Below are 116,041 nucleotides of genomic sequence, written 5' to 3' on the forward strand. Positions count from 1 at the left end.
GAACCTTCCAGAAGGACAACCATCTCTGCAGCACTCCACCAAACAGGCCTTTATGGTATAGTGGCCTGACGGAAGCAACTCCTCAGTAAAAGGCAAATGACAGCCCGCTTAGAGTTTGCCAAAAGGCAAAGGACTCTCCAGTCTGATGAAACCAAGTTCAACTCTTTGGCCTGAATGCCAAGCGTCACGTCTTGAGGAAACCTGGCACCATCCCTACGGTGAAGCATGGCGGTGGTAGCATCATGCTGTGTGTTTTTTTTCAGGGGCAAGGACTGGGAGAAAAGTCAGGACCGATGGCAAAGATGAACGGAGCAAAGTACAGAGAGATCCTTGATGAAAACCTGCTCCAGAGCGCTCAGGACCTCAGACAGGGGTGAAGGTTCACCTTTCAACAGGACAATGACCCTAAGCACACAGCCAAGACAATGCACGATAGGCTTGGCACATTTTAAAGAGGCCTTTTATTGTCACAAGCACAAGGTGCATCTGTGTATTGATCATGCTGTTTAATCAGCTTTTTGATAAGCCACACCTGTCAGGTGGATGGATTATCTTGGCAAAGGAGGAAAGCTCACTAACAAGGATGTAAACAAATTTGTGCACAGAACTTGAGAGAAATACGCTGATTGGGTATATGGTACATTTCACGTTGCGTTTATATTTTTGTTCAATTTACATCTGTGCATATAAATCATACTCAGATGACTTTGGGTTTAAATTAAAACAAACCCAGTGAGATGGACATCAAAGCTTGGAAGGAGATGAGATAGTCTTCCTCCTCCATTTCATTGTCAACATCTCACAACATTCGACTGCTTCACTTGACCTCTAACCTCCCCTTGGCCACCCTTAAAACCTCTGACTCAGACTGCTGGAATGCATCAACACTGACCATATGCTGGACACTGATGCTCTCGCTACACAATACACAGACTACACACACTTTGCAAGGCTTGTTCTGAACATACACTGTATACACTCCAGACTGCAGTAGAGGGATCAACATTGACTGTACACTAAACATACCTCTCCGATCAAGAGCCTAGAACACACGCTTCAGGTCTTTGTCAACTGCCTCAGACAAATCTTGCGCATATGGTGGCCTGAGTGGCTCTCTAATATAGACCTGTGGAAGAAGCCTGCCTCGAGCACCATTAAGGAGCGGAAGTGGAGATGGGTTGGTCACATGGAATCCACAAGGAAAGCGAAGAAGAGGACGTCCAACAATGACCTGGCGCAGGTGTAGACTCAGAACTGAAGAAGATCCGCTTGTCATGGCCTGAGGCAAAGAAAGCATCCCAAGACAGGCAACATCAGAAAACTTTAGTACAGGCCTTATGTCCCTCCAGGAATGAGATGGATTAAGTAAGTAAACACCGCTAGTCTGAACACAAACTCCACACACAATACACACACCAGCTATGACCACACTCCACACACTACACAGGGATGTCATAGAAATGTACACTGTAATGCCTCACTCCTAGTCCTAGGTCTATGGTGTGAGTTGTATTTCTTATCATAGGCCACAGAGAGTAATGCTGCTCAGTCTGACTTTATTATGACCAGTTTCCCAAAACTTATTTTTGTTTACTCACTAAATGCAATGAGTTTCTGTATACACGGTCAACACAGTGCTGATGCTTCTGGCTAAACCTTTTCAAACACTATGTTGCCTTTTCAGTCCTGCACAGATGGTAGGCATTTCTATTGTATCAGCTTTCATACACAACGCTCGCTCCAGGCAAAGCTAAACATTTAAAAGCTTGTCCTTGGTGTAGAAAGATGTTGCACACACACACACACACACACACACACACACACACACACACACACACACACACACACACACACACACACACACACACACACACACACACACTCTCTCTCTCTCCTCACTACCTCAGAGCCACTGGTGGAAAACTAACATTTTTTGTTTGCCATGGGGCTTACGTGGGCAAGCGTGGAGCATGACATACAAGGGTGCCTCAATGAGAGTTGGAAATATTTAATTGACACAAATTAGTGCCACTTACGTCATGAGACTGAGCTGCCCTCGGTCTCAAAGAGCATGCCATCGTTAGAAAAACAATTGCCCAGTCAAACGGTCAGCCAAGCCAAATGACCTCCGCTGACAGTGTTTTTGAGTCCCCCTAGCAACCATTCATTAGCCCCGTCAGCCGGCATCACAGGACGACACACAAACGGACTATAGCTCAAGAAAGGAAGAACAGTGGTGGAAAAAGTACCCGATTGTCATAGTGGCAAGAAAAAGCATGTGAACACTGGAAATACCTGGATTTCTGCATAAATATGTCAAAAAATGTGATCTGATCTTCATCTAGGTCACAACAATAGACAAACACAGACTGCTTAAACTCACAAACAAATATACGTTTTCATGTATTTATTGAACACACCGTGTAAACATTCACAATGCAGGGGGGGGGAAAGTTTGTGAACCCTTGGATTTAATAACTGGTTGACCCTCCTTTGGCAGCAATAACCTCAACCAAATGTTTTCTGTAGTTGCGGATCAGACCTGCACAATGGTTAGGAGGAATTTTGGATCATTCCTCTTTACAAAACAGTTTCCGTTCAGCAATCGTCTTGGAATGTCTTGTGTGAACTGCTCTCTTGAGGTCATGCCACAGCATCTCAATCGGGTTGAGTTCAGGACTCTGACTGGCCTATACCAGAAGGCGCATTTTCTTCTGTTGAAGCCATTCTGTTGTTGATTTACTTCTGTGTTTTGGGTCGTTGTCCTGTTGCATCACCCAACTTATGTTGTGCATCAATTGGCAGACAGATAGCTTTACATTCTCCTGCAAAATGTATTGAAAAACTTGGGAATTCATTTTTCGGTTGATGATAGCAAGCTGTCCAGGCCCTGAGGCAGCAAAGCAGCCCCAAACCATGGTGCTCCCTCCACCATACTTTACAGTTGGGATGAGGTTTTGATGTTGATGTGCTGTGCCTTTTTTTCTCCACACATAGTGTTGTGTGTTCCTTCCAAACAACTCAACTGTAGTTTCATCTGTCCATAGAATATTTTGCCAGTAGCGCTGGGGAATATCCAGGTGCAATTTTGCAAACTTCAGACATGCAGCAATGTTTTTTTTGGACAGCAGTGGCTTCTTCTGTGGTGTCCTCCCATGAACACCATTCTTGTTTAGTGCTTTACGTATTGTAGACTTGTCCACAGATGTTAACATGTTCCAGAGATTTCTGTAAGTCTTTAGCGGACACTCTAGGATTCTTCTTAACCTCATTGAGCATTCTGCGCTGTGCTCTTGCAGTTATCTTTGCAGGATGGCTACTCCTAGTGAGAGAAGCAACAGTGCTGAACTTTTTGTCTTACCGTGGACTGATGAACATCAAGGCTTTTAGAGATACTTTTGTAAACCTTTCCAGCTTCATGCAAGTCAACAATTATTCATCTTAGGTCTTCTGAGATCTCTTTTGTTCGAGGCATGGTTCACATCAGGCAATGCTCTTGTGAATAGCAAACTCACATTTTGTGAGTGTTTTTTATAGGGCAAGGCAGCTCTAACCAGCATCTCCAATCTCGTCTCATTGATTGGACTCAAGGTTAGCGGACTCCTGACTCAAATTAGCTTTTGGAGGAGTCATTAGCCTAGGGGTTCACATACTTTTTCCAACCTAGACTGTGAATGTTTAAATAATGTATTCAATTTAGACAAGAAAAATACAATAATTTATGTGTTATTAGTTTAAGCACACTTTGTTTGTCTATTGTTGTAACTTAGATGATGATCAGATCAAAATTGATGACCAATTTATACATTTATCCAGGTAATTCCAAAGGGTTCACATACTTTTCCTTGCCACTGTACTTGAGTAAAAGTAAAGATACCTTACTAGAAAATAAATCAAGTAAAAGTGAAAGTCACTGAGTAAACTACTGCTTGAGTAAAAGTCTAAAGTATTTGGTTTTAAATATACTTAAGTATTACAAGTGAATGTAATTGCTAAAATATACTTAAGTATCAAAAGTAAAAGTATCAATTATTTCAAATTCCTTACATGAAGCAATTAACTGATAGTCCGGATCACACTCCAATACTCAATCATTTATAAACAAAGCAAGTGTGTTAATTGAGTCCACTAGATCAAAGGCAGTAGGGATGACCAGGGATGTTCACTTGATAAATGCATGAATTGGATACTTTTCCTGTCCTGCTAAGCATTTAAAATGTAACGAGTACTTTTGTGTCAAGGAAAACGTATGGAGTAAAAAGTACATAATTTTCTTTAGGAATGTAGCGAAGTAAAAGTAAAAGTTGTCAAAAATATAATTAGTAAAGTAAAGTACAGATACCCCCCAAAAACTACTTAAGTATTACACTGCATGCACAACTATTAGGCAAATTGTATTCCTCGGGATTAATTTTATTGTTGAACGAACACAATGCTCTCAGTCAATCCAAACTGTTATTGAACCTCAAACCTGAATGTTTAACAAAGGAAAAGTGAGTTTTGTCTTTCTCAGGGAAATATATAAGTGTGCACAATTATTAGGCAACTATTAGTGTGCAGAATTATTAGGCAACTAAATTACAAAAATAATTTATCTCAACTCACTTGTTGATTCTCAATTTTTAGAGTAAGTGTAACAGATAAGTAACACAAAATGACAATTATATAACATTTTTGGCCTTTCAAAAATATTCAGTGACCAATATAGCCACCCTTATTTTCAATAACTGCCATGAGCCTTCCATCCATGGAGTCTGTCAGTTTCTTGATCTGTTCATGATCAATTTTCGCTGAAGCAGCAACCACAGCCTCCCAAATGCTGTTCAAAAAGATGTATTGTCTTCCATCACTGTAAATCTCACGTTTGAGAAGGGCCCACAAGTTCTCAATAAGATTTAAGTCAGGTGAGGAAGGGGGCCAGGTCATTATTCAGGCATCTTTGAGGCCTTTGCTGGCTAGCCAAGCAGTGGAGTACTTGGATGCATGTGATGGATCATTGTCCAAGATCATGGCCTTCTAGAATGCTGAGGACTTCTTCCTGTACCACTGTTTGACGAAAGAATCTTCCAGAAACTGGCAGTAGGTTTGGGAGTTGAGTTTCAGTTCATCTTCAACCCGAAAAGGTCCAACTACCTCATCCTCAATGATAGCAGCCCATACCAGTACCCCTCCTTCACCTTGCTGGCACATGACTCAAAGTGGTGCCCTGTGTCCATTACTGATCCAACCACGAGCCCATCCATTTGCTCCATCAAGAGTCACATCATTTCATCTGTCCATAAAACCTTTGAAAAATCTTCAGGTATTTCTTCAGTCTTCAGTCTTCAGGTATTTCTTTGCCCAATCTTGACGCTTCAACTTGTGAATCTTATTCAGTGGTTGTCTTGTTTCAGTCTTCTTGAACTTGGCCATGTCTCTGAGCACTTGACACCTTGTACTTCTGAACACTCCAGGTCGGTTGCAGTTCTGGAATACGGTGGCACTGGAGGATAATGGGTTCCTGGTGGTTTGACGTTTAATTCTTCTCAAGTCTTTTGCAGTTAATGTGCGCCTTTTCTTCCCCATGCGTTTTTTGCGCCCCAGTTGACTATTCGCAACAAAACATTTGAATGTCCGGTGGTCACACCTCAATAGTTGAGCTATTTAAAGAGTGTCACATCCGTCTGAAAGGCATTTTAGGCATCTTTTTTGGCCCATTTTACCTGAGGTAATGAGGCTGCCTAATAATTATGCACACCTTGATATAAGGTGTTATTCACTTTCGCCACACCCTCCCTCATTACACAAATACATATCACCTGAAAATGATTAAATCCAATAAGCATTCAAGTTTATATGGTTTGGAGTTCGAAAATGTGAATAGTAACAATGATAAGATCAGAATAGTCACTTGCCTAATAATTGTGCACGCAGTGTACTTTAAAGTATTTTTACTCAAGCACTTTACACCACTGGAACACGGTAAAGAGAGAAAGACCGAGACAGAAAGACAGAGACAGACCATTACATGTGTAATGTATGTATTATAAGAGTGTGTGTATTCAGTAGGGGTTTGATGCTGCTAGGAGACCTGTGTGCCCACTGAACCTCTTCTGTTGCTCTGCTCTGCCATCAGTGCCTCAATGGGGTGAGAGCACAAAATGTAGGTGTGTGTGTGTGTCCGATTTCAGGTAAATGTTTGATGAAGTAATGGAAGTTTAAATAATCAGGATAAAGACACAGTCCCCTGTGACTCCAGTCAACAAACGCAGAATGAGTGTGTGTGTGTGTGTGTCTATGTCTGTGTCTGGAGGGGAACAGATGAACAGCTGGTTAGTGGGTTTTCTCCTGTCAATGCTCATTTCACTGAGTTGAAATGGATTTGCAATACCTTCAACCCCAATAGGTTTCAGTCTTGGATCAACATCATAAGCCTATTTGTATCTCCTTAGGGGATGTAATGCCTCCATGTACATTGGAGACTGGCATGTGGATTTAACGCTGGAGTTTAAATGGTTGACCTCAAGAAAATATCTTAGCGTTCCAATTCTTTACTATTATATATTACTAATTGAATAGGATATCGATGTCCATTCTTTGCTAGATCCCAAGGAAACAATAAAACACTTAAAAAAAAAAAACTTTTCTGTTATTCTTCCCGCATCACAATGTTCCCTGAAGCACTGCAACATCATCTGCAACAGCATTGGGAAGATTGAACGAATCATGGGATGGATGGGAATGAGGAAGCTGAAGAAAACAGCAAAATGTCTTGCGGTGTTGAACGTCTGAGAGCTTTGAACAATCAGAACAGGAAATGACTGGAGTCTGAGTTTCCTTAAAGTTCAGCTATAGTCTGTCTGAATGCACCAACAGGGACGGGGAAAGGGAAAAGGGATATCTAGTCACTATTGAATGCATTCAAATGAAATGTGTCTTCCACATTTAACCAAACCCCTCTGATTCAGAGAGGTTCGGGGGTTGCCTTAATAGAAATCATCGGTGGCCGGTGAGCAATTGTTGTTGGGGGTTAAGTGCCTTGCTCAACGGCAGGACGGCAGATTTTTCCACCTCGCTGGCTCAGGGATTCAAACCATTGACCTTTCGATTACTGGCCCAACGCTCTTAACGCTAGGCTACCTGCCCCGAGTCACAGAGGCATCTTACTAAGGCCCAGAAATGGGGAATTAATCAACATCACAAAGATGCCAATAGTACATGACATGTGATCATCACATCGTATCTTGAGAACACTTTCAATATTGGAAAAGAGTATCAAGCTCTGCAACATTTATTTTTAACCAGTCACAATTGTGACAAATTGGCTTCTAGTTAATTATAAATAATACACAGGAGGGACTACAATGCCATTTTGTTATATCAAGTGCAAAGATTTGAACATGTTTCTTGAGGATGAGTTCACCAAATTCAATTAAAGTTGTAACGCAAGACTGACCTCACGACTCACGAGCCCACTGATAGCATGTCTTCAGTGCTTTTTCATTAGAATCTGTTGCATCATGTAAATAAATGCACTATTTTATTGACTTAGTCAATTCAACATTTCTACTGTATGCATTTGAAACACTCAGCATATTCTAAAATATTACAGTGGTCCTTTGACTTTGAATAGGGGTGGTGAAGGCAGAGAGGAAATATGTGACAGTAAACATTTTGCAGAATTTTGTTATAAGCAATATTTTTATTTTCAATGACACAGCAGTCATATAACACTGTACATGAAAAGCTTGATGTTTTCCCCCACAGTAAACACAAGTTAGAGTTGAAAAGGGACCACAGTGGATCCTTTCCCACTTGCAGAGGAGGGATACACTGAACGGTGACCAGCCCGCCCACCGTGTGGTTTCGTGTTTCATGTAAATATAGTGCCTAATGACAGTGTCAGAGCACAGATGCTATTATACCCTTCAAACCAGAGGTCATCTCTGCTGCCTGCCACACCCTAGGGTGGGGCCACCTCAACACCGCGGTTATAGGCCCAGCTTTTGCCCTAACCAAAATGACAGACATTTTATCTTTACATTTTCTCTGGGGTTTCGTAGTCGGGGAGTGCTGAGAATCTTCGGCGAAGCGAACATGAGGTTGGCAGAGACTGGGTGATTAGTGGCATTGTCTTTTTCTTTTTTTGACCTTTAACTAATAAAGGTTAAACTTAATAGTTCAACCTTTGTTACTTTCTCAGTTTATTTGGTCACCTTTGAAGACCAAAACCGCAGCTTCCTGTTGATGTGAACCGCAAGAACTTTATGATAGTTGGTGTTGAACGATTGCGGAAGAGGTCAAGGCATCCATCTTACTTTGTAGTAATGTGAGCGACACCGTCATTAGAGAATAAATATATTTATCTCGGCAAAGCCCTGCTCAGAATCAGTCCACGCCACTACAATACATCAACTAATGTCCTTCAGAGTTTAGAGTTCAACCTGCTTTTGTTTGACGTCTTCTAGAATTCTTCACAAAAGATATTGAGGAACAGCAGGCAAAGAAACAATTGCTCTCAACAACACGTCACTCCAATGTGTGGCCTACATCGCTGCAGTCAAAAGGACATCCAAAGAACACAGAAAAAGCCAAAAGTGCACATTGACTAGCAGTCACAGTCCTCTCAGAACAAAGTCCAACACGTTGTGTTCCTGATTAGGCCCACAAGACATTTCCCAGGTGTCCAGATCTCAGCCCAGCTGTCCTGGGCATCATCTGGACAAGGCAGGCCAGCTCTGTCCGCTTTATTTGATCACATATAGCGCTGGCCATGAGGAAAGAATTACTGTACGCTCAGTGCTTGTTAGTGCTGCTTTGATGTACGATCCACCTTTCTCCTCCAAAGCGTGCCGATGGTTTGAGTTTTACACTTGGAGAGCAAATTAATCCTCTGGGATGAGGCCTCGTACTGTATATTTGGCCGCGGCCACAACAGGCCACTCCTTTCATGCACTTAGTCACTGTGTGTAGAGGTTCCATCATTGAAAAGTGTTTGAGATGATTAATCCTAACACACATACATACATACTTTTCCACCCCGAAAATGTCAATCTTACATCATCTCAGGATGTTTCACGCATTCTATCCATTAATCTTTCCAAAGGCTCATACTTTACCTTTAGGGGGAAGCTGGCCCTGTTATTGGGGCCATATGTTTCATACTGTACATTATAGGGATAGTTTGGGATTTTGTCAATCTACTTCCCATAGTCTTGGATACCATTTTTACGTATCGGTGTCCAGTATGAAGGAAGTTAGAGGTAGTTTTGCAAGCCAATACTAACTGGTGTTAGCGCAATGACTGGAAGTCTACTATTCCCATAGAATTCCAGTCATTGCACTATCACTAGTTAGCAATTGCACAATCACTAGAAAGCAAGTTCCTTCAAACTACACGCAGAGACAAAAAAATGGTATCCACTAGTTCATTGGACTCTGGGGAAGTAGATAGAGGGCCTCATTGCCAAAATCCCAAACTATCCCTTTAAACCTATCCAGGGCCGGCCAGAACAAATCAGTTGGACGGGCATTTGATTTCCATCGAAGGGCACGTTTTTTTCACAGGCTCCTACATTTAAATGGGTTTGATAGTAAAGATATGTAATTTAACTGTAAAAATGTTTTACCTTTTAAAAAATGGCATGATGTTTTCACCTCACTGTCAAACAAATCACTTCAAATAGTAGGTTACCTTTGCACGTTCGTCCAAAATAATTCTAGAATCCGAACAGTGCACTGTGCACCCGCCAACTTTCCTTCAATTCACAAGTGGCTGAAACGAATCTCACTGGAGAAACCATCCGAGAGAGCGAAACAGCACCTCTCTGCCTTACTATATGTAGCACATGTAATCTGATGATGTTTGGCCAATAAAGTATGACGTGCCATACACTTTTTTTGTCCAGACAGCATCAGCTAAATGGAGTACACATACTGAGCCAGAAGGGCGCTGTTTTGCTCACTCTAATACTTTATCTAAGATTGATGAGTCTTTCTGTCGTCGCGCATCTTGGTCAAATCAATATTAAAATATTTTATTTGGATTGGCAAGGAGGTACGGTAGGTTGGGCCAGGCCTCCTAAGGCCCACCCATAACTCTGGCTCTGAGCCTAGCGAACATCTAATAGACAGAGTGACATGTTTAAGAACCGTGATCACTGACCGATAGAACACTTTTACTGCTCTCAACTAAACATATACAGTGCCTCCGGAAAGTATTCAGACCCCTTGACCTTTTCCACATTTTCTTACGTTACAGCGTTATTCTAAATTGTACTACATAGTTTTTTCCCCCTAATCAATTTACACATAATACCACCAAAATGACAAAGAAAAAACACGTTTTTAGAAATTGGCTAATTTATAAAAAAAGATGAACTGAAATATCACAATTACCTACAGTTGAAGTTGGAAGTTTACATACACCTTAGCCAAATATATTTAAACTCAGTTTTTCACAATTCCTGACATTTAATCCAAGTAAAAATTGCCTGTCCTAGGTCAGTTAGGATCAACACTTTATTTTAAGAATGTGAAATGTCAGAATAATAGTAGAGAGAACGATTTATTTCAGATTTTATTTCTTTCATCACATTCCCAGCGGGTCAGAAGTTTACATACACTCAATTAGTATTTGATAGCATTGCCTTTAAATTGTTTAACTTGGGTCAAACGTTTCAGGTAGCCTTCCACAAGCTTCCCACAATAAGTTGGGTGAATTTTGGCCCAGTCCTCCTGACAGAGCTGATGTACCTGAGTCAGGTTTGTAGGCCTCCTTGCTCGCACATGCCTTTTCAGTTCTGCCCACAAATTTTCTTTGGGATTGAGGCCAATACCTTGACTTTGTTGTCCTTAAGCCATTTTGCCACAACTTTGGAAGTATGCTTGGGTCCATTTGGAAGACCCATTTGCAACCAAGCTTTAACTTCCTGACTGATGTCTTGAGATGTTGCTTCAATGTATCCACATAATTGTCCTTCTCATGATGCTATCTATTTTAAAGGCACAGTCAACTTAGTATATGTAAACATCTGACCCACTGGAATTGTGATACAATGAATTATAAGTGAAATAATCTGTCCGTAAACATTTGTTGGAAAAATTACATGTGTCATGCACCAAGTAGATGTCCTAACTGATTTGCCAAAACTATAGTTTGTTAACAATACATTTGTGAAGTGGTTGAAAAACGAGTTTTAATGAGTCCAACCTAAGTGTATGTAATCTTCCGACTTCAACTGTAAGTATTCAGACTGTTAAGTACTTTGTTGAAGCACCTTTGGCAGCGATTACAGCATCGAGTCTTCTTGGGTATGACGCTACAAGCTTGGCACACCTGTATTTGGGGAGTTTCTCCCATTCTTCTCTGCAGATCCCCTCAAGCGTTGTCACGTTGGATGGGGAGCGTTGCTGCACAGCTATTTGCAGGTCTCTCCAGAGACATTCGATCGGGTTCAAGTACGGGCTCTGGCTGGGCCACTCAAGAACATTCAGAGACTAGTCCCGAAGCCACTCCTGTGTTGTCTTGGCTGTGTGCTAGGGTCATTGTCCTGTTGGAAGGTGAACCTTCACCCCAGTCTGAGGTCCTGTGCTCTCTGGAGCAGGTTTTCATCAAAGATCTCTCTGTACTTTGCTCCATTCATCTTATCCTCGATCCTGACTAGTCTCCCAGTCCCTGCCGCTGAAAAACATCCCCACTGCATGATACTGCCACCACGTTTCACCGTAAGGATGATGCCAAGTTTCCTCCAGATGTGATGCTTGGCATTCAGGCCAAATAGTTAAATCTTGGTTTCATCAGACCAGAGAATCTTGTTTCACATGGTCAGAGTCTTTAGGTGCCTTTTGGCGAACTCCAAGCGGGCTGCCGTGTGTCTTTTACTCCAGAGTGGCTTCCGTCTGGCCAATCCACCATAATTGATTGGTGGAGTGCTGCATAGATGGTTGTCCTTCTGGAATGTTCTCCCATGTCCACAGAGGAACTCTGGAGCTCTGTCAGAGTGACCATCGGGTTCTTTGTCCCCTCCTTGACCAAGACCCTTCTCCCCTAATTGCTCAGTTTGGCCGGGTGACCAGATCTCGGAAGAGTCTTGGTGGTTCCAAACTTCGTCCATTTAAGAATGATGGAGGCCAATGTGTTCTTGAGAACCACGTTTTGGTAACCTTCCCCAGATCTGTGCCTCGACACAATCCTGTCTCTTGATTTTTGCTCTGACATGCAATGTCAACTGTGGGCCTTATATAGACAGGTGCGTGCCTTTCCAAATCATGTCCAATCAATTTAATTTTCCACAGGTGGACTCCAATCAAGTTGTAGAAACATCTCAAGGATGATCAATAGAAACAGGATGCACCTGAGCTCAATTTTGAGTCTCATAGCAAAGGGTCTGAATACTTATGTAAATAAGGTATCTGTTTTAAATTTTTATAAATGTGCAACAATTTCAAAAAACCTGTTTTCGGTTTGTAATGATGGGTTATTGTGTGTAGATTGCTGAGGATTTTTTTTATTTAATCCATTTTAGAATAAGGCTGGAACATAAAATGTGGAAAAGTCAAGGGGTCTGAATACTTCCCGAAGGCACTGTACAACCATTGCTATGCTATTTGTAAACATAGTATCTACTGCACTCTGAATTGCTATTTTCTACTGAATATTTTGAACAATATAAACCTAGGAGTAAAAATCATAGTAGAAATACAAATTATCTTGTGTATGTACAGATTATAAATCAAGTATTTTCATGTCAAATTCAAGATTTATGAATCAGTTTTGGCATGGACTTTATTGTATGCATAATTTAAAATACAATCTGTGCATATTACTGCATTGAACAAATATATAAACGCAATAAGCAACAATTTCAAAGATTTTACTGAGTAACAGTTCATATAAGGAAATCAGTCAATTGAAATAAATGAATGAATGTTGTGACCACCATTTGCCTCATGCAGCGCGACATCTCCTTCGCATAGAGTTGTTCAGGTTGTTGATTGTGTCCTGTGGAATGTTGTCCCACTCCTCTTCAATGGCTGGAACACGCTTTTATACACATCGTTCGAGAGCATCTCAAACGTGCTCAATGGGTGACATGTCTGGTGAGCATGCAGGCCATGGTAGAACTGGGACATTTTCAGCTTCCAGAAATTGTGTAGATCCTTACGACATGGGGCCGTGCGTGATCATGCCCGAAACCGGAGGTGATAGCGTCGGATGAATAGCACGACAATGGGCCTCAGGATCTCGTCATGGTATCTCTGTGCATTCAAATTGCCATTGATAAAATGCAAATGTGATCGTTATCGGCAGCTTATGCCTGCCCATCATAGGGTCTCTGTTCACAACGTTGATATCAGCAAACCGCTCGCCCACACGACACCATACACGTGGTCTGCAGTTGTGAGGCCGGTTGGACGTACTGCCAAATTCTCTAAAACAGAGTTTAGAGAGAAATGAACATTAAATTATCTGGCAACAGTTCTGGTGGACATTCCTGCAGTCAGCATGCCAATTGCATGCTCCCTCAAAACTTGAGACATCTGTGGCATTTTAGAGTGGCCTTTTATTGTCCCCAGCACCTTTGTAATGATCATGCTGTTTAATCAGCTTCTTGGACAGGTGGATGGATTATCTTGGCAAAGGAGAAATGCACACGAACAGGGATGTAAACACATGTCTGCACGTACGGAACATTTCTGGGATATTTTATTTCAGCTCATGATACATGCCGTCATTAACACTTTACATGTTGCGTTTATATTTTTGTTCAGTGTAGTTTCATGAACGAGGCCTCTCAAATATTTCCGATCGTATTTCTCTGTGGGTGAGACAGAGGAGCACAGGAGGCCCAAAGTGAAATATCCTGCAAGGTGAGGCGCTGTTGCAACATGCACCCTGACAAGGGAAGAGAGATAGAAAGGCTGCATACTCGGACTGTATGGGAGTTACCTGTGCACTAGTCTCTCTCTCTCTGTGTGTGTGTTGAAGTGTCTGACTCTGAACACCCATGTGTGCAGTTACAGATTCCCTGGGTACATAGCAGGAACATGTACAAGTCCTGGGATTCTGTAGTGTTTAATCTAGATACCCTAATAACGATGCCTAGCTCCATCAGTGAGACTGTTCCACCTTCAAAAATCCCATACGCCTCCTTGAAGCCCCTTTAATGCTTATCTCTAGTCTCAGGGTCATTCCAATTTGAGCAGCAGCAGCTGAAAAATGAGCTCCTACAAATATTGAAATTTACATGGTTTTTAGAGTGAAGTACATCGGAAAAAATCAAAAGAAAACTGCAAGACTGAATAGGAGAAAAAACAAGCAACAAACAAAGAAGATAGTAACTTTTTCAAAAGCCTATTTTTCATAAAATTGTAGTTATCTTAGCTAGCTGAATTGTTTACCAGTTGCTAAGCAGTTGCTAGGGACTCTTTTGGAAGAAGCTAGCTAGCTAACGAAGAATAACAAAGAATATCTAGTTAACAGAAGAAAAGAAAGAGAAAATCAGGACAGAAGAAAAAGGATATCAAAGTGAAACAGTTCTCTAAAGACACAAGAGACAATAATACAAGAAACAACACTTCTGTAGCTTGTCAACTATGTGTCTGTCTATCCCTGTTCTCTCTCCTCTGCACAGGCCATACAAACGCTTCACACCGCGTGGCCGCTGCCACTCTAACCTGGTGGTTCCAGCGCGCACGACCCACGTGGAGTTCCAGGTCTCCGGCAGCCTCTGGAACTGCCGGTCTGCGGCCAACAAGGCTGAGTTCATCTCAGCCTATGCTACCCTCCAGTCCCTAGACTTCCTGCCGCTGACGGAAACATGGATTACCACAGATAACACTGCTACTCCTACTGCTCTCTCCTCGTCTGCCCACGTATTCTCGCATACCCCTAGAGCATCGAGCCAGCGGGGTGGTGGCACTGGAATCCTCATCTCTCCCAAGTGGACATTCTCTCTTTCTCCCCTGACCCATCTGTCTATCTCCTCATTTGAATTCCATGCTGTCACAGTTACCAGCCCTTTCAAGCTTAACATCCTTATCATTTATCGCCCTCCAGGTTCCCTTGGAGAGTTCATCAATGAGCTTGACGCCTTGATAAGTTCCTTTCCTGAGGATGGCTCACCTCTCACAGTTCTGGGTGACTTTAACCTCCCCACGTCTACCTTTGACTCATTCCTCTCTGCCTCCTTCTTTCCACTCCTCTCCTCTTTTGACCTCACCCTCTCACCTTCCCCCCCTACTCACAAGGCAGGCAATACGCTTGACCTCATCTTTACTAGATGCTGTTCTTCCACTAATCTCATTGCAACTCCCCTCCAAATCTCCGACCACTACCTTGTATCCTTTTCCCTCTCGCTCTCATCCAACACTTCTCACTCTGCCCCTACTCGGATGGTATTGCGCCGTGCCAACCTTCGCTCTCTCTCTCCCGCTACTCTCTCCTCTTCCATCCTATCATCTCTTCCCTCTGCTCAAACCTTCTCCAACCTATCTCCTGATTCTGCCTCCTCAACCCTCCTCTCCTCCCTTTCTGTATCCTTTGATTTTCTCTGTCCCCTATCCTCCAGGCCGGCTCGGTCCTCCCCTCCTGCTCCGTGGCTCGACGACTCACTGCGAGCTCACAGAACAGGGCTCCGGGCAGCCGAGCGGAAATGGAGGAAAACTCGCCTCCCTGCGGACCTGGCATCCTTTCACTCCCTCCTCTCTACATTCTCCTCTTCTGTCTCTGCTGCTAAAGCCACTTTCTACCACTCTAAATTCCAAGCATCTGCCTCTAACCCTAGGAAGCTCTTTGCTACCTTCTCCTCCCTCCTGAATCCTCCTCCCCCTCCCCCCCCTCCTCCCTCTCTGCGGATGACTTCGTCAACCATTTTGAAAAGAAGGTTGACGATATCCGATCCTCGTTTGCTAAGTCAAACGACACCGCTGGTCCTGCTCACACTGCCCTACCCTGTGCTTTGACCTCTTTCTCCCCTCTCTCTCCAGATGAAATCTTGCGTCTTGTGTCGGCCGGCCGCCCAACAACCTGCCCACTTGACCCTATCCCCTCCTCTCTTCTCCAGACCATTTCCGGAGACCTTCTCCCCTACCTCACCTCGCTCATCAACTCATCCTTGACCGCTGGCTACGTCCCTTCCGTCTTCAAGAGAGCGAGAGTTGCACCCCTTCTGAAAAAACCTACACTCGATCCCTCCCATGTCAACAACTACAGACCAGTATCCCTTCTTTCTTTTCTCTCCAAAACTCTTGAACGTGCCGTCCTTGGCCAGCTCTCCTGCTATCTCTCTCAGAATGACCTTCTTGATCCTAATCAGTCAGGTTTCAAGACTGGGCATTCAACTGAGACTGCTCTTCTCTGTGTCACGGAGGTTCTCCGCACTGCTAAAGCTAACTCTCTCTCCTCCGCTCTCATCCTTCTAGACCTATCTGCTGCCTTTGATACTGTGAACCATCAGATCCTCCTCTCCACCCTCTCCGAGTTGGGCATCTCCGGCACGGCCCACGCTTGGATTGCGTCCTACCTGACAGGTCGCTCCTACCAGGTGGCGTGGCGAGAATCTGTCTCCGCACCACGCGCTCTCACCACTGGTGTCCCCCAGGGCTCTGTTCTAGGCCCTCTCCTATTCTCGCTATACACCAAGTCACTTGGCTCTGTCATATCCTCACATGGTCTCTCCTATCATTGCTATGCAGACGACACACAATTAATCTTCTCCTTTCCCCCTTCTGATAACCAGGCGGTGAATCGCATCTCTGCATGTCTGGCAGACATATCAGTGTGGATGACGGATCACCACCTCAAGCTGAACCTCGGCAAGACGGAGCTGCTCTTCCTCCCGGGGAAGGACTGCCCGTTCCATGATCTCGCCATCACGGTTGACAACTCCCTTGTGTCCTCCTCCCAGAGTGCTAAGAACCTTGGCGTGATCCTGGACAACACCCTGTCGTTCTCCACTAACATCAAGGCGGTGACCCGATCCTGTAGGTTCATGCTCTACAACATTCGCAGAGTACGACCCTGCCTCACACAGGAAGCGACGCAGGTCCTAATCCAAGCACTTGTCATCTCCCGTCTGGATTACTGCAACTCGCTGTTGGCTGGGCTCCCTGCCTGTGCCATTAAACCCCTACAACTCATCCAGAACGCCGCAGCCCGTCTGGTGTTCAACCTTCCCAAGTTCTCTCACGTCACCCCGCTCCTCCGCTCTCTCCACTGGCTTCCAGTTGAAGCTCGCATCCGCTACAAGACCATGGTGCTTGCCTACGGAGCTGTGAGGGGAACGGCACCTCCATACCTTCAGGCTCTGATCAGGCCCTACACCCAAACAAGGGCACTGCGTTCATCCACCTCTGGCCTGCTGGCCCCCCTACCTCTGAGGAAGCACGGTTCCCGCTCAGCCCAGTCCAAACTGTTCGCTGCTCTGGCACCCCAATGGTGGAACAAGCTCCCTCACGACGCCAGGACAGCGGAGTCAATCACCACCTTCCGGAGACACCTGAAACCCCACCTCTTTAAGGAATACCTGGGATAGGATAAAGTAATCCTTCTACCCCCCCCCTAAAAGATTTAGATGCACTATTGTAAAGTGGTTGTTCCACTGGATATCATAAGGTGAATGCACCAATTTGTAAGTCGCTCTGGATAAGAGCGTCTGCTAAATGACTTAAATGTAATGTAAATGTAAAGAGCTGTGGTTAGGTATGTTGATTAAAGTGGGTCAGGCTGTCTACGCACCCAGGGAGTCTTAAGGTATTTTTTCATGTGTGCATCTGGCTGAGGGTTGGGACATCAGAGAGGATGATTGATAGGGTACTTGAAGGCATTGGAGAGCTGATTCAGTCAGCCTTTTCTGTGTTCAATCCGCCACACTCATGTTTACTATCATTTATCAGGGTTGTGTTCATTAGGCACCAAGTGTAAGAAAGTGAATTGAAACAGGGAGGGACTATTTGGACTTGTCCTATAAGAAACTCATTTGGGTTTTAAAGCATTTTCCTTTTAGTGCCCTAATGAGCACAAACCAGATTTATTTAGTCAGTTAAGAACAAATTCTTATTTACAATGATGGCCTACCCCGGCCAAACCCTGACCCGGACGACGCTGGGACAATTTTGCGCCACTCTATGGGACTCCCAATCACGGCCGGTTGTGATACAGCCTGGAATCGAACCAGAGTCTGCAGTGACACCTCTAGTACAGATGCAGTGCCTTAGGCCTCTGCGCTACTCGAGAGCCCATGGAGGTATTCCACAACAGATTCAGTAGATCTTACTCAAATATTCTCAAAAGGTCACCTCCATAGCTTCATCATAAAAGTGAATGACCAGTATAAAAACTCTACTATCTCAGCTATGAAAACCATCAAGACATTAAAGTGGCAATCAGCAGTTGAAACAATAAAGTGTACTCCCCGCCACTGTTTCACCAAAAAGCTGAGGGATGGGGCTTGAGAAATGTAACCACTCAATTTCATAGATAGAGCTATGGATGCAAGGACTGACCATCCATGATATAAAAATTATAGTAATCATATTTTGAGGCTATACAGTGTTTGTATACATTGACTGCCTTTACAAACATTGGAGTAAAACAAGCTTATATTGTGGGTTTTGATGGGTTACGACAGTTGAACTCATGAGACATTTCTAAGTTATATTCTTCAAGAGTCAATGGGTACATATTATTAATTTATAAGTTAAAAAAATGTATGTAGTTACTTCAGATTGTCCCTTTAAAGAACTGTCAAACATAATGAGGCTGATGTACCACCGCAAGGTCAATTACTTTATTTTCATTAAAAAAAACAAAAAAAACAGGTCCATTATTTTTAGTACAGTCAACTTGATGTGAAACAAAACTAAGATTAGAAAGGCAAAGAGTCACTCAAAGAGTAAAATTAAACAGGGAAGACTGAGGCAGAGACACATTCAACAATCCTAACAGTCAGAGTTCCTATAGAATAACACTTACTGGTAATCACATTAGTGTTTGTGAAACTGTCTGTGTGGATCTGATTTACCATGGAAGCTAGAAAGCGTACAGTAGTAAGAGAGACGACCAAGAGGACACCTATTCCCCATTTACAGAAAAGGTTCACTAAACCAGAAGTAACAGTCTGTGCTTGCACACGGAGGGCCAAAAGAACCGTCTGGATTATGCTTCCTGATTGGATGGCCGACAAAGTGTATTTTTCTGGATAATGTCCATTGGTGAGAACAATGGCGAGAGAGAGCTCTGAGTCCAGGTCCTCCGAGAGGTGGCTCTGGGAAGAATAAGGAGAAGAGAAAGGTTCAGTACGTCAGTCCAGATATCTTACTTGACATTGCAGAGGGAGCGAGAGAGCGAGAGAAAGGCGGGGGTTGACTCATGTGGAACTCAATTTACCATCCCTTTGGTGACTTCTTCCCAGGCTTGTTTTTACAACATGGTGCTCAAAACGACACAGGCAATTAAAAAAGGGATTAAAAACACAGCTGATCGAGGCGAATGACGACAGCGCTCTCCATTTCACAGTGAATTACTCATCAACGCTGCCACAAATAAAAGATAATCATTTGCACAAACTATAAAAAAACAGCATGGAGCTACACAAGTTCAATTGGAGACATGAAGCATAATCATTAAATCTAGACATCTTGTCAGTCAGAGTTTTCAGATAGAAATATATCATGCAGAACTAGTCCTCAGTCATGTCAAACAGGGAATCACGTCAACTCTACAAAATACAGTGGGAAGAAAATGTATGTGAGAACCCTTTGGAATTACCTGGACTTCTGCATAAATTGGTAATACAATTTTATCTGATCTTCATCTAGGTCACAACAAATAGACAAACACAGTCTGCTTAAACTAATAACAAACAATTATACGTTTTCATGTCTTTCTTGAACACACTGTGTAAACAGTGCAAGGTGGAAAAAGTATGTGAACCCTTGGATTTAATAACTGGTTGACCCTTCTTTGGCAGCAATAACCTCAACCAAATGTTTTCAGTAGGTGCGGACCATTCCTCTTAACAAAACTGTTTCAGTTTAGCAATATTCTTGGGGTGTCTTGTGTGAACTGCTCGAGGTCATGCCACAGCATCTCAATCAGGTTGAGGTCAGGACTCTGACTGGGCCACTCCAGAAGGCGCATTTCTTCTGTTGAAGCCATTCTGTTGTTGATTTACTTCTGTGTTTTGGGTCATTGTCCTGTTGCATCACCCAACTTCTGTTGAGCTTCAATTGGCAGACAGATAGCCTAACATTCTCCTGCAAAATGTATTGATAAACTTGGGAATTCATTTTTCGGTTGATGATAGCAAGCTATCCAGGCCCTGAGTCAGCAAGGCAGCCCCAAACCATGATGATCCCTCCACCATACTTTACAGTTGGGATGAGGTTTTGATGTTGATGTGCTGTGCCTTTTTTTCCCCCCAAACATAGTGTTGTGTGTTCCTTCCAAACAACTCAACTGTAGTTTGATCTGTCCACAGAATATTTTTCCAGTAGCGCTGGGGAACATCCAGGTGAACTTTTGCAAACTTCAGACGTGCAGCAATGGTTTTTTTTTGGACAGCAATGGCTTTTTCTGTGGTATCCTTCCATGAACACCATTCTTGTTTAGTGTTTTACGTATTGTAGACTTGTCAACAGATGTTAACATGTTCCAGAGATTTCTGTAAGTCTTTAGCGGACACTCTAGGATTCTTCTTAATCTCATTGAGGATTCTGCACAGTGCTCTTGCAGTCATCTTTGGAGGACAACCACTCCTAGGGAGAGTAGCAACAGTGCTGAACTTTCTCCATTTATAGACAATTTGTCTTACCGTGGACTGATGAACATCAAGGCTTTTAGAGATACTTTTGTAAACCTTTCCAGCTTCATGCAAGTCAACAATTATTCATCTTAGGTCTTCTGAGATCTCTTTTGTTCGAGGCATGGTTCACATCAGGCAATGCTCTTGTGAATAGCAAACTCACATTTTGTGAGTGTTTTTTATAGGGCAAGGCAGCTCTAACCAACATCTCCAATCTCGTCTCATTGATTGGACTCAAGGTTAGCGGACTCCTGACTCCAATTAGCTTTTGGAGGAGTCATTAGCCTAGGGGTTCACATACTTTTTCCAACCTAGACTGTGAATGTTTAAATAATGTATTCAATATAGACAAGAAAAATACAATAATTTATGTGTTATTAGTTTAAGCACACTTTGTTTGTCTATTGTTGTGACTTAGATGAAGATCAGATCAAAATTGATGACCAATTTATACATTTATCCAGGTAATTCCAAAGGGTTCATATACTTTTTCTTGCCACTGTACATTTCTATTGGCAACGTTCCAGAACATTGCGACTCCTGAACGCATACCTGATATAAGGCTTCTGATATAATCTACATTGTTTCTTTATGAATCCATGTTAAAAAGTGGTTGGAGGTGATTTCTGATTGGATTTTTTTTTGGGGGGGGGGGGGGGGGGGGGTTCAAAAAGTTGTACAGTTAAAAACTATAAACCCCCAGAGGACAGACACATCCATTTCCAACGTGGTACTCACCTGGGGATCAGTAGTTGGAGATCAGTAGCTGATCAACTTCTTGACGGCATCAAAGCACTTCCACTTGTCTGGGATGTAGAAGGGTTCGAAGATGTGGGGGAAGGGAGTGTCGTAGCCGCAGACTCTAGCGATGGGCGCCTCTAGGTTGAGGAAGCATTCCTCCTGTGGACACACAACAGGTACGTGGTCAGTCTCACTCTCTCAGCAGTCACATCACATCCCTCTGGACATGGATGACAGGCTCTGCTGGTGTTTGGGTATTCGCAACAATTCGTGTTCAGTAGGGCATGCGTTGGAAAGATTTTACAAGAGGAAATCCGAAAGTACTTGTAGTCAGACATTTTCAAATAGTACCTCCCCGTACCGCCATCCTTCTTGTGCCTAAACATGACCAAGTTAATGTCTATCGGACTTTGCATTACACACATAGGGTCAGCATTTTTCTTGACCACATTCCCTAAATTCTAGACCTCAGCTGAATCTGGTAATGAATGGTGTGGCTGTTGAACAAGTTGAGAAGACCAAATTACTTGGCGTTACCTTAGATTGTAAACCGTCATGGTCAAAACATATAGATTCAATGGTTGTAAAGACGGGGAGAGGTCTGTCCGTAATAAAGAGATGCTCTGCTTTTTGACATCACACAATGCAATTTCTGCAGGCTCTAGTTTTGTCTAATCTTGATTATTGTCCAGTCATGTGGTCCAGTGCTGCAAGGAAATACCTAGTTAAGCTGCAGCTGGCTCAGAACAGAGCAGCACATCTTGCTCTTCATTGTAATCAGAGGGCTGATATAAATACTATGCATGCCCGTCTCTCTTGGCTAAGAGTTGAGAAGAGACTAACTGCATCACTTATTTTTATAAGAAACATTGTGCTGAAAATCCCAAAGTGTTTGCATAGTCAACTTACACACAGCTCTGACACACACACACTTACCCCACCAGACATGCCACCAGGGATCTTTTCACAGTCCCCAAATCCAGAACAAATTCAAGAAAGTGTACAGTATTATATAGAGCCATTATTGCATGGAACTCCGTTTCATCTCACATTGTTCAAATGAACAGTAAACCTGGTTTCTAAAAACAGATGAAGCTACACCTCACGGCACAACGCCTCTCCCCTATTTGACCTAGAGAGTTTGTGTGCATGTATTGATATGTAGGCTAGGTGTGCCTTTAAAAACGTTTTATGTAGTTCTGTCCATGAGCTGTTCTTGTCTACTCATGTTCTGTATTATGTCACGTTTCATGTTTTGTGTGGTCCCCAGGAAGAGTAGCTGCTGCTTTTGCAACAGCTAATGGGGATCCTAATACAATATCAAATACCAGAATAAACTCCAGGCCCCTGTTCTGTGCTTGACAACGAGACAGTGGAATCAGTTTCACTGTCATGGCTGTAGACACAGTAATACTAGAAGTGCTTCACTGAAACATTTCCAACAGGTTCAGTGAATTTACTACCACTACCCTTAAAAGTTGGAGACAAATGGCTTATTTAAAATCACAACTCAGAGCTGGCCAACGCACAGCTTGTGTTTTGGCAGTGCTGGTAAACAAGCCATCACTCATGTCTCTATTGGCTTTTGACCTCCTCCCACAGCATTTGAATGCGATGAAGGGGCCAATAGCTTCCACAGGAGAGAAAAGCCATCGCTGAGCCAAATTAGCCATAAGGTCTTAGTAACTAGCATTCCCACACACACACAGACAGTCAGGCTAGCCCTACTCTGTAGACATTGTGTTGTATTTACATGTTTCTGCAGCAATATGTTTTTCATCTCCTCAAAAACATCTGGCAGGGTTCAGAAGAACGTCAGGCTCCATGAGAAAGCCTTTGTGCGTCTCCTTATTTCACGGACTGTAAAAACACAAGAGAGAGCCTGCAGATGCGCGTCGGCTCCACGTCCCCAGTACCATGCCAGGTCCGCGGAGTCTAATTCACAGCTATAGCTTTAGCATTGCCAGCAGCGGCATGTCTCAGGATGCTTTGATATATTAAAAGGGGAATTAGCAGACATACAAAATGGTCCTCTGGGTCATAAAGGCTTACTGTACCACAAGACGGGAATACATATGTAGTATACACTATTACCACTGTGGTACAACAGAGGTCATAAATCAGTGTTAAAAGCAATTCATTTTTTTTCCCTCCAGGTGTTAGGTTCTAAATGAACCTATTAACTCACGGACGATTAGTAAAGCTTAAACCAAGTTAATTCACCCATTGGGTCAATAGAGCTGCACAAAGACATGTTTCCACCAGTGGTAGTATATATACACACCCCGATTTGGGTGGAGTATCCTCCGCCTCTTTAAATATTACATCTTTATTGCTAGGCAAGAAGTTAAGTGATACGGGCCACAAACTGTTCCTTCTCCCTTAGGGTGACCTGACCTCGACCCGCTTCCTCACTAATCCACAGCTCTCTGCCCTTATCAGTGCCTGCCAACATCTGAACGTCTTCCCTGCACTCAGTACATTCCAAGTTTAATTGCCTCCACCATATACATTCCTCCTACAGATAACCATTAACTTCTGGTGTACACCCTCTAGACCATAGCACTCAATATTTCAATAGAATACCTGATAATTAACACTATTCCAAGTTTAAGAGTCAGAACCCAGAATCCATCACAAGTTTACAGTGTGCTCATGTGTATGGCTCATGGCCCACTGTAGTGTATCAAAGGGGGGGGTGGGGGTGCCATTACTCAGCCCACAACAGGCATCCCCACTCTGCCTTGCTAATTAGTGGTGATTAGCTTTAATGGATGCCTGCAGTTAGTGCCAGCCAGCATCCCCTCCCCATCCAACACTACCCCTCCTTGGCCAAGTGGGCCAAACGGTTTCCGTGGATAAGTCCTTCTGTCGCCTCCAACAGTCTTGGGCAGAGCTGGGAGACTGGGCATGATGCATTGTATGTATAAGACCATAAGTTCACATATTCTATAGTTAAATATATCTATCCACCTATTGCACCTAGTTGAGGCAAGAACATGAATCAATTTAGCCTCTGTAAGGTTAAACTCGAATAAGCCCCAAATTAGTTTTCACAGTCTTAAAGAACTTTAATAGCTCTTCAACACTTGGAAGGTGGAAGATTTTCTTGATGCAGAACTCTCAGAAAGGACGCTCACAATGTCTGGCGGTGGCATGTATGCCACTAAAGAAAATAAAAACATTTGAGCTGCGATGACTAATTATATTCTTTGACCAGTTGTCCTTGCCATGTTGCTCAGTGGAAAGCTATTCCTGGTCATGGGGGCTAGGAGTGTAACAGTGTAAAAGGCAGACACGTGTGTGGCAGCTGGAGAGGGCCTGCAGTGGACTTCAGAGACAGATTGACAGCACACTTAAATCATGAAGACGAAGATTAAAACTTAAGATGAGTCTGGTCAGGCCTGCATTTTTGTAGAGTTACATCAGAGGTGTGATAAATCCTGTCAGACTTTTTGAAAGAATGGCAACATGTAGCGTAGTCCATGTAGCCTAGTCCATCTCCCCTAATTTACTGTCTTGATAGAGGACCATCCGTGTCTCTAGAGTGCAGAGCATTAACCTCTCTAGTACATGTGGGACGAACTCGTCCCACCTACGTAACAGCCACTGAAATCCAGTGGCGCGATTTTTGAATCGTTAGAAATGCTATAACTTCAATTTCTCAAACATATGACTATTTCACAGCTATTTAAAGACAAGAATCTCGTTAATCTAACCCCACTGTCCGATTTCAAAAAGGCTTTACAACAAAAGCAAAACATTAGATTATGTTAGCAGAGTACCCAGCCAGAAATAATCACACAGCCATTTTTCAAGCTAGCATATCATGTCACATAAACCCAAACCACAGCTAAATGCAGCACTAACCTTTTATAATCTTCATCAGATGACACACCTAGGACATTGTGTTATACAATACATGCATGTCTGTTCAATCAAGTTCATATTTATATCAAAAACCAGCTTTTTACATTAGCATGTGACGTTCAGAAAAAGCATAACCACCGCAAACTTCCGGTGAATTTACTAACAGTTTGCTAAATTACTCACGATAAACGTTCACAAAAAGCATAACAATTATTTTAAGAATTATAGATACATTACCCCTCTATGCACTCGATATGTCCGATTTTAAAATAGCTTTTCGGATGAAGCACATTTTGCAATAATCTAAGTACATAGCCCGGCATTACAGGGCTAGCTATTTAGATACCCACCCAGGTCAGCATCCACCAAAATCACATTTCCTATAAGAAAGATGTTCTTACCTTGCTTGTTCTTCATCAGAATACACTGCCAGGACTTCTACTTCAATAACAAATGTTGGTTTGGTCCCAAATAATCCATCGTTATGTTCCAACAGCGACGTTTTGTTCGTGAGTTCTAGAATGCCTTTTCGCGGTGTCGCGCATGGCGCATTGGCGTGTCAAAAATGTCTAAATATTCCATTACCGTACTTCGAAGCATGTCAACCGCTGTTTAAAACCAATTTTTATGCCATTTATGTCATAGAGAAGTGTTAATATTCCGACCGGGAGTATGCATTGAGCCTAAACAGCCGAATAAAATTTCTCCTCAGAAGCGACTCATGCACGCGCATCATTGAAAGGTCCTCCGAGCATCCACTTACAAAAGGCGATAATATATTTCAACCTGAGGTTCCCTCGTAAACCTTCAGTTATTTCGCGGGCTCTGAGAGCCTATTGGAGCCCTGGGAATTGTCACGTTACAGCTAAGATCCTTACTTTTCAATAAAAAGAGGTAAGACGCACGACTCCTTGTCAGACAGGGTACTTCCTGCTTGAAGCCTTGTCAGGTTTTTGCCTGCCATAGGAGTTCTGTTATACTCACAGACACCATTCAAACAGTTTTAGAAAATTCAGAGTGTTTTCTATCCAAACCTGAACAATAATATGCATATTCTAGCTTCTGAGTTGGTGTAGGAGGCCGTTAAAAATGGGAACATATTTTTTCCAAAATTCTCAATACTGCCCCCTATACCAAACAGGTTAAGGGAGAACGTCTCATGAGACAGTCTATGATCCACAGGCAGACAAAGACAGTACTAAAGGCTTTTTCCTGTCAGATTCCAAACTGTAATCTCCTCTAAATACACTTACTTACTGGAAGCAGGAGAAAAGAACAGTCTGGTTGCTTGTCACCACAGCTAAATGGTGATGTGCCACAGAACTCCGATTTCCCTCAAATCGCTGTTTATCTTTGGAGAAAACACATCATTATATGCAATCTGACTTAAATGTCTGCATATAAATGACAAAATGGCGGACTGCATCTCTCGAGGAGGCAATATTGAAAAATGTAAAAATACCAACTGGCGGGGGTTTAGATTTGCAGTTGGGCTTTTTGCCTCCTGTCACACGGAAAAAGTGTGTCAGCGACAGCCACAGATCGGGGAATTCAGTCACTCCCGGGTTATACCAATATTACTAAATGGGACTGCCAACAACAACAAATCACACACTGCCCTCTGGGCACACACTAGCTGAATCCGTATGTGACTAGGAATCACCGTGGAAAATACATTGGATTTGAAATAAGTAATCAACCAGTTATATGTTTTGATCTAATTTGAACCAGCGTTGTAAACATTGAAATTAGGGTAAAATGTTCACTTAAATACATTGACTTAACCTGACTAACAGGTTGTTACATGAATCTAATTTCAACATAATTATCAGAACTATGTAATGTTGAAATTGCATTGAAAATCATCCTACAGTCAATTGGGTAGTTGAAATTTTGTTGAATTTCATGTCATTTGGACATTTTTAGGACTGACCCCATTTAGTCGACTGGTCGATTGTTTGGTTGATATTTGTTGACCAACAGCCTACTTTTTTATATTTAGTCCCAAATATAGTGCCTTCGGAAAGTACACAGACCCCTTGATTTTTCCCACATTTTGTTAAGCCTTATTCTAAAATGGATTAAATAAATACAAATTAATCAGCAATCTAAACACAGGTTTTTAGAAATGTTTGCATATTTATTAAAAATAAAACAGAAATACCTTATTTACATAAGCATTCAGACCCTTTGCTATGAGACTCGACATTGAGCTCAAGCGCATCCTGTTTCCATTGATCATCCTTGATGTTTCTACAACTTCATTGGAGTTCACCTGTGGTAAAATCAATTGATTGGACATGATTTGGAAAGGCACACACCTGTCTATATAATGGTCCCACAGTTGACAGCGCATATCTAGGCAAAAACCAAGCCAGGATGTCGAAGGAATTGTCCGTAGAGCTCAGAGACAGGATTGTGTCGGGGCACAAATCTGGGGAAGGGTACAAAAACATTTCTGCAGCATTGAAGGTCCACAAGAACAGAGTGGCCTCCATCGTCAAGAAGTTTGGAACCACCAAGACTCTTCCTAGAGCCGCCCGGCCAAACAATTGGGGGAGAAGGGGCTTGGTCAGGGAGGTGACCAAGAACCTGACGGTCACTCTGACAGAGCTCTACAGTTCCTCTGTGGAGATGGGAGAACCTTCCAGAAAGACAACCATCTCTGCTGCACTCCACAAATCAGGCCTTTACGGTAGACTGTCCAGACTGAAGCAACTCCTCAGTAAAAGGCACATGACAGCCCACTTGTAGTTCGCCAAAGGGCACCTAAAGACTCTGACCATGAGAAACAAGATTCTCTGGTATGATGAAACCGAGATTGAACTCTTTGGCCTGAATGCCAAGCATCACGCCTGGAGGAAACTTGGCACCATCCTTACGGTGAAGCATGGTGGTGGCAGCATCATGCTGTGGGGATGTTTTTCAGTGGCAGGGCTGGGAGACTAGTCAGGATCCAGGCAAAGATGAACGGAGCAAAGGACAGAAAGATCCTTGACGAAAACCTGCTCCAGAGTGCTCAGGACCTCAGACTAGGGTGAAGGTTCACCTTCCAACAGGACAACGACCCTATGTATACAGCCAAGACAATGCAGGAGTGGCTTCTGGACAAGTCTCTGAATGTCCTTGAGTGGCCCAGCCAGAGCCCGGACTTGAAGCCGATCAAACATTTCTGGACAGACCTGAAAATAGCTCTGCAGCAACGCTTCCCATCCAATGTGACAGAGCTTGAGAGGATCTGCAGAGAGGAATGGGAGAAACTCCAAATACAGGTGTGCCAAGCTTGTAGCGTTATACTGGCTGTAATTGCTGCCAAAGGTGCTTCAACAAAGTACTGAGTGAAGGGTCTGAATACTTATGTAAACGTGACATTTCAGTTTACACTTTTTATACATTTGCAAAAATAAACCGTTTTTGATTGTCATTATGGGATATTGTGTGTAGATTGATGGGAAAAAAAGATTTAATCCATTTTTGAATACGGCTGTTACGTAACAAAATGTGGAAAAAGTCAAGGGGTTTGAATACTTTCCGAATGCACTGTATATATTATATATTTTTTTAAATGGCACACAAGACATCTATCATTCACACCTGTCTCAGTGGACTAATCCATTGCAGAGGCTGTGGCAATGGCACACCGGTAGTAAGTCTACATTTAGAGTAAATTCCCATAATTTTTAATCTACAATGTTTGTTAGGTTACGGTCATTTCTGTTAATATATTCAATATATTATGAGTCTTACCTTCCTCATTGTAGGAGTGGACACCGTTTGCAGAACGCACAACCTAGGCTACACTTTCATTCCATTTACAAGTTGTCAATTTACAAATTGTCTTTTGTTTGGAGCGCTCCTATCAATCTTGAGAAAGGAAACACACCTGATTACGTATAGAAGTAGGCCTAGGCTACCTGGCCTGCAAGGAAATGTAGGCCAATAAATTTGCCCAGATCTGGGGATCTGATACTATTTCTGACTGTCTTAACTCACCACCACTGTGGAGCTTCTCAAAGTAATTTTTTCTTCGCCTCTAGCAGCAAGTAAACAAAGTATGTTTTTACATCCATTGAGAATGACAATAGTTCCTCAACGTAGCCTATTTGAAAAATCTTTCCAGCTCTCTCCCTTTCGATAACCACAGCATGAAAGGGGAAGAAAATGTCATGCTCCGATCCAGTGGAAACTCCATAAAATAGGCCTACCTGATTACTTCTTATCCCTTGCGCAAATAGCCTACAGCTGTGTGTCAGGAGCTTACTGGTGTGGGAAACTGAGGGCCCAAAATATTGTATTTAATGTTGTAAGTTTGCTAGCACTAGCTTTGGGCTGGACCAAGTTGATAGTTGACAAGTTCCTTGCAGACAGGCCATGTGTAGCCAATATGACTTATGGGATATTTATTTTTATCAGGATATTGGCTACCTGCAGGCTGCTATTTTTACATATTGGCAATGGCAATAAAAAGTTACCAATCTAAAAGTATCTTTTTCATTTATAATTTTGATTAACGACATGACGTTGCTTGAGATATGAAAACTATTATAAATTGAAACTGTTCCACGAAAATGTACATATAAAAATCATAACTGGCACGCAGATCTGTAGAAATGGTACGATAAATTGGCACTCCAAATTGAAAAGCTTGCAGACCGCTGGTGTAGCCCTTTACCAGCAACTTCAGGAGCTTAACAGAAGGCCAGCAGCAGCGGGAGGAGGTGGTTAGGAACAGGTTATTTTCTTCTAGTTAGGATATATTGATCTCTGGCTCCCTTTTTAGTAATTTGTGCGTCTTTATTTTTAATTACAATGCTTAAAGCATCAGACCAGCTCAGTAGCCTACATAGTTAATTTTATTAAAACATATGGAAAAATTCACGTTAAAATGTTTTGACTGATCGATTGGCTGAAAGAACAGACGACTCTCGGTCTACTAAGATTCTTTTTTTTGTCGGGGACAGCCCTAGACATTTTATTTGAACTTGTTTCAATGTTGATAGTAAAATGGTATCAACATCGTTTCAGTGTCATGCCTCATGAACCTAAATACAGAGGTATATTGAAATAAAATGTGAAGCCAAAATCCAACAATTCCTGCCTGAACATTGACTCCTACTAGTATACGAGGGGCAATGCACTTCAGAGAGAACAAGTCTACCGTCCAGATGATTACCTCTATGTATCCTGCTTAGATTTGGAAACAAGAGGTGTTCAATTCAGCGGAGCTCCCGTCAACACATTTAGACATTAATAAGCTTCCATACTAATTTGAGTAGACTACCAAAATAACACTGAATAGTTGAAAGTAACTAACTTTTATTACATAAGTTGTATGTGAAAGTCAATTCGGAGTGAGGTTGAGTTTATGTAGGCTACATTGACATCTGATTTGCCCAATAAAGGCCACCATAATTTCAACATTTAGCTAGGTATACTCTCATTCATCTATCTTTGGAAGTTTAGAAATAGCTACCATTAGCCCTATAAATAGGATGCCAAATTCATGATACAAATAATAACATTACACTTTTACCTTTGGATATAGTCTTATATACTGCACGTTATTAATAATATTTATTAAAACGCCACCCCGTTCACGATAATGGTTTGCTCCTACACACAGTGAGTCATGTGGCCGTGGCTTGCTATACAAAGCAGGCAGACTGGCATAGAGGCATTCAGTTACTGTTGCATTCAGATTGAACATTAGAATGGGCCAAACGAGTGACCTAAGCGCCTTTGAGCGTGGTATGATCGTCGGTGCCAGGAATGCCGGTTCCAGTATCTCAGAAATGGCCGGCGTCCTGGGCTTTTCACGTTGATGAGAGGTCGAAGGAGAATGGCAAGAATTGTGCAAGCTAAGGCATACCACAAAAAGGAAAATAACGGTAAAGTACAACAGAAGTGTGCAGGAAGGCATCTCGGCACGCACTTGTCGGTCGTTACCACAGATGATGACCACACCTTTTCCACTCCTATTAGATAAAAACATGGAGAAGTGGCTCCAGTGGGCACACAATCACCAACACTGGACAATTGAGGAGTGGAAAAAAATAACCTGGTCCAACGAATCCCAGTTCCTGTTGTGTCATGCTGATGGCAAAGTCGGGATTTGGCATAAGCACCATGAGTCCATAGCCCCGTCCTGCCTGGTGTCAATCGTACAGGCTAGTGGCGGTGGTCTAATGATGTGTGGAACATTTTTCTGGCACACGTGAGGTCCCTTGATACCAAATGAACGACGTTTTCATGCCCCAAAGAATTCAGACTGTTATGGAGGCAAAGGGGTGTCCGACCGGTACTAGATGGGTATATCTAATAAGCTGGCCAATGTGTGTGTACTATCCAAGCAGAAGATACTCCTTCAAATTTGATATTTGATTGTGTTCACAATTCAATATAAAGTTTGTCCACAATTGAATAATTGATATGTTCGATTCATGTCTCAATCTCTACCAAAAATCTAAGTTAAAGAATTGCACTAAATCAAATCAAACTTTAATTGCACTTCAAATAAAGTTTGATTTGATTTAGTCCTATTCGCCAACTTAGATTTTTGGATGAGATGGAGGCATGAATCCAACATAACATAACTTGTAGACTACATTTGAAAATCAACCAACCATCCTTCAAATACAAGACAATATACAAACATAAAAGTGTATTATTAAAATCATGAATTTTGCATCCTATTTATAGGGCTAACGGTGCATTACCAAAAGTATGTGGACACCTGCTCGTCGAACATCTCATTCCAAAATCATGGGCATTAATATGGAGTTGGTCCCTCATTTGGGGCTATAACAGCCTTCACTCTTCTGAGAAGGTTTTCCACTAGATGTAGGAACATTGCTGCGGGGACTTGCTTCCATTCAGCCACAAGAGCATGAGTGAGGTGGGCACTGATGTTGGGCGATTAGGCCTGGCTCGCACTCTGCGTTCCAATTCATCCCAAAGGTGTTTGATGGGGTTGAGGTCAGGGCTCTGTGCAGGCCAGTCAAATTCTTCCACACCGATCGACTAACCGTTTCTGTATGGACTTCTCTCTGTGCACTGGGATATTGACATGCTGAAACAGGAAAGGGCCTTCACCAAACTGTTGCCACATAGTTGGAACCACAAAATCGTCTAGAATGTCATTGAATGATGTAGCGTTAAGATTTCGCTTCACTGAAACTACCGAACCATGAAAAACAGCCCCAGACCATTATTCCACCTCCACTAAACTTTACAGTTGGCCCTATGCATTGGGGCAGGTAGCATTCGCCTGGCATCCGCCAAACCCAGATTTGTCCGTTGGACTGCCAGATGGTAAAGAGTGATCCATTGCTCCAGAAAACACATTTCCAGTGCTCCAGAGTCCAATGGCCACGAGCTTGACGCCACTCCAGCCAAAGCTTGCCATTGTGCATGACCTTAAGCTTGTGTGTGGCTGCTGGGCCACGGAAACCCATTTCATGAAGCTCCCAACTGAGTTATTGTGCTGACGTTGCTTCCAGAGGCAGTTTGGAACTCGGTAGTGAGTGTTGCAACCGAGGATAAGGGTCTGAATACTTATGTAAATAAGATATTTCAGTTTAGTATTTTTTTTATACATTTGCAAACATTTCTAAAAACCTGTTTTTGCTTTGTCATTATGGGGTATTGTGTGTAGATTGATGTGGGGGGAAACAAACAATTTAAATCAATTTTACAATAAGGCTGTAACAAAATGTGGAAAAAGTCAAGGGGTCTGAATACTTTCCGAATATACTGTGTGGCGCAGCACATAAGAAAGCATCAGTGAGATCTGGGGTGTACTTTCCTCTGCCTAGTCTCTCAGCACCGTTTAATCTGTACCTTTATCAGACTTACATAGGCTCTCCAATGACTGATTATCAACAAACATAGGCCATTTCAACACCGCTCTGAGGTTGACAGCAGTCCATTGATTTTTTTTTCATTTTTTATCAGAGTTCTTATTTTACTGGGTTTACAAATAATACATGGTGTGGTCATTTTTTTTTAAAGACATCTTGGAAAATCCATTTTGATCTTAAAAAGTATTTGTTTACTTCCATGGTTCCCATATGAACAATGGTTTCAGAGGGTTCAAAGACAGCAGCAGTTAGTGGGTTCATAAAGACTGGAAGCTTTTAGAGACTGATTAGAGGAGTTAATTAAGACTTCCTGTGTACTAGTACTTACATGTATTACTTACTAAGCAACTTCCTGGAAGGAAAAATGAGTCACACATTCTGTGATCAATGAGTCACACATTCTCTGGTCAAATTTAGGGAAATTCCTTGCAATTTAGATGAAAATCTACTTCTACAGGTAAAGGATGGACCAGTATGGATGAATTAACACCCAAACTGGCCAAAGAGGGGTTCATGCTAGGCTGTGGCCATTCAACCCATCAATTGTCAAAAAAGAAAACAAGGAGCTTGGAGCGATACCTCATGTCCATACTCTACCACAGCCTGCAGGCTATCCAATTTCACTTTCCTCAGTGTGTGAGTAGCCTAACAGGCCTCTTCCATAAACACATCCCTTTGAATGAGATTGATGTATCCTGTGAGGGAGAGAGATGGGGCATCCAGCCATGGTTTTACAGTGGAAGGCGCAGGAAAACAGCGCCTGAGGAAACAAACCAGCTTTCTTTAAAACGGCCTGACAGGCAAACAAGGGCTCTGCTTCTGATTCGGAAGGCATTTATGGCAGAAAAACGGCAGGCCTTCATCTTTGACCAACCCCAACTGGGCCGGAATGGAAGACAGCCATCTTTGATGTGAGGCCCAGACCAGTAGTACCACAGCTCAGCGATAAGCGAATACGGTCTGATATACCACAGCTGTCAGCCAATCAGCATTCAGGGCTCAAACCACCCAGTTTATAATCTGGGATTGGTGTTTGCAGTGACTGGGGAGATGCAGCATGAACTGTTCCTCAATAAATAAATAAATAAAGAAAGAAAATCACATGGACGCTCTAGTTTTGCTTGTGTATCTCAAGTAATGCTTCATCCCTAAGTGTACTTCCACGTATAGCGTGAAACAGACTTAAAGCCACAGTGTTGCTTGTAAAAACAGCCTCTACTGTACAATCCAATCCCAGGGGTCTAGCCTATAAATACTATACAGTACCAGTCTTTTACACATCTACTCATTCAGGGATTTTGTCTATTTTTACTACATTGTAGAATAATAGTGAAGACATCAAAACTATGAAATAACACATATCGAATCATGTAGTAACCAAAAAAAAAGTGTTAAATCAAAATATTTTTGATATTCTTCAAAGTAGCCACTCTTTGCCTTGACAGCTTTCCACACTCTTGGCATTCTCTCAACCAGCTTCATGAGGTAGTCACCTGTAATGCATTTTTCCTTCTTAACGTGTTTGAGCCAAATCAGTTGTGTTGTGACAAGGTAGGGGTGGTATACAGAAGATAGCCCTATTTGGTAAAAAAAAAAAAAAGACCAAATCCATATTAATGCAAGAATAGCTCAAATCAGAAAAGAGAAACGACAGTCCATCATTACTTTAAACATGAAGGTCAGTCAATGCAGAGCATTCAAGAACTTTGAAAGTTTCTTTAATTGCAGTCGAAAAACCATCAAGCGCTATGATGAAACTGGCTCTCATGAGGACAGCCACAGGAAAGGAAGACCCAGAGTTAACTCTAATGAACGCATCCTCTGCAGCAGAGGTAAATGCTTTACAGAGTTCAAGTAACAGACACATCAACATCAACTGCTCAGAGGCGACTACGTGAATCAGGTCTTCATGGTAGAATTGCTGGAAATCTGTCCGTTGGTCTGATGAGTCCAAATTTGAGATTTTTGGTTCCAACCGCCGTGTCTTTGTGAGACGCAGAGTAGGTGAATGGATGAGCTCCGCATGTGTGGTTCCCACCGTGATGCATGGTGGAAGAGGTGTGATGGTGTGGGGGTGGGGGGGCTTTACTTGTGACACTGTCGGTGATTTCTTTAGAATTCAAGGCACACAACCAGCATCCTGCAGTGTTACGCCATCCCATCTGGTTTGCGCTATCATTTGTTTTTCAACAGGACAATGACCCAACACACCGCCAGGCTGTGTAAGGGCTATTTAACCAAGAAAGAGAGTGATGGAGTGCTGCATCAGATGACCTGGCCGCCACAATCATACAACCTCAACCCAATTGAGATGGTTTGGGAGGAGTTGGACCACAGAGTGAAGGAAAAGCAGCCAACAAGTGCTCAGCATATGTGGGAACTTCAAGACTTTTGTAAAAAACATTCCAGGTGAAGGTGGTTGAGAGAATCTCAAATATATTTTGTTTTTTTGGCTACTACATGATTCCATATGTGTTATCATAGTTTTGATGTTTTCAGTATTATTTTCCAATGAAGAAAATAGTAAAAATAAAGAAAAACCCTGGAATGAGTAGATGTGTCCAAACTTTTGACTGGTACCGTATGTATGTAGCACAGCAAGGTCCATGTGTTAATTGTCACAAAGCTGTACGCACAGTAGTATGGGAGAGGCTGCTCAACTTTACCATGGCACTCTTTGTATCCCTGAGGTCCATTGTAAGTCAGCAGAGAAGCTCTGATATGAGTAGTCTGCCAATGACAACACCTTTTGTGAGGTGCAGCTAATCCACCATCCCTCAACTCTGCTGTTCCAAATTTTAAAGAAAGTAAAACTAATCCATAATTGGACCGTGCTTACACTGCCCTGAGGCAGTTGACTTTGACCCGCTTATTCTTTAGTTTCACCCTCCTGTCCAGACATAATACATTGACAAAAGCATTATATATATATATATATATATATATAGCCACTCCTGAAGTCACTTTAAAACATGGACAGGGGTGGAAAGAGTTTTGCACATGCCTCAAAGCCAGATAACAAAACAGCTGAACATTGGGATAAGCCTACTGACGGCCTGATTTAAATTATTTATTCTTCAACAATCCAAATTAAACAACAAGCTCCAGGGTGGGTAAATCAAGGCATACTCTCAGTCCTGTCACTTCTAAGAAAATCTATTTTCACAGAGTTCAAAGTATATTTCACATAAAGAATAGAATAAAAGTTGAGTCCTGGACTCCGACAGCTGAGCATGCACTTTGTCAATTGTAACAGTAACCCATACAAGACTATAAGCCATTTGTATCACAGGCCTTCATTCCCACCATGTGCCCCTGAATGGGATATTCCAGGCCGAGTCTTGCTTTTGACTGGTGGTGAGGTGTGGTGCAGGGTCTCCCTCTCTGCTTTTGACTGGTGGTGAGGTGTGGTGCAGGGTCTCCCTCTCTGCTTTTGACTGGTGGTGAGGTGTGGTGCAGGGTCTCCCTCTCTGCATTTGACTGGTGGTGAGGTGTGGTGCAGGGTCTCCCTCTCTGCTTTTGACTGGTGGTGAGGTGTGGTGCAGATCTCCCTCTCTGCTCTTGACTCTTGTTAAGTAGTGGTTTAAGTTTCCCTTTCTGGTCGTTCCCTTGAGAGCACTGGATGTTGTTGTTGTTATGGTAGTTCCCAAAGGCTTGACCCAGGTCCGATAGCTCAGCACCTTTCTACTAAAAGCCCTATTTTTAGCGCCTTTTCCGTTTCATTGCGTTATCAGCGCAGAACCCACGCCACATTCCCGTTATTAGCGGGTGAGTCACCACAGTCCGGCGAGTTGCAGTACTGACCATCACCCCTGGGCCATCTGGACAGGGTGCAAGTGGGCCATCCAGAGCCAGCGCTGTCACGTTGCCAAGGGAAGTTGGCCATGAGAGTCTGTGTGTGCCCTGCTCTTGAGGGGAAACAACGTGGCACGTGGCCGCAACACCTGGATGCACTTAGACATGAGGCGCAAGTGCGTGTGATCATTTATTCTGTCAGTAGTGGTTGAGGATTCATTTGGCGCGAGATGAAAGCAGTCTCAACAATACCTCATCATACACAAAGCTCATAAATCTAATGGCTATACACAATAAAAACAAGGTATTAAAACGCTATAAACAGTTATATTACCATATGCCATCTCACATTCAACAATGGTTACCTCGGGACACAAAACATGTGAAAACATGGGTATTACTCAGACCATTAATCCTACCAATAAGCAGGTCTGGGGATAACAACATGAGTGACAGCCAGGGAGAAGAGAAGGACCAATTCCAGGGCCCTCATCTCAGCGCTAGACCAGTGCTGATGCAGACACACAGGGTATCATCCACTTGAGGTAATGCCTACACTGAATAGCATGCCATTATCCGGATACCTTTGAGTGTGGTCTAGGTAGAAGAAGAAAAAAACGATTGGCGGCCCTGCCGACAAGGGTCATAATCATAACTCAGGAATAGCTCATGGAGGTGAAACTGTGGCTTATGCCCTCTCACATTCTCCCTGAAGGGAACACAGCACATACTTTGATCATGCCCTAACCAGGCCAGAGCAGTCTTCACCAGACAGAGGGAGGGAGGGAGGTATGGAGGGAAAAATAGAGTGAGGCAGAGGGGATACACCTCCAGTACAGTCAGTACAGTCCATGAGCAAAAATGTGAGTATTAGTTTTAACTGGCTTAATCTAATATATATATATATATTACTCATTTCAACTGACAAAGTCTACCAAGTTTCAGTATGACATATCTGACACACAGTTGAAGTCGGAAGTTTACATACACCTTAGCCAAATGCATTTAAACTCCATTTTTCACAATTCCTGACATTTAATCCTAGTAAATATTCCCTGTCTTAGGTCAGTTAGGATCAACACTTCATTTTAAGAATGCGAAATGTCAGAATAATAGTAGAGAGAATGATTTATTTCAGCTTTTATTTCTTTCATCACATTCCCAGTGGGTCAGAAGTTTACATGCACTCAATTAGTATTTGGTAGCATTGCCTTTAAATTGTTTAACTTGGGTCAAACGTTTCAGGTAGCCTTCCACAAGCTTCCCACAATAAGTTGGGTGAATTTTGGCCCATCCCTCCTGACAGAGCTGGTGTAACTGAGTCAGGTTTGTAGGCCTCCTTGCTCGCACACACTTTTTCAGTTCTGCCAACACATTTTCTATAGGACTGAAGTCAGGGCTTTGTGATGGCAACTCCAATACCTTGCCTTTGTTGTCCTTAAGCAATTTTGCCACAACTTTGGAAGTATGCTTGGGGTCATTGTCCATTTGGAAGACCCATTTGCGACCAAGCTTTAACTTCCTGACTGATGTCTTGAGATGTTGCTTCAATATATCCACATAATTTCCCCCCCCCCCCCCTCCTCATGATGCCATCTATTTTGTGAAGTGCACCAGTCCCTCCTGCAGCAAAGCACCCCCACAACATTATGCTGCCACCCCCGTGCTTCACGGCTGGGATAGTGTTCTTCAGCTTGCAAGCCTCCCCCTTTTTTCTCCAACCATAACAACAGTCATTACGGACAAACAGTTTTATTTTTGTTTCATCAGACCAGAGGACATTTCTCCAAAAAGTACGATCTTTGTCCCCATGTGCAGTTGCAAACCGTAGTCTGGCTTTTTTATGGCGGTTTAGGAGCAGTGGCTTCTTCCTTGCTGAGCGGCCTTTCAGGTTATGTCGATATATAGGACTTGTTTTACTGTGGCTATAGATACTTTTGTAACTGTTTCCTCCAGCATCTTCACAAGGTCCTTTGCTGTAGTTCTGGGATTGATTTGTACTTTTCGCACCAAAGTACGTTGATCTCTAGGAGACAGAACTCGTCTCCTTCCTAAGCGGTATGACAGCTGCGTTGTCCCATGGTGTTTATACTTGCGTACTATTGTTTGTACATTTTGAACGTGGTACCTTCAGGTGTTTTGAAATTTCTCCCAAGGATGAACCAGACTTGTGGAGGTCTACAATTGTTTTTCAGAGGTCTTAGCTGATTTCTTTTGATTTTCCCATGATGTCAAGCAAAGAGGCACTGAGTTTGAAGGTAGGCCTTGAAATACATCCACAGGTACACCTCCAATTGACTCAAATGATGTCAATTAGCCTATCAGAAGCTTCTAAAGCCATGACATTATTTTCCAAGCTGTTTAAAAGGCACAGTCAACTTACTGCATGTAAACTTCTGACCGACTGGAATTGTGATACAGTGAATTATAAGTGAAATAATCTGTCTGTAAACAATTGTTGGAAAAATTACTTGTGTCATGCACAAAGTAGATGTCCTAACCGACTTGCCAAAACTATAGTTTGTTAACAAGAAATTTGTGGAGTGGTTGAAAAATGAGTTTTAGGTAAACTTCCGACTTCGACTGTATCTGTCAGTGCCTCTTAAACTCAGATTTATTGCCTGACCGAGGACACCCACTGACAGATATTTGAATTTCTTTTCAAACGGCGAAAGTCCAACCCAAACCACACAGATATAAATACCCTACTGTCTATCTGCAATCCATCCCACATCTCACCTCTGAAGGCCCCCTGGAATTCCAATAGAACCCTCTGCATGCATGACCACACACACACACACACTTACTTGCACTGTTGAGCTGATCTCGGCAGCAAAGCCTCCGGTGATTGGAGCCTCGTGACTGATAAGCAACCGTCCGGTCTTGGCCACCGACTGAAAAACACAACACACGCAGTCTGATCAATACAGTGTTGCATTACCCATAGACAAAATCTATGGTTACCTTACACATAATGTCTCTCCCCAGCCTGCCTGTGGTGTCTAAGGCAAGCATGTGGCAGACAACGAGACAAGCATTGTATTATGGTACCATGACAAATGTACAATGAGTTAGAGGGTGAACATGATTTGAGTACGCAAATACAGTTTGTAGCATGTTCTAACACTGGAGTTCACATCCTTTTACCCGGAGGGACCCCTATTTCACATTTGATACATTTTACTACAGTTAGTGCAGTCAGCCCATGAGTAACAATTCTTAACACAATGAATAGCTCCCCGGAGATAATACTCAAACACACACACACACACACCCCATTCTAACAGAATTTGTGTAGCATATGTGTGTGTGCACAAACGAGTGCAGTATTTTCCATAAGCGCTGGACTTTGCTTAAAATAGCCTCAGACTCATAGTTAGCCGGATACCTTTTCCACTTAATTTATTAACTAGGCTTCTTTTCATTTAAAAGTTTCAATTCGATAGCCAGAAAAGTCTGTATAGCCTTCTCCCAATAGAATGAACGACATGCATCTTCTAGTGATAGGACAGGCGCCTGTCAGTCATGACAGGGACACTGCTGGTTTGTCAGTGTGCTGTCTGTCCCCCTCTTGGTATCCGTGTTATTTTTGTGTGCGTTCTGGTTGGCTGCAGTTGAATTTCTTTTCACGGAGGAGGGAGATCCCATGGGACGTCCCATGTAACGTAAGTGGTAATGATGAGTTGAAATCCACGTAATTATTGTTCTGTGGCCCATTCATTTATTTTCTTTCGGCCTGTTTCAAAGGCTTACTATAGCCAGCCACAGAGTCGGGAACAGAGGCCATTTACTGTGGTTTGATTGACGACCGAACTGCAAGTGTTGACTAGTTTATAAAAGGTGTCGCAAATGACTGAATAAAGTCAATCTCCTATTTCCCTATGTTACTCATAAAATATACAATGTAGTTATACTGTATGTCCATGGTATCACATCCGGAGAAGCAAACCAAAGATAGTGTTTGTATTTTCCTAGGAAAGCCCATGTCGAGACGTGCCAGTGCCAGTGACCCGTCAGTGTAGCCTCCTGATGGGTTATTTGCGAACGAACGGCTCTTTTTGACCGGATCTTTCAGGTGAACGGAACCGAAACGGTGAGAGAGCCGCTCATTGGGCTCCCTCATTTGCATTTTGGTAGTCTACTACTGCTTTTTGGTAATTATCTGCAGATAAATTAGAAAACATTTGATGAAGATGTTGAATCCTCACGGCATGAACAATAGGTAGTGGAGAGAGAGCCTGATTCTGTTCCCAAAACATGATAAAAAGGAAAGATTGACCGTTATAAAAGCTAATGTTATGATATTTACAGTGCCTTCAGAAAGTATTCATACCCCTTGACTTATTCCATATTTTGCTGTGTTACAACCTGAATTAAAAATGGATTAAAGGGATTTTTTCTGGGTAAGTCTCTATAGTACAATATTTACCCATTATTCTTTGCAAAATTCATCAAGCGCTGTCAAATTGATTGTTGAACATTGCTAGACAACCACTTTCAAGTCTTGCCATAGATTTTCAAGAAGATTTAGGTCAAAACTTTAACTTGGCCACTCAGGAACATTCACTGTCTTCTTGGTAAGCAATTCTAATATAGATTTGACTTCGTGTTTTAGGTTATTGTCCTGCTAAAAGCTGAATTCATCCCCCAGTGTCTGGTGGAAAGCAGACTGAACCAGGTTTTCCTCTAGGATTTCCCCTGTGCTTAGCACCATTCCATTTCTTTTTTATCCTGAAACTCCCCCAGTCGTTAAAAAAATTACAAGCATACCCATAACATCACGCAGCCTGCACTATGCTTGAAAATATGGAGAAAGGTACTAAGTAATGTGTTGTATTGGATTTGCCCCAAACATAGCACTTTGCATTCAGGCTAGAAAGGGATTTGCTTTGCATCTTCTTTTCACTCTGTCAATTAGGTTAGTATTGTGGAGTAACTACAATGTTGTTGATCCATCCTCAGTTTAATGGGTGTGAGAGGGGAAAACTATGTAACCGTTTTAAAGTTACCATTGGCCTCATGGTGAAATCCCTGAGCGGTTTCCTTCCTCTCCGGCAACTGAGTTAGGAAGGATGACTGTATCTTTGTTGTGACTGAATGTATTGATATACCATCCAAATTGTAATTAATAACTTCACCATGCACAAAGGGATATTCAATGTCTGCTTTTATTATTCTTACCCATCTACCAATAGGTGCCTTTCTTTGCAAGGCATTGGAAAACCTCCCTGGTATTTGTGGTTGAATCTGTGTTTGAAATTCACTGCTCAACTGAAGGACCTTACTGGTGTGTGGGGTACAGAGATGAGATAGTCATTCAAAAATCATGTTAAACACTATTATTGCACACAGAGTCAATTTATTATGTGACTTTTGAAGCACATTTTTACTACTGAACGTATTTAGCCTTGCCATAGCTGACATTTCAGCTTTCACTTTTTATTAATTTGTAAACATTTCAAAAAGCATAATTCCACTTTGACACAGTGACACAAAACCTCAATTTAACCAATTTTAAATTCAGGCTGTAACACAACAAAATGTGAAAAAAGTCAAGGGGTGTGAATACTTTCTGAAGGCACTGTATATGGTATTATTAAATATATTGATGTAGGCCTAAAGATTTGATTAAAAAGTGTAGAAACTGGAGTAGTCAACTGTTGCATTCGGTCTAGCAAAGCCCATTTTTAGCACCCGTTTCATTCATACCTGTAGGTCTATTCCAGTGGAGGCTGATGTGAGGAGCTATAAAAGGATGGGCTCATTGTAATGGCTGGAATGGAATTAATGGAACTGAGTCAAACGTGATTTCCAAATGTTTGATGTGTTGGATAGCGTTCCATTGATTCCATTCCAGCCATTACAATGAGTCCGTCCTCCTATAGCTCCTCCCACCAGGCTCTGGTCTATTCATGGTTGCCTGACTTTGTATAAAACTGGGAGTGCAACAACCTGGCAGAGAGTTTGGTGGTCCTTCCCCTGACTTTTTTTTTATAGCATTTTCTTGCAATTGTATATTGTTTCTCAACAGGTAATCCATATTTACTAGACAGAAAGCAAACCTTTATTCTCAGTTTTTTTGCCACAATAAAGTAAATTGAAAGAGTAGACTAGATTTAGTATTTGCCACAGTAAATTACATTTGTACGACTAGTTTTTCTGACTAGATCACTAATCTACGCCTTTCCTCAAAGTCCCACCCACAGTGAGTGATTGACAGGTCTGGAACCCTACCAACTGACTCACAAACATCTTGCCCTGACAATCCCACCCACAGTGATCGATTGACAGGCCAAACTACTAAAGGGATAGTTCACCCAAATTACAAAAAGACATTGGTTTCCTTACCCTGAGTGTCCACAGCAGTAGAGCCAATACTATACATATTTGAAGAACAAACATCATTGTGACAATTAATATATTGCAGGACAACTGTAAATATGACTAATCTTAAGAGAAGACAGGATTAATGTTAAAAAAAGGTTATCTTATTTAGAAAATAGCCATGATCATATAAGCCTAGGCGATATCCAAAACTACTAACACATTGCATTCATACAGTTTCAGTAATTTTAAAGTCACGTCTTTCTTCTCAATACCATAACTAATTTTACAAATCTGGGAGGTTAAGTTGTTAAAGTATTCAATAATGTACCTGTTTATTTCGGACGGAATCAAGGCATTATAATGTACCAGAGGCCACCAAAATAGAACTCGTACTGCAAAAGAAATTCACTGGGGGCATACCCCCCCAGCCCAGAACTCCCTTGCTACGACATAATACACTGACACTGACAGTGTGTGTGTGGGATTAGTGGTGAAGTGCTGAAGGTGCTCTGTAAGGGGAGTGGGCGTATCACATACCACTGCTCTGCCATATCACTGTTCACAAGGGGGAATGAGACGGGGGTCTTAAACAGGGGGCTACTTATGTTATTGTGGGGTGACATCACTGTGTAGGGTAGTGTGAAACTCTATGCTATGGAAACATACAGGCTAGCTAAGCGGCCCTTTCATACTCCTAATTTTAAGACTCTTGTGCTTTCTTTCAGGGACTCTTGTCAATTGTTTCCATAAATTCATCAACCGAATAATTGCTTCTCATCAGAAACTGGGTCAGATCATATTTGGATTACAATTTCATTATCTAATTGACTAGATAAGATACAACCTTTCAAAAACACAAGGTTCAAAGTATTGTGCAAATCTCACAAAGCTCAACAAAGGACTATATCAGGGGTTGGAACATTTTCAGGGAGCAGAACCAAAAAACTGTAAATATATATATTTTTTTCAAGGAACAGAATCAGAACTTGGAACAAAGGTGATCCATACTGTTCCGGAACAGAACCGTTACTTTAAAAGCTTGGGAAACAAAAAAAAAAACGCAACAAAGCGCCTATGCAAAGCTCTGTCATTTAGAACATCATTCAAATGTCTGCCTACAAGCTGAACATCTTTGCCAGTGTGTGTGCGCGTGCGTTTAGGCTACCTGACCCTCCGAAGCATAGGCTACTGTACTGTTGTACATGCATGATTCAGAAGATAGGAAGAGAGATTTGAAATTAGTTAGAGAAGGATGAACATTTGTCAATGCTAGTTAGGGATACTATAGACCTAGTTATCACGTTTCACATTGGATTTATTAACTACAAAAAGGTAAGACGTGTTTTTAATTCTGGTGCCGCTCTGCACACACAAGCTTCTTAGCTAGCTAGCTAGGTAGCTAGCTCGCTTAAGCTTGTTAGCCAGTTAGCTCAAACGGACATTCAAAGTTCCTCCATAGAAGACACTCCTCCTAGATAGAATTATGTGAGCCTAATTCAAATAATGCAGGTCATAACAAGATGCCCAGTGCTTCAAGCCTCTTTTCAACACTCTCCCCCTTTCACCACCCGCAAAATTGCTGTCGCATCTTGCACCATAGGATAAACTTGTCTGTCCATCATGCATGTAAACAACTAGCTTGCCTGCTCTATCCGCACTGACTGGTAAAGTAATTTAATTAGTTAAATGTAAAAAAAAAAAAAAAAATGTAAATCCACAAGTTAAAAAAGGAATGATATAAACCGTTACTTCTTGTGGCTCGAACCAGTTCAGAATTTTATTTTGCTGGTTGAAACAGTGGAATGGAATGACCAGTATGTGTGCATGACCAGGCTTTGTTTGCATGGCCAGGCTTTGTGTGGTATGGATGTTGGAGAGCAGTAGGATGTGTTCTTTTGAAATGCTATTGGGGTTTGATTTAGGCTGGTAGGCAACGAGCTGGATGACATGCTGAGAGGCTGTTCATCTGGCTTTACTGTAAACCCTACTTTACAGCAGCAGCAGCAGGACGAAGAATAGGTTGCGGTGGAGGAGGAAGATGCAACAGACCACAGCGTATAACTAACACTATCGTATAGTCTGATCTCATCCAAACCTCGTCTGTCTCTCCTTAACTCCATCGTCTCCAAATCACATCGCTCCATCCTCAATAGATTATATCCCTACTCTTGATTAGGAGACAAATACCGGTATAGCAATTATAATTGACGGAAGTACAGTTAGCTACTCCATCAATCCAGGCTGTAAAAATCTGCTAGTGTTGTGTGGTAGTAATGCACTGGTTCAGTGTTTCTATTGGATTGTGCAGCCCTGAGTTACAGCTATGAGTGGAGAGAAATTCCTTCTTCGGTTTGGAATGAGAATATTGTTTCCACAGAAATAATGAACTACACAGACAAAGCTGTGATTCTCTCATTCCCCTATACAAGAGGGTCTACTGCAGGCATGTGACACTGCAACTAGAACAGACATGAGGCAAATTATCATCTGGCTCCTCCACCTTCTAAATCCTTTGGCAAGTTAACTCCCAATGTATCACAACATGCCCTATCTGCAATACCTTTGAGTAAGCACCGCAGCTTATATACAGCGTCATTTTTCATTTGGTGTGGAGACTCCTGACCTCACTCAAAACCTACTCTAGACATACGCAACACATGGATATAGAAAGATACAAAAATATAGCTTCATTTGCTACTACACCAAAGGACCACAGATACAGTATCAGAACCAAAAGCGTTGCTGATGTTAAAGAGGCTGGTTGAGTGTTTGTTTACGTCGCTGGGGTCCCTGGTTTGGTTGCGACACACTGACTCGGTCAGAGACCACATACTAATATACGGATCTCACCATGACAGTCTCCAGAGTCAACCTATTGGAAGAATGCCTGCTTTGCCAGCCATGGCATTTCTAGGTATGGCACTACGGTTGAGAGTAGGACTGTCCAATCACTTATATTGTGTGATCAGGAAGAAAAAAAATTGGACCATCCCTTTAAAATAATAATTTCCATTATATTTGTATCCTCGTCTACTGAGCTTGAGTAACTGACTACCAGGTGAAATACCTTAAAAATACATTTTCACATAAAAAAAACCCACAGCACCGCAGGCTATATCATTTTGCTATAAAGGGTTAGAAATTGGGAGAACCAGAGGGTAACGGTGCCTTGCTAAAATGTAACGCAGATAGCAAATCAGGCAAGGGGTGAGAGAGGGCACCAATATCATGGTGTGACACGTTACGGAATATGACTCACAGGTAGATGAATAAGTGAGGCTACCCCCCAATTCCCTGCAGCTAAATTGACACCAGTCCCCCTGCTTGTTGTCACACACGCAGACAGAGAGAGAGAGATTGTGTTTAAATAAGCGTTTCACTTCACCCCTAAACACTAGGGGCTGCCTCTACCTCAGTGCCAGGAGTAGAGCTGCATACCATACTCCAACACAAGCACATTCTTCAGATGCTTCTGACAAAGGCAGCAGCGCTGTTATTTCAATATCGTGAGATAGAATTTCACCCCTCGGGGGCCAGGGAATCGAATGACCCATTTAGTAATCACACTCCAAATGCCTTCTGCACTAATAGGTGGGACGGTGGTTTGGGAAAGCCTGTCCCTTGCCGACGGGTATTCTGATGTGTGATTGTGACTGATTCCAGTGCATGCTGTGACAATAATGGACAAGACAAAATGTAGCTATTCACGTCTGGCCCACACTGCAGGGGTATTGCTGAATGTAAAGCAGGGGTGCCCAAAATGTTGGACTATGTGGGCTAAATAGGAATATGAGAACCAGGTGAGGCTTGGGCCAAGATTATGTGAGATCACACTCTTAATAATAGTCACAAATGTAATAAAATAAACACTATCAGATTCAAACTGAGGAGTATTCCAGTTCCCAGATCTCTTGCCTCAAATGCTAGATCATACCCAGCAATCTTTTGTTATGAAGAAACTGACATTTTATTGTGAGCTCGACCGTTTAAAGCTATAATCACTGCTTATGTGTTTGGATAAAGACTTTGTGGGACAGATAAAAAACTATGGAGAAGAAACAGCTTCTCTACTTTTCCCTCAACCTCTCAAATACGTCCGACTGTCTTCTTTCAGTCTGTCCATTTTCCTTCTACCTGGTCTCTGTCTTGTGTCTTCTACTTGCTCGCCCGCCCGCAGCTTCCATCCGCCCGCGGCTTCCGTCCGTCCGCCCGCCAGCCCCCCGTCGGTCCCCCGCCTGCGTCTTCCGTCTGTCTGCGCCTGCCTGCGTCTACTGTCTGTCCCGTGCCTTCCGCCCCGCCGGTCCCCCGCCGATACCCCGCCTGTCGGTTGGTCCCCCCGCCGGTCGGTCGGTCTTCCGCCTGCCCGCGTCTTCCGCCGGCCCACCCGGTCGGTCCCCCGCCTGTCTGCCTGCGTCTTCCGTCTGTCTGCCCTGCCTGCGTCTTCCGTCTGCCTGCGCCCGCCTGCCCGCATCCTCCGCCGGCCCGCCGGGCTGCCCGCCAGCCAGCCCGCGTCTTCCGTCTGCCTGCGCCCGCCAGCCCGCGCCCGCGTCTTCCGTCTGCCTGCGCCCGCCAGCCCGCGCCCGCGTCTTCCGTCTGCCTGTGCCAGCCAGCCCGCGTCTTCCGTCTGCGGCGCCAGCCAGCCCGCGTCTTCCGTCTGCGGCGCCAGCCAGCCCGCGTCTTCCGTCTGCGGCGCCAGCCAGCCCGCGTCTTCCGTCTGCGGCGCCAGCCAGCCCGCGTCTTCCGTCTGCGGCGCCAGCCAGCCCGCGTCTTCCGTCTGCGGCGCCAGCCAGCCCGCGTCTTCCGTCTGCTGCGCCAGCCAGCCCGCGTCTTCCGTCTGCTGCGCCAGCCAGCCCGCGTCTTCCGTCTGCTGCGCCAGCCAGCCCGCGTCTTCCGTCTGCTGCGCCAGCCAGCCCGCGTCTTCCGTCTGCTGCGCCAGCCAGCCCGCGTCTTCCGTCTGCTGCGCCAGCCAGCCCGCGTCTTCCATCTGCCTGCGCCCGCCAGCCCGCGCCCGCGTCTTCCGTCTGTCTGTGCCAGCCAGCCCGCGTCTTCCGTCTGCTGCGTCAGCCAGCCCGCGTCTTCCGTCTGCCTGCGCCTACAGCCCCGCCTGCACGCGCCATCCGCCCTGCCGGTCGCCCCCCCCCCCCCGCCCCGCCCCGCCTGTTGGTCCGCCCCCCACCTGTCGGTCGGTCTTCCGCCTGCCCGCGCCTGCCCGCGTCTTCCGCCGGCCCACCCGGTCGGTCCCCCGCCTGTCTGCCTGCGTCTTCCGTCTGTCTGCACCTGTCTGCGCCTGTGTCTTCTGTCTGTCCCGCGCCTTCCGCCCTGCCGATACCCCGCCTGTTGGTCAGTCCCCCCGCCGGTCGGTCTTCCGCCTGCCCGCATCCTCCGCCGGCCCTTCCGTCTGCCAGCCCGCGTCTTCCGTCTGCCTGCGCCCGCCAGCCCACGTCTTCCGTCTGCCTGCGCCATCCGCCCTACCGGTCGACCCCCCCCCCCCCCACCCCCACCTGTCGGTCCGCCCCCCCGTCGGTCGGTCCGCCCCCCGCCGGTCGGTCGGTCGGTCGGTCGGTCCGCCCCCCCCCTCCCCGCCGGTTGGTCCGCCCGCCCGCCCCCCGCCGGTCGGTCCGCCCGCCTTCCTGCGCCAACCCGCGTCTTCCGTCTGCCTGCGCCAGCCCGCGTCTTCCGTCTGCCTGCGCGCGCCTTCCGCCCTGCCGGTCCGTCGTTCTGCCCCTGAACAAGGCAGTTAAGCCACTGTTCCTAGACTGTCATTGGAAATAAGAATTTGTTCTTAACTGACTTGCCTAGTTAAATAAAATAAAAATAAGCTGAGGTCTGACAGCAGCCGCCATGGTATTTGCCCTTTTTTAAAAGCGTTGTGTGCCAGACAATGAGAGAGCGAGACAGACGGGACACTGATAAATGGAATACGAAGAAAAGGCAGGGACGGGCCGGCCGGCGGGGTACAGACCCACCGGCCGGCCTAGCAACCTTTCGGTTACTAGTCCAATGCTCTAACCACTAGGCTACCTGCCGCCCCAAATACTGCTGACCGCAACACTGGCACTGTCCAACTCACTCATCTCAAATCACTGCCTCACCCAGGGGACAGGGATGGGCCAGACACTTTTCTTGGACACACAATGGCAGTAGTGTACTAATTTACTCAAACATAGTAATTGTGGCCGGACCTTTAACCCTGACTCTTCCTCTTCAGAGGAGCCAGTGACCCTTTCTCAGTAGCACACTACCTATTTATTTCACTCATCAAAACCAGTCTTTCATGTTGGTGAACATGGACCCAATGTCGTAATGTCAAGTTGCCTTATATAGGACAGTGGTGGAGCCACAGCAGAGGGCCCAAATATGAGCAGTAGGTTTTTTCCACATGAGAATTATACGCTTGGAGCAATGAGAGCACACAAACATGCCATGAATCTCACTGTACACTCCAGCCTGACAAAAACAGGCATGCATACTGACAGGAGGCTTTTATTGCTACGATTTAACGTGTGTGTGTGTGTGTGTGTGTGTGTGTGTGTGTGTGTGTGTGTGTGAGAGAAGACAGAGAAGGAGAGGGCGATGAGGAGGAGAGGAAGAGTGGATTAGAGTGGGTGTGATGCGTGTAATCGAGACTCAAGTAGAGCTTTCAAAAACCTCGGAGACGATGAGTACGGAGCTAGGAGGCTGCACGATAAATCTCTCCTCCGCCTCCTATATGAAAGAGTAACGCGTGAGAAGAGGAAGACCAGAAGGTAAATGGGGGAAATATGGAGAAATCTAAATAAGAGGAAAAAAAGCGTGAGAGAGGAGAGGGAAAGGAAGGGAAATCTGAGAAAAGCGATGAAAGGCAGAAATGGATGGAGGAGTGTAGAAGGTAGGCAGAGTTGGGTGGATGGTGAGAACCCAGAGTCAGTCGGGTGGATGGGGGGGTGAGCAGAAAAGAGGAGAGCATGGAGAGAGTCAGAGTGGTGTATGGTGGGAAAGAGGTTAATGTCCTCTCGGGAAAATATGGAAGACTTAAAAGAAAGGGATGAAAGGGGAGAGAGGAGGGGGAAGGAAGGGAAGGCAGAAAGAAGAGATGACCGAAAGAGGGTGGCAAGAGAGCGTGAGAAAATAGAAATGGAATTGAATGGATGTCCATTGTAGTCATTCTATTTCAATAGGTGGGACAGAGGGGTTAATGTCCACTCTGGGTCTGTCGCGTCGCAGTCCCGGCCTGGGAGTAGGAAGGTCCTGGCCATCGTGTGGCGACAGTGGTGGCTGCACTTTACTGCTCATTGTGCTGCAGGGCTGTCATTAACCCGGGCCCGCTCGCTGGAGAGGGAATGTCATGTTTACAGGCGTTCCCATACACACCCAACATAATGAGCAGCGCTCAGCTTCACTCTACTCTGCCTTGGAGTCCCAGGCCATGCAGCCTACGCTCGTCCCAACCACACTACCACCAACCAACATGCAGCCAGCCCAGCCAGTTAACCCAGTAGCACAGCCTTCAGGCCTGTGCCCACTCAGTCCAACTCTGCCTCAGGGTCACTGGGTCCACTCATATAGAAACGGTTGTAGGCTAAAATTCCTCTTTTGAATAGAAACTTGCCAGGAAATCAATTGTTGCAGTTGAACCTCGACTGACTGACAGTTCTATTATTGCCCAAGACCTGCCAATATTGCAACTCCACACGCTACACCTTTTCTGATTTCAGTTCAATCGATTTCCTGGCTGCTTTGAAAATCTTCAGAAGCCGATATTGACGTCTGCAGAAAAGCAAAATGAAAGAGACACAAAGTACAACCTCAAACTGATCATGGACTCTCACTCTGTAGGACTATATGCAGTCAGAAAAGCAAACAAACAGAAGAAATCAATGTCTTTCATATTGGCAAAAGTCCAACACAATAAGTTCTATATATTAGGAGAAACATTTTATAAAATGTACAAGTGAGATCTAGCCTATACTTCACATGGCTAAGAAAGTACAGAAATAATCAGGGTTGACAACAAAATCCAGCACACACGCTACAGAGCACCTGCAAGAAGCTCCCAGCGTTTTCCCCAACCCTTCTCTTCCACAGGGCACTCCGTCAAAACCCCGGGACAAGAAGTGAAGATGGTGAACCCTGCAACCAGCGAGGAGTTGTGACCCCTTTGGGCTTTGAGTTGCCCTGCCCACCCTGTAATCGCCGCCGCCGGGTCCTAACTCACACCGCCGCCTTGAGATCGCAATGACAAATGGTAGTCGCGGCGCAGTTTCACTTGTTATTCAGTCCTTTTAAGTGGCGCTGCACAATTAGCGAGAGGGGTGAGTGGGAGGCCAGTTAAAGCACAGAGAGTGGGAGGAAAATGTCTCAGGCACTGGGCCCTTGTACAAGCCTGCCTACAGAGAGAGGAGTCAAGACACCAGGGGAGACCTCAGACAGAAATAACTCCCGACATCCCATAAAGGCCCATTAAACCCAATTACACTACCTTTCTGCCCTTAAACCATAACACCATCAACAACTCGGAGCACAGACCATAGGACTTGACGAACAGCTCTGATAGGGCATGAGCAGTGGTCTGTAAACGTTGGGAAATGTAACAAAAGGGGGAGTTTAACTTGTGCCATATGATCACATTCTCTGTAGCCGATGTGAGTAAGACCATTAAACAGGTTAACATTCTCAAGGCAGCAGGGCCAGACGGATTACCAGGACGCGTGCTTAGAGCATGCGCAGACCAGCTGGCAAGTGTCTTCACTGACATTTTCAACATCTCTCGGACCCAGTCTAATACCTACGTATTTCAAGCAAACCACCATAGTTCCTATGCCTAAGAATGCCAAGGTAACCTGTCAGAATGACTACCGCCTCATAGCACGAAATGCTTTGAAAGGCTGGTCATAGCTCACAGTTCCCTCAAAGCTCATTACTAAGCTAAGGACCCGGGGACTAAACACCTCCCGTTGCATCTGGATCCTGGACTTCCTGAGGGGCTGCCCCCAGGTGGTAAGGGTAGGTAACAACACATCTGCCACACTGATCCTCAACACGGGGGCCCCTCAGGGGTGCATGCCCAATCCTATCCAGTACTCCCTGTTCACCCATGACTGCATGGCCCAGCACGACTCCAACACCATCATTAAGTTTGCCAACGACAAAAGTGGTAGGGCTGATCACTGACAACGATGAGACAGCCTATAGGGAGGAGTTCAGAGACCTGGCAGTGTGGTGATCAAGACAAAGGATAAGATTGTGGACTACAGGAAAGGGCGGACCGAGCATGCCCCCATTCTCATCTACAGGGCTATAGTGGAGCAGGTTGAGAGATTTAAGTTCCTAGGGTGTCCACATCACCAACAAAGTATCATGGTCCAAACACACCAAGACAGTCGTGAAGAGGGCACGACAATGCCTATTCCCCCTCAGGAGACTGAAAAGATTGGGCATGGGTCCTCAGATCCTCAAAAAGTCCTACAGCTGCACCATCGAGAGCATCCTGACCAGTTACAACACCGCCTGGTATGGCAACTGCTCGGCCTCTGACCGTAAGGCACTACAGAGCATAGTGCGTACGGCCCAGTACATCACTAGGGTCAAGCTTCCTGCCATCAGGACCTCTATGCCAGGCAGTGTCAGAGAAAGGACCTAAAAATTGCCAGACTCCAGCCACCCTAGTCATAGACTGTTCTCTCTGCTACCGCACAGCAAGTGGTACCGGAGCACCAAGTCTAGGTCTAAAAGGCTTCTTAACAGCTTCTACCCCCAAGCTATGAGACTCCTTAACAGCTAATCAAATGGCTACCTGGACTATTTGCATTGTTCCCCACCCCCATTTTTACGCTGCTGCTACTCTGTTTATTATCTATGCATAATCACTTTACCTCTACCTACATGTACATACTACCTCGACTAACCTGTGCCCCCTGCACCGGTACCCCCTGTATATAGCCTTGCTACTGCTAATTTTATTGTTGCTCTTTAATTATTTGCTATTTTTCGATTTTCTTATTTATTTATTTTAGTAAATAGTTGAACAATTAAGGGCTTGCAAGTAAGCATTTCACTGTAAGGTCTATCTATACCTGTTGTATTCGGCGCATGTGACAATTTTATTTGAAGGTCCCATTGAAGGTCCCATGTTAAGCAACAGAGCATTCCCTCCCTGTCTCGCTCCCTCTCTCTGAGGCCGTGCTGGACCCTGGATCCCAGTACCATCCTCATGACTAACAGCCCTGTCTCTCTCACTATTCTCACTCTTTCCACTCAGGCCTGCTGCTACCAGTCCATACTCCAAGCTGACCTTAATGATCTTAATCTGTCCAGACCCTTATCCAATAGTTTCCTATCGCCGAGTGGAAAACTGACGACCCAGCAGCCCATCAAATGTTAAGTGGCTTAAGCTTTCACAGGTCCAATCTCAAGAGAACACCATCAGCCCCTGCTGTAAGTGCTGGTTGTGCCAACAAAAACAGGGAAAACACAGCAGTGGAATTGGTGGCTCATTATTGACCAGGCCTATTCTCCATCACTGTGTGTGTGTGTGTGTGTGTGTGTATATGTGTGCATCTTTCCCAATGTGTGCATCTGTAAGGTGCCAATGGCTGTGCATCACTCACTTCTATACAGTAGGGTTGTCTCACAGCACCCACACTGACTGTACGTCATGTCAACCCTGACCGTAAGCTTCCTCAGTGGCCAGTTAGACCACTTTAGATTCAAATCTGAATTCCTCCGGGAAAAAGCGCCTCCAAAGAAAGGATAAAGAGCCCCCTTGTTCCTCTCACCCTTTTTTTAATGCCTCTGTGTGGATTTAGAAAATGTGAGCCTGGCCTCCGCTAGAAGGTGACACAGGGAGGAATTCTAGAAATCTCCAGTGCCGAGGAGAGGAATGTAGAACGCTGGCTGCAGCCTGGAAAGTCAATGGGAAAGCAGTGCGAATGAGTGACAGAGAGAGGAGGAAAAGGTGATGAGAGAGAGCCTGAATGAAGAGAAGCAGATCAAGAGACACCATATTAATCTCACAAACAGTGTTGAAACAAAGGCAGTAAAAATATAAAATCAACAAATGGGCTTAATATAACATTATGGATACAACTTTATTTCACCTGAATAAGTCCCTGTAGTGTGAAAAACTCCTCACCAGTCCACCACAGGCCTATGCCTCTGGCAGTGTCGGGTTACACCATAATTTCACCGGGCAGCAAGCGATAGAGCCACCACCGAAAAACAACCATGAGTCATTTTCCACTGATATAACCCGAAACATCACCACAGTAAGGACACATGACTGGCCAATAAACACGCAATCCCACTAGGCCAGACCAGAGCACTGTGTTAATATTGTAATTACAGACATTGGCTTCAACAATAAATATGTATCAGCCAGCCCCAAAACTACTGGGCTCTTTCTTCGTGTGACATTTTCTCTAGTGATTGTTTCCAGGGCCTTTCGGCCTATGACGGACCAAAGATATAAGTGCGAACCAGTAAGCAGATACAGGCTCTAACCTTGGGCCTGCCAGGGGAGAGCGTCTGCTAATCATTAGCTGCCAGCTGGATTAGCAAAACAAACTAAAAGCTGGTCACATAACCGGATATCCCAGATCCACTCAATGTACGTGAATAATGCTCATACTGGACACAGGGCATTTAAACTCAGCTGCTCTTCAGAAGCAAAAAAGGACACAAAATGGGAAATAACTCAGAAGCTAAAAGACCTGTAGGACATAGCCATGACTTTCGAGTTGAAGACTCCATCAGATTGGCCCTCTCAGGGGCCGGACCCATAGGAACCAAATATCCGGCTTTGCATGCCAATTCTGACCGTGCGCCTGGGACCACAGGTCTCTGAACAACAGGAGTTGTCACAGGTCCCCACCTAAAAAACGAATGAGCTCTGTGAACCAAGGTTGCTTGGGCGAACGAGGAGCCACAAGAAATCAAAAACAAGCTCTCCAGGCACAACCAGCTCCACGGGGGGAAATGCGTAAAGGAGGGGCCGAGGATACTGGTGCACCAGTGCATCCGTTTCCAACGAAGCGCTCAGGTCTTTGAGAGAAACAGACACAAAGCTAAAAGACCTGTAGGACATAGCCATGACTTTCGAGTTGAAGACTCCATCAGATTGGCCCTCTTCGTGATGTGTAAAGATCTACGTTGGCCCTGCCGAATATTCCACATATCTGGGAGACCACCCAGGGAGAGAGAAGGCCCCCCCGGTTAGAAGATCTGTACAAGAGTTGAGGCAACTGGGGAAGCGAGAGCATGTGCGCACTGCTCCACAGCAATGGGAAGACCGAGTCCCTCACAGTCTGTTGATGTATGCCACTACCGCCATGAACATTGCCGGTTCTGACCAGCACAAGCCGGCCCGACAAAGGTGGGAGGAAGTGCCTGAGCGCCATTTATGATAGGAGCTTTAGGTAATTCATATGCAGTGTACTCCGTGCCACTGTCCATAACCCCCGAATTGAGTTGCCATCGTACAGTGCAACCCACCCTCGGCGTGGGAGGGGGTTGACGTGATCACCCTGCGGTGTACAACTGAACCCATGGGAGCCCACTGACAATAAATTAGCCTGTAGGCCCGACGTGGTCACCCAAAGAGATTGGTTTAAGCTGTGAGATGGGACTAGGTGAGCAACTAGCACTCAGCACAGGAAAGGCTACAACAATAGCTCTTGGGGAAGCCATCATCCCCAGTAGGCGTAGGCACTGGCAAAAAAGCACTGCGTGATGCAGCTGAAATTAGGCTAATCAGAGCCAGAATCTGGACACACCCAATGGATCGAAAAGAGTGATTCGTGTGCGAGTCTCATTGGAGAATGGAATGCGGTGAGATTAAGTCTGACAGCTTTTTTCTGGTTTCCTATCAAGCCTAGAGACTGAGTAAGGGACACCAGCTTGTACAGTACCAGTCAAAAGTTTAGACACACCTACTCATTCCAGGGTTTTTCTATATTTTTACTATTTTCTATATTTTAGACATCAAAACTATGAAATAACATATGGAATTATGTAGTACCCCAAAAAAGTGTTAAACAAATCAAAATATATGTTATATTTGAGATTCTTCAAAGTAGCCACCCTTGATGACCGCTTTGCACACTCTTGGCATTCTCTCAACCAGCTTCATGAGGTAGTCACCTGGAATGCATTTCAATTAACAGGTGTGTCTTAATTTGTGGAATATCTTTCCTTCTTAATGCGTTTGAGCCAAATCAGTTGTGTTGTGACAAGGTAGGGGTGGTCTTCCGGTCCGGAGCGAGCAGTCGCACTTCGCTTCGCTCCACAGGTAATATTACACTTCATTACATTACAACGGTTTGGTTTGTTTGATCTGAGCAATTTTTCTTAGCTATCAAAGATAATTGTGTAGTTTAGAGTAATTAGAGTAATTATCGAGGCTAGCTATTTTTCGTCCTCCTAACGTAGTCAACACTGCTAGCTGCTAGCTAGTCAACACTGCTAGCTAGCCAACTTCTACCGACTAGCAGCACTGAACGACTTGATTAGTGTAGTGTTAGTTAGCTAGCTACATAGTTGTCTTTGCATCTAAGATAATTGTGTAGTTTAGAGTAATTATCGAGGTTAGCTATCCAGCCGCGACGCGACGCCTTGTCCAGACTCCAGACTTAGTCAACACAACTAGTCATCAAACCCACTGCTAGCTAGTAGGTTTGCTAGCTAGCCAACCGTTACCGACTAGCAGCACTGTAGATACTAATACATTACAACGGAACGATTTGACTAGTGCAGTGTTAGCTAGCTAGCTACATAGTTGTCTTTGTCATAGGTTGATAATTGTGTAGTTTAGTAATTATCGAGGTTAGCTAGCCAGCTATTTCCGTCCCCCGCGACGCCATTGTTCCATACCTAGCCAACTATTACCGACGAGCAGCATTGTAGAAACTAAATACATTACAAAGGAACGTCTTGATTAGTGTTATGTTAGCTAGCTACAAAGTTGCTTTTGTATCATGACAAGGTGTAGTACTGAAACTAATCAAGGTTACCTAGCCAGCTACACGTTCAAACAAAGTCAACAACGCAGCCACTGCTAGCTAGCCTACTCCACCAGCCAGCAGTACTGTATCATTTTCGTCATTTTAGTCAATAAGATTTTCGCAACGTAAGCTTAACTTTCTGAACATTCGAGACGTGTAGTCCACTTGTCATTCCAATCTCCTTTGCATTAGCGTAGCCTCTTCTGTAGCTTGTCAACTATGTGTCTGTCTATCCCTGTTCTCTCCCCTCTGCACAGGCCATACAAACGCTTCACACCGCGTGGCCGCTGCAACTCTAACCTGGTGGTCCCAGCGCGCACGACCCACGTGGAGTTCCAGGTCTCCGGCAGCCTCTGGAACTGCCGGTCTGCGGCCAACAAGGCTGAGTTCATCTCAGCCTATGCTACCCTCCAGTCCCTAGACTTCCTGGCGCTGACGGAAACATGGATTACCACAGATAACACTGCTACTCCTACTGCTCTCTCCTCGTCTGCCCACGTGTTCTCGCATACCCCTAGAGCATCGAGCCAGCGGGGTGGTGGCACTGGAATCCTCATCTCTCCCAAGTGGACATTCTCTCTTTCTCCCCTGACCCATCTGTCTATCTCCTCATTTGAATTCCATGCTGTCACAGTTACCAGCCCTTTCAAGCTTAACAACCTTATCATTTATCGCCCTCCAGGTTCCCTTGGAGAGTTCATCAATGAGCTTGACGCCTTGATAAGTTCCTTTCCTGAGGATGGCTCACCTCTCACAGTTCTGGGTGACTTTAATCTCCCCACGTCTACCTTTGACTCATTCCTCTCTGCCTCCTTCTTTCCACTCCTCTCCTCTTTTGACCTCACCCTCTCACCTTCCCCCCCTACTCACAAGGCAGGCAATACGCTTGACCTCATCTTTACTAGATGCTGTTCTTCCACTAATCTCATTGCAACTCCCCTCCAAGTCTCCGACCACTACCTTGTGTCCTTTTCCCTCTCGCTCTCATCCAACACTTCTCACTCTGCCCCTACTCGGATGGTATTGCGCCGTGCCAACCTTCGCTCTCTCTCTCCCGCTACTCTCTCCTCTTCCATCCTATCATCTCTTCCCTCTGCTCAAACCTTCTCCAACCTATCTCCTGATTCTGCCTCCTCAACCCTCCTCTCCTCCCTTTCTGCATCCTTTGATTTTCTCTGTCCCCTATCCTCCAGGCCGGCTCGGTCCTCCCCTCCTGCTCCGTGGCTCGACGACTCACTGCGAGCTCACAGAACAGGGCTCCGGGCAGCCGAGCGGAAATGGAGGAAAACTCGCCTCCCTGCGGACCTGGCATCCTTTCACTCCCTCCTCTCTACATTTTCCTCTTCTGTCTCTGCTGCTAAAGCCACTTTCTACCACTCTAAATTCCAAGCATCTGCCTCTAACCCTAGGAAGCTCTTTGCTACCTTCTCCTCCCTCCTGAATCCTCCTCCCCCTCCCCCCCCTCCTCCCTCTCTGCGGATGACTTCGTCAACCATTTTGAAAAGAAGGTTGATGACATCCGATCCTCGTTTGCTAAGTCAAACGACACCGCTGGTCCTGCTCACACTGCCCTACCCTGTGCTTTGACCTCTTTCTCCCCTCTCTCTCCAGATGAAATCTTGCGTCTTGTGACGGCCGGCCGCCCAACAACCTGCCCACTTGACCCTATCCCCTCCTCTCTTCTCCAGACCATTTCCGGAGACCTTCTCCCCTACCTCACCTCGCTCATCAACTCATCCTTGACCGCTGGCTACGTCCCTTCCGTCTTCAAGAGAGCAAGAGTTGCACCCCTTCTGAAAAAACCTACACTCCATTCGTCCGATGTCAACAACTACAGACCAGTATCCCTTCTTTCTTTTCTCTCCAAAACTCTTGAACGTGCCGTCCTTGGCCAGCTCTCCTGCTATCTCTCTCAGAATTACCTTCTTGATCCTAATCAGTCAGGTTTCAAGACTGGGCATTCAACTGAGACTGCTCTTCTCTGTGTCACGGAGGCTCTCCGCACTGCTAAAGCTAATTTTCTCTCCTCTGCTTTCATCCTTCTAGACCTATCTGCTGCCTTTGATACTGTGAACCATCAGATCCTCCTCTCCACCCTCTCCGAGCTGGGCATCTCCGGCGCGGCCCACGCTTGGATTGCGTCCTACCTGACAGGTCGCTCCTACCAGGTGGCGTGGCGAGAATTTGTCTCCGCACCACGTGCTCTCACCACTGGTGTCCCCCAGGGCTCTGTTCTAGGCCCTCTCCTATTCTCACTATACACCAAGTCACTTGGCTCTGTCATATCCTCACATGGTCTCTCCTATCATTGCTATGCAGACGACACACAATTCATCTTCTCCTTTCCCCCTTCTGATAACCAGGTGGCGAATCGCATCTCTGCATGTCTGGCAGACATATCAGTGTGGATGACGGATCACCACCTCAAGCTGAACCTCGGCAAGACGGAGCTGCTCTTCCTCCCGGGGAAGGACTGCCCGTTCCATGATCTCGCCATCACGGTTGACAACTCCCTTGTGTCCTCCTCCCAGAGTGCTAAGAACCTTGGCGTGACCCTGGACAACACCCTGTCGTTCTCCACTAACATCAAGGCGGTGACCCGATTCTGTAGGTTCATGCTCTACAACATTCGCAGAGTACGACCCTGCCTCACACAGGAAGCGGCGCAGGTCCTAGTCCAGGCACTTGTCATCTCCCGTCTGGATTACTGCAACTCGCTGTTGGCTGGGCTCCCTGCCTGTGCCATTAAACCCCTACAACTCATCCAGAACGCCGCAGCCCGTCTGGTGTTCAACCTTCCCAAGTTCTCTCACGTCACCCCGCTCCTCCGCTCTCTCCACTGGCTTCCAGTTGAAGCTCGCATCCGCTACAAGTCCATGGTGCTTGCCTACGGAGCTGTGAGGGGAACGGCACCTCCGTACCTTCAGGCTCTGATCAGGCCCTACACCCAAACAAGGGCACTGCGTTCATCCACCTCTGGCCTGCTCGCCTCCCTACCTCTGAGGAAGCACAGTTCCCGCTCAGCCCAGTCAAAACTGTTCGCTGCTCTGGCACCCCAATGGTGGAACAAGCTCCCTCACGATGCCAGGACAGCGGAGTCAATCACCACCTTCCGGAGACACCTGAAACCCCACCTCTTTAAGGAATACCTGGGATAGGATAAAGTAATCCTTCTAACCCCCCCCTAAAAGATTTATATGCACTATTGTAAAGTGGTTGTTCCACTGGATATCATAAGGTGAATGCACCAATTTGTAAGTCGCTCTGGATAAGAGCGTCTGCTAAATGACTTAAATGTAATGTAATGTAATGTATACAGAACGTAGTCCTATATTATGGCAACAAGTTTTGATGTCTTCACTATTATTCTACAGTGTAGAAAATAGTACAAATAAAGAAAAACCCTTGAATGAGTAGCTGTTCTAAAACTTTTGACCGGTAGTGTACCTCTGCTGCAGAGGATAAGTTCTTTAGAGTCAACTGCACCTCCCATTGCAGCCCAAATAAATGCTTCAGAGAGTTCAAGTAACAGAACTCTCAACATCAACTGTTCAGAGGAGACTACGTGAATCAGGCCTTCATGGTCGAATTGCTGCCAAGAAACCACTTTGTTTAACACTTTTTTGGTTACTACATGATTCCATGTGTTATTTCATAGTGTTGATGTCGTCACTATTATTCTACAATGTAAATAATTGTGCAAATTAAGAAAAACCCTTGAATAAGTAGATGTGTCCAAACTTTTGCCTGGTACTGTATGTGTGTGTGTGTGTGTAACACCGCTTGCCCCCAGCCAGTCAACTGTAATAACCGGCAGCTTGTGAGTATTCTGAATTCATAGACTGAGTACTTTCTGAAGACACCTACAGTGCCTTCAGAAAGTATTCATACCCCTTAACTTATTCCACTTTGTTGTGTTACAGCCTGAATTTAAAATATATTAAATATTTGTTTCTCTCATCTATCTACACACACACCCCCATAATGACAAAGTGAAAACATGTTTTTAGAAATGCTACAAATACAGAAATATATAATTTACATAAGTATTCACACCCGAGTCAGCGATTATAGTTGAGTCTTTATGAGCTTTCAATACCTGGATTAGAGGTCGACCGATTGTGATTTTTCAACACTGATACCGATCGGACCATTTCTCTCTCTGTGTGTGTGTGTGTGTGTGTGTGTGTGTGTGTGTGTGTGTGTGTGTGTGTGTGTGTGTGTGATATATATATATATCACACACACACACACACACACACACACACATAATAATGCCAATTAAAAATTATGACAATTTTAACTTAATATAATACATCAATAAAATCAATTTAGCCTCAAATAAATAATTAAACATGTTCAATTTGTTTAAATAACGCAAAAACACAGTGTTGAAGAAGTAAAAGTGCAATATGTGCCATGTAAAAAAGCTAACGTTTAAGTTCCTTGCTCAGAACATGAGAACATATTAAAGCCGGTGGTTCCCTTTAACATGAGTCTTCAATACTCCCAGTTAAGAAGTTTTAAGTTGTAGTTATTCTAGGAATTATGACGTGTCGACTATTTATCTCTATACCATTTGTATTTCATATACCTTTGACTATTGGATGTTGTTATAGGCACGTTATTATTGCCAGCCTAATCTCTGGAGTTGATAGGCTTGAAGGCATAAACAGTGCTGTGCATCAAGCATTGCTAAGAGCTCCTGGCAAATGCTGTAAAGTGCTGTTTGAATGGAATGCTTACGAGCCTGCTGCTGCCTACCACCGCTCAGTCAGACTGCTCTATCAAATATCAAATCAGACTTAATTATAATATAATAAACACACAGAAATACGAGCCTTGGTCATTAATACTGTATAGTACGGATACTATCATTTCGAAAAAAAAAAGTTTATTCTTTCAGTGAAATACGGAACTGTTCTGTATTTTATAGAACGGTTGGCAACCTTAAGTCTAAATGTTGCTGTTACAGTGCACAACCTTCAATGTTATGTCATAATTATGGAAAATGTTGGCAAGTTAATTATGGTCTTTGTTAGGAAGAAATGGTCTTCACACAGTTCACAATGAGTAAAGCGGCCCATAATGCTGCATATACCCTGACTCTGCTTGCACTGAACGCAAAAGAAGTGCCACAATTTCCCTAGCTTATATGGCCTGCTAAAATTAATTGATTTTAACTAAATATGCAGGTTTAAAAAAATAAACTTCTGTGTATTGATTTTAAGAAAGGCATTGATGTTTATGGTTAGGTACATTTGTGCAACAATTGTGCTTTTTTCGCAAATGCGCTTTTGTTAAATCACCACCAGTTTGGTGAAGTAGGCTGTAATTCGATGAGAAATGAACAGGCACCGCATTGATTATATGCAACGTAGGACAAGCTAGTTAACCTAGTAATATCATCAACCATGTGTAGTTAACTAGTGATTATGTGAAGATTGATTGTTATTTATAAGATAAGTTTAATGCTAGCTAGCAACTTATCTTGGCTCTTTGCAGCCACAAGATCCTTTTGACGCTGCACTCGCGTAACAGGTGGTCAAGCCTGCCACACAGTCTCCTCGTGGATTGCAATGTAAATCGGCATCCAAAAAGGCCGATTACCGATTGTCATGAAAACTTGAACTCGGCCATGCCGATTAATCGGTTGACCTCTAACCTGGATTGTGCAAAATGTGCCCATTATTCTTTTCAAAATTCTTCAAGATCTGTCAAATTGGTTGTAGATCATTGCGAGACAACTATTTTCAGGTCTTGCCATAGATTTTCAAGTAGATTTAAGATAAAACTGTAACTCGGCCACTCAGGAACATTCAGTGTCTTTCTGGTAAGCATCTATGGTGTAGATTTGGCCTTGTGTTTTAGCTTATTGTCCTGCTGAAAGGGGAGTTTCCTCTAGGATTTTGCCTGTGTTTAGCTCCATTCGGTTAATTTTTTCTCCTGAAAAACTCCCCAGTCCTTAACGATCACAAGCATACCGATAACATGATCCAGCCACCACTATGCTTAAAACAGATGGAGAGTGGTATTCAGTAATGTGCTGTATTGGATTTTCCCCAAACATAGCACTTTGTATTCAGGACAAAAAGTGAATTGCATTGCCACATTTTTTGCAGTATTACTTTAGTGCCTTGTTGCAAACAGGATGCATGTTTTGGAATATTTATTTCTGTACACACTTCTTTTCACTCTGTCAATTAGGTTTGTATCGTGGAGTAACTACAATGTTGTTGATCCATCCTCAGTTTTCCCCTCTCACTACCATTAACTATGTAATTAAAATCTCTGAGCAGTTTCATTCCTCTCCGGCAACTGAGTTAGGAAGGACGTCTATCTTTGAAGTGACTAGATGTATTAATACACCATCCAAAGTGCAATTAATAACTTCCCCATGCTCAAAGGGATATACAATGTCTACTCTTAAAAACAATTAAAAAAATATAAAATAAAAATACATCTACCAAAAGGTGCCCTTCTATGCAAGGCATTGGAAAACCTCCCTGGTATTTGTGGTTGAATCCGTGTCTGAAATTCACTGCTCAACTGAGGGACCTTACAAATAATTGTATGTCTGGGGTACAGAGATGAGGTAGTCATTAAATAAAATCATGTTAAACACTATTATTGCACACAGAGTCCATGCAACTTTTGACTTACGCCTATTTTTACTACTGAACTTATTTAGGCTTGCCATAACAAAGGGGTTGAATAATTGACAAGACATTTTAGCTTTTCATACTTAATTAACTTGTAAAAAAACGTAATTCCACTTTTACATTATGTGGTATTGTGTGTAGACCAGTGACACAACATATCAATTTAACCCATTTTAAATTCAGGCTGTAATGTGGAAAAGTCAAGGGGTGTGAATACATTCTGAAGGCACTGTATATGGTATTATTAAATATATTGATATTAGGCCTACTGATTTGATTAAAGTGTTGAAATTGAAGTAGTCAACTGTTGCGTTCGGAGTAACAAAGCCCATCGCAATTTAATCAATTTTAAATTCTAGCTGTAACACAACAAAATGTGGAAAAAGTCAACGGGTATGAATACTTTCTGAACGCACTGTAAGTATAGAATGGGGGTAAAGTCTCGACTGCCTTTCGGAACCAGGAAATACCGGCTGCACCAGCCGTCCTGGATCCGACGTAAAAATTTTAAAAAACTCTGATTGCCCACGCCTGGAGACGGGAGGATATTACCTCCCTCAAAACGGGCACTGAATTCACGGGAACAGTTAAGGTGATGACCCTGCAGAAGCACGGGGGACGCGCAACAAATCGTTGCCTGTACCCCAAATCAAAGAGTAGTCATGTACAAAGATTTGCAGATGTTATCATAAGGGCAGCGAAATGCTTGTGTTTCTAGCTCCAAAAGTTCAATAATACAATGCACACATAATCCAAAAAGTTAAAAGAAAGAAATTAAGAAATATCAGAATGAGCAATGTCCGGAATATAAATATATTCTACCCAGGCTGCCACCCCAAACCTTGTCATTGTAGTATTGTTGTTTTGTTTATATTGCATATTTTAACATTGTATTATATTAACTGTTTTGCTAGTTTAGGATTTGTACTATAAGATAATTATATGATGTTATGTTTGTAAATTGGTTTACAATTCAGTCTGACTGAGAAACCAATAAAAACTCCTCCTCCAGAACATTCCCTATTGATCCCCCACCCTTCCCAATGCCTCCCACTCACATCACTTTGAGGAAGAGTTTAACTCAAAAAGTTTTCATCATTGTAAAGCCCTAGTTATATAGTTGCTTTGACAACATTATTATATATTTTGTGTGATTAGTGAGATACATTTACATGTGTCCCTCATTTTAGGTTAAACCCTGTCAACTGAACATTTGTTTTAATATGGTGAAACTATTCCTTGTTAAAAGATTTTTTCAAAAGAAACATTGAACATTAATAGTCAAATCATAGCGTAAAAGCAGGTGAGCTGGTTCTACTCTTTTTCGACATTTTCTGGTGTTTTGTGGTATAGAGCATAACACATCCACCCTGTAACCCATATAGATAGATAAGTGGGCTAGACATGTTTTAACAAGTCACTTTTTTGTTAAGCTTGCATTCAATTGCCCCTTCCTGTTGCACACGTTTTCATTCCCTGTCACTAGGGGAGTTATGGCTGATTTAAGATACAAATCGTCAACCCTTTTTTGGCACTTTTCTTAAATTTGAGCTCTTGAGATGGGAAAACATGACTTATGAAGTGGATCGTGCTCTTTACAACAGCATATTCAAATTAGGTGAAATACAAAACACACACACACACACACACACACATCAGACCATCACCCCTGGTGAGACAAAACCGTGACGTGTCAGTGAAGAGCACTTTTTGCCAGTCCTGTCTGGTCCAGCGGCGGTAGGTTTGTGCCCATAGTCAACGTTGTTGCCAGTGATGTCTGGTGAGAACCTGCCTTACAACACGCCAACAAGCCCTCAGTCCAGCCTCTCTCAGCATTTTGCGGACAGTCTAATTACTGATGGAGTGATTGTGCGTTACTGGTGTAACTCGGGCAGTTGTTGTTGCCATCCTGTACCAGTCCCGCGCAGGTGTTGTTACACATGGTCTGCCACTGCGAGAATGATCAGCTGTCCATCCTGTCTCCATGTAGCGCCGTCTTAGGCGTCTCACAGTACGGACAATGCAATTTATTGCCCTGGCCACATCTGCAGTTCTCGTGCCTCCTTGCAGCATGCCTAAGGCACATTTACGCAGATGAGCAGGGACCCTGGGCATCTTAATTTGTTTGTTTTTTCCAGAGTCAGTAGAAAGGCCTCTTTAGTGTCCTAAGTTTTCATAACTGTGACCTTAATTGCCTACCGCCTGTAAGCTGTTAGTGTTTTAACGACTGTTCCACAGGAGCATGTTCATTAATTGTTTATGGTTCATTGAATAAGCATGGGAACAGTGTTTTAACCCTTTACAATGAAGATCTGAAGTTATTTGGATTTTTAGGAATTACCTTTGAATGACAGGGTCCTGAAAAAGTGACGTTTATTTTTTTGCTGAGTATATATAGAGATAGATAGATAGATAGATAGATAGATAGATAGATAGATAGATAGATAGATAGATAGATAGATAGATCTATCTATCTATCTCACACACACAGTTGAAGTCGGAAGTTTACATACACCTTAACCAAATACATTTAAACTCAGATTTTCACAATTCCTGACATTTAATCAGAGTAAAAATGTCCTGTCTTAGGTCAGTTAGGATCACCACTTTATTTTAAGAATGTGGAATGTCAGAATAATAGTAGAGAGAATTATTTCTTTCTTTCATCACATTCCCAGTGGGTCAGAAGTTTACATGCACTCAATGAGTATTTGGTAGCATTGCCTTTAAATTGTTTAACTTGGGTCAAACATTTCAGGTAGCCTTCTACAAGCTTCACACAATAAGTAGGGTGAATTTTGGCCCATTCCTCCTGACAAAGCTGGTGTAACCAAGTCAGGTTTGTAGGCCTCCTTGCTTGCACACGCTTTTTCAGTTCTGCCCACACATTTTCTATAAGACTGAGGTCAGGGCTTTGTGATGGCAACTCCAATACCTTGACCTTGTTGTCCTTAAGCCATTTTGCCACAACTTTGGAAGTATGCTTGGGGTCATTGTCCATTTGGAAGACCCACTTGCGACCAAGCTTTAACTTCTTGACTGATAGCTTGAGATGTTGCTTCCTGAGCGGTATGTCGGCTGCGTGGTCCCATGGTGTTTATACTTGGGTACTATTGTTTGTACAGATGAACGTGGTACCTTCAGGCATTTGGAAATTGCTCCCAAGGATGAACCAGACTGGTGGAGGTCTACAATTTTTTTTCCAAAGGTCTTGGCTGATTTCTTTTGATTTTCCCATGATGTCAAGCAACGAGGAACTGAGTTTGAAGGTAGGACTTGAAATACATCCACAGGTACAACTCCAATTTATTCAAATGATGTCAATTAGCCTATCAGAAGCTTCTAAATCCGTCACATTTTCTGGAATTTTCCAAGCTGTTTAAAGGCACAGTCAACTTAGTGTATGTAAACTTCTGACCCACTGGAATTGTGATACAGTGAATTATAAGTGAAATAATCTGTCTGTAAACAATTGTTGGAAAAATGACTTGTGTCATGCACAAAGTAGATGTCCTAACCGACTTATAGTTTCTTAACAACAAATTTGTGGAGTTTTTGAAAAACGAGGTTTAATGACACCAACCTATGCGTATGTAAACTTCCGACTTCAACTGTATACACATATATACACACACACACAACCGTTAAAAAATTAGGGGTCACTTAGAAATGTTCTCGTTTTTGAAAGAAAAGCTATTTTTTTCCCCCATTATAATAACATCAAATTGATCAGAAATACAGTGTAGACATTGTTAATGTTGTAAATGACTTTTGTAGCTGGAAACAGCAGATTTTTTAATGGAATATCTACATAGGCGTAGAGAGGCCCATTATACGCAAACCATCACTCCTCTGTTCCAATGGCACATTGTGTTAGTTAATCCAAGTTTATAATTTTAAAAGGATAATCATTAGAAAACCCTTTTGCAATTATGTTAGCACAGCTGAAAACTTGGGCTGATTAAAGAAGCAATTAAACTGGCCTTCTTTAGACTAGTTGATCCAAGTAAAAATGTATTCAAAAGTTTTAAAAAATGTACTACCAAACAACTATAGTACCACTACACCCACAGCCATAGACTGAGGAAAAGCCCGTTACTTGTGACATTGTATCCAAAAAACAACACCAGTCCTAAAAAGTGTTTGCATTTCGCATTGCTTCCATCCCAGTTCATGACAAACAAACTAAGTCTGAACACTCTGTTCCACTGCCGGTACAGTACATTTGCTAGCTTTCTTTGAGTAAGACAGCACTTAGCATGTGAGGCACTTAGCGGGAGAGGTGGGCCAGGTTGGTAAGTGGTAAGTCTTATCTAAAGCAAGTGAACAGGCTCCAGATCTCCCTATGCAGTCAGCAGCACCACTTCCCAGAAACACAGTTTTCGAGAACAGGCCACGCTGCCGAGATTGCATCTGTGCCCCCCCATTCTCATACCATCATCTATTTCTCTCTCACAACAGACACATCTTCATTTATTAGAGAGATTGGCGTGTGCAAACACACAAATCTAGTCCTTAGATGACTCTCGCCTCTTATGGGTTAACCAAATGGGTTGCGTCACCTCGAGGGCAGAGGCCCAACACTTTGAGTCAGTCTAACTGATGGGAACACAATTATATTAAGTGGAAACATTTTCTAGGAAGTATACACATTAAATCAAAACAGGAGCATTATGACCTTTTCACACTATCGCACCAAAAAGGGTAGGCCCCTACCCGTGTCACCAGCGGGCCTGTAGGCAGACAGACCTCTCCACTGTGCATTAAGGATAATTTATATGCTTCATTAAATAGTACCCACAAAACACCAGTCTCAACGTCAACAGTGAAGAGGTGACTCCTGGATGCTGGCCTTCTAGGCAGAGTTCATCTGTCCAGTGTGTGTTCTTTTGACCATCTTTTCTTTTTATTGGCCAGTCTGAGATATGGCTTTTTTCTTTGCCTAGAAGACCAGCATCCTGGAGTCGCCTCTTCATTGTTGATGTTAAGACTGGTGTTTTGCGGGTACTATTTAATGAAGCTGCCAGTTGAGGACTTGTGAGGCGTCTGTTTCTCAAACTAGACACTAATGTACTTGTCCTCTTGCTCAGTTGTGCACCGGGGTCTCCCACTCTTTCTATTCTGGTTAGAGCCAGTTTGCATGGTTCTGTGAAGGTAGTACACAGCGTTGTACGAGATCTTGAGTTTCTTGGCAACTTCTCGCATGGAATAGCCTTCATTTCTCAAAACAAGAATAGACTGATGAGTTTCAGAATAAAGTTCTTTGTTTCGAGCCATTTTGAGCCTGTAATCCAACTCACAAATGCTGATGCTCCAGATACTCAACTAGCCTAAAGAAGGCCAGTTTTATTGCTTTTTTAAATCTGCACAACCGTTTTCAGCTGTGCTAACATAATTGCAAAAGGGTTTTCTAATGATCAATTGGCCTTTTAAAATTATAAAACTTGGATTAGCCAACAGAACGTGCCATTGGAACACAGGAGTGATGGTTGCTGATAATGGGCCTCTGTACGCCTATGTAGATATTCCATTATAAATCAGCCATTTCCAGCTACAAAAGTCATTTATAACATTAACAATGTCTACACTGCATTTCTGATCAATTTCATGTTATTTTAATGGACAAGAAATGTGCTTTTCTTTCAAAAACAAGGACATTTCTAAGTGACCCCTAACTTTTGAACAGTAGTGTAAGTTCTAGGCCGATACGGATTTAAGTGATATTTTCTTGGTCAAGATATGGCCAAAAACTGTACACACAGTCTAACGTCTTCCATTCACTGCTACAAATAAATCAATTGACAAATGGAGTGACTGATGGTAATCCACTATGGATAATATACAGCTTCTGTAGTGACAACCACACCTTTTATATCCACGCCTTTAAGTACCCATGCAACCCTGGGGCTTTTAAAATGTAATGTTCCACTTCCGGTGAACTTTGAACAAACTAATGAAACAGGGCACGGCCAGCCAGCACCTGCCACACTATACCACCTGCCAACACATCTCTGTTACCATGGCAGGTGTTAGCCTTCAGTGTGAAGTGCTGACTGCCGGGAACACCAGCCCCTCGGGTAACCAAGTTCAGCAAACACGCTATGCCCACAGCACTCAGAGCAGACAGGGAGAACATATCACTGGCTGTTTCATGTTTACACATCCCTTTCTACTTGACAAATAGGACACACCAGCAGCAATCTCCATCTGTGGCAGCAGTGCTCTGATGTAGCAGAAGGGTGAAGTAGAGGAGTTTCCTCCGTGCTGCGGATAGTCAGAGTGGTCTTGGTTAAGTCTTCGCTCTCCTTTACTTTTTGCTCTGTTACAGTGGGTGTTCTGGCTTTTCTTTGGCAAAGTCGTACATATTTCTGGAGAGGAGGAGGGAGAAGTGAGCACACACACACACACACACACACACACACACACATTTCCAGGGGTCATTAAGGGACACCATATGATGTGGAATGTGTGCCGAGGTTGGGGCTGGGGAAATGGTGTGTTTTATGGGAGCAGATAGGACTTGCAGATTCCCAAACCAGCATGGACTTGCTGGCTGCGAGGAGGACAAATGCCAAAGCGAAGAAATATTGTGTGCGATAACAATAGCGATGTTGAGAGAGGGGAGAGTAAGCAAGTGAGGCCAAGAGAGGTAAAAGAAGTCAAGTAAAAGGGAATATTGATGACCAAGAGAGAGTTAACAGACACCAAGTGTGAGGAGAGATGGGAGACAGGGAGATTTCTAAAATAGTATTTCCCAGCCGTGACCGAAGGGATATGCTATCTTATTATAACGTCAGCTCCATGGCCCTCTGCTGTGAGATCAATCCCAGGTGAAATAAGCTAATCTTGACAGTTCATAGTGGAACAACTTATTTCATCAGCGCTTTAGTGACCTTAAAATGAGCCTGAGAAGAAGTCTTTAAAAAAATGATTTGAACCCACTGACTTAAGGCAATGAGGACACAACGAAATTAAACAGTACATGAACTCTGCCGTACAGGTACTAAAGAATAGTGCATGAACCCTCCAGATGCCTAGCGCACGGACTATGGCCGGGGTACAAAACGCCTTTCCAAGTCTCACTGTAAAATCAAACAAATGCATACGTTGCCGTGAATTTCCTCAAATGCATTTAATAGTGGACATGCCCACATGGAGCTCGGAACCTCAAAGCATGAGCCCGAGCCACATCTTGATCACGTTAGCTGGTTTCTTTGCTTTGGAAAGACCCAGTCTGGAAGGGTATTGTGTGTCATGAGGACGAAGCAGTCAAAATAGCTTTTTTTTTTTCAATGGAGAGAGCTGAAGCTATGGGTGGAAAGTAATAAGAGGTTCATTGTAGGGAGAGGACCTGAGCTCCAAGGTCTTCCAGGACCCAGGCCTTTTGGCTGACGGGTCTGGTTTGTGCGGCATGGGAAGAGCCATCTCCAATCACTGCTAACTGAGCCACCGCTCTATTACTGACTGCACACCCTCAAAAAGGGCGGTTTCACACTGCCCAGGTCGGAGTCTGACCAGGACTGGAAAATGGCTCTGAATCACTGGCTAGGCACTAATACGAATCTGGACTAGTATTGAATATGGACAAGGAGCTGTACAATGTGGTAGAAATGTCTGATCAAAATTAGATTGTACAAGAGCCAGCTCAAGAGCACTTAAGATATAGGCCACTCAAAACAACAAGAGACTGAAGGTCTGTCAAAGAGGATGATATGGGTTTTTAAATAAATTACCACACTGGCTTTTGACCCAGGAACAAGAGAGAGGGAGACTTTCCACATTATATCATTTGAGCCTGTGGGTCTGGCAGGGCCAAACCAGTCATTTTGTTTATCCCTTAAATGAACGACTATTACATTTACTGGACTGCCGCAGACAGCGGGACAAAATACAGTTTCTCTCCATTTCTACAGTAATTTCTGTCTATTCCCTTTGTCAACAAGAGACTTGACTGTATATTTAGATCCCTGTGTCGCCTCCGGTTACCACCGGGGTGGATGGCTCCGGATGGAGGGAACAGGAAACCCAGAGCTATCGTGTTAATGATCACATGTACTAAGGAGACACACACAGACACTCATCTATAAAAGACCCACCAGGCTCAAAGAGATAAGAACTGATTGAACTGACTCATATGGACATCGTGCTCAATCTGGGCATGGATGTCCGCTGTTGAAAGACGCTGAGGAGAGATGCAGGAGCCGACTGTGACTCATAGATTTACATGAAGTCCTAATTGAATGTGCGTCCGTGTTTGGATGTGCGTCCATGGACCAACAAGCTGAGCGTGTGTGTACACACACACACTCCGTCTGCTCATGAGCCTATCAACCCATTTAATGCAAGACGATGTGAGAGCACGTAGGTATTACTGGAAACGCTGAAGATCAAGCAAACAACCACTGAATTAAAAAGCAGACTGAATTCTTTCTGACATGTACTTGAGACAAAGAACAGCACTGACAATCAATTGTGCCCCCCCCCCCCTTACCTCAGCCTATAGACTGGCACATAATGAATCCTAGGAATTCACAACGGAGACAGAGAAAGCCAACTCAGATGGAACAGGATAAAGATTGAGGTCACAATGCTCTGTGAGTTATTCCTCTGAGCAATCCTTTGATGAAATGTCACATCGCCCCTTTAGAAGCAAAAGATCTAAGGCGAGAGAAGGCTGTGTGACTTGCGTAATTCTGGCCACAGTCGTCCTCTGTAAATCTAAAATAGCTGGTCTGTCAGAGGGCTCAGCGGGAGGGTGAGCCAAGAGAAGGAGAGAAGAGGTTTGTGACAATTGTGCCCCAACAAACACATGTAGGGCCGGCTGACCCTGAAACAAAATACAAAAAATAAAAAAATATGAACTTGTTTCAATAAAATGCAAAATGTAAATGCATGTGGAAATTCCTGTCATAGCTGCCTTGCGTGAATGCCCCAGTGTCTGAAATGTTCAGCATCAGCAGTAGTTCTAGCCACAGAGCCAGGGCAGGCAGGCAGGGGTCACTCAGGGCTAGCCCTCAGTCAGTCCGTAGTCAGTCAGTCAGGGTGACCAGGGGCACCGAGGTTTGACCTCACTCTCCACCTAACCTTTGAATATAGGGCCTACTTTAGGATTGGAAGTGGAGGATTCTGGGTAGTCAGAGGGGTGACAGAAAGAGTAGCATAAAGGGGTCTGTTTCACATTAGAGATTAAGCAGGGACCTGGACTAGATTGCATTTTTAGGTAGGATGAATGATAATTTAGTTTCATAGACATATTCCTGGACAGCAGTTCATACGATTTAAAAAAGGTTCCACTCAGACTCAATAGTCCTGGCCTGATGTCTGAAATCCCAGTTACGTCAATGCTAATGAAATAAAAATTTTAGTTCTCTGTTACTCTTGGATTTATTCAATATGGGTTAGTGAAACCAACCATTAAAGTGAAATATTTTCCCTATCGTCAAGCAGCTATGACCCCCTAAATTGCTGTGCAATGCGAGTACAAATCAGCTTGCTCTTCAAATGCAGATATGGAAAGGTAGACTAGTTTCAAAGGTGACCTTCATGTGCTATACATTGTAGCGCCTAAGGGGACCTACACTGGTCAAAACCTGTAATTCAACCGCTCAGCAGCCAGCACTTCCCAACTAAGACAACAGAGGTAGATCACAAAAGGAATCCATTACGGCACTCAGTGGATGAATACTTGTGTCTAGTCTTCACACCAAGACACACACAATCATTGCAGAGGCAGATCATTGACCACAGGTGGGAAATTAGGTATACACTCAGTCAGGGCTGACCATTTGCAATGATGATACTGAACTATTGGGCATTTGTTTTATTGTGCGTTGTGACCAAAACAGGCACTGCTAAGACAGACAAATATATATTTTATAGCATAGCCATTTCTGGGTAACGGAACCCCATTTCCCTGTCCACTAACCCACCTTTCGTGCATAAAAGGAGACCATAGTCTTTCATGTCAGGGTTGTCTTCATTAGTTGGCCCCACTGTCTGAAAACATCATTTTGAGAGGAATGAGTAGTCTTACGTAAGCTTTATTTCTTTCTTTTTTAAAACAGAGAACCGCATTTGTTCCTAATTTGACATCTGGACCACGAAGTTCTTTATGCTTCAGATTTATTAAAAGATAAAACAAAATATTTTAACGTTGCATTCATGGCAAATCGGGTACAAAGAACATGGGGATTATTTCGCCTGTGGTTAATTCATCCTCTCCAGTTAATTGCACGATTAAAAGGTTCTCTACTCATCCACAACCATCAAATAATGCCACATGGGTCAAATAGGGCAACACACTGAAGCTGAGAGACAACAACACATTCCCAGGCAGTGTTGTTAGCATTTGAATTTTATGGCTATAGGACTGAGTGAGGACATAATGCCTTATCAAGAGAAAACAGAATAATACGTAATAAGAGAATGAGAAGATAGGAGGATATAAACTGACAAGGAAAAGGGAAATTAAAAAGGTGTGAGGATGGATAATCCACAACACGTTTAGCTGAAGGAGAGGAGGACAAGTGTTGTTGGCAAGGTGGAGACGGCGGCCTTGCCCCCGAGAACCATAAGCAGTATATAAAACACACTATTCAATTTCATAGAGCCGGTTTAATGGAGCGGCCACTGCTGAAAATCACCCCGTTCATTTGAGAAAATTGTCTCTGAACAAACGGCCCATAGCAGACTGTTGCTCACTTCATTTGAAGCGCCCCGGTGCCAAAACAATAATAATATATACCATCGATTCCAATTGGGCTCCATATTAAATTACCGGCCTGTGACCACAATTTTCATCTTGTGCCTTAACTGTCAGTTATAAGATTTACTTGGCAGCGCCAGGCCTCGCAGAGCTTACCAACTGTGTCATGTGCTGCACCAGAGGGACTTTAAAAATGCATGATAAAACAGGCAATATAAAAATCCATCCGGCATCGGGTCCCCAGCGGCTTGCCACGTTCACAACAAAACAGTATGTGGCACGTTTGAAGTGGGCCATTTAAAATGCATGGCATTGGCACATCTCGGGAGGTGACAAAATACAGTGCCTTCAGAAAGTATTCATACTTTTGACTTATTCCACATTTTGTTGCGTTAGAGAGATCTATCTATAGGTATTATTATTATTTATTCCCCCCCCCCCACCCACCACCCATCTGCACACAATACCCCATAACGACAGTGAAAACATGTTTTCAGACATTTTTGCAAAGGTATTAAAGATTAAATACAGAAATCTAATTTACATAAGGATTCACACCCCTGAGTCAATACTTTGTCTAAGCACCTTTGGCAGTGATTACAACTGTAAGTCTTTCTCGGTAAGTCTCTAAGAGCTTTTCACACCTGGATTGTGCAACATTTGCCCATTATTGGTTGTTGATGATTGCTAGAGAGCCATTTTCAGGTCTTGCCATAGATGCGTTTTTCCCGCCAGGATTTTGCCAGTGCTCAGCTCTATTCCGAGCTGAGCTATTCAAACTCCCCAGTCCTTAACGATTACAAGCATACCCATAACATGATGCAGCCACCACTATTCTTGAAAATATGGAGAGTGGTACTCAGTAATTTGTTATATTGGCTTTGCCCCAAACAAAACACTTTGTATTCAGGACAAACAGTGAATTGCATTGCCAAACTTTTTGCAGTATTACTTAAGTGCCTTGTTGCAAACAGGATGCATGTTCTGGAATATTTTTATATACACTGCTCAAAAAAATAAAGGGAACACTTTAACACAATGTAACTCCAAGTCAATCACACTTCTGTGAAATCAAACTGTCCACTGATTGACAATACATTTCACATGCTGTTGTGCAAATAGAATAGACAACAGGTGGAAATTATAGGCAATTAGCAAGACACCCCCAATAAAGGAGTGGTTCTGCAGGTGGTGACCACAGACCACTTCTCAGTTCCTATGCTTCCTGGCTGATGTTTTGGTCACTTTGAATGCTGCCGGTGCTTTCACTCTAGTGGTAGCATGAGACGGAGTCTACAACCCACACAAGTGGCTCAGGTAGTGCAGCTCATCCAGGATGGCACATCAATGCGAGCTGTGGCAAGAAGGTTTGCTGTGTCTGTCAGTGTAGTGTCCAGAGCATGGAGGCGCTACCAGGAGACAGGCCAGTACATCAGGAGATGTGGAGGAGGCCGTAGGAGGGCAACAACCCAGCAGCAGGACCGCTACCTCCGCCTTTGTGCGAGGAGGAGCAGGAGGAACACTGCCAGAGCCCTGCAAAATGACCTCCAGCAGGCCACAAATGTGCATGTGTCTGCTCAAACGGTCAGAAACAGACTCCATGAGGGTGGTATGAGGGCCCGACGTCCACAGGTGGGGGTTGTGCTTACAGCCCAACACCGTGCAGGACGTTTGGCATTTGCCAGAGAACACCAAGATTGGCAAATTCGCCACTGGCGCCCTGTGCTCTTCACAGATGAAAGCAGGTTCACACTGAGCACATGTGACAGACGTGACAGTCTGGAGACGCCGTGGAGAACGTTCTGCTGCCTGCAACATCCGCCAGCATGACCGGTTTGGCGATTGGTCAGTCATGGTGTGGGGTGGCATTTCTTTGGGGGGGCCGCACAGCCCTCCATGTGCTCGCCAGAGGTAGCCTGACTGCCATTAGGTACCGAGATGAGATCCTCAGACCCCTTGTGAGACCATATGCTGGTGCGGTTGGCCCTGGGTTCCTCCTAATGCAAGACAATGCTAGACCTCATGTGGCATTGTTGCTATGGACTGGCCCGCCCGTTCCCCAGACCTGAATCCAATTGAGCACATCTGGGACATCATGTCTCGCTCCATCCACCAACGCCACGTTGCACCACAGACTGTCCAGGAGTTGGCGGATGCTTTAGTCCAGGTCTGGGAGGAGATTCCTCAGGAGACCATCCGCCACCTCATCAGGAGCATGCCCAGGCGTTGTAGGGAGGTCATACAGACACGTGGAGGCCACACACACTACTGAGCCTCATTTTGACTTGTTTTAAGGACATTACATCAAAGTTGGATCAGCCTGTAGTGTGGTTTTCCACTTTAATTTTGAGTGTGACTCCAAATCCAGGCCTCCATGGGTTGATAAATTGGATTTCCATTGATTATTTTTGTGCGATTTTGTTGTCAGCACATTCAACTATGTAAAGAAAAAAGTATTTAATAAGATTATTTCATTCATTCAGATCTAGGATGTGTTATTTTAGTGTTCCCTTTATTTTTTTAAGCAGTGTATATTCTGTAGAGGCATTCTTTTCCCTCTGTCAATTAGGTTAGAATTGTGGAGTAACTACAATGTTGTTGAGTCATCTTCATTTTTCTCCTATCACAGCCATTAAACTCCATAACTGTTTTAAAGTCATAATTGGCCTCATAGTGAAATCCCTGAATGGTTTCCTTCCTCTCAGGCAACTGAGTTAGGAAGGATGCCGGTACATTTGTAGTGACTGGGTGTATTGATATGCCATCCAAAGTGTGATTAATAACTTCACCCTGCTGAAAGGGATAATCAATGTCTGATTCTTCTTTTTTTACCCATCTACCAACAGGTGCCCTTCTTTGCAAGGCATTGGAAAACCTCCCTGATCTGTGGTTGAATCTGTGTTTGAAATTCACTGCTCGACTGAGGGACCTTACAGATAATTGTATGTGGGGTACAGAGATGAGGTAGTTATTAAAAAAATATTTAATGTCCATGCAACTTATCAAGGGACTTGTTAGCAAATCTTTACTCCTGAAGTCATTTAGGCTTGCCATAACAAATTATTGACTGAAGACATTTCAGCTTTTCATTGTTTTATTAATTTGTTCAATTTTTTTTTAAATAACTTAATTCTACTTTAACATTATGGGCTATTGTGTGTAGGCCAGTGACGAAAAAAAATTAAATTAAAAAGTTAAATTCAGGCTGTAACAACAACAAAATGTGGAAAAAATCAAGGGGTGTAAATACTTTCTGAAGGCACTGTATGTGGACAAAATATACAGGCCTCGCTTACCTCCTTTCCTCCCATTCCTCTGGGCTTGAATGGACCATAACTTTAAACTCAAGACATCATTAGAATACTTTGAAAGGCTAACAAAACAGTTTCTCTCTTACATTACATAATAACACGAGTGAGTGCTACAGTTACTTTAATCGTGCGGCAAAGTAGAAATACAGCCCTAATGAAATCATACCAGCTGTGGGAGAGTGAAGTTGGAATTCAATCAATCACGAACGGCAGAAACTGCACTGCAGAGAAAAATAACATGGTTTCTGTGCCAAATTGAAGGGAAATGTAAGTGCTAAATTACACAGTCTACTGCAGGGATCATCACCTATACTGAACAAAAATATAAAACGCAACATGCAACAATTTCAAAGATTTTACTGAGTTACAGTTCAAATATGGAAATCAGTCAATTGAAATAAATAAATCAGACCCTAATTATGGCTTTCACATGACTGGGTAGGGGTGCAGCCATCGGTGTGCCTGGGGGGGGATAGGCCCACCTACTGGGGAGCCAGGCCCAGCCAATCAACAAGAGTTTTATTAGACAGAAATAATCCTCAGCCATGTTTTTTGTTCCGCCTGAGGAAGTCTGAAATCAGAGACCACTATGATGACACACCAAATGTGTTTGAGGGATCGCGGGAAAAGAGCAGGAATATGATTTTGTAGCCAACTGTCCAAGCCATGTCTTCCAATAGTGCAACCGCTGTCGGCATCCAAAGATTATCCAATCTAAATAAAATGCAAAGGGTAAGGACGACAGCAGTGATGTAGCCTACGGGCTACATATTATTGATATCTACATAGCGCATTGATGTAAATCACACTGCTGCCCTCTCATTTAGCCATTTGCGCCTTACTTATTGTGGCAATTGTGGATGGCTGTTCACAATTGGACATGTATAACTCAATGGTTAAATTGAAGAAGTTTAAGCTGCATATCAATCATTTTTGAGGTCAGTGGACAGCCTGTGAAAAATGCGCTCTTGCCTCAGTTGCATAAAGCGGATCCCAGCCTACGGAATCAAAATGTAATCTCAGATCCGCAAAACCTTGTACAGCTGCACCACTGAGAGCATCTTGACTGGCTTCATTACCGCTTGGTATGGCAACTGCTTGGCATCCGACCGCAAGGCGCTACAGAGGGTAGTGCGTATGACCCAGTACATCACTGGGGCCAAGCTCCCTGCCATCCAGGACCTCTATACCAGGCTGTGTGAGAAGAAGGCGCTAAACATTTTCAAAGACTCCAGCCACTCAAGACACAGACTTTTCTCTCTGCTACCACATAGCAAGTGGCACCGATGCACCAAGTCTGGAACCAACAGGACCCTAAACAACTTCTACCCCAAGCCATAATACTTATCAATAGTTAACCAAATAGCTGCACGGACTCTCATTGACCCTCTTTTGCACTAACTCTTTTGACTCGTCACATATGCTGCTGCTACCAGTGTTTATTAATTATCCTGCTGCCTAGACAATTTACCCCTACCTATATGTACATATTTACCTCAGAACCTCTGCACATCTACTCGGTACTGTTACCCTGTTTATATAGCCAAGTTATTGTTACTCATTGTGCATTTATTCCTTGTGTTATAATTGTTTCTATATTTTTCTCTGCATTGTTGGGCTGGGCCTGTAAATAAGCATTTCACAGTTAGTCTACAAAGGTTGTTTACAAAGCATGTGACAAATACAATTTTATTTTGATTTGACGTTTGAGGGAGTCTTTTTGTCTTCTAATGTCTTAAGGGGAAAGCAATCTAAAAGTAACTGAAAGTAATCAGATTACGTTACTGAGTTTTAGTAATCCAAAAGTGAAGTTACTGCTAATCATTTTGGACAAGTAACTAGTAACTTACGTATTACATTTAGAAAGTAACCTAGCCAACCCTGAGTGTGTGTGTGTGTGTGTGTGTGTGTGTGTATACGCAAATTATATAGCCTAGCATGCGTCTTACCTTGCAAACAGTCTCAGTGTCCCAAGGCAAGATGGTCTGTAGATCTATGAGTTCGCAGGACACACCCAGCTTCTCCTGAGCCATGTTGGCCACTTCCCTCAGCACATGGATCTGCAAGGCAGGAGTCAGAGATCAAGACCATGTATTCCATTCTAATCCACAATGGATTTTTTTTCAAGTCAGTTTGGACTAATGGAGAAAGTTGCTTGGATAGACTCCATGTTTACTGGCTGTGAATCACCGGCAATCTAACAGCAGGACATACTGGCTCCATCGTTATCCCTAAGCTGTGCATCAGGGCTTTGAGTTCGTCTATGAATGTGTGTGAGGGTTAATGAATAAAATCTATTAATGTGTGGGTCTTGAGTGATAGTCATGAGTCAGACAGCCAATTGATAAAAAAGGAACACAGCAATCTATAGGCTTCCAGCCCATATAGACACGGGTCTACAACAGGCATATTAAAAAGATAAATATTCTATTCTGGTGTTAGTCAACCTTGCTAGAGATGACTCCTAATATACTGAATATTGCTGAAGCAATGATATAGCCTAGTACTTCTGTCAAGATATGAACAGGTTTAAAGTGCGCAATAAAATGCGCACAAATGTAGGGATTTTCAGGACTGGCAAAATGAACCCCTCTGTTACACTCATTAGCAGGCCTTCACGGCAGGTTCCAGGCGCGGTTCCGACCACTCCACTTGCTGGGAGTTGTTTTCTTTTCACTCGTCCACGGAGGGCTGATGGATTACCAGAGTAATGGGGTGGCATTTTAAAAAGCCCCGATTTCGACTACTTGGGTGGATTTTTCATCTTTGCAAAATGGCGTCTTTGAAGGAGTTGATTTCCCAGTCATTCCCGGCCCTCAGGCTTAGACCCCCTCTGCTCTTCAGCTGTACCTACATTAGTCTCCTTCTCTGGGTGGGTTAAGCCCGGTAAGTGGGCTAGCATAATCTTTGTAAGGGACAACGACACCAAGAGTGCTATAGAGACCATAATCCTCTCCTGAGGAAAAGAAAATCAGGGTGACAGGAGTTGAGGATAATGGAAGGCCTTGTGTAGACGTGGACCGTTAACACTGTGGAGCAGCATCGGTCTAACGGAGACGTCAGTGTAGACACGATAAACCAACCCCTGGTGAGAAAGCCCCTGTTGAGAGGCGTGGGCTTGTGATGGAGCTAAGAGGTAATCCACGGCTCGTCCCTGTCGGCTTAAAAATGTCAAAGACCCAAGATGTAATGCGGATGTCCCTACTCTGCCCGCCTCCACACCATAAACAATGACTTCTGGCTAAGGTCGTGACTCACGCACGGCCATAGATATATAGCTCCATCTCCTCTATGGCTCGAGTATGTAGACTCAACCCACGGCTCCTTCTTCCACGTCTCACCTGTGTTCCCCACGCGACCAGAGTGACGTCACTTCCTTCCTGTATAACCTCGGCCTGCGAAAGTGGGATGGTGTAGGCCTCTGTAGGGACCTGCTCCACTGCAAAGCAAACAAAGAAAAAAAACAAAACACGACCTCCATGTCAATTGTTTCAAAACCTGTACTCTCATCTCCTCCCCTTCATCCGCACTGATTGTAAATTAGTTGACAGGTGAAACCCTATGGTGGAAGCTAAATCATGCAGATCAGTGCAGCGAAGGAGAACATATATATTTTTTAGAAAGAGCCCAAGTATCCTATCAGTATAGCCAACATGACCTGGTGCACATATGCAACTACAGTACTACACACGCTAGGAATATAATTGGGGGTCAATTCCGAACACACATTAATCACTCTGTTATGGCCAACTGTGGTTTCTCTGTCAAACGATGGTCCATAACAACCCGTAGAGCTCAATGATGGAGTGGATGACAAGAAGGGAAATAACCGGCACACTCACAAATGAAAGCCTACAATCTGTGCTTCCAGTTAGGAACAAAGTCTCTGGCCCATTTGAGATGCGTTTTCCAGACCTCATCAATCACAAGGAGCCTTGTGTGCGCGCCTCTCTATGGTCCTCTGTTGCTATGTTTCTAGAGCATGACACTTGCAACACCAGGGTAGTGGGTTCAATTCCCGGGACCAAGAATACCTAACATTTATGCACGCATGACTAAATCGCTTTGGATAAGTGTCTGCTGAATGGCATATTATTATTATTATTATTATTATTATTATTATTATTATTATTATTATTATTATTAATAAGAAAATAAATCTATGCGCTAACAATATCTAGTGAACAACTATAGGCCAGTCACCCTGATCAATGTGGACAACAAAACATTTGCGGGACAGGATATAGTTCAAAATGTGTTCAACACACAAGGGACATTATATTCATGCATCCGACCCTTCGGCACCCTATTTGTAGTAATCTTGGAGTTCATAAACACTTGATGGGAAAAAAAACCTGAGGCACCAACATAGCCTATTATGTAGTTATTTGGTAACACCATTACACAGGTCTTTGGTGCTCATCATACACAGCTTTGACCCTGACAAGCAAGATAAGACCTTCAGAAGGTGTGTGTGGGTGTTCAGTGGGGAGACTGGTGCTCTTTAAAAGTCTCTTGCAAGGTAACACATGAACTGCAACAGTCACTGGGCGTACTATTGATACTCAAGGGAGACATTACGGTTTCCGACTCCACTCTACACTTCCTGGAACAGTCGGGATGACTTCCACCCATTCCCCCTCTAGAGGTTAAGAAACAGGCTGCCGACTCCAAGTTTCTTCAGCAATTTCAAACGAGTCAAATGGGCTACCTCTGGCAAGCCTTTTTCCAACCCAATCCTGAAGTTAGTGTGTGTGCTCGTACATGGTTCAAATCAATCATAGATTGAATGGGGTGTGAATGATTGATTCACCTATAGGCCACATGGGACATTCATTTACAATTAAATGGCTTCCAGATTTAAGTGATGTCAGGGATGAGAGGATGCTTATTTTGGTTAATCAGTATCTCTCAGAGCAAGTCATCTAATCCCCAGGGTGATTCAGAAAGATGTGGAATTGGAAAAAGAAAATGCACTCTTTCAAAATACCAACTCCAATGATACCAACTCCAATGTTGGAATTTCAAATGATTTCTCTCTCGGAACATCTTGAGATACTTCTAATAGGTAAGCATTCTTCTAATACGTAAGCATACATTAAACTACTAAGTTAACCTTACACACAAAGCCACAACAAGCATCAAGTAAAATCCCACCCACGGCACCAACGAACAAAACAGTGAACTACTGTTGACTGGATTCTGGGGTCTTTATATAGTGGAATTTCATCAACCTCCTCTGGTGTACATAGCTTCCCCGTTTCAGTGACACAGCAGTCATTTTAGTAATAGTGACCGATCTTACTCAAGAAGACCAATGTCAGGCGGTGATTGCCTTTTTCAGGCCCCAATTCACTTAAAGGAAGTCCACTCAACAACCAGCTGTGGGATCATAAGCTCACGTGACAAAATATTCTCTTAATATTGGGAATCTCTGTCACTAACTAGCCTACATTTAACTACGGTCCTGATAAAGCCAGTGCTTGTGGTTACATCCCCTCTGGCTTGGTAAGAAAAGAAAATGACTGTTTCAATGAAAAACATTACATGACATCATCCAAACAAGCATCGCTCAGAGGGATTAGGACCCGGCACGAGGTAGTGCTTTCTGCGCTATTCGGAAATTAAAGTAATTCCCTAACTGCTATTAGTTCTGAGAGCCCTGTGGGAAACAGACAAGCGATTGATGATACCAAGTTCGGGGAAAAAAGGAACAAAATGGAGTCATTTCGCTATGGGAAACTAAGCTACCGTGAGGGAAAAAAGTATTTGATCCCCTGCTGATTTTGTACGTTTGCCCACTTACAAATAAATGATCAGTCTATAATTTTAATGGTAGGTTTATTTGAACAGTGAGAGACAGAATAGCAACAAAAAAATCCAGAAAAACGCATGTCAAAAATGTTAGAAATTGATTTGCATTTTAATGAGGGAAATAAGTATTTGACCCCTCTGCAAAACATGACTTAGTACTTGGTGGCAAAACCCTTTTTGGCAATTACAGAGGTCAGACGTTTCTTGTAGTTGGCCACCAGGTTTGCACACATCTCAGGAGGGATTTTGTCCCACTCCTCTTTGCAGATCTTCTCCAAGTCATTAAGGTTTCGAGGCTGACATTTGGCAACTCGAACCTTCAGCTCCCTCCACAGATTTTCTATGGGATTAAGGTCTGGAGACTTGCTAGGCCACTCCAGGACCTTAATGTGCTTCTTGTTGAGCCACTCCTTTGTTGCCTTGGCCGTGTGTTTTGGGTCATTGTCATGCTGGAATACCCATCCACGACCCATTTTCAATGCCCTGGCTGAGGGAAGGAGGTTCTCACCCAAGATTTGACGGTACATGGCCCCGTCCATCGTCCTTTTGATGTGATGAAGTTGTCCTATCCCCTTAGCAGAAAAACACCCCCAAAGCATAATGTTTCCACCTCCATGTTTGACGGTGGGGATGGTGTTCTTGGGGTCATAGGCAGCATTCCTCCTCCTCCAAACACGGCGAGTTGAGTTGATGCCAAAGAGCTCCATTTTGGTCTCATCTGACCACAACACTTTCTCCAGTTGTCCTTTGAATCATTCAGATGTTCATTGGCAAACTTCAGACGGGCATGTATATGTGCTTTCTTGAGCAGGGGGACCTTGCGGGCGCTGCAGGATTTCAGTTCTTCACGGCGTAGTGTGTTACCAATTGTTTCCTTGGTGACTATGGTCCCAGCTGCCTTGAGATCATTGACAAGATCCTCCCGTGTAGTTCTGGGCTGATTCCTCACCGTTCTCATGATCATTGCAACTCCACGAGGTGAGATCTTGCATGGAGCCCCAGGCCGAGGGAGATAGTTATTTTGTGTTTCTTCCATTTGCGAATAATCGCACCAACTGTTGTCACCTTCTCACCAAGCTGCTTGGCGATGGTCTTGTAGCCCATTCCAGCCTTGTGTAGGTCTACAATCTTGTCCCTGACATCCTTGGAGAGCTCTTTGGTCTTGGCCATGGTGGAGAGTTTGGAATCTGATTGATTGATTGCTTTTGTGGACAGGTGTCTTTTATACAGGTAACAAACTGAGATTAGGAGCACTCCCTTTAAGAGTGTGCTCCTAATCTCAGCTCATTACCTGTATAAAAGACACCTGGGAGCCAGAAATCTTTCTGATTGAGAGGGGGTCAAATACTTATTTCCCTCATTAAAATGCAAATCAATTTATAACATTTTTGACATGTGTTTTTCTGGATTTTGTTGTTGTTATTCTGTCTCTCACTGTTCAAATAAACCTACCATTAAAATTATAGACTGATAATTTCTTTGTCAGTGGGCAAACCTACAAAATCAGCAGGGGATCAAATACTTTTTTCCCCTCACTGTAGGAGATATTTTCAGAAAAAGAGAGAAATATCCATTAGGTGGTATGCCATGGAACTATTTGTCAGACAAGAGTCTATTTCTCCTCAAAGAGACGCAGCGAATATCTCTGACGTAGTTTCATTAAGTCTCACTGAGCCATAGACACTGAACCTGCATACCCCATTGTAATTTCAAGTTACTGGGTTTATTCCATCTGAAAATGAAACAACAAACCTCGCAGAAAGACTTAGGGTTTTGTTGAGGGATATATAAAACTGAGGTGTTATTTCATTCACATTTTGAGAGACTGAGACAGTAAGTGTCATGGCTCATATGATTTTTACTCTGCAGTAGAAAAAAAAAGACATCCAAGATAAGGAGTGGAAAAATAAATGTGGCAACTGCTTTTCTGTGCCAAGAACATTGCAAAACTGAAACATATCCTTGCAGGCCCTAAAGAGGCAGATTTCAACTTGATTGTTAAACTATATTACTGTGACTAACAGTTCACCTCACCATATTACAGTCTGACTAGAGCTGGGTTTCCCAAAAGGCTGCCCGCAGGCCAAATTACGGCCAGCGGGTGATTTTATTTGGCCCCCCAAGTCCTTATAGCATAAAGTCTGTAAAAACACCAGGAAAATCAGCTAAAAGTTATTTTAATTTTGGAAGTTCACTACTATTCCCACCCATAAATAGAGAGGCATATGTGATCGTACCGCAATGTAATCAAGGTTTGAAATGATTGTTTTTGTCAAATACTATATCTGTTTGTGATTCTTGCGGTCAATAGGCAGTGTATACATTATTTATAACTATGTTCCCTCTCTCCGACCATCCGCTCAAGGAAAAATCAACCCAGAGCTGAATGTAATTGGAGACCCCTGCAGTTCAGGCAATAATACACTTTAGACATGCATAGAAATGGCAGAGGTGCAAAATGAGTCAACACTGCCACATATCCTATATTCTACAATTTAGAAGCATACACTCACGCTAAGTTAATGACTACATTATAAACTGCACACTGATGACAGCATAGCTTTCCACATTTAGCAGAATGTTGCATAGTGTCACGAATTCCCTGACAGTGCCTCTTACCAGCACCTCACAACCCTTTCAAGTTGCACACTCCACTCCCCATCCAACCAGGAGTGGTGCCTGAAAGTCTATGGGTACCATAAACTGACCTCTCAAAACTCTCTCTGACCTGTGTGACCTGGCCCTTATTGGTTGCCAAGCAAGTAGCTAGGGCAGTTGCTAGGGGGGCCATACACCCTTCTGACTCTCCAGGTCTCACACTACACAGTCTCTAAGCAATTGCAGAAAGAGCAGCAAGCTCCTACACCTCAGCCCTGCCCAACAACTGGACTCCTCCATATCTCTGTGGACTTGTGGGTTGGTGTGAGTGCACCAAGTGAGTTGTGACATGTGTATATTGTTCTTCATAGTTAGTCGTATAACTACTGCCTATTGTGCGTTGCTTCTCTGTTTACTTTGTTACGTAATCTAGGATTGGGCGATGTCAACCTTTGTCCTATCGTGACTATGTAAATGATATATACACGATGGAATCGCTCCCTATTGCCCCCTGCGATTAAAAATAACTCAGCTAAAACCACCATTGGGCTACGGCACCAAATCACATGCTACAACTGGACGAATCATGACGAAAGATAATATTGTTGAAAACCTGGGCAGAGAAATCAGGGAAATCTTTTGTAATATACATTTATGGTGGAGCTTCATCATGGAACCGGTTTGTTTGTGTGTGTGTGTGTAGCGCATACCATGATGGAGCATAATTGCCCGAGCTGACAGGGTAAAAATCTGTCGTTCTGCCCCTGAACAAGGCAGTTAACCCACTGTTCCTAGGCCGTCATAGAAAATAAGAATTTGTTCTTAACTGACTTGCCTAGTTAAATAAAAAAAGGTAAAATACATTTTAAAGAAGTGTCAGTCACACAGGCTGTCTTGCCATATTAATTCTGTGAGCTGCTCCACACAACTACCAGTTGAGCACTGCATGCTCTTACTAACAGACAGATTATTCCCTAGGCTGTGTGTGGCGTGCATGTCATAAATAATCTACATATTGACCTAACAGCTTTGGGAATTTGACAGTTTGTTTTTGCATTAATTACATAGATTGAAAATAGCATTATTATTACAATATTACCCTCCAAGCTCATCATTAAGCTCGAGGCCCTGGGTCTGAACCCCGCCCTGTGCAACTGGGTCCTGGACTTCCTGATGGGCCACCCCCAGGTGGTGAAAGTAGGAAACATCCTCAACACTGGGGCCCCACAAGGGCGCATGCTCAGCCCCCTCCTGTACTACCTGTTCACCCATGATTGTGTGGCCAAGCACGCCTCAAACTCAATCATCAGGTTTTCAGACAACACAACAGTAGTAGGCTTGATTACCAACAATGACGAGACAGCCTGCAGGGAGGTGGTGAGGGCTCTGGGGGTGTGGTACCTGGAAAAACAACCTCTCACTCAACGTCAACAAAACAAAGGAGATGATCGTGGACTACTTCAGGAAACAGCAGAGGGTGCACCCCCCTATCTACATCGATGGGACCGCAGTGGAGAAGTTGGAAAGCTTTAAGTTCCTTGGCATACACATCACTGACAAACTGAAATGGACCACCCACACAGACATTGTGGTGAAGACCGCGCAACAGAGCCTCTTCAAACTCAGGAGGCTGAAGAAATTTGGCTTGTCACCTAAAACCCTCAAACTTTTACAGGTGCACGATTGAAAGCATACTGTCGGGCTGAATCACCGCAAGGTTCTCCAGAGGGTGGTGCGGTCAGCCCAATGCATAACCGGGGGCAAACTACCCACCCGCCAGTTCACCCCGCTATAATCCAGAAGGCGAGGTCAGTACAGGTGCATCAAAGCTGGGACAGAGAGACTGAAAAACAGCTTCTATCTCAAGGCCATCAGACTGTTAAACAGCCATCACTAGCACATTAGAGGCTGCTGCCTATAGGCATAGACTAGGAATCACTTGCCACTTTAAGGAATGGAACGCTATTCACTTTAATAATATTTACATATCTGGCATTACTCATCTCATATGTATATACTGTATTCTATACTATCCTACGGTCTCTCATTCACTTAATGTTTAAATATCTTGCATTACTCATCTCATATGTATATACTGTTTTCTATACTATCTTAGTCCGTTCCTCTCTGACATCGCTCGTCCATTAGTATAACGTCTTAATTCATTCCTACTTACATTTGTTTGCATTGGGTATACAGTTGAAGACGGAGGTTTACATACACCTTAGCCAAATACATTTAAACTCAGTTTCACAATTCCTGACATTTAATGCAGGTAAAAATTCACTGTCTTAGGTCAGTTAGGATCACCACTTTATTTTAAGAATGTGAAATGTCAGAATAATAGTAGAGAATGATTTATTTCAGCTTTCATTTCTTTCATCACATTCCCAGTGGGTCAGAAGTTTACATACACTCAATTAGTATTTGGTAGCATTGCCTTTAAATTGTTTAACTTTGGTCAAAACGTTTCAGGTAGCCTTCCATAAGCTTCCCACAATAAGTTGGGCGAATTTTGGCCCAGTCCTCCTGACAGAGCTGGTGTAACTGAGTCAGGTTTGTAGGCCTCCTTGCTCACACACACACACACACACACTTTTTCAGTTCCGCCCACAAAGTTTCTATAGGATTGAGTTCAGCTTTGATGGCCACTCCAATACCTTGACTTTGTTGTCCTTAAGCCATTTTGCCACAACTTTGGAAGTATGCTTGGGGTCATTTCCATTTGGAAGACCCATTTGCGACCAAGCTTTAACTTCCTGACTGATGTCTTGAGATGTTGCTTCAATATATCCAAATCATTTTCCTTCCTCATGATGCCATGATGCCAGCCTCTCCTGCAGCAAAGCACTCCCACAACATGATGCTGCCACCCCCGTGCTTCACGGTTGGGATGGTGTTCTTCTGCTTGCAAGCCTCCCTCTTTTTCCTTCAAACATAACGATGGCCATTATGGGCAAACAGTTCTATTTTTGTTTCATCAGACCAGAGGACATTTCTCCAAAAAGTACAATCTTTGTCCCCATGTACAGTTGCAAACCGTAGTCTGGCTTTTTTATGGCGTTTTTGGAGCAGTGGCTTCTTCCTTGCTGAGCGGCCTTTCAGGTTATGTCAATATAGGACTCGTTTTACTGTGGATATAGATACTTTTGTACCCGTTTTCTCCAGCATCTTCAAAAGGTCCTTTGCTGTTGTTCTGGGATTGATTTGCACTTTTCGCACCAAAGTACGTTCATCTCTAGGAGACAGAACGCGTCTCCTTTCTGAGCGGTATGACGGCTGCGTGGTCCCATGGTGTTTATACCTGCATACTATTGTTTGTACAGATGACCGTGGTACCTTCAGGCATTTGGAAATTGCTCCCAAGGATGAACCAGACTTGTAGAGATCTACAATTTTCAGCTGATTTCTTTTGAGTTTCTCATGATGTCAAGGTAGGACTTGAAATACATCCACAGGTACACCTCCAATTGACTCAAATGATGTCAATTAGCCTATCAGAAGCTTCTAAAGCCATGACATCATTTTCTGGAATTTTCCAAGCTGTTTAAAGGCACAGTCAACTTAGTGTATGCAAACTTCTGACCCACTGGAATTGTGATACAGTGAATTATAAGTGAAATAATCTGTCTGTAAAAACAATTGTTGGAAAAATTGTGTGTCATCAAGCACAAAGTAGATGTCCTAACCGACTTGCCAAAACTATAGTTTAACAAGAAATTTGTGGAGTGGTTGAAAAACAAGTTTTAATGACTCCAACCTAAGTGTATGTAAACTTCAACTGTATGTTGTTAGATGTTACTGCACTGTCGGAGCTAGAAGCACAAGCATTTCGCTACACCCGCAATAACATCTGCTAATCACGTGTACATGACCAATAAAATTTGATTTGATTTTAACAATTCCAGACGAGACGGAGGGAAAGATGGACATAAGGCTTGTTTTGGATCGAGTGGTTTTAATACCTGAGAAGAAAAGAATGTTCTGGGCATAACAACTTTCTTATGCCTTAATCAAAACAATCTCACAACTTAATTTAATTGACTCTTATCACCCAAAGCTGTGTGTGGAAATTATAGGCTTTGTTAAAAAGGGATAATAAGAGGTCATTCAGTCGTGAAGGCCGTCGATCCCTGCTCTAAAAGCCAAAAAAACGATGTAGGCCTGAGGCAGGCGCCTGAGGCAGCATGCTGCCAGTCCTGCCAGGGCTAGAATGGACAGCCAGCCAGAACAGGACACAGGCCAGAAGCTGTCAGCAGTTTACGGCCCATTTGGACCAGCTGGTTCACACTTGCGATTGAATCTGGTGAAGTCACTCACACTCAGTCCAGAGCCAAGCAGCCAGGACATAGTTTGTTTGCCGTTCTGTTCTGTCACAACAATAACAAACCATCTGTCACCAAGGAGACAAAAAAGGCTGACAGAAGGTCATTGAGAATGCTTGAGGAAACTGAGCATAGACGTGTTGTTGTAAACACACCTCGCCTACAAACACACATCACCTGCGTCAGATGGGCTCTTTCACTCACCTGCTGCTCTGTAGAGGATCTTGGGCTCGAAGAATATGCAGGGGTTCTGATCTGCGATGCACGACAGCAGCAGTCCCTTACACTGGACCGGACCTCTGGGTATTACAACCTGGAGTGAAATACATAGATCGTAAATACATAGTGTGAAAAAGGTAATATTGTACTATCGTGCCAACCTGAACTGTTCTGGCTCGGACATTTTCTTATAAAGTTGTCCTTTTTCAGTACGGTTCCAGCAACTATTAAGGCAGTGTACCCAGGACAACAGTACAGGTTGCAAACAGAGTGTATCTGTACCAACAGAGACCATACTATTCAACTGGTACACACACACAAACAACCCAGATCCAAACAATGTGCAATTGGGTGGAAAGCAGAAGCCGGCTTCCTCTATATCTGAGCTAGACATTTGAGCCTTCTCTCACCCCTTGCGGTGTTTATTACCTTGACCTTTGAAAAAGACAAGAGGATGTTTACTGAATTGACTATGGCTATAAAGCGCTAACTGGTGCTGTGGTGCTTGGCTGCGTAGGAGAACTTTAGACTTTTATTCCTTTCATGATGGTGTGGGGGGGGTGAATCATATTTGACATTTTTAGCAAGCACTCGTTTCCCTCCGAGCGTACGTGCCTTAAAAGCCAGCTTAATCACACACGCTCACAGATCAGCCGGTTGAAACCCAGGTGACAGCACACGGCGTACAGTGACAGTGATTTATTTGAGAGTCTGTGTGCTTAATTTCCCTTTCATTTCTATGGATGTAAAGCACTATGCAGCAGCCAGCAGGGTTTGGAAATGAAGGGAGTGGGTGCATGAATAGGTCAACAGCAATTTGAGGTAGATATTTTTCTACCCTCATCAAATCAACAATTCAAACAGTCCAGTAGGTGTTTTAGCAAGGTACATACACGGAGATCGACTACACCAAAATATGTGTAATAAGCGCAGTGCAGTGAAGTGAAGAGAGAGGTTGGCTAACTGATACAGAGAGAAAGATGTGTGTGCCTTAGACCATGAAGACAGGCTCATTAAGGAAGGGGCAAGCAGTGCAGAGGTAAATAGGTTATAAGGTGCTTTAAGAGTACAGAGTACATGTGAGGTGGAGAAGTGAGTGAGTGGAGGATGGGATGGAGGGAGAGAGAGAGGGAGGGAAGGCGATAGGGATGAGTGTCTAACCTTGATGCCTGGGCAGTGGGCGAAGAAGGCCTCTGGACTCTGGGAATGGTATAGCGAGCCGTGGCCCACGCAACCCCACGGCGCCCGGATGGTGAGGTTCCCGCAGTCAAATAGGTTGCCGGAGCGATAGCGGTACTTGGCTGCTTCGTTTACAATCTGAGGGGAGACAGACAGAGATCCATAAATAATAGCATCACCACTCATCAAACTGGTCAGTCACAGCTAGACATTCATAACATTACCTCAGTCTCCCATAACGGTAAGACTTGGACCTCACACGATCGTGTAGGCTCGGCCCTAATTTATGGCTCTCTGTCGCCAGAGAAGACAATGCCCAAGGACCAGTACGACCCTTCCCACCTCCGAGGGGACAAACCTCTCCAACAGAAACCAGAGAATTGACTACTGAAATGTGTGTAAGATACCAAACATGGCTGCAATAGTGTTACTCTATAAAATAAAATACAACTTATATGGATGTATGATCTCTATGGTTACTTGCAGTTGTTCAGAGTGAACTCTGTCGACACTGTATAAAATTGTCCTACCCAGCCCACCCCCTCAGGTCATCACACATAGAAGTGACCGGCTTCCTAGGGGATTTTGGCTGGTTTGATGTGACATCTTAGTTTTACTTGCCTAGTTAAATAAATAAAAAATTAACAAAGCTTAATTCTAGGCGTATACATCCTAAGGTTAACTAACTTACAAGACAAAGCATGAACTAAATCAGACCTACTCAGGGCATGGGCCTGGGTAGCTCACAAAATAAAAATGTCTGTACAACCTTATTCCATGGGCAGGATACAGGAGAAGAGCGAGAACAACAGACCTTCATCCCATTTATACCAGCTCCATTCAAAACACATTTCAGTAGTCAATTCTCTGGTTTCTGTGGATTGGGCAACAATTGAATTTTGAATGGAGCTGGTATAAATGGGATGAAGGTATGTTGTTCTCGCTATTCTCCTGTATCCTGCCCATGGAATAAGGTTAACGGCCTTGTTCAGGGGCAGAACAACAGATTTTTACCTTGTCAGCTCGGGGATTCGATCCAGCAACCGTTCGGTTACTAGCCCAACGCTCTAACCACTAGGCTACCTGCCACCCCGGTATTGCCTTGTAACGTAAGCTTTATGCCTTGTATGTGAATCCATTCATTTTACACAGTTATTAAATAATACTTGCTTTGATATTCGCTTATCATGACAATTCCATAATACTTGATTTCACAAATCTTTACTATAATGTTAAATGGAGTCAGATAAACATTTTAATTAGGCCAATTGCATTGTCTTATTACGGGTCGCATGTGAGGTATATACACTGAGTGCACAAAATACTGAGAACACCTGCTCTTTCCATGACAGACTGACGAAGTGAATCCAGGTGAAAGCTATGATCGACCACTTATTGATGTCACTTGTTACATCCACTTCAAAATCAGTGTAGATGAAGGGAACAAGTTAAAAAATTATTTTTAAGCCTTGAGACATGGATTGTTTATGAGTGCCATTCAGAGGGTGAATGGGCAATACAAAATATTTAAGTGCCTCTGAACGGGGTATGGTAGGAATTAGAGGTCGACCGATTATGATTTTTCAACGCCGATTACGATACCAATTATTGGGGGGCCAAAAATCGATGCCGATTAATCGGCCGATTTTTCCCATTTATTTATTTGTAATAATGACAATTACAACAATACTGAATGAACACTTATTTTAACTTAATATAATACATCAATAAAATCAATTTAGCCTCAAATAAATAATGAAACATGTTCAATTTGGTTTAAATAATGCAAAAACAAAGTGTTGGAGAAGAAAGTAAAGGTGCAATATGTGCCATGTTAAAAAGCTAACGTTTAAGTTCCTTGCTCAGAACATGAGAACATATGAAAGCTGGTGGTTCCTTTTAACACGAGTCTTCAATATTCCCAGGTAAGATGTTTTAGGTTGTAGTTATTATAGGACTATTTCACTCTATATGATTTGCATTTCATATACCTTTGACTATTGGATGTTCTTATAGGCACTTTAGTATTGCCAGTGTAACAGTATAGCTTCCGTCCCTCTCCTCGCTCCTACCTGGGCTTGAACCAGGAACACCGACAAAAGTCACCCTCAAAGCAGCGTTACCCATGTAGAGCAAGGGGAAACAACTACTCCAAGTCTCAGAGCGAGTGACGTTTGAAACGCTATTAGCGCGCACCCGGCTAACTAGCTAGACATTTCACATCGGTTACACCAGCCTCATCTTGGTAGTTGATAGGCTTGAAGTCATAAACAGCGCAATGCATTGCGAAGGGCTGCTGGCAAAACGCACAAAAGTGCTATTTTGAATGAGCTCAGTCAGACTGCTCTATCAAATCATAGACTTAATTATAACATAATAACACACAGAAACACGAGCCTTAGGTAATTAATATGGTCGAATCCGGAAACTATCATCTTGAAAACAAAACGTTATTCCTGTTACATTGCACAACCTTCAGTGTTATGTCATAATTACGTAAAATTCAGGCAAATTAGTTCGCAACGAGCCAGGCGGCCCAAACTGTTGCATATACCCTGACTGCGTGCAATGAACGCAAAATGACACAATTTCACCTGGTTAATATTGCCTGCTAACCTGGATTTCTTTTAGCTAAATATGCAGGTTTAAAAATATATACTTCTGTGTATTAATTTTAAGAAAGGTATTGATGTTTATGGTTAGGTACAGTCGTGCAACGATTGTGCTTTTTTCGCAAATGCGCTTTTGTTAAATCATCCCCCGTTTGGCGAAGGAAGAAATCATCCCCCGTTTGTTAGGAAGAAATAGTCTTCACAGTTCGCAACGAGCCAGGCGGCCAAACTGCTGCATATACCCTGACTCTGTTTGCAAGAGAAGTGACACATTTTCCCTAGTTAAAATAAATTCATGTTAGCAGGCAATATTAACTAAATATGCAGGTTTAAAAATATATACTTGTGTATTGATTTTAAGAAAGGCATTGATGTTTATGGTTGGAGCAACGTGTACCTAAGCGATTATATGCAACGCAGGACAGGCTAGATAAACTAGTAATATCATCAACCATGTGTAGATAACTAGTGATTATGATTGATTGATTGTTTTTTATAAGATAAGTTTAATGCTAGCTAGCAACTTACCTTGGCTTCTTACTGCATTCGCGTGACCTCGTGGAGTGTAATGTAAAGCAGGTGGTTAGAGCGTTGGACTAGTTAACCGTAAGGTTGCAAGATTGAATCCCTGAGCTGACAAGGTAAAAATCTGTCGTTCTGCCCCTGAACAAGGCAGTTAACCCACCGTTCTAGGCCATCATTGAAAATAAGAATGTGTTCTTAACTGACTTGCCTAGTTAAATAAAAGTCCAAAAAAAAATATTAAAACAAAATAATATTGGCCAAATCGGCATCCAAAAACACCGATTTCCGATTGTTATGAAAACTTGAAATCGGCCCTAATTAAATCGGCCAATCCGATTAATCGGTCGACCTCTAGTAGGAATTGCCAGGTGCATCGGTTTATGTCAAGAACTGCAACGCTGCTGGGTTTCATGCTCAACAGCTTCCCGTGTGTATCAAGAATAGTCCACCACCCAAAGGACATCCAGCCAACTTGACAACTGTGGGAAGCATTGGAGTCAACATGGGCCAGCATCCCTGTAGAACGCTTTTGACACCTTGTAGATTCCATCCCCCGACAAATTGAGTCCGCTGAGGGCACCTCAATATAAAAAAAGTGTTCTTAATGAGTATATATAATATTTATATACACTCATTAAGAACACCTTTTTTTTTATATTGAGGCGCCCATACATACACACACACTGGATTCAGAAATTATTCAGACCAATTGACTTTCTCCACATTTTTTCCCCCTCATCAATCTCAAATCAAATTTTATTTGTCACATGCGCCGAAGACAACAGGTGTAGACCTTACAGTGAAATGCTTACCTACAAGCCAACAATGTAGTTCAAAAAATTGCAAAGAAAATATTTACTAACTAAAGGGAAAAAAATAAAAAGTAACAAAATAACAATAATGAGGCTATATACACGGGGTACCGGTACTAAGTCAATGTGCGGAGTACAGGATAGTTGAGGTAATTTGTATATGTAGGTAGGGGTAAAGTGACTATTTATAGATAAACAGTGAGTAGCAGCAGTGTAAAAACAAAGGGGTTGTCAATGTAAATAGTCCAGGTGGCCATTTGACACACACAATACCCCATAATGACAAAGCAAAAAGGAGGTCATTTGTTTTGTAAATGTTTTAAAAATAAAAAAATTGAAATATGATATTTACATAAGTATTCAGACCCTTTACTTTGTTGAAGCACCTTTGGTAGCGATTACAGCCTCGAGTCTTCTTGGGTATGACGCTACAAGCTTGGCACACCTGTATTTGGGGAGTTTCTCCCATTCTTCTCTGCAGATCCTCTCAAGCGCTGACAGGTTGGATGGGGAGCGTTGCTGCACAGTTATTTTCAGGTCTTTCCAGCGATGTTCGATCGGGTTCAAGTCCGGGCTCTGGCTGGGCCACTCAAGGACATTCAGAGACTTGTTCCGAAGCCACTCCTGCGCTGTCTTGGCTGTGTACTTAGGGTTGTTGTCCAGTTGGAAGGTGAACCTTAACCTGCTCAGGAACTCAGACTGGGGTGTTCATCAAGGTTCTCTCTGTACTTTTCTCAGTTCATCTTTCCCTCGATCCTGACTAGTCTCCTATTCACCTGCCGCTGAAAAACATCCCCACAGCATGATGCTGCCATCACCATGCTTCACTGTAGGGATGTTGTCAGGTTTCCTCCAGACGTGACGCTTGGCATTCAGGCCAAAGTGTTCAATCTTTGGTTTCTTTAGACCGAAGAACCTTGTTTCTAATGGTCGGAGTCCTTCAGGTGCCTTTTGGCAAACTGCAAGTGGGCTGTCATTTGCCTTTTACTGAGGAGTGGCTTCCGTCTGGCCACTCTACCATAAAGGCCTGATTGGTGGAGTGCTGCAGAGATGGTTGTCCTTCTGGAAGGTTCTCCCATCTCAACAGAGGAACTCTGGAATGTTGTCAGAGTGACCATCAGGTTCTTGGACACTGGTGGTGTCCAAGGCTCTATTGGACACCACCAGTGTCTAATATTCAGGTAGACAATTCTTTCTTGATTTTATGCATCTCTGGGGGCCATTTTGGACTCCCTCGTTTTAATTGAGAGTACAGAGAGAGGAGTGTGTGTGTGTGTGTGTGACTCAACGCGCCTGGCGCTATGTGTATGCCATTTTGCTCTGTAGCAATATGGCAGCAGTCTGAAATATCTCATTCTCAACATTCAGCGTTTTTTCGGTTGCCTTGACAAGGGAGGGAAACTCATTGGTCTTTGGGATGCGGATATGCTGCCTGGAAACGAGTGCCAGCATAACAGACAAGGCCGGATAGTGAACCCGCACACACTTTCCAGGTCAGTGCATTAAAACCCCATTGCTATCTTCTGAGGTAGACTCGCTACCCTAGTGTTTTCTTTGAGCAAATTTTTACAGTGAGGGAGACATAGTTCGGGCAGATTTCCGGTGTCAATTTCCGGTCTTTCAAACAACAGCTGTGCTATTTAGAGTGGAAATGCGTCAGCAGATAGCGTTAAAAGCTAGTGTGTGGTTGGCATCTGGCCAAATTGCACCTCAATTATAATGTTTAGCTTTTTTGACAGCATTTGATTACAACTTGATAGTGTGAAAGCCTAATCACTTATGAGCAGAGAACTCACTAGGGAAAATATTATATTTGCACAAGATTGACATGGATGCAGATGAGGCAGGTGTTTGTTGGTGGGTGAAAACATATATGCATGAGTGAAGCAGAAATGGGAAATGGATCCCAGTAGTCCCTGATCAAATCTGTTCCCGTCACACAAGAGGCTGGGCTATGACGATAACAAATAAAACCATCTGCTTAAGCAAACAATTTACTGAGAAATTACACTTCATGCACAGAGCGCAGTCAGACTGGCTCACCTGGTCGAAGGCAGGGTAAATGTAGTCGGCAAACTGGATCTCAGCGATGGCCGTGGCGCCGGCAACTGCCGCACCGATTCCAAATCCCACAATGCCTTGCTCACACAGAGGAGTGTTGAAGACACGGTCTTTACCTGGAGAGAGAAAGAGGGGAGAGGGTTACTCAGTTATCTACCAAGGGGGCTGATGACAACAAATAACAGCACACCCATATCAACCAAAGGAAAGTTAATGCTGTGCATTGCTGACTAATCACTTCAAAAACATCCACTCATTCCTTTTCAATTAGGGATGAAATCCAAGCAAAATACAGTGTAATAGGGCCAGGGCACATGATGGACGACAAGGTTGTCAGTCGCCCCCCTACCCAACACTTGCTTCATAAGTGTGTTTAATCATTGCAGTGTCTCCTTAAAATAGCATCCAGACTTAAAATAAGTTAAGTGACATTCAGAGAGAGGGGGAGAGAGAGGACTCCTCCTCAACTGGAGCAAATTAGGCTGTGTTGCACTAAAAAGCTCTAGTCTGAATAATAAACAAAAACTATTTTTCCATCCAGCACTCTATAATCTTGACCGGGAGCCGCAGGACTGGGGCTCTACATTTTGGGAGGAATGTTATTTTGGTTCCCTTGCTTTGTTTAATTGCCAAGAAGCAAGTATTTTCTTTCATTGATCCCTCCGAACCTCGTTTCTGTCCTTACCGCAAGTGCCCACTTTTCACCACAAACCGGACACCATTAGAGCACTACAAGCCCTCAGAAATGAAGAATTAGGCCAACCTGTCAGTCAAATCAGAATCCTGTGTACTTGTAAAACACAGCCAGAGTATACAACAAATAAACCTGGTGGTCAATGAGTGACACAGTGAGCTCCAAACGTATTGGGGACAGTGAGAATGTTTTGTTGTCATTTTGGCTTTGTAATCCAGAACTTTGTATTTGAAATGATACAATGACTAGGGTGTTACACAAGTGCAGACTGTCAGCTTTAATTTGAGGGTATTTTCATCCATATCGGGTGAAGCGTTTAGAAATGACAGTGCTTTTTACAGTCCCCCTATTTTAGGGGACCACAAATTCACTTGTGTATTAAAGTAGTCAAAAGTTTAGTATTTGATTCTATATTCCTAGCATGCAAGGATTACATCAAGCGTGACTCTACAAACTTGATGGATGCATTTTCTGTTTGTTTTTGGTTGTGTTACAGATGATGTATTATGTCATTTTGGAGTCACTTCTACATTAATGTGGATGCTACCATGATTACGGATAGTCCTGAATGAATCGTGAATAATGATGAGTGACAATGTTAGACGCACAAATATCATACCCTCAAGACATGCTAACCTCTGACCACTACATTTAGCATTTTTTGGTGGGGTATGATATTTTTGCGTCTCACATTCTCACTCATTAATGTGGAAGTGTTCATAAACATTCTATTCTTATTTACAATAAAAGTGACTCCAAAATGACACAATACATTATTTACCATTAATTTCAATTGGGCACAAACTAATCTGAAACACGACCAAAACATACAGCAAATGCATCCAACAAGTTTGTAGAGTCACAAGCCTGATTTAATCATTGCATGCCAGGAATATGGGATCAAACACAAAACTTTTGACTACTTTAATACACATAAGTGAATTTGTCCCAATACTTTTGGTTCCACAAATATTGTGTCACTGTCCAAACACTTTTGGAGCTCACATTTGATGAATATGCACTGCGCTTGCACATGTTTGAGGCATCTATTAGCTAGTCATTCATGATAGACTCATTTTCATTTAGGAGAAATAGAAAGACCGAGGTCAAAGTGGCTAGTCGTTTCCAGGTGAACGGCGCAGAAGACACTTCCTGTGCGCACGCTACTCAGTGGCGGAGTAACGCATCCCTGGGGTGAATGAGTCAGTCAGCCACACAAATAGAGATCAGGATACTTCCCATAAACCTGCATGCAGTATAATGGTAGAGAGAGAGAGGGATAATAAAAAATAAAAAATCCCTCTCCGCCCTTAGATGAGATTAAAAATAATGATCCTTAGCAGAAGGTCAACACATCTGACGTCAACGACAACAAAAGACAGCAGAGAGGGAGACGTGCATTGGCTTTTCCAAAACCTAATCATATATTTCCACCTAGCCAGGGGTGAATCATGACTGGGTTCATTATGGAGATGAGGGTAAAGTATTCTACATTATGAGGAGGCAGCACACAAAAGATATAATGGCCATTTCAAAACCTGCGCATTTGTAGCAGCAGTACACCCGCACAAGTTAATCCATTATGTCAACTGTGCAATGAATAGCCTAACAGTATGCATGGGCATAGCTGACAAAAATGATTACTACTATATGAAAAAAGTTTCTGTAGAAATGTGTCTCCTTGTGATCAACAATTGTAAGCAAGCACAGCTATGTCAGGAGTATCACACACGTGCAAACTAACACACAATTTTGGAGTTTTGACCAATAGGTGTACGCACACACACGCTTGGGAGTTTTGACCAACAAGGGCATGAAAATGGTCCTCGGCTGCCATCTGGTGGCATCACAATGTCATTAACATTAATCAGCACAAACATACTGATATATTTAACATCCTGATATATTTGTCTAAAATGGTAAGGGGAAAGAATTCAGCCTCTTACCATATTTGTCTCGGAGACCCACGGTACAACGGAATACTCCACCAAAGGCGACGTCCTCCCCAAAGATGACTGAAGCACAGATACATCTCATATTGACACAGTAACACATAAACCTAATATTTCAAAATTGCATGTCTTTCAAGATATTGATGAATACATTAAATTACAATCCAGACCAGTTTTATTACCTGCGGTGGGGTCGCTGGCGAGAGTGTTGTCCAAGGCACTGGTCACAGACTGAAATAAGTTCATCTTTGCAGTGGGGCCTACAAGAAGTTGGGAGAATTTTATTGAGCGATTAAATTGCCACCAAACAAACTATTTGAATTCCATATTTTTTCATTTGTATCTAGATATTGAATTTGTAATGTACAGATGGAATCGTTTAATTCATAAATTGAACTTGTATTTAATTTTAAACTGAATGAATATTGCATTCAGATTTCAAATTCAATTTAGGTTAATAGTAAAATTCTATATTTATATAATCAGTTTCAATATGGTAAATATCGCATTCATTGTATGTGTACCAAGTTCAAACTATAATTTCCAGTTTCATATATTCAACTTTTCAGACGCATTTCAAGGTTCTAGTCTGACCTTTTTTTTTTTAACAAGGAACACATGAGCGCCTAAGTTGAAAAATGTAAGCACACAAAAAAGGTATTTAGGAGAACAATGAAAAATATAACATTTTTCTAGCCGCACTGGCACTCCCTAAATTTTTACTTCAGGGTGCACAGCAAAATATTTGCCGCCTATACGAGTAAACATGTCGCACTTTAGCGTTCAGATTGGTTATTTTAAATGAATTTGGAGAACGGAATTTGCAGAGACAACATTCTGGTACTTTGCCAGCAAGGAATGCTAGAGGAGAAGAGACAGAATCAAATGCTGTGTTAAATTGGCTTCAGAAACTGCCAGAAACCCATGTTGCCAATTATTTTAATGATAACTTAATTGGCAAAGTGGGCAAACTTAGGCAGGAAATGCCAACAACAAACAGTGAGCCATCATACTCATACATAAAAAGACAAATATTGAAAGAAAAGCAATGTAAGTCGGAATATTAGTAAAGTTAGTGTGGGAGAGGTGGAAACAATATTGTTATCGATCAATAATGACAAACCTGGCATTGACAACTTTGATGGAAAGCTGCTGAGGATGGTAGCTCACTCTACAGCAACTCCTGTGTGTCATGTCTTTAAATCGGAGCCAAGAGGAAAGTCTGTCCTCAGGCCTGGAGGGAAGCCAAAGTAATTCCGCAACCCAAGAGTGGTAAAGCGGCCTTTTTCTGGTTAACAGCAGACCTATCAGCTTGCTACCAACTCTCAGCAAACTGTTGGAAAACATTGTGTGTGTTTGACCAAATACAACTCCATTTCTCTGTAAACAAATTAACAACAGACTTTCAGCATGCTTATTGAGAAGGGCACACGACATGTGCTGCACTGAAGAATGACTGAAGATTGGATGAAAGAAATTTACAACAGGAAGATAGTGGGAGCTGAACTGCTAGATACATTTGAAGTCGGAAGATTACAAACACCTTAGCCAAATACATTTAAACTCAGGTTTCACAATTGGTGACATTTAATCATAGTAAAAATTCCCTGTCCTAGGTCAGTTAGGATCAACACTTTATTTTAAGAATGTGAAATGTCAAAATAATAGTAGAGAATGATTTATTTCAGCTTTTATTTCTTTCATCACATTCCCAGTGGGTCAGAAGTTTACATACACTCAATTAGTATTTGGCAGCATTGCCTTTAAATGTTTAACTTGGGTCAAATGTTTCAGGTAGCCTTCCACAAGCTTCCCACAATAAGTTGAGTGAATTTTGGCCCATTCCTCCTGACAGAGCTGGTGTAACTGAGTCAGGTTTGTAGGCCTCCTTGCTCGCATACACTTTTGAAGTTCTGCCCACACATTTTCTATAGGATTGAGGTCAGGGCTTTGTGATGGCCACTCCAATACCTTGACCTTGTTGTCCTTAAGCCATTTTGCCACAACTTTGGAAGTATGCTTGGGGTCATTGTCCATTTGGAAGAGCCATTTGCGACCAAGCTTTAACTTCCTGACTGATGTCTTGAGATGTTGCTTCAATATATCCACATAATTCCCCCCCCCCCCTCCTCATGATGCCATCTATTTTGTGAAGTGCACCAGTCTCTCCTGCAGCAAAGCAACCCCACAACATGATTCTGCCAACCCCGTGCTTCACGGTTGGGATGGAGTTCTTCGGCTTGCCAGCGTCCCCCTCAAAACATAACAGTGGTCATTACGGACAAACAGTTCTATATTTGTTTCATCAGACCAGAGGACATTTCTCCAAAAAGTACGATCTTTGTCCCCATGTGCAGTTGCACACCGTAGTCTGGCTTTATGGCGGTTTAGGAGCAGTGGCTTCCTCCTTGCTGAGCGGCCTTTCAGGTTATGTCAAAATAGGACTCGTTTTACTGTGGATATAGATACTTTTGTACCCGTTTCCTAAAGCATCTTCACAAGGTCCTTCGCTGTTGTTCTGGGATTGATTTGCACTTTCGCACCAAAGTACGTTCATCTCTAGGAGACAGAACGTGTCTTCTTCCTGAGCGGTATGACAGCTGCATGGTCCCATGATGTTTATACTTCCATACTATTGTTTGTACAGATGAATGTGGTACCTTCAGGCGTTTGGAAATTGCTCCCAAGGATGAACCAGACTTGTGGAGATCTACAATTATTTTCTGAGCTCTTGGCTGATTTCTTTTGATTTTCCCATGATGTCAAGCAGAGGCACTGAGTTTGAAGGTCGGCCTTCAAATACATCCACATGTACACCTCCAATTGACTCAAATGGTGTCAATTAGCCTATCAGAAGATTCTAAAGCCATGACATCATTTTCTGGAATTTACCAAGCTGTTTAAAGGTACAGTCAACTTAGTGTACGTAAACTTGTGACCCACTGGAATTGTGATACAGGGAATTATAAGTGAAATAATCTGTCTGTAAACAATTGTTGGAAAAATTACTTGTGTCATGCACAAAGTAGATGTACTAACCGACTTGCCAAAACTATAGTTTGTTAACAAGAAATGTGTGGAGTTGTTGAAAAACGTGTTTTAAATGACTCCAACCTAAGTGTATGTAAACTTCCAACTTCAACTGTATCATTGCAGCCTTTGATATTGACAATAACCGGTTGTTGAGAAAACATACAGTACCAATCAAAAGTTGACACAACTACTCATTCAAGGGTTTTTCTTTATTTTGTACTATTTTCTACATTGTAGAATAGTGAAGACATCAAAACTATGATATAACACATATGGAATCATGTAGTAACCAAAAAAAAAAGTGTTAAATCAATATATTTTTTATACTTGAGATTCTTCAAATAGCCACCCTTTGCCTTGATGACAGCTTTGCACACTCTTGCCATTTTCTTCTTAACCAGCTTCACCAGGAATGCTTTTCCAAAAGTCTTCAAGGAGTTCCCACATATGCTGAGCACTTGTTGGCTGCTTTTCCTTCACTCCGTGGTCCAACTCATCATAATTGGGTTGAGGTCAGGTGATTGTGGAGGCCAGGTCATCTGATGCAGTACTCCATCACTCTCCTTCTTGGTCAAATAGCCCTACAAACCAGATGGGATGGCGTATCACTGCAGAATGCTGTTAAGTGTGCCTTGAATTCTAAATAAATCAGAGAGTACACCAGCAAAAGCACCCACACACCTCCTCCTCCATGCTTCATGGTGGGAACCACACATGCGGAGATCATCCATTTCACCTACTCTGCATCTCACAAAGACACAGTGGCTGGAACCAAAGTTCAAATTTTAGATTTTATCAGACCAAATTACAGACTTTCACCAGTCTAATGTCCATTGCTCGTGTTTCCTGGCCCAAGCAAGTCTCATCTTCTTATTGGTGTCCTTTAGTAGTGGTTTCTTTTCACCAATTTGACCATGAAGGCCTGATTCACGCAGTCTACTCTGAACAGTTGATGTTGAGATGTGTCCGTTACTTGAACGCTGTAAAGTATTTATTTGGGCTGTAATCTGAGGTGCAGTTTACTCTAATTAATTTATCCTCTGCAGCAGAGATAACTCTGGGTCTTCCTTTCCTGTGGCAGTCCTAATGAGAGCCAGTTTCATCATTGCGCTTGATGGTTTTTGCGACAGCACTTGAAGAAACTTTCAAAGTTCTTGAAATTTTCCAGATTGACTGACCTTCATGTCTTAAAGTAATGGACTGTCGTTTCTATTTGCTTATTTGAGCTGTTCTTGCCATAATATGGACTTGGTATTTTACCAAATAGGGCTGTATTTGTATACGTCTTAAGAAAATAAATTCCACTAATTAACAAGGCACACCTGTTAATTGAAATGCATTCCAGGTGACTACCTCATGAAGCTGGTTGAGAGAATGCCAAGAGTGTGAAAAGCTGTCATCAAGGCAAAGGGTGGCTACTATGAAGAATCTCAAATATAAAATATATTTTGATTTGTTTAACACTTTTTTGGTTCCTACATGATTCCATGTGTTATTTCATAGTTTTGATGTCTTGACTATTATTCCACAATGTAGAAAATAATCAAAATAAAGAAAAACCCTTGAATGACTAGATGTGTCCGAACTTTTAACTGGTACTGTATGTGTTACGGCTTTTCAGAGCTTTCTTTAAAATGGAAGCTTCTCTAATGTCAAACATGTAAAGTGTGGTGTACCGCAGGGCAGCGCTCGAGCCCTCTACTCTTTCTATTTTTATCAATAACCTGCCACTGGCATTAAAACAAAGCATGTGTGTCAACGTATGCTGCTGATTCAACCATATACGCATCAGCAACCCCAGATAATGAAGCCACTGAAACCCTTAACAAAGAGCTGCAGTCTGTTTTGGAATGGGTGGCCAGAAATAAACTGGTCCTGAACATCTCTAAAATTAAAAGCATTATATAATTCCCTAAGTTCTAGACCTCAGCTGAATCTGGTAATGAATGGTGTGGCTGTTGAGGAGACTAAATTACTTGGTGTTACCGTCGATTGTAAACTGTCATGGTCAAAACATAGATTTAAAGGTTGTAAAGGTGGGGAGAGGTCTGTTCGTAATAAAGAGATGTTCTGCTTATTTTTGACCCCACACTCCACAATGCAATTCCTGCAGGCTCTAGTTTTATCTTGATTATTGTCCAGTCATATGGTTAAGTGCTGCAAAGAAAGAAATGGTTAAGCTGCAGCTGGCACGTCTTGCACTTCATTGTAATCAGAGGGCTAATATAAATACTATGCTTACCAGTCTCGCTTAGCTAAGAGTTGAGGAAAGACTGACTGCGTCACTTTTTGTTTCTTTAAGAAACATTGTGTTGGAAATTCCAAATTGATTGCATAGTCAACTTACACACACTTACCCCACCAGACATGCCACCATGGATATTTTCGCGGTCCCCAGGTCCAGAACAAATTCAAGGAAACGTACAGTATTATACACAGCCATGAATGCATGGAACTCCCTTCCATCTTATATAGCGCAAGTGAATAGCAAACCTGGTCAACAAAAAAAAAATACACTGCTCAAAAAAATAAAAGGGAACACTAAAATAACACTTCCTAGATCTGAATGAAAGAAATAATCTTATTAAATACTTTTTTCTTTACATAGTTGAATGTGCTGACAACAAAATCACACAAAAATAATCAATGGAAATCCAATTTATCAACCCATGGAGGTCTGGATTTGGAGTCACACTCAAAATTAAAGTGGAAAACCACACTACAGGCTGATCCAACTTTGATGTAATGTCCTTAAAACAAGTCAAAATGAGGCTCAGTAGTGTGTGTGGCCTCCACGTGCCTGTATGACCTCCCTACAACGCCTGGGCATGCTCCTGATGAGGTGGCGGATGGTCTCCTGAGGGATCTCCTCCCAGACCTGGACTAAAGCATCTGCCAACTCCTGGACAGTCTGTGGTGCAACGTGGCATTGGTGGATGGAGCGAGACATGATGTCCCAGATGTGCTCAATTGGATTCAGGTCTGGGGAACGGGCAGGCCAGTCCATAGCAACAATGCCTTCCTCTTGCAGGAACTGCTGACACACTCCAGCCACATGAGGTCTAGTATTGTCTTGCATTAAGAGGAACGCAGGGCCAACCGCACCAGCATATGGTCTCACAAGGGGTCTGAGGATCTCATCTCGGTACCTAATGGCAGTCAGGCTACCTCTGGCGAACACATGGAGGGCTGTGCGGCCCCCCCAAAGAAATGCCACCCCACACCATGACTGACCCACCGCCAAACCGGTCATGCTGGAGGATGTTGCAGGCAGCAGAACGTTCTCCACGGCATCTCCAGACTCTGTCACGTCTGCCACATGTGCTCAGTGTGAACCTGCTTTCATCTGTGAAGAGCACAGGGCGCCAGTGGCGACAAATGCCAAACGTCCTGCACGGTGTTGGGCTGTAAGCACAACCCCCACCTGTGGACATCGGGCCCTCATACCACCCTCATGGAGTCTGTTTCTGACAGTTTGAGCCGACACATGCACATTTGTGGCCTGCTGGAGGTCATTTTGCAGGGCTCTGGCAGTGCTTCTCCTGCTCCCCAGTTGCACAAAGGCGGAGGTAGCGGTCCTGCTGCTGGGTTGATGCCCTCCTACGTCCTCCTCCACATCTCCTGATGTACTGGCCTGTCTCCTGGTAGCGCCTCCATGCTCTGGACACTACGCTGACAGACACAGCAAACCTTCTTGCCACAGCTCGCATTGATGTGCCATCCTGGATGAGCTGCACTACCTGAGCCACTTGTGTGGGTTGTAGACTCCGTCTCATGCTACCACTAGAGTGAAAGCACCGCCAGCATTCAAGTGTGACCAAAACATCAGCCATGAAGCATAGGAACTGAGAAGTGGTCTGTGGTCACCACCTGCAGAACCACTCCTTTATTGGGGGTGTCTTGCTAATTGCCTCTAATTTCCACCTGTTGTCTATTCCATTTGCACAACAGCATGTGAAATTTATTGTCAATCAGTGTTGCTTCCTAAGTGGACAGTTTGATTTCACAGAAGTGTGATTGACTTGGAGTTATATTGTGTTGTTTAAGTGTTCCCTTTATTTTTTGAGCAGTGTATATAATAAAGAAACACCTCACGGCACAACGCCTCTCCCCCATGTGACCTACTAGTTGTGTATGTACTGACGTGTAACAGATAGACACACACAGGTTAATGTTTTAAATGTAAATTGTATAGTATTTTTCGTTATGTGTCGAACCCCAGTAAGACTAGCTGTTGCCATTGGTGTCGGCTAATGGGGATCCTAATAAATCAAATCAATATGTTGAATTTATTTTCTTCCTATGAACTTGACTAGCGTTTGAACCGTTTGGGCTATAAGCTACTATGACCCTATTCCTGAATCCTAAGACACACTGGAACATGGTTGTGCCTTCTGCATTATGGTCACAGAATGGGCAGGACACGTTATAAGGGAGTGTGACAAGAAATGCTATTTGGCTCCCATAACAATTTCTCACATCTGACCATAACACCAGTTTCAATCCAAGTGCCAATGCCGTTTATCAAACTCTAGGCGTTTACATTTGTTGGATGATATGAAAATATAGCTTTTTGGCCACGCACACTAGTGGTGGGTTTGTGGTCAAAATAAGGATGCATAAGCAGAAAATAACCCTATACCTACTGTAAAGTATGGTGGTTGATCTGATTTTATGGGGCCATTTTGTTTCCACTGGTCCTGGGGCCCTTGTTAAGGTCAACGGCATCATGAACTTTAACCAGTACCCTAATATTTTTCCCAAAAAATCCTGGTTGCCTCTGCAAGGAGGCTGAAACTTGGCCGGAGGTGGATCTTCCAGCAAGTCAATAACCCCAAGTCACCCAAAATCCAAAGAAATTGTTAATTGACCACAAAAATCTACATTTTGCAATGGCCATGTCAGAATATCAAGGATCTGGAAATATTATGTATGGAGTTCTCCAGTCTCATAAAACTTTTTGGAAAAGTCTCAGTGCCATCATCCTCACAAGGTGAGGTATTGAAAGGTATATAAAAAAAATATATATATATATATTTTAAAGCATGGGAGCAAATCATTTTGACCCATATCTTTTTTTTAGAAAACATATTGTCACTTGTTAAACAAAATGTCTCTGAGCAATTGTTTTAGTATAAAATATACATTTCATTATTTTGTTTTGCATACAATAAAGTACAGGATTTGTATTATTTATTTTAGACAATATTGTTTGCTCATCTTGATCAAGGGTGCCAATAATTTTGTACATGGCTGACTGGGTTCAAACTCAAGCCTACTGCACAACAACACTTTCTTTGGCAAACAGAAGCAGAAGGTTCTGTGTACTCCAATGAGACTGCAACAGAGGTGGATTAGTGATCCATGCATGTGATGAGCAACATTATTGCCATTGACCTGAAGACGTATTAGTTTGACTGATGGTGTTCTAACTCAGGTCTCCAGTGCACCACACAATGCAACTTTTCAGGTCTCTAACAACTTACTCATCACAAAAGCGTCGCAAGTCACAGAACCAATGCCTAGGCCTTAGCTCCGCAGGCTAACAAAGTCTTAACCCAGTCAGTCACGTTACCCTTATAATAAGTGCCTTTGCCAAAGAGATGAAACTAAAGGTGTCAGCATAGTTCAGTTTGGCTGGTGGCTAACCAAACTGAAAGAGTGTGCTCGGATACTCCCTTAAAATACCTTTGCTTGGCCTTCCGAGTGGTGCAGCGGTCAAAGGCACTGCATAGCAGTGCTGAGGAGTCACCACTAGAGGTCGACAGATTATGATTTTTCAACGCCGACACCGATTATTGGAGGACCAAAAAAAAGCCGATACCGATTAATCGGACGATTTTTTTTTTTTTTTTTTTGTAATAATGACAATTACAACAATACTGAATTAACACTTTTATTTTAACTTAATATAATACATCAATAAAATCAATTTAGCCTCAAATAAATAATGAAACATGTTCAATTTGGTTTAAATAATGCAAAAACAAAGTGTTGGAGAAGAAAGTAAAAGTGCAATATGTGCCATGTAAAAAAGCTAACGTTTAAGTTCCTTGCTCAGAACATGAGTCTTCAATATTCCCAGGTAAGAAGTTTTAGGTTGTAGTTATTATAGGAATTATAGGACTATTTCTCTCTATACCATTTGTATTTCATATACCTTTGACTATTGGATGTTCTTATAGGCACTTTAGTATTGCCAGTGTAACAGTATAGCTTCCGTCCCTCTCCTCGCCCCTACCCTGGCTCGAACCAGGAACACATCGACAATAGCCACCCTCGAAGCATTGTTACCCATCGCTCCACAAAATCCGCAGCCCTTGCAGAGCAAGGGGAACAACTACTTCAAGGTCTCAGAGCGAGTGACTTCTCCGATTTAAATGTTATTAGCGGGGTGCGCGCTAACTAGCTAGCCATTTCACATCGGTTACACCAGCCTAATCTCGGGAGTTGATAGGCTTTACAGAAGTGTATTTTTTTAAACCTGCATATTTAGTTAAAAGAAATCCAGGTTAGCAGGCAATATTAAACTAGGGAAATTGTCACTTCTCTTGCTTTCATTGCACGCATAGTCAGGGTATATGCAACAGTTTGGGCCGCCTGGCTCGTTGCGAACTAATTTGCCAGAATTTTACGTAAGTAAAGTTAAGGTTGTGCAATGTAACAAGAATATTTAGACTTATGGATGCCACCAGTTAGATAAAATACGGAACGGTTCCGTATTTCGCTGAAAGAATAAACATTTTGTTTTCGAAATTATAGTTTCTGGATTTGACCTTATTAATGACCTAAGGCTCGTATTTCTGTGTGTTATTATGTTATAATTAAGTCTATGATTTGATAGAGCAGTCTGACTGAGCGATGGTAGGCAGCAGCAGGCTCGTAAGCATTCATTCAAACAGCCCTTTCGTGCGTTTGCCAGCAGCTCTTCGCTGTGCTTCAAGCATTGAGTTTTTTATGACTTTACATACATCAGTCAGACTGCTCTATCAAATCATAGACTTAATTATAACATAACAAACAGAAATACGATCGGCCATGATCGGTGTCCAAAAATGCTGATTACCGATTGTTATGAAAACTTGAAATCGGCCCTAATTAATTGGCCATTCCGATTAACCGGTCGACCTCTAGTCACTACAGCCTCGGGTTCGAACCCAGGCTGTGTTTCAGCCGGCCGTGACCAGGCGACCCATGAGGCGGTGCAAAATTGGCCCAGTGTCATCCGGGTAAGGGGAGGGTTTGGCCAGCCGGTATTTCCTTGTCTCATCGTGCTCTAGCGACTCCTTATGGCGAGCCGGGCACCTGCAAGCTGACTCTGGTCGTCAGTTGGACAGTGTTTCCTCCGACACACTGGTGTGGCTGGCTTCCGGGTTAAGCAAGCAGTGTGTCAAGAAGCAGTGCGGCTTGGCAGGGTCGTGTTTCGGAGGACGCATGGCTCTCAGCCTTGGCCTCTCCCGAGTCCGTAGGGGAGTTGCAGCAAAGAGACAAGACTAACCACCAATTTGACACCACAAAATCGGAGAAATATTGGTAAAAAAAAAAGATTTTTAAACAGTAAAATGTGGCTTGAAAAGAGAAAAAAAAAAGCGCAATAGTACAGTTTGTCCATTGAGATGTCGTAGCCAGTATACACTTCCTGAAATAGTCAGAATTAACTAAACGCAAGAAATCTGACATTCATTTTCATATTTTTGCAAAGGAGACCTTAGTCACGCAATTTTACATCCAACTAAGATGTTTGGTGCAGTATTTCTCAGTGAAAAAATTTGCATGAAAATGAGTCATCCCTCGTTGAATGACAACAAAGACTTTACTGAAGAATCCTTACTGTTTCCTGCAGTAAAATTCTCGTGCCCTCATAGGTGGAATGTTAATATTTTTCATAATTTCATTTTTGTGGGGGGGTTGCAGAAAATCTGATGTTTCTATGTCAAACAGTTTCGTTATAATTCTGTCTTCTGTGATGTATAAAAGTGTAATATTGGGATACAAACTCAAAATTGAATACATTTCAACTCTATATCTATCTGACATGGTACAGGTGTCTTCTTTTTTTAAGAACATTACCATGTGTGTAAGGTCTATACTTTTGTTTCAAAGTAGATTTGTTTAAGACTACCAAATAAACACTGTGTGAACCTGATCGCAGTAAAATTAATAGCCTGATGGGACGCCACACTTCAAATGTTTTGTATATTTCATTGTAAGGGCAGTCACATGTCTGAGGCAGAGGTCCTGAGCTCAACTTTCGATATAAGCTGAATTAGGGGGAAGCGGTACTCGTTAAGCAAGCAGTGTGTCATCCTTTACATTACCTTCCTCATCTCATCTATGGGCTTTAGCTGAGAGGGCTAACAAAGTCTTGTGACATCCAGGATCTATTCCTTTCAATCTTTTACCCAGACTTCAGCAGAAATGTAGAGAAGCATATTTAGTTTCTTTAAAAAAAAAAATGTTTAAAAGAACCACCAGTCAGGAAGATACAGACAGCTGATACTACACTGCGCAAAAATCTAAAACGCTAAATGTAAAGTGTTAATTGAAATAAATAAAAATACGCACAAAAAGCTTAGTTCTCTCAAATTTTGTGCAGAAATGTGTTTACATCCCTGTTAGAGAGCATTTCTCCTTTGCCAAGATAATCCAAAACTGCAGGCTACGGTTAAATCTAGACTTGATTCCTCTATTGAAATTGCTCCTCTTTCACCCAAGCTGCCAAACTAACTCTGATTCAGATGACCATCCTACCCATGCTAGATTATGGAGATGTAATTAATTTATAGATCAGCAGGTAAGGGTGCTCTAGAGCGGCTAGATGTTCTTCACCATTCAGCCATCGGATTTGCCACCAAGGCTCCTTATCGGACACATCACTGCCCTCTATACTCCTCATCTCTGTATACCTGTCGCAGGACCCACTGGTTGATACTTATTTATAAAACCCTCTTATGCCTCACTCCCCACCCGTATCTGATATACCTACTGCAGCCCCCGTCCTCCACATACAACACCCGTTCTGCTAGTCACATTCTGTTAAAAGGTCCCCAAAGCACACACATCCCTCCTCGAGATCAACATTAATTCCCGCACTTTGGCTCTTTTCAGTTCACTGCAGCTAGCGAATGGAACGAGCTGCAAAAAAAAATCTCCATCTCTTCATTCAAAGAATCAATCATGGACAGTCTTACTGACAGTTGTGGCTGCTTCTTGTCATGTGTGTTTTGTCCTATATTTTAATCCCAGCCCCCGTCCACGCATGAGGCCTTTTGACTTTTGTTAGGCCATCATTGTAAATAAGAATTTGTTCTTAACTGACTTGCCTAGTTTAAAAAAATATATATCTTTTTTTATTTATTTAAGGGTGACCTACTTTGAAAGGACGGGAATTGTTGGCTGTGCACTTGACCAGGCATTCCACATTTAACCATCTAAATATCAAGTTGTTTTTTTTTGGTTTTAACTAACTCAAACTAATAACAGGCCGTTTTAACTCAGAAAACAAATGATCAAAACGTACACCAGCCATAATCTTACCTCAGGAATCTTGATTTAATGTTGTCCACGAAGTAGGCTAATTATCTTGACGGCCCCAACAGACACCAAAATGTTCTGTCAAGCCTTGAGATTAACATTAATTCCCGCACTTTGGCTGTTGTTAAATTGTGTGCAGTATCACACAAGGTCTTTATCACTTGACTGTCATTCAGAAAATCCTTTCCTGAATCAGCTGATGTTGTGCGATAATGTCCCCACTTAACGAAAACAATTATGAGTAATTATTGAAAAACCCTGTTAAAGACAGTATCGATTTGTGTTTTATTAATCATATTAAAGTATATCTTTGAAGCATAGAATTTTTGCAATCACATACATTATTTTTATGTGAGCCCATGAAAACTTCACACTGTAACATTGGGAGATACGAAATGTTAAAGTACACTTCTGAGGTCTCCACACAAAAAAAGTGAGTCACAGCAATATCCAGGAATTTCACAGGATCAATGTCAATGTATAATTCAATTGTTAAATGCTTAGTATACGATAACAAACAGTATCAATTCACATTTTATGTCACATGTGCCGAATACAACAGGTGTAGACATTACAGTGAAATGCTTACTTACAAGCCCTTAACCAACAATGCAGTTAAGAAAAATAAGTAAAAAATAAGAAATAAAAGTAACAAATAATTTAAGAGCAGCAGTAAAATAACAATAGTGAGGCTATATACAGGGGGTACCGGTACAGAGTCAATGTGTGGGGCACCGGTTAGTCGAGGTAATATGTGCATGTAGGTAGATGTATCATACATGTAGGAAAGAAAAGTTGTGTTTTTTGTCACTCGATTTTAGCCAAATCTGAAGACTCCAAGCACGAGAAAGGGTTTAAACAAAGCTGTTGATTCAACTCATTAATTAGCTGTATTGAATATAGCTATGTTCCCCCTTCATATATTTATGTATTCACATGAAGAAAAAAAGGTTAAAAAAAAGGAAATCATTATGAATTACTTTGTAGCAGCTCCAAACAGCTGTCCACTACCAGAAATGCTCACTGGTAACCTAGAAAGAGCCATGTGACTGCCATCTACATCTGCCAAACAAAAGTCTGGGCATGCAACACAGCCAATTTGCCAACAGAAAAAGCAAAGCAGGAATGCAGCTGGCATAACGTTAACCAGCTAGCTAATGTTATCATGTTAGTTAGATAGTTAGCCAACTCATATAGAAAAAATCTACAGACCACGAATTGAAGATATTTTCAAATGATCTTTACCTTTTCAGCAAAGATAGTTGTCTGTATGACACATTATTTTAGAATGCAAGGGCATTTCACTTACCATACTCTGTGGGGACAGGGTCAGGGTGGTAGGTGAAGTGCGCTGCATTCCTTCTTTGTGTTTTTGTTTTGGAAGCGCAACTCGGGGACAACCTCAGCAGAGGTTGTCCCCTGATCCCAAACGAGCTCTGAGCACCGACATTTACATTCGCGATGGAGGCTTTCGAGACTGCACCTCTGACAAGAAACCGTGCAGCAGCCGCCATTGCTGTTGTGAGTGGACTGAACAGGAAGAAGAGAATAATGACAGCGTCCCTTTTCAGTCGAAAGGGGCTGTGGTTGGTTGAAACAGTGGGTGGTGTCAGTGGGTTCAGCCTCTTGTCCAATCGCCGCAATCGACCCCGAACACTTGAGGGACTTATTTTACACTGGCCCGCGTTGAAGTGTCCGTCACGTCGTCTGGCGAAAGCGGGTAGGGAGGAGCGCCTCTCATATCGAACAGTAATCTGCGCCGGTCAGTTGATGTTGTCAACAAGGCAGCATGGTATCGTCCAGAAACATACAACATATATTGTCCATAAAATACATGTTTTGTGTTTGTTTTATTGGAAGGCAGATAAAGCATTTTTATCAAAAGCAATCACTTTTGCATGGGAAAACACAGAATCCTACTCATTACTACACGTGCCTTTTACATCACTTTTATTTTGAGCCAACTTCGCCGTCCGACAGAGCGGACACCCGACTCAAGCCCGGAGGCAGCAATCAACTTTCAGCCAGTGCAAAACACGCCTACACGGGCGCCCGGGCAAAATTAATCGAACTCCCTCCTTGACTTTAGTCATGTTCGACATTGCAGCCCACTTTAAAAGCGAGTCGAGACTGACTGATCTACAAATCACCGTGCAGCCTAAATAACAACTCAATAGTCTTTGTAGATCAGTAAGTCAGTCACAATTTAACAATGATACATCATGGGTTTGACGCTCTCGAACACCCTTTGACTAAGGTAATGAAGTTGTGCCAAATATTATGGATATGACAAGACAGTCTCTCCGCCCTGGCACTAGGAATCGTTGTCCACAAAACGGCACAGCGGGCTGTCTAGCTCCAGCCCATCCTTTCTTTGGATTGGTGGATACATCTCATTACTGTAAATCTGTTTTTGAATATTTGATGTAAAGTGATGTAAAAGTCATGTAATAAGCACGAGGGTTGTTGACGTCAACCACCTGTATTCAATGGAGAGAGATGCTTCCTACTCATTTAATGAATATGCATAACCATCTCGAGACAACTCCCTTATAGTGTTTTTTCTCTCAAAGTTTGCCGGGCTGTCACATGTCCTACTTATATCAGTACACTCGTAACAACTTAAGCATTACGAAACTTATATTTGATCA

At 43.2% G+C, this 116,041-nt stretch overlaps 1 protein-coding gene across 1 annotated transcript; it reads right to left on the reverse strand.

Annotated features, from left to right (window-relative positions):
• Nucleotides 1-18,748: 18,748 nt before the first annotated feature.
• LOC115175927 (2-oxoisovalerate dehydrogenase subunit beta, mitochondrial) lies at nucleotides 18,749-114,949 on the reverse strand. Its single transcript, XM_029735578.1, has 11 exons — nucleotides 114,700-114,949; nucleotides 101,006-101,083; nucleotides 100,818-100,886; nucleotides 98,160-98,293; nucleotides 92,150-92,305; nucleotides 90,974-91,082; nucleotides 81,374-81,471; nucleotides 79,982-80,092; nucleotides 39,859-39,945; nucleotides 21,525-21,686; nucleotides 18,749-19,247 (listed from the first exon to the last, which is right to left on the reverse strand). Exons 1-10 carry the CDS (start codon nucleotides 114,902-114,904, stop codon nucleotides 21,546-21,548), a joined length of 1,188 nt encoding a protein of 395 aa, XP_029591438.1. The 5' UTR covers nucleotides 114,905-114,949; the 3' UTR covers nucleotides 18,749-19,247; nucleotides 21,525-21,545.
• Between the last annotated feature and the right edge of the window lie 1,092 nt (nucleotides 114,950-116,041).

This window comes from Salmo trutta, chromosome 3 (assembly GCF_901001165.1).
Source record: "Salmo trutta chromosome 3, fSalTru1.1, whole genome shotgun sequence".
In the NCBI taxonomy this organism is placed as follows: domain Eukaryota; kingdom Metazoa; phylum Chordata; class Actinopteri; order Salmoniformes; family Salmonidae; genus Salmo; species Salmo trutta.

What these genes read in the sequence shown, in the direction of transcription:
- LOC115175927 (XM_029735578.1), bottom strand. Translation starts at nt 114,904, where the DNA reads ATGGCGGCTGCTGCACGGTTTCTTGTCAGAGGTGCAGTCTCGAAAGCC. An exon ending in CCCTGTCCCCACAGAGTATG is followed by an intron (nt 101,084 to 114,699) that starts GTAAGTGAAATG and finishes AACTTCTTGTAG; the next exon opens with GCCCCACTGCAAAGATGAAC. An exon ending in CGCCAGCGACCCCACCGCAG is followed by an intron (nt 100,887 to 101,005) that starts GTAATAAAACTG and finishes TCTGTGCTTCAG; the next exon opens with TCATCTTTGGGGAGGACGTC.